This window comes from Anastrepha ludens, chromosome 4 (genome assembly GCF_028408465.1).
Source record: "Anastrepha ludens isolate Willacy chromosome 4, idAnaLude1.1, whole genome shotgun sequence".
In the NCBI taxonomy this organism is placed as follows: domain Eukaryota; kingdom Metazoa; phylum Arthropoda; class Insecta; order Diptera; family Tephritidae; genus Anastrepha; species Anastrepha ludens.
The window spans coordinates 104,945,956-105,090,134 of NC_071500.1; the positions used below are offsets into that span (position 1 = coordinate 104,945,956).

General features: G+C 37.7%; 1 pseudogene; it reads left to right on the forward strand.

The window, feature by feature from the left end:
• The first annotated feature begins 36,906 nt into the window (after nt 1-36,906).
• Nucleotides 36,907-96,312, forward strand: LOC128861938 (uncharacterized; annotated as a pseudogene).
• The last annotated feature ends 47,867 nt before the right edge of the window (nt 96,313-144,179 follow it).

Sequence of the window (144,179 nt, forward strand, 5' to 3'; positions counted from 1 at the left end):
TCAACAGTAACTGGCGCTTCTTCCAAATGGTACGCTGGCCTCAGCTGAAAACATATCGCTAGACATTTATGACGGCTTATGCCTGACGTTATCGAGCTAAAGATTCCGCCGCGTTAAAGAAAGCCGTAGAGGAAATTTGGATATTAGAAGTATCTAGTGGAGTCGCTTATTAGATATTTAAATCGAATTGTATAATATACTTAAATGGTATAACCTTTGGGAAACCGTGTACTTCGACTTTGATACTCTATAATGGACGAATCCGTTTATGCGAATATGTGAAGAGAGAGCAACTTGCAAAGATTGAAAAGTTGTACGCTGGTATTAAATTCATTAACGAATTGAGACCTATTGCCTTGTGATGCTTGAAGGCCGAAATAGAGAACTGAATGATGAGTAGCGAGGAGTCATCCCAAGCTTCCACTTGATGCTCGAGATCTGGTATTCTGTCATCCTTAATTCATGGGAAATTAAGTGAGCAACCAACGTGATACAGAATCATTACTTACAGTTCCTTGGGAAGAGCATTATTCTACCCCGTTAGTTCAACAATATATATATAAATATATATATAATTGGCACGTACACCCTTTTTGGGTGTTTGGCCGAGCTCCTCCTCCTATTTGTGGTGTGCGTCTTGATATTGTTCCACAAATGGAGGGACCTACAGTTTTAAACCGACTCCGAACGGCAAATATTTTTATGAGGAGCTTTTTTCATGGCAGAAATACACTCGGAGGTTTGCAATTGCCTGTCGAGGGGCGACCGCTATTAGAAAAATGTTTTTCTTAATTTTGGTGTTTCATCGAGATTCGAACCGACGGCCTCTCTGTAAATTGCGAATGGTAGTCACGCACCAACCCATTCGGCTACGGCGGCCGCCAATTCAACAATACTAGACGCCATTATATCTTTCCAGTCTAAGAAGCGGAGGTATATTTTCAAATATTTTTTCGTAGTGAGGGTTACACAGATACATAAGATGAGAAAATACACATATCTAGACGCTCATATCCAAAATGTAGATAGGCTAAGTACCCTAAGGGCTTGTATCTGATAATGCGGGCATTTTGATAGCAGGCACGATACCAGCGGATATTCTCGCAGATGCGATGAAACGGCTATTCTACAGATGCAGGGCTGAGCTGAAATAGGTAAAAAGGCAGTTAAAGAAGAAGAACGACGTGTTTCACTAACAAGGCGGCAAAATCGATGGAATACATTCAACAAAGAACGATGGACCTATAAAATTATTCCAGACTTACATATATCAAATCGAAGTGTCACCGATGCAAGATATGACGTGACGTAGTTCCTACCTGGACACGGCGGATTCAGAAAATATCTTCATAGGTTCGGTCACGATGACAGCCCTACTACTCTGTGTGTACCAATGCAGAAGATAACATGGAAGCTGTCAGTTTCCACTGGCCACGCTTTATAACAGAAAGAAGATTTCCAAATGCAACCGACGTAATCGAGTTCATTTTGGTGCTAGAAAAAGAGTGGAAGGGCGGAGTGCAACTACCTCCGCGTATGTTACCAGAATTCAAAAAGAGTTTAGATACATTGATCAAGTGAGAGGCAATAGCCGATAGAAATTGACGGAGCTTTATACTCGTACATAGCTTATCAACCCTGCGAATTAATACGTTGAAGCAGTTCCGCAGGGAGAGTGCCGGACGTCACGGAGTTGAGAGTTTAGCACGTAGGTGCACTGTTTCCCAAGTCCAGTTTAGTAAGACATTATTGACTGTGCGCGGTCTCAAATGACGTGTATCTTTAGCGGGCAGTATGAATCGTGCATGCCGCCTATTTTGCGGTATCTATGAAAGATTCCCTCTCCAGATAAAAAACAAAAAATAGCCAAGATGAGTAAATACTCAGCCGCAGCTTTCAAAATGCCGCATTTCTGGCTCCTTTGTTGCTTGATTTATTGAAGTGCGCACAATAAGCATGGGCTGTCCGTAATTTTTCTTAAAAACTGCGCGGCTATTATCACTCCTCTCAAACTAATTTTTAAAATATCGCTATTTTCGGGAGTTTATATCAACGATTGGAAAATCACAACTACGAGTATCACACCTATTTTCAAAATTCGCAAAAAGAATGATGTGCGCAACTATAGGCCGATCTCGAAGCTTTGTATATATTATTATAATGTACTTTGCAAACTAAGAGCTTAATCTCGCCTAATCAGTATGGATTTATCTCGGTTAGGTCTACAGTTTCCAACCTGGCTGCATTTGGTGAATATTGCCTTTCGACTTTTGCTGAAGGTTTTCAAGTCGATTGTATTTTCACGGACTTTTCAAAAGCATTTAATAGTGCTTCTATACAATTATATTACGTAAATTAGCCTCGCTTGGTTTTCATTCTGTTGTCTTTCAATGGTTGAAATCTTATTTATCCGACAGATGTTTTATGGTACTGATTGAGGGTTAATGTTCGGAACCTTTCATTGTATGCTGATGATTTGAAAATGCTTTCTGCTATTAGAAAAAACGATCATGTTCCTATGTTGCAAACGAAAATTAATGCGCTCATTCGCTAGTGCAGTAACTCTGGCATCTCTCTAAATATTAAGAAATGTTTTCATGTCACTTCCGCCAAAACTCAAAATGTTTTCCAGTCATCTTACAGCATTGATAATACTTTACTTCACTCTGTTCATGAATTCAAAGATCTAGGGGTGATCTTTGACTCACATTTTTCATTCAACAGTCACATTGACTTTATTGTGTCCACTTCTTACTCAATCTTAGGTTTTATACGGCGTAATAGCTCGATGTTCTCGGACCCTTACACTCACAAATTACTTTTGACTTCATTTGTTCGCTCTAGATTAGAATATGCAATATTTATCTGGAGGCCTTGCCACCAATTTGCTATTGAGAGAATTGAACGTAAATATACTCTCAGGGAATTAAAATTTCCAAATCCTATCCCTTCCTATCATTCCCGTTTGATTTTAATTCACTTAAAGTCTCTAGAGAGTTGAGGGTCTATACTCTCACTGTCTTTTGTTTTTAGTCCTCCCTATTACGTAGCATTCACTATCATATTCCTACTAGATCTCTACGCAATACTTACCTATTTCATCTTAAATTTCTTAACACGAATTATGCGCGTAATGCTCCTATTGCCCGCGTTTTAAGAGAATTCATTGAGATCTCTAGTTCTATTCCTCTTGACTTTTCGGTTTCAAAGAATGAATTTTATAAATTTTTAAATTCTTTTTTTTAATTTATTTAATAATTATCTGTAGTAATTTAAGCTCATATGTTATAAGTTCTAAGTGGTCTGTAAAAACAATAATTCGATTTTAAACTTGAAATAAATGAAATTAACGAAATTAACTGAGAAAAAGGTGTTCAATGGAAAATTTGAGTCAAGTTATGTGACTTTTATTCAAATTGCAATATTAAAAAAAAGTTGTGGAAAATCGCGATCTTATAATATAGAAATTCCATAAAAAATATTTCAGATACATATGTTGAAAATAAATAGTTTCCAATTTACGGTGAAGATTTCTCGAATTCAAATATTTTTCGTTCCACCCCGTTGCCGCGACATACTGAAATGCACGCTTCACCACGCTGTACAGTTGCGTTCACCAAATGATGCACTTTAATTGGTTTATGAGATTAAAACCAAAAAGCCGTATTTGTATGAACAAAATCCTTTTATTTAATGACTATGTCGACGGAACGGAACCAAACGCACACATATGGCTCACGTATATAAGTATAAGAGTGTATGTGTTTGTGGAATAACCAAAAACTATATTGTGCGCAATTTTCATTTTATTTTGGTCAGGTCAATTTGGGTCGTTTGTAGGATTTCCTATTCAGTGCTTTGTAGATGCATTTAGCTGTGTCATTGGGTTGTCATTAATGTGCGTGAGCGGATTTGAGCGTTCACCGCTGATTTAAGAATGTGACCCAAGCTCTGAAAATTTGACTTTGAAATGGTGAAGGTGCGGAATAATTCGTGGAGTGGTTTGGAATAAATTGGCAGTAGGCGGCTGTTCATTTAAAGAATTAACTTTATTTTTAATGGGTTTTAAATGTTATTGTGAATTTAAAAATAAAGATTGCTTCCTCTTTTGATGGTTATCTACCTATATTTGTATGATAGTACAACAGTAATAATAATTGTATCATCCTTTGTAAGTGCTTAGGACGAGTTTTTCGTCCAGCGTATATAAACATCTGGATTTGCCAAAGAGTCCACTCTTTATTTGCAAATATTCGACTCCGTATAGGTGCTCATAATCCAATGGTAGCAGCGGTGGCTAAATATCTGGGGGACACCTGCAAATTCTGTTTACCGAGTGCAGCAGTGACAAACTTCCTGTAGGACATAGCAGCATCTTGAAGCAGATCTCCCCTTCCTTCTCTGATATTCGCACCGTCCTCTCCATCCGCAAACTGTGCTTTGATGGTTGTGCTAGGGCTATCTTTCCGAGCAGGCAAGATTGGAAAGAGGGGAGAGTTGGTGCGGATACAGATGTCTGTTTTCACTGACGGATCCAAAATGGAGTCTGGAGTGGGAGCGGGGGTCTATTCTAAATCAGCCAGCATTTCGGTCTCCTATAAACTGCCGGAGACAAGCAGTGTCTTTCAAGCAGAGGTCTTCTGTTGGGAGGGAGACATTAATATTTTTTCCGATAGCCAAGCTGCAATCAAGGCACTGTCGTCGCCGTATTGCAGCTCTCTTCTCGTGAACTCCTGTAAGGAGGAACTTAAACGTCTCGAACGTGCAGGAAACATTTCCCTCATCTGGGTTCCTGGGCACAGTAATATAGAGGGAAATGAAATTTCCGATGAGCTTGCCAGGAAGGGGGCGGCAGAACCGGATCCAGCTGCCCCCTTCCCAGACATCGGTATCCCCTTGGCCGTCGTTAAAGGGAAACTACACAACTTCTTTCTAAAAAGAGCGCAAGATAGATGGAGGTCTGTCTCATCGTGTGCTATTTCAAAAGCACTATGGCCTCAATACGATATAAACAGAACGCTTATGGTGATGGGAACCCCCCGCCATTTAATTTCCAAACTCATTGCGGTGATCACTGGCCACTGGGTGGTCGGCACTCATGCGGAGAAGCTTGGAATTCCGTACAACCCCCATTGCAGAAGCTGTGGGGATCCTGCAGAGAAAGAGACTTTGGAACACTTTCTGTGCAAATATTCGGCTCTGGCGGCTAGGCTCTTGAGATTCCTCAGCGTCCCCTTTGGGGATATCTTGATGAAATTCTCCAGCCTAGATCCCTTTTCTCTCCTCCGCTACATCAACAGCACTGGATGGCTGTAGACGGTTTTATCTCCTCCCTTAATCCCTTCAGGTAGTGGGCCACATTATGGTATCAAAATGGCACGTAAGTGCTACTTGTAGTGTACCTGGGGTACTCTTGCCATCTTGCCTACCTACCTACCTACCTTGTGAGCCAGAAGCCGCTCAAAAGAGGTGCAAATGTCAACCTATTAGTTGATTTTATTGAGACTATGCAGAAAGGGGTTTTTACGGTTTCTCATTACGAATCTATGGACGACTTTTAAAAATAATCATTCGTCTTTAAACTTCCTATAGGTTGAGTGTTCATAGCGCGATTCTATGTTGACCCAGTAGTTTTAAGATTGTATAATATTTTTCTATGGCTTAAATAAAATAAAGCTTTTGTGTATAACAAAAAGCAAAATGAAAATAAAAATTAAAACCAAGAGTTAATAATTTTAATATTTATTCAAAGTAAGCATATTTAAGATAGAATTTTTAAAGACTTTCGGTTCTTTTTAACATTTTCAAGCATTTTGTTTCTTAATTCTTTTGGAAAAAAAATAACTTTAAAGAAAATTTTTATATGATTAAAATTAACTTTGAAACATTTTTTTATAATAAAAAATAACTTTAAACAAATTTTTTATGTGAAAAAAATAACTTATATTACAAAAAAACTTTTCATATGTAAAAAAATAACTTAAAAACATTTTTTTATATGATAAAAAATAACTTTGCAACAATTTTTTCGGAAAAAAATTTAGTTTCTTTGCTAAAAATTTTCAACGAGATCACATAGCAAATTCTCAGCTACAACTACTAATGGAAAAATAATAAAAACAGTCTGAGGCGGTTCAAATATGGTAAGAAAAATATTTTGTACAAAAATATAACAAAAAACATATTAAAAAAGTTCAAAAAATTAAATTTTATGCTTAAAAATTACTTTTAAAAAATATATTTTTTAGTAAATTTTACACTTAAAAATTGTTTTTAAAAATATATTTTTTGAAAAAAAAGTTGACTTTCCATTAGAATTACTGATCATAACCTCAACTAATAATGAACAAATAAAAAAACAGTGGTTTTCAAAAATAATAAGTAAAATTTTTTGTACAAAAAACTTTGAAAAATAGATCAAGAATTTTTTAAACAGTTAATTTTATGCGGAAAAATTACTTATTAAAAATAATAATAAAAAAAATTTTTTTTTCAATGTTAAAAACGCCCGAAAGTTTTTACTATAAAAAACACAATACCAAAATTTTCCACTTTGAATAAATGGTAAAATTATTATTGTAATTTTTTTCAGTTTACTTTTTATAATACCCAAGTACTTCACATGGAATCGCTCTACGGCCAAATGGGGGTCTTATCTCATATCCAGACCTTCTACTAAATGTCTCTTCTTAAAAATAAAAGAGAATAAAAAAAGATATAAGGTGCGCAACTAAGTTCTCGCCGTTTGTCAATAAATGCCGCCAACAGTGTGTGCTAGTCGATTTTAACATAACCTAAACGTTATAAAGCAAGCTTGGACATATGGTAAGCAAACTACTTTGACACATTAGTGACTTTATTCTGGTATCATATACTTTTGGTTTTGTGAAAATATCTGATTTTGGGCCAAATAATCGTCATTTGCGGGAAGTGTTGATTTTCCTCTTTCATTCGAAAAAAAACGGCGGCTGAAGCGCATCGAGAGCTACAAAAAATTTATGGAGATGCTGCTTTAAGTAAAAAAAACATGCCGAGTTTGGTTCCGTCGCTTCAAAGACGGTGATTTTAATGTTGACGACCGTCCGCGTGAAGGAAGGCCAAAAACCTTCGAAGACGCGAAATTGGAGGCATTGCTCAATCAGGATCCATGCCAAGCACAAGAAGAGCTTGCTTCAGTGTTAGAAGTCACCCGCCAATCCATTTCCAAGCGATTGCAAGGCTTGGGAATGATTCAGAAACTAGGGACTTGGGTTCCTTATGCGTTAAAACCAAGGGATGTTGAACGTCGATTTTTCGCCTGTGCACAACTGCTCCAGCGGGAAAAAGGAAGGGTTTTCTTCATCGCATCGTGACGGCCGATGAGAAATATGTAGATTCATTACAGCAATCCAAAGAAAAAAGTCATGGGGACTGCCCGGTCATGCTTCTACGTCGTCGCCTCGGACGAATATTCACGCTGCGAAGGTTATACTATGTATTTGGTGGGACCAAGTTGGTGTTATTTATTATGAACTGTTAAAATCAAGCGAACCCATCGCTGGGGATCGGTATCGACTTCAATTGATGCGATTGAGCCGAGCACTGCACGAGAAGCGGCCGCATTACGCGGAGAGGCATGAAAAAGTGATTCTACAGCATGACAACGCTCGGCCTCACGTTGCCAAACCCGTTAAAACCCACCTAGAAACACTGAAATGGGAAATCCTACCCCACCCGCCATATTCTACAGAAATTGCGCCGTCCGATTATTACCAGTTCCGATCGATGGCACATGATCTAGCTGACCAGCTGAAGACAGCAAAAAATGGCTTGCTCCGTGGATAGCCTCAAAAGATGAACAGTGTTACCGCGACGGTATACGAGATCTACCAGAAAGATGGGAAAAAGTAGTAGCCAATGATGGGCAATACTTTCAATGATTCACTTGTAACCAGTTTTTCAGAATAAAGTTGTGTTTTCATCAAGAAAACAGCGGGAACTTGTTAATATTATAAAAATAAAAAAGAAAAGAACAATCGAAAGAGGGTTCAAAAATAGTACTTGATGTGCTATGTAAACTTTAGTGTTGAAAATTTTTGTCATTTTAAAGAAAACGGGTGGATATACAACTTTTTTAATTCAAATATGTGATGAAAAAAAAAACCCAGAACGAGATTTTCATCAAGATTCGAAGTTTGAGGAGCTTCCAGGAATAAAATTTGGTTATTATGTACTACTCCATTATTCTTATATAATAAGGCTTTGAGAGACCTACATCGCCTTAATTAGTTCATTTAATTCAATTAATAGTCTAAAAAATACAGTATTTCTTACAGACTATGAAAACAGATTAATGCTAAATCATTAATCAAAGTAAAATTAAACTTATAATTAAGTAGCTTCAATTGTAATGAGTAAAAGAAAAAGATAAAGTTTTTCTCGGCATCATAATCCACTTCACACGTTTCCACCATCATCCAAACCACCATCTTTCGTTTCATCACCAAACTTTACCTCGTCATCAGTGCTTTGAAATATGTACGGTTTCACCAAGTAATAGAAGTGCAAGAAGTGAAGCCGACTGTATCAGAAAAGTCTGCAAAAAGAACGCGATCGATGGCCGAATAGCAAAGAAGATGGGATGAGTAAACCAAAGGCTGGTAACCATACAAAGTCGTACCAAATCTTGAAGGGTGAATGAGTAGGAAGCATGGCGATATCGACTACTATCTAATTCAAATACTCCCTGGGCTCTGCTGTTTCTTGGAATGCCTACACCGTTTCATACGGGCTTTTTGCCTCAGTTACTCGAATACAGTTGAGAGCATGTGGCCTTCCATTGCAAACGTTTCAGTGAAGAACGAGCAGTGCCGTAAAAACGTTCGCGGCCACAGTTGTGATGAAGTTCAGCCATATTGACTAAGAGAGGAAAGACCAGAAGCGACAGCAACAGTTGCAACTGCAGCAGCAACAGCAACAACAGCAGCAGTAGAAGCAGAAAAAGGTATTAGGGTCCTTAATACTATTCTATTGTAATATTTAGATAATAAATATTAAGTAAGGAATGAGTATTAATTAGGTCGCAATGCCAGCCAGATTATTATTTGTTGAAGTTCTTCTGGACATATTTCGCCTGATACGTTAGTATTTTAATTCAGCTATGTCATAATTCGACAGTTTTGCAAAAAACCCTAACAAATTCCTTTTGTTCTTTTAAGTTTTGTAAGCACCTTTGCTGGCAGTGGAGATGAACTGTTTTAGAAAAACCGATCACATATACAGACGCTTGAGTCAAATACTCACAACAGTATCAAATACATAGAAGGCAAGACAATAATTTGTGAGAATTGGACTATGACACATCCTCCCCAACCGCTTTTCAACACAGTGGATAGAGTGGCTACTATCGATGGCTTAAAGTCTCTATATATCCACAGGAGCGGAACCAGGACTCAGGAACCTGCTGTGTTAATAGACATAAAGGCGGTTCCCACTTGAAGAAATGCTAACGTAGTTCCAAGGTGGAAAACAACCGAGGAATAAAATAGTGTTAGTGGGAGCATGCCAAACATAGCATTGGTATTGATATGGTACTTTTGTCAATATTTCGGACAGCTTGAAAAAAACTAACAAAAAAAATAGAGGAAGGACTCAAAATGCATAGAGCTTTAAGAGATATAACATTCTTTTTAGGTCGCACAGCTCCTTCGCTTTTGTAAACCTTATTTTATACTTTCTATCGATCTTAGATGCAGCATGATTAAAGAACCCAATCTTGTATTCTATTCCAACAAACATTGCGCAAACCCCTGGACGACATCACAGGAGCTGCGTTGGATTGGAGTCCCCAAGGGAGTCACAGACGCGGGAAGTCAGCCAACACTTGGCGGCGACAGGTGGATGCAGAAGTGTAGCAAGCAAGATATTCGTGGAGATATATAAAAATTCTAGCTTCTAATGAATCAAATTATAATCTATTTGTTGAGAGTCTATGTTCGACCTAGGAACCACAGCCCCAGAAATTTTTTGAATAGTATTCAGTAATGTGCAGAAATCTTAGATTAAGGGCTTAGGAATAGTCAAAACTTTTAAAAAACTGAATTTCTTTTTTTAAATTTTTTTAAACTATAATGTCTGGAAAATATTGTGTGAAAGTTTGAAGTGAATTCGACAAATACTTTTCGAGTTATTCAACAATTCACAACTAGCGCTCGGGCGCTCCGGTGCCTGCAGTCGTTGCACTGAGCAGTCGATTTATTGTGTGTTAAAATAAATTATTTTTTGAAGTAATTTACCATGAGACGTGATTCTAGAAAGGTTTCAAGGCGATATTTTGGAAACTGCTATGATGGCTGAAGAATTAATCTATGGACCAGGAATAGATGACACATAAAACGATAGCAAAACTTTAAATGCGTTTTTCTCAAAACTATGTTTTTTGAACTGGTTATCACTGTAACTTAAAAACCACTTGGTAGATTTCAATAAAATTTACACTGCTATATATATATAATTATAAAAACAGTCGTGCCTGATCGATGGATTTTTTTTCAAAAATGTCGATTTTTTAAACAATTTCGGTTTTTTCCGAAAAATATTTCCTGGGGCCGCCATATGGTTAATTTTGAAAATAAAGAACTTCAATAAGGCTCAAGATTATGTATTAATAAAACGAATTTTGTCTTCACCGATTGATTTTAGATGAGTCTTCAAGGACTTGTGATGATCGCCGCAAGTGTCTTCTGGAGAAACGGGCTCCACGCAAACAGCGATAATTTTTAAAATTATTATTATTTCTTTTTTTTGAAATTTTGCCAAAGTCAAGGCGAAACCTGATGTATTAATGCTATGTTTTTATTTTTGTATTTCAGCAATTGACTAGCGAAAAAAATTATTGAAAATAATCATGTTTTTCCTAACCCCTTCAGTTTTTATGTGAAATTAAAATTCGCCAAAAATTCTATCAAACTGTCAAAAAACTGTGCTAAAAATGAATTCTACAAGGCTTAGCAATCTAATTTAATGAATTTTAAAATTTTTAGATATTTTATTTTTATTCATTTGCTAAAATTGCAATGAAATTGGCGTATAGATAGAAAAAACAAAAAACCTTATTGATATAGGCAATTCCGCAAAACTTTATTAGCCACTTTGAAAAAGTTTTTATAGCACAAACTTAAATGTGAATATTTTTGCAAATTTTACATATTTCTTTTTAATTCTTATTTTATTTTCACTTGTTGTTGGTGGTAAAACCAGTTGTTGTTGACGCATAAAACCCGCACAAGCGCGAAATGCAAATTTACAGTTGTAGTTGTGTGTATACAACTCTTTACTTTATGTAAGCGCATTTTTTGAACTGTAGAAGAGTGAATTACTTTCAGCTTGTACACATACACACATGCACATTTACATATGTACTTACCTATACCAGCATATTTAAGCACTAATGAGGTCATAAAAAGTTTACTCATAAAATTACTTGTTCCGCATACGTCAAGTATTCCCACATCCGCTCATTCACGGGCACCCAAAAACGCGCAAATGCAAACACACATGCGGGTACTTTATATGCATATGCAAGTGTGTGCGTACATTCCATACACACACAGCCATTTGCTGTGAAGTTCAGTTCTTTCATTTTGCATGTTGTTCAGAAAATTTTCGAGAGTTAAGTAAATAACTGAAAATTCACATCATAAAATTGTCAGTGTCTGTTTGTATTTACATATACACATATATGATTGCACATTTATGTGTGTGTGTGTACAACACGAATCAGTTTTTTTTTTGCACCATTTCAAATTTATTAGGCTTGCTTTTGCTTTTGTTATTTTTTTATATTTTTCTTTTGGTCTTTTAGCATGAAATCTCATTTCCACACTCAGTTTTTGTTTATTTCCATTAGTTTTTCCACACTCGTATAACAACAATAATAACAATCGCTAGCATTGTGCGCCAAAAAGGCGAAACATTAAACGAATGACAAAATGAATGAAGCGTTGAAATGGGGGCTGAGGGGATGGTAAATCAAAGGCTGCTACAGAAACTGAAACAAACAAGAATCGAAAAGCAGAGGCAGTTTGCGGAAAAAAGATATGCGGAGCAGTCGCGCAAAGACAGAGTCTGCGGAAAAAAGTGCCGAGGAGAAATCTAGCGGCAGAGGCAGCCTGCGTAGAGCGTTTCATTTCTCATTCGACAACTGGCAACGTCAAATATCCCACTCAGCTGTCATGCAAAGACAAATGCAATTAAGAAATAAACATTTATTTGCAAACCTTTTCATTTTTAGCAAATAAATGTACGCTAAAGAAAAGGCAAGGGGCAAAAACACCAAATAGATGATAAAGTGGATAGGAGAAAACAACATCTTGTGCCAACTTTTTTTCTGTTGTTGCTCTAACTACAAAGAAGAAAGTTTGGTAAACACAAAACTTTATATGAAAACAAAAGCCGGGTAACGAACAAAGACAAATACGCTAAATGAGAAATAGGAAGAAGCATGCACAGAGCCGCCAAAGATCCCAACAACAAAGTCAACAGAACGCGCACAATCGAAGACGTTGAAATAAAAAGAGTGGAAATTGGCTAGGAATGGCTATTCATACAGGCTAACATACATACATATGTATATGTGCGTACAGTGGCGAGCATAACAGAGTGCAAGATGATTGCTTTTCTGATGCTTGCAATGTTTTTTGATTGAAAAATTTTATTTTAATTTTTTTTCTTAATTTTATTAATTCGTTAACCAAAGCCATATGAATCCATGAAGCTATAATTACAGGTTATGTAAAAGGTCTAAGTTTCACCCTGTGTCGGTCATCTTATCCTTTTGGAAAAACTACGTTTCAGGGCGAATTTTAAAGACAAGAACTCAAATGAAATTTTGCTAAAAAAGTTTGCAGGCAATGCTGTTTTTGTTGTGCCATAAAATGTGGGGAAAAGAGGGCGTTAAATTTCTTCTTGTGCCAAAAGCCATAATGAAAAGAAAAGATTGGGTAAACTCGTGCACCACTGCATTGAAACCAGGCAAAAAAGTGTGCGTGTATCTCTTTTCGGTAACGAATTTCGTGTTCGGACCAAATCGGAAGAGAGCGAAGTTGCCTAGTGCCATTCTTCCGATGCCTATCGAAATTTTGAATTGCTGGAATGAGCCCGAGCGGAACAGCCTTTGGTTGATGCTTCCATGCAGAGTAAATCATTTTTTATTTAAAAAGTGTAGTATTATGTAAACGAATTTTGATTCAGATCAAATACTGATTGTCGAGTGTTTGACCTGGAAAAAGAATTGGTCCTTCTTAAGAAACAACTTGTGAATGTGGATAAATTCAAGTCCCACGTCAGTTAAATACTTGCTGAGGGGTTGGTTAAAAAGTTGGCAGACCTAACCAAAACAATTCATTGGCTTGGGACGATATGGCTCAGGCGGATTCCAGAATTCGTACATGAATTAACATAGGTCTTCTGAAAATGGGAAAAATATATTCTATGTGGGAAATTTTCATTTAACAAATTTTCATCTAAATTTTTAACTTTCTATTTTATTTATTTGCATATATTTAAAAATTTGGCCTATGAAATTCTAGTGAAAGGAATTAATGCTTTCACTAAGCTTCAGCCGCTAAAAAACTGCTTGAAGTTTTAATAATTTTTTTCTGATGACTTTTTGCACTTTATTTCATATAGAAACTAGCGAAAACCCGCCCGTTCCGCTGGTCGTCTTTAAAAAAATCTAATCGAATTGCGTTGTCTGGTGTGAATAAAATTCGTTGTCCGTTTTGAAGATGAACTGCTAAATGAATAACTGTTCATGTATGGGAAATGAAAAAATTCTCCATATCGCCTCGTTTGTACTGATATATCGACCTGTTTGATATGTTGCTATTTCATCGTTGGCATCAGCTGCACCAAAAACTGCCATGTCCCTTCCTTTTGTTACATATTTAAATATGTATTTGATCGATTTAACCGAATTACAGTATTCTACGTTTATGTGAGCCTTAAAAGTCTTTGACAACAGTGGTGAATACGGTACAATCCACCGATTATCGATTTCAATTTCTTCATTACGAATTTTGACAATTACAGTTTTACCATTATCTTCAGGTGATCTTCGTCTATATTGTGGATAACCATCATTGCCAGTGATAGTGGCTGATACTAATGCTTTTGGGAAACGTTTAGTACATTTTCCGTCAACCATACACGGTGAATTTTGATTTAATACGCCACATGGTCCATGAATCATGTCCTGTGTTAAGAACTTCAAATAATCCTGGATCAACTGTTTCATCTGAAATTTCTGCCGAAATAACTGCGTCAATTTCATCTGTTGTGATCTTGTTATGCAACCAAATCAGGATATGGGCGTGAGGTAGTCCTCTTTTTTGCCATTCACGATGAAATCCATAAGTATTTTTAAATTTTTGTTTGAATACTCTTGCAGTAATGTCGTGTCGATCTTGTGGCGATTGGCCTGGGAATAAGTGATATTTTATTTCAGTCCATTGCGGATTGCAAATGAAAGTAATAAAAAGATCAGGTCGACCATAAGACCGAACATAACAAATAGCGTCTTGAGCATATTCATGCATATGGCGAGGTGATCCAGTATATGTCGCTGGTAATATTATCATTCTGCCCAAATCGTTTACATTTACATTGGCATCATTATTTACAGCATCACGTAGATGTATGTATTCTTCGCGTGAAGTCTGATATAAAATAAGTTCTATTTACTCTTCTTAAATTTATATAAACTTTTCCAGGCGAAGTAAAAAAAACTGACATATATTTGCTTCAACCGTATATTTGTGAGTACACAAGTAATACGTAAATATATGAATGATATAGGTAATATCTAATATTAGTATAACCTTTCTGCAAAAAATTAAGCAAACTATCATTAATTACGCCGGCAATGATACAATGAATTTTTCACTATAACTGACTTCGGATTAACGTTTATATAATAAGCGTATATGCAACATTTTAAAATTTTTTTAGAATTTTTTTTTAAAATTTTTAATAATACGTGGTCTTCCTCTTTCTCTTTCTCTCTCTCTTTCTCTTTCTCTTTCTCTTTCTCTTTCTCCTTCTCTTTCTCTTTCTCTTCCTCTTCCTCTTCCTCTTCCTCTTCCTCTTCCTCTTCCTCTTCCTCTTCCTGTAGCTATTCCTTTTCCTCTTCCATCTCCAGCTTCATCTCCTTTCTTTATCCCGGAAACGGGCAGTAAAAATTACTTCACTTAAAAGCTTTCACCAACAGCTTCCATCTGATACCTATATTGTACAAACACATCCAAGGGTACCTTGGTCCACCTTTTCGGCTATATCTCGAGATCCTGGTCACTCAGAGATCTAAAAAATACTCTGTATTAAACCACTCATCAGTAGCTTTGATTTGATACCCACAATGTAAAAACACATCCTAGGGTTACCCGGGTCCTCGTTTTGGGCTTCGGCAGCGCCACCTGGTGGCGAGCGGAATCAATAAGCATATTATACTTACCTTCACCGTGGAAAAATATATATATATACCAAATAATCGGCCCAGACACACACGACCAAAATGTATTCAATTGTAATGAATGCTATGTGCGGTACAAAAAATACGTGCGGCAAATAGCAAAAACACACTCACTTAACCGACGCACCGCACACACACGCGTTATCGGATTTCAACCAAACCTCACAGAAACCTTTGCCAAAGCAACATCAACAATGTGTGAAACTCTCATTGTTTTCCTTACACGCGTTGCTGAGATTACCCCGGACAAATGCACACTTTTTTTCGGCTTAATTTTTATATACAGTCGAACTTCCATATAGTGAATTCGCACGGGACCTGAAAATCACTTCACTATATAGAAACTTCATTATAAAGAAACATTGATTTTTTATGTAATTTTATTTAAAATAATCAGTGAGTTTGGTTTGAATTACAGTCTTCCATTTTTCATTTTCAATAAAAGCTTCCAAATCATGTAGAGAGTTGAAAACATTAATCGGCACGTCACTCCTCATTTCAACAAAGGTTCTAATTACGCTAATGGATGAAGCATACAAGCAAGACTATAAAAAGATAAATGCTTACCAGGTTCAGCTGGAACTCCGCGAGTTTCAAAAATGCTGTTGAGAATATCTTCTTCGGATGGGTTGTCCCAAGTCTGCACACCATTATCAACATTTACGTAGTCATCAAACGATGCTTCGATATTTGCTACTTTTTTAAATGAAGACAGTAAAGCAGCCAAATCCGATATTGAAAGAAGGTCCTCTTCATCCCAATGCTCAAATGGAATCTGCATAGCATCTTTTGAAAATCAAGCCTTTTTAAAACAGTTGGCAATTGTTTCTGGTTTAACATAGACATTTCATACATTGCTAAGATTTCGAACTGCTTGCAGCAAGTCTATGGCCATAACAGAATTTCCCTCATCCACTTGAGTCAATATATTCGTTAAAATTCGTTTTCTGTAATCTTGTTTCATGTTGTAGATAATGCCTTGGTCCATTGGTGGCGAAGTAACGAAGTCATGTTGGGAGGAAAATAAGCGAGATGAATGTTTCTCAACTTGTCTCTTACATCTTTAGGGTGGGCAGTGCAGTTATCAACAAAAAACAACACCTTTCTGTTTTGATCACAAGATTTTTTGTCGAATTTTACAATCCGTTTCGTAAAAATCTCACTGGTCATCCATGCTTTTTTGTTAAACTCATAATCGACACCTAAAGATTTTATTCCCTTGAAGCACCTCGGATTTTTGGCCTTTCCGATTACCAGCAACTTTAGCTTTTCTGATCCAGTCATATTGCTTCCCACCAGGACAGTTATTCTCTCCTTGCTTTGCTTCCCACCAAAGCATTTTTCATTTTTGAACGCCAGTGTTTTAGTTGGCAAGCATTTGAAAAACAAAGCAGTCTCGTCGGCATTAAAAATGTCGTTAATGTTGTAATTTTCAATTAATTTCGGTAAGACGCTCGTTACCCATTCATCACGGTTTTCTATGTTGGCGTCAGCACTTTCCCCACATAATGTCTTTTGAATAACGCCATGCCGACTTTTGAACTTGTCTAACCAACCTATACTTGCCTCAAATTCGTGGTGTCCTAGTGCTTCCGCAAAATCTTTGGCCTTTTGCTTCAATAATGGTCCAGATAAAGGGAGATTCTTACCACGTGCAACGAGTAACCATTTCAGCATTGCTTCGTCAATATCCTCAAAATGACAAGGCCGAAGTCTTTTGCGTTTGGTATTTACTGCCAAATCCTCCGCATTTTTTAAAATCACTTCCTTATTTTTTAAAATATTTGATAAAGTGCTGGGAAGAACTCCGAATTCATTGGCAATTTTTTTTTTTTTTTTTTTTCCTTCATTAACTTTGTTAATCATTAATAACTTTTTTTCAAGCGAAATGCTGCTTCGATCCGTCATTTTAACTTCAATCACTGAATAAAACTGTAACAGCTCAGCTCTTTCTCTTTTAATTTTGGGATTCCCCTCATTACAGTTTGTCCACATCTAACTATAATTTTTGCAACAGAAAACTTTTGAAAAAATTCACTATATGGAGACAAAAACTTAGGACGCTTGAATTTCCAGCTGTAAAATTTGTTCATTATATAGAAAACTTCACTATATAGAAATTCATTATAAGGAGACAAAAATACACCGAAAGTAGAACGAAAAAGCAGTGTCTTCGAAACCAGTTCATTATAAGGAGAGCTTCATTATATGGAAGTTCACTGTAAGGAAGTTCGACTGTGTATAGATAAATTTTGTATGGAATAAAATCCCCAAGATTGTTTGCAAAAACAAAAAAACTTAAAAAAACTCAACTCCAGTTTTTATAAATTGCGCTTCTTTTATGAAAAAAACTGTCCTCAAAAAAAATTTTTCTTTTTCAATCAACGCAGTTTTTTGGCCGCCTAAAACTTACACTTTTTTACACCAAAATTCAATGAACTGTTAAACTGGGGCTGGCCTAGCTGGCAGTGAACAGATTCGAAATCCCAGTCACGAAACAACAATTAATGGAACAACGTTCATGAAGAACTTTCTGAAATTGGCAACATCAACATAAGCCGGTCGTTATGGCTTGCTAACCATCTACATCCTCCATAGTCAAGCCTATCACACTAAACCAATGACCGACACAGACGTAAAACTTGTTTGCCTACTCATTTGCTACAAAGAATTAATAGTTTTCGACTCAATGTAAGTGTACTCATTTGGGAGTTCTTACGAAGGTCATGTTTTCCATAATTTTAATTAAATGTATTGATTGTATTAAATAAATGGAGTTAAAAAACGAAAATAAAGCAGGGGACTCAAAGCCTCAGCCAATTCTGCCATGAAAAAGCTCCTCATAAACAACCATCTGCCGTTCTGAGGCGGCATAAAACTATACAACCCTCCATTTGTCGAAAATTTCACAAAAAATCAAAGTTGAAAATTTGGATGTTTTTTTTATTATAATTTTTCTACATTTTCTACGAAGTGTGAAAGTTTTATTCATATGATTATAAATTTATTTAATTACAGAAGATCATTAAAAAACTGCAAAAATTTTAACTTGAAAAATATTTCTCATAAATATTGAAGGCAAAAGAACTCATCATGCCCATAGTTATGCTTACCACTGTATGGCTTTGTGCTTCTCTCTAAGTATCTACTTAAATGTATGCATGTGTGTGTACAGTATGTTTACCTATCAGTGTGAGGACAAATAGCAGCATTATTAATCAATGTCCAAATTTTTTCATGTTTTTGACAGTGCGACCATGAATTCCGGCTGCTGATTTGGTCTTCTTTTTGTTTTTGCTTGTTTTTGTTTCCGCTTTTGCTTCTGTTTTTGTAGTTTTTTTATTTTCTTTTTCGGTTTTGTTTTAGCGGTGTCAAGTATTTCCAATGCCAGTGGTGCTTACCTTGCTCCACTGCAGCTTCGCCTTTGGAGTTCCAGATTTCGTTTCAGCCAAAGCTTGGAAATGCTGCGCTGAGGCCAGCAAGTTTTGTATCGGGTTAAGAATCTTTTTTTTTTTATATTTGTTATTTACGGTCTTTCATAAATTTGGAGCACTGAAGCAATTAACCGTCTCAAATCACTTTCATAATCCTGCGAAAAGGTGTACCAAAAAAATTATTTTTTAACCAGATGTCAAACAACTGGTAGAGAAAATATTAAAGCAAAGGATTATATCAAAGGGCTGTCCCAACGAGTGATGTCGTTGCCCATTTATTAAGTACATTTCGTAGCTAGCATAGTGCTAACTAGAACTTCTTGACAAGTATAAACAAAACAAATTAAAAATGTATTTAAAAAATTAAAAAAAAGTTAAAAAATATTAATTAAAAAAAAATAAATGCATTATCATCAAAGTTACACATTTTTAAGTTCGAATCTTTGGGAAAATTTCAACTATGTAATTGTATAGTCGATTGAATATAGTGGAAATTTGAAATGACTAGAAAATAGCATTGATTTTTGCGATGTTTGTGTTTTCCGGAAGTCTTACGCGTTTTCTCCATATAACGAATTCTCGAACATTTTTCATATGGAAGAAAACTCTAACGCCGCCAGTAAAAAACTGTTAAAAACTAACGCGATTTTTGTACTACTTCAGACTGGTACTTTGTTATACCAGAAGTTTAACAAGCTATGAAAACGCTTACTCGAAATTTTTCAAAAAAGTTAGATTAAAAGATGGCTTGAAGATGAAGATTGACTTTGATAAAAATTTATTGATATTTTTTTTATTTGAACAAAATTTGAAACTTTGATTTATATGATTTTAGTTGCGAAGGAATTATTTTTTTATCAAGACGAATTTTTTAAAATTTAATAAGAAGAAAATAAATTAGCTAAACTTGTGAATAAGTCCGTTTATATATATATATATATCTCCTATCTTCCTTCTGTTTGTGGTGTGTGTCTTGATGTTGTTCCACAAATGGAGGGACCTACAGTTTCAAGTCGACTCTGAACGGCAGATTTTTTTTATGAGAAGTTTTTTCATGTCAGAAATACACTCGGAGGTTTGCCGTTTCCTGTTGAGGGGCGACCGCTATTAGAAAAGACTTTTTCTTCATTGTGGTCTTTCACCGAGATTCGAACCTATGTGCTTTCTGAGTTCCAGCCCATTCGGCTACGGCGGCCACCGTAGCTGTATTAGGCACATACCTGTAGATGCTTAGCCCAAGCTTTGCTAAAAAAGAGGTTGTCTACAAAGTCGGTTTACTGACGATAGTTTAACGTTATGTTATGTTATGTTATGAGTTAACATTAACATAACATATACTTTAACATAACATAACATAACATAACATAACATAACATAACATAACATAACATAACATAACATAACATAACATAACATAACATAACATAACATAACATAACATAACATAACATAACATAACATAACATAACATAACATAACATAACATAACATAACATAACATAACATAACATAACATAACATAACATAACATAACATAACATAACATAACATAACATAACATAACATAACATAACATAACATAACATAACATAACATAACATAACATAACATAACATAACATAACATAACATAACATAACATAACATAACAAGAACGCTGTACCCGTTGCCAGTGCTCCGAATTACAACCAAACTTTACGAAACCCATTTTCAATACTTAACAATGTGCGTAAGTTTGGTTTAATTCGGTGCAAAGACACGGCGAGTCCACGTTTTGGCATATATTTCGAGACCCTAGTCATCAATAGGTATGAAAATTACCCCGTATTAAAGCACTTATCAACAGCTTTCATTTGCTACCCATATTGTACATACACAACCAAAGGTTACCCGGGTCCACGTTTTGACCTATATCTCGAGACCCCAGTCACGGAGCGGCATGAAAAATACTCTGTAATAAAGCATTCACGAACAGCTTTCATTTGATACCCATATTGTACATACACGTCCGAAGGTTACCCGGGTCCACGTTTTGACCTATATCTCGAGACCCTATCCAATAGGTATTCAAACTATACGGAAATCATCTTCAATACCTACGTAACAATGTGTGTAAGTTTGGTTTAATTCGGTTCAAAGACACGGTGGGTCCACGTTTTGGCATATATTTCGAGACCCTAGTCATCAATAGGCATGAAAATTACCCCGTATTAAAGCACTTATCAACAGCTTTCATTTGATATCCATATTGTACAAACACATTCTAGGGTCCACGTTTTGGTCTCTATCTCGAGACCCTAGTCACGGAGCGGGTGGAAATACTCTGAACTAAAGCATTCACCAACAGCTTCCATTTGATACCCATATTGTACATACACATCCGAAGGTTACCCTGGTCCACGTTTTGACCTATATCTCGAGCCCTATTTCCAAAATAAAATATAATCCCTGTTACTCGTGGATGATGTAGCTTTCGAATGGTAAAAGAATTTTTAAAATTGGTCCAGTAGTTTTTGAGCCTATTCATTACAAACAAACAAAGTTTTCCTCTTTATAATATTAGTATAGACAACATATCTTATAAGGTATATGGTAAATATTACCATACATTTTTTCCTTCATATATAATAAAAAAATTAATAATAATAACATTAAAACAACAGGTATTATTAACAAACTTGGTTTTATTTTAAATTCTTCAAGTGAATCAAATTAATAATAATCAATAAGAAGGTATATGCAAATACAAATACGTGAATTTATATATGTACATATGCGCATATACATACATATATACGCTCACTTAAGTAGGAGAGAGCAAGATGTCGAACGTTGCCGTTCGTTTGCTTTGTCGTTCGTTCCGCGCTTTCGCTTGCAGTTCATTCAATGCAATGAGCAAGGTAACGACAAATGAGCAAGGTAACCGCAATGAGCAAGGTATCGACATATGAGCAAGGTAACACTAATGAGCAAGGTAACGACACATTTTTTCGTGCGTGCAGCCTGTTAAATCGAATTATATGACGTTGTCACGTCAAAATTTTGCTTTGTTTCCAACAGTTTAGTTCCGTCTCCGGGCGACAGGCGGTTTTTTCATGGTAGAAATATTGGCTTGCCGAAGGGTGACCGCTTTTTTAAAAAAAACTTCCCTACAATGACATTTTTCATGTATGGTAGTCAAACTCATTCAGAACAAATGAGACTAAAACCCTTCCCAGATTACTCATACACAAATTTGCTGCCAAAATATGGTGCAAGCTCTTTCCTCATTACAAGGTCTATGCTTGAGTGCCTGCGACCAGGTCCCGCTTTTCCATCCTGATAATTTTGTGTTCGCATTCAATTATTTTGAGCAGGTATTTCTGAAAATTACCGTGCCCCGAAAGTACTAGGGATGTTTAAAAATTGATTTCGTCTAGGTTAGGTTGGTTAGGTTATTTATCTAAGACTTCATCTAAGTTCCTACTGTACCATGTAGCGACGTCTTTTATTAGCCTTGCCGTACATCTATCGTCTGCTTCGTTTCTGCAGCGGTCTTGCCACAGCCTGACCGTTTCGTCTTTTATTTCGCGCCATGCAGGTTTTCTAACTCCTTCTTCTAGGAGCTGATACCGATAATTTGCGTTTAGCACATTTGCCCATAGTTCAGCTCCGTATAAGAGAACGGAGAGCGGGGTAGTCATCCTTATCTCCCGCTATTCTTTCTTGCATTTTTTATTTAGGTCCCGAAAGTTGGTCTTGGGTTCAGTCTTATACTTATATACTTTAGGACCTTTTTTGTGGTTATCGTATTTATTATTATTTATTTATTTATTTCATTTATTTACTTAGCTAGTTTACAGGCTAACGTCTAACGGGATGTGGCTCTTGGTTAGTAATATTAGCTCCGCTTTTTCTGTGGGTAATTAGAGGCCGCGTGAATGTAGCCACGTTTGTGTCCGTGTCATGAATTGGGTAAGTTTTCTAGGAGCTACTTCAAGGTTTCGTGCTGTGATGAATGTTGCGATATCTTCTGCGTATCCGATTAGAAAGGTACTATCGGACATTTTTTTATTGAATTTCTCGTCATAACTAATATTTCACAAGTTGGGACCATGAATTGATCCTTGTGCCACTCTGGATGTGATGTCTATACAACGAGAACCCTCCGGGTTAATATAGACGAGCTTGCGGTTTCATAAGTAATTTTTCATTATGTTCTGTAGATATGCCGGAATTTTGAACCGTAGCTCTAAGCGGCTAATATGTCCGCCCACCTTACGCTGTTGCAAGCGTTCTTTACGTCTAAGGTAGCAAGGGGGACTATACTTCTACGTTCAATACTGCCCTGCTGCGCAGTTCTTACGCTGTTTATGACAGTTTCGATTGGCCCTTCTGTAGACATTCCGAGTCTAAAGTCGTGCTGCCTGGCTAAAATATGTTTTTTAAAGTCTAAGAAAACACCGTTTGTTGGCGCACACATTTACGCTTATTTCATGGCGGATTTTAAGTACTAACAGCGCAGAAAGTTCTATTTTTGCTGATGCTGCTGCTCCTGAATTCAATGTCAACATTTTTCTGAATGATTTTCTTTTCGTCGCCAACGATTGGCTATGGGACATGGACTGGCGGAGCAACCAAGTGTACAACCAGTTTAAATGCTTTGCCGCCAGCCATCACGAAGAAAATTCGTAGGAGCTAGTGGAAAATTGAAGTACAGTCAACACCCGGGGGCCATTCTTTATGTGCTGCCATTTTTACTTTCATTCCTTAAGGCTGCTGACCAGCCGAAAAGTACGCCTCGTTTCGGTTCAAGTCTCTGTCTCGTTCAATGAGCGTAAATTCAATTAAATTTTATTTTGCTGAAATCAGTGAAAAATAATCGAATTAATTAGCAACACAAGCAGTTCGTTGAAAGTTTGCGCTCAAAAATAAGGACACAAGACACAAACAAAAACATTGGCTGACGTAATTTTGTTACCTTTGCTCTTCGAATTCACAACTCAGTGCACAGCTGAATGCAAATTTTCTGCTGGTGAATGAGCAGCAAACGGGACGTCCAAGTGAGTTTGCTCCGACGAGAGTGGTAAGCGGTGAAAAGGCATTTGTAGAGCAGTTAATTTGATAAATAGCCTTGCTTTTTTCTATTTATCGACAAGCTTCCTACTAAGCTCAGTACAAATCTAATCTTGAAATTAGTTGCTGTGAATTTATCAACTTTAAGGTGCTTAAGTAAATGCTGTAAGCAAATATTTAAATTTTTTTTATTTATAAATATGAAAAAGTAGCGGAAATTCGAAGCATTTATGCTTAAATAAAATTCATATTTTTTACAGCGATTTGAGTAAAATATAAGGTGTAAAAAAATTTGGTACAAAATTTGTGGAACAACATCAAGACGCACGCTACAAATAGGAGCAGGGACAATTATTTATTTGTTATTTATCTTTTAATAAAAAATATTTGAAAAAGCCCTTCATATTATCTTAATATTTTAAAGCAAACACTCTTTTGTACGGTTTTCCAGGTGCAAGGGCTTTTATGGCGCTTAAATTAGAAATGTGAAAGACTAATGAAAAACTACTTTCGAACAAAATATTGCCTTGAACAAAAGTTTACTCCTTTACACAAACTCAGCCCACGACTGAAATTTAATAAAATAGTCTTATTTGTAATCATTTGCAGCGAGTCGGATACTATAGCAGAAGGTGGTTACATATGAAGCATATAAAGGGTGGTTAAGTTTCAAAGGCCGCTGTTCGTTTTGAATAAAATACAATTTTTTTAGGAACTTATTATCATTTCTTTTTACTATGATAATATTGGTATAGCTCAATTACGCACAAAACAAAATATTGGCCAAATAGCCGCCGCGGTCTTGGTGGCACACCTCCACCTGATGGTCCAAATTTTCAATGACGCTGAGGCATAATTGAGGTTCTATGCCGTTAAGGTGCCGAATTCTCTCATCCTTTAGCTCTTGAATTGTTGCTAGATTATCGGCGTACATCTTTTCTCTCAAATTACTCCAAAGAAAGAAGTCCAACGGTGTCAAATCACATGATCTTGGAGGCCAATTGACATCGCCGCGACGTGACATTATTCGGCCATCAAATTTTTCGCGCAAAAGATCCATTCTTTCGTTAGGTGTGTGACAAGTGGCACCGTCCTGTTGAAACCACATATCGTCCACATCCATATCATCCAATTCGGGCCATAAAAAGTTCGTTATCATCTCACGATAGCGAACACTATTCACAGTAACTGCCTGACCGGCCTCATTTTGGAAAAAATACGGCCCAATGATGCCGCCGGCCCATAAACCGCACCAAACAGTCACTCTTTGTGGGTGCATTGGTTTTTCGGCAATCACTCTTGGATTATCATTCGCCCAAATGCGGCAATTCTGTTTATTGATGAATCCACTGAGGTGAAAATCTGCCTCATCACTGAAGATGATTTTCTTCGAGAATTGGTCATTCACTGTTGCCATTTCCTGCCCCCATTCTGACCATTGACGACGGTTAAAATGGTCAAGAGGCTTTAGTTCTTGAGTCAATTGCACCTTATAAGCGTGTAAATGCAAGTATTTGTGCTTAATGTTCATCAACGACGAGCGTGAGAGGTGCAATTGTTGGGCACGACGACGAGTTGAGGTGGACGGCTCTTCAACCACACTATCGCGAACAGCAGCAATATTTTCTGCAGTACGAGCTGTACGAGCCTGCACTGGTGTTTTCACATCTCCTACAGACCTGGTTTGCTCAAACTTTTGCACAATTTTTCCGATTGTACGCACATTTGGAGGATTAAATTGACCGAAAAAATCAAGAAGTGCGCGATATGCATTTTGATTTGAAGCCCGTTTTCATAATAAGCGTGAATAACTTTAACGCGTTGGTCGATTTTGTGTCTGTCCATAGTTCAAAATGAGTTAATCTGAAATTGAAAAGTGTCAAATGAAATGCAGAAAAAAGCTTGACGTTTAGGTGTGGTTTACAATCAGCATCGGCACTTAAAATTTAACTACCTTTTATTTGCGCATTTGCGATGGCGAAGCTTGAACGATATTTTCATAGAAAAGCTGCTGTGAATCTAAGCATTGGAATTTACTATTAGTCAACTAAATGCATAAATTGGAAGCAAGAGTAAGTATGATTATCAATTAATTATTTGTTATTTAATATGCACACACATTTACAAGGTGGCAGAAAATTAATCATCCCATTTCAACATTTTCAAGAAAGTTCTATTTGTGCTTGAGTTTTGTTTAAGTATTTCGGTATGATTTCATCCCTCAAGACTGGTTGGAAATTTTTATACTTTCTGCAGTGATTAGAGATGCAATAAAAATAAGCGAAACCGCATTTGAAAAAATATAGTTTTCTGATATAAATTTTTTTTAAATTTTTGATAAAAATACCCCTATTTAAGGGTGTGTTTTAATATAATAAAAAAAAATGTAATTCGGGCATAAACAGCCGTTTCCATAATCATTTACGAGCATAAAAAAAATTATTAAAATTGGTAAAAAATCGGCTTCTCTACGATTTTTCAACCAACCAAATCGGTCTAAAAATCCTCATTGTGTGCCGTAGCCAACTAACATTCGGTAGGGTCTAAGACTTCAGCTTGAAACATCAAATGAGAGTAAATGTGTTCTCAAAGAGCAGTCGGTCCTCAGCAGGCAATGGCAAACTTCTGACTGTATTTCTGCCAAGAAAAAGCCCCTCATTGGAACTATCTGTCATTAGGAGACGCTCTCCATTTGTGGAAAATCATCAAGACACACACCGCTTTAGAGAATGTAAGCGCCAAAGCTACCAGCGATAACTATGACTTGAGTTATGCGCACCGTGGCGTATACGTGACAAACTTACCGCGTCCGAATGACAGATTGTTTTTCATTGTTTGCTCAATGAGTGTATTGTTATTCTATGTATGTTTACCTAAAGCTCGTTTTCTCCATTTCGCTAGATTCGCATACAACTTGGCTTATTCTACTTCGACCCGCTCGTTTTGGAAAATTCTATGTATCAATAGCGTCTTTTAAGTTAACTACATTTCCCAGAACTATTAGAGTGACGAATAGTATCTGTGATAGAAACCAATTATTTTTTTAAATCGATTTTCTTTTAAGCAAACAGAAATTCTCTCATTGCAAAACTCTATGAAAATACCTGTATCAATGTTTGTACATATGTTCGAATTTTTCAAAATACACACGCAGACACATATTTTCCAGTAGAAACGAATTTAATTTTCATGTCAAGAGTGATATCTAAACACCTCCGAAAGTTTTCAATTTAGCTGTTTTCATTTAAATATTTTAAAAGTGAAATAATATTTCTGAGGCAACCAAAGTTATGTGCAAGTAATATGCTATGCAACCGCAAATTAATCAGAATTGTTTGCATGTGCAGTTAACCATGGAGAATAGCCTTCTTCTACGAATACCTGGGCTACACAAGAAAATATGAATAAAACTACTACAGCAGATTTACATGTGTGCGAGTGTGTAGATGTAGTTGTAATATACATTGCCCGACATAAATATTTTAAATATTTTAGATTTAGTTACATTGTAGAGGTTTTGCGTGAGCTGTACGGAAATATTGAAGGCAAAAGCCTTTGTCAAGATAATAACAAACTCTTGCGCATATGAAGACGTTTGTGACGTGGATGACTACACCAAACTTGACAGCCCGAGGGCGCACTAGAACGAATTACCATGTCGGCAGAGTTGTGCAGGTAGTCAAGTTACGTGCTACAGTTAAGTAAGTTGGTATGCGTGCGTGTGTATGTGTATGTGATTGCATTACAATTCTTGTTTGAATGTGTGCAAACGTATTGCTTGCAAAGGAGCATGAAACTTGAAGAAATTATCTCTTTCAAAATTTACGAGATCAAAAATTAAAATGTCCTTAAGTTACGTGCTGTTTCATAGCAACATATTTTTCTACCTTCGTCGGTTGTTTAACCCTTGGAAAGGCTTAATTTGGAAATTGTTCAGTTTTAAGACATGTTTACGTCGAAAATGTAGGTTGGTTTGATATCAGCTAATGGCCTAAAAACCAGACCTCGACCATTTGTTAGGCAGTCGAGTTGATTCAGTGTGGTTGCGAAAATCAATAACGGCAGCGGACAATGGCCGCCTTAAGGGAGGGGTCTAGGGTTTGACTTTCAAAAAATCGATTTTTTGGAAATAGCTTTTTCTTATAGTAAATCATCTCAAAAATATTGTCCCAAAATTTCAGCTCAATCGGAGCAAAACTTTTGGAGTTATAGACGTTTTTGTCCCCACTCCTCTGCGACAGCTGCGAGCGTTTGGAGCGAAGTGTAAAACTAAACTTTTTTTTCAAACGCGTTTTTCTCGAAACCACTTTTTCAAAGTCCGTGACTATTAGAACTTCAACAATATTTAACCGATCCCTTTCAAATTTGGTATACAACTTCTATATATAAAATACCTCCCCCCCACGGAGAGATTTTTTACTTTTTTGTTTTACATTAAGGGCGGTTTCCACTTATACAGCGAAAAAATCAGTGAAAATCGCACTTTTTGCTTCAAAAACGCGCTGGCATCGTAAAAATGAAAAAAAAAAATCGGAACCAGTGCGGGGGAGGTTTTGGTGATAATTTAACCAAATAATCCTGTTTTTTTTATTTCAGGTGATTCTACAACTAGATACGATAGTCACCGCAAATCACCTTTTGGAAAAGGCGTTTTCGGAAAAGTTACCTCACCGGCTTATTTCCCGATATTTTTTTACAAAAATTTAGTACAATATTGTTGAAATGATGCTTTATAATGTACAAAAAGTTTAAATACATTTTCACTATTCATATCTCTAAAGCAGAGTCTCAAAAATTCATTAAAAGAAATGCTCAAACCCTAGACCCCTCCCTTAAAGCTTACACTTTATTGTACTAAAACTAAATGCGCTATAAAACTGCAAAAGTCCGACTAAAAAGTTGAACATTTTGATACAATTTTTTTAAAATTCGTTAAATATTTGGTAAGGTTAGGTAGTGATAATTGCCCAGAGAGTGGGTCCACTTGGACGATAGAAGTTTGGTTCATCCTTTGTGACGCCATTGCAAGAGGGGGAAAAGAGGTGAAGGAAAAGGACGATAGGACGAAAGGACGAAAGGGAAAGGGATGGGGAGGGGTGAGTGTTTGCGGACTATGAACGGTGACTAGTCTGCGGTTGTGTTAGTCTCTTTATGCTGCTGATGAAGTCCATCAGATTTTTGTTATCAAGACCTGCTATATCAGCAGGCGCAGAAAAGAAGTGAGAACCAAGATGCTTAAATCTAAGTCCCGTGAGAGCTGGGCAGCTAAGGAGCAGCAGCTGAGATGATTCCACCTCATCCTCCATACAGCTGACGCAAAACGGACTCGAAGTAATTCCGAGTCTCGCGGCATGTATACCCCGCGGGCAGTGCCACGTGAGGATGCCCACGAAATTTGAGAGATGAGATTTTGTCATCCTCAGAATATCCCTCGAACGCCTCCTATCCAAACGTGGCCAGAAGGACTTCGTGACCTTACACGTTCGTGTACTTGCCCAGCGCTCGCTGAGTTGGTGCAAAGCCCATCCTTCTAGGAGTAGAGCGTAGGTTGTCAAGGGGATCCCGATCCTCTCCTTTCGCGGGTACACCGCCCCACAGGTCCCTTGTCTGGCCAGCTCGTCGCCTTCGCAGTTTCCCGCAATGTCACTGTGACCAGGTACTCAAATTATCTTAATATCGAAGAATTCCGATGCATTCGAGAGAGACAGCAGGCATTTCGTGACCAATTTCGATTGTATCATTATAGAGCCTAGGGCTCTAATTGCCGCTTGGCTATCGGAGTAAATATCTACCTTGCGAACAGTTATTACGCAACTAAGTAGCCAGTCAGCTGCTTCTTTAATTGCGGCCACCTCTGCTTGGAACACACTGCAGTGATCCGGTAAACCGAATTTGAGTTGGATGGGGAGCTCTTTGCAGAATACTCTTCATCCAACCCTACCGTCCAACTTCGAGCCATCCGTGAACAGGTGAACCAGACACTGTCCCCAAGTGTTGCCCACCGTCCACTCCTCCCTTGATGGAATATGGGTGGAGAAAGTTCCGCTTGGACTAAGCAAAGGCACGTACTGATCAGTCGCCGAAGGGATGAACTCAAAGTTTCTGAGGATGCTTGAGTGCCCATATGTCAGATTGGGCTTATAGCCCCAGCCCCTCAATCTGATTGCGATACGTGCAGCAGCAATTCTGCCTGGGATGACTAAAAGGTACCACATTTCACATTACATTAAGCGTTAGAGTTGGAGTAGTTCGAAGCGCCCCGCTGATTCCAATGAGTGCAGACCTTTGAACTCTCTCCAGCTTTTTAACGGAACTTTGAGTAAATATATTTAAATTTTTTTAATTTAATTTTATTTATTTCAAGAAGTCAAGACAACAAGATTTCAGACTGACTACTGAAACTATAGAATAATAAAAGTAAAGGGTGACCAATCTAGAGTTAACGGATTTTAAATTGAAATGAAACAACGAAAATTCAGATGGTTTGGAAAGTCTTTATTATTTTTTGTGTAGAAGCATTCATGACATCTATTTTTTTATATAATCCCTTTCAAATGTAGACCGCAACTGCGCCGTGATTCGGACATCCCTAAACACCAATTTTGAATGAATCGCGACTCGCTGGAAGGCTTCGGTCGGTATCTCGTGAATAACTTTAGTAATGTTGGCATCCAATGCCTCACTCGAAGCTGGTTTATCCACAAAACATTTAGACTTTACATATCCCCACAAATAAAAGTTCAAATGTGTGACATCACCCGATCTTGATGGCCAATCCACTGTTCCACTGGTCCGAGACGAGAGATGAATTGCTCACCGAAACGACGACGCAGTAAATTGCAATCCATTGTTTCACGGGCTGCATGGCAAGTAGTGTCGTCTTTTTGGAACGTTGGAACCAAATGTTGTGAAGATGACGGGTTTCAATTTACGGCATCAAAAAGTAGTTTTTCATGGCGCGATACCGTACGCCGTTTACTGTTACATTGGCGCCAACCTCGTCTTTTAAGAAATACCTATGGGCCGATGATTCCTCCAACACATAGGCCGCACCAAACGTTGTTTTCAATAGTTGTAATGGGTGCTCTTGATTGGCTTCGGGTTGCTCCTTAGCCCAAATATGGCAATTTTGCTTATTGACGTAGCCATTAACCCAAAAATGAGCCTCATTGCTGAACAAAATGCAGACCATAATTTAGCCTAAGCGCGCGTTGAACACTTTTCGCAGAGCGTCGATTTTCGTAAGGCCATCAAAGGATTTGTAAACGTTGTTGAGGCGCAAGTCTTTCCCTGATGAAATGTATTGAATACTAAAAAAAATTATGTATTTGCTTTAACACTAGTCACGCGTGATCTGTTAAAAAAACCCTACTGAAAAAAGTACTTCCTATCTGATCACCCATTGTATACTTACAGATAATTAAATTACAAACTTACCTCTAACTAATTAAGGATAGAGTTCAATAACATAGAAATTTCCTTCTTTGAAACTGAGAAATCTTGGAAGTAAGAATTAGAGATCTCATTAAACACACGAAGAGCACGTCATATAAGAGCATTACTTGCTTCATTTGCATTGAACTTATTTAGATAGAAAGGAAGAGTGTTACGAAGAATTTTGGGAAATGGGCAATCAATGTCGCCTTTATTAATATTTAAAACAAACGACAGAGTAAAATCGATCTTCTGCTTTCTAAAGACTTCAGATTGGTCAATAGCAAAATTTATGTGTAAGATGGGATAGTAACAGAACATTTTACTTAGCTTAGTAATGGTATGGCTTTCAAATAAACAAATTTTTATTATACAATGAAATATATTTTTGTAAATTAATAAGGAAAATATTGCGAATATTGTAATATAAAATATTATAAATAGCGAATATTGCGCGTAAAATATAAAACCCCATATATGTATATACGCATCCTGCGGAACTATTCAAGCCTGGGTACAGTGGGAAAGGAGAAAGTGCAGAATTTGCTCATCGAGAGCTGCGAAGACTACCGCTGCTACCATTGCAGAAGATTCATACTACTCCTGTCTAGGAAAGAAAGCAGAACTCTCATAGATATACACGCATACGAGAAAAGAATTACAAACAACAGTAACTGCAGATTTTGCAATAAACTCGAAGAGAGGAAAACGCTAGAACACCCTCACCCTGCGTTAACTAGAGCCAGATTGAAATGTTTTTGAAAGAAACGTAAAGGTCTAGCTCCATCCGGTAACACTAAGGACCAATAGGTATATGTCATGGCTTTCAGCCTGCCAGGTCAACCTAATCTAACCTAACATTGCAAAAATTTGCTCCGACATCCTAGAAAGACGAATTAGTAATAACGCTAAAGATGTATGAGAGAATATTAATGTGGATTTCGTTCCGGCAGAACAGCAATCGATCAAGTTTTCGTTCTTAAATAAAACCTAAAAAATGTTTTGAATTTGATTATGACGTGCCCATACTTTTTATAAATTTAAAGGAAGCTTTTGACAGCATAACTCGAGAGAAATTACCAAAATAATTCAAACGCTGGAAATTGACAAAAAACGTAAAAGATTAACCATGGCGGCGCTATGGAACCTTATGTCAAATATTTCTATCGAACCAAAACAGAGCAATGCTTTCGCCATTACTACCTGTGTACGGCAGGGAGAAAGCCGTACGGGGGTTTTTAATTTATGCCTGCATTATGCAATAAAGGATTTGATGATGACAACGATGACATTGTTTTACTGGGACGAAGTAAAAGATACCTCGGTGATCTTTTTACAAAAATCGAAATGGCGGCTAAAATAGTTGGCTTAACTGTTAATCAGTAAGAAACCAAATACATGGTTCTATCTAAAAATGAGGATGAGACATGTGCAGTGTTTTGAAATAAACGCATATAAAGGGTGGTTAAATTTTAGGGACCGATGTTGAATGTAAACTACACCTAAACTTTAAGCTCTTTTCTACATTTTATTTGACATTTTTCAATTCCAGACTAACTCAATTTGAACCATGTAAAGGTATACAATCGAGCAAGGCGTTAAAGTTTTTCAGGCGCATTATGAAAACGGGCGTTCAAATCAAAATGCATATACCGCGCACTCCGTGATTTTTTCGGTCAATTTAATCGTCCAAATGTGTGTACAATCAGAAAAATTGTGCAAAGTTTGAGCAAACCGGATCTGTAGGAGATGTAAAAATACCAGTGCATGCTCGTACAGCTCATACTGCAGAAAATATTCCTGCTGTTCGCGATAGTGCCGTCGTGCCCAACAATTGCACCTTCGTGAGATGATAATGAACTTTTTATGGCCCGAATTGGAAGATATGGATGTGCACGATATGTGGTTTCAACAAGACGGTGCCACTTGTGACACAGCTAAAGAAACAATGGCTCTTTTGCGCGAAAAATTTGATGGCCGAATAATCTCACGTCGCGGCGATGTCAATTGGCCTCCAAGATCATGTGATTCGACACCGTTGGACTTCTTTCTTTGGGGTTATTTGAAAAAAAGGCGTAAGTCGATAAGCCAGCAACAATTCAAGAGTTAAAGGATCAGACAATTCGGAAAATTAACGGCATAGAACCTCAATTATGCCTCAGCGTCATCGAAAATTTGGACCATCGGATGGAGGTGTGCCGCCGAGACCGCGGCGGCCAATTGGCCAATAATTGATTCTGTACATAATTGAGTCATACCAATATTATCGTAATAAAGTGAAATGACAATAATTTTCCAAAAAAAATTGTATTTGATTCAAAATCAACACCGGACTTTAAAACTTAGCCACCCTTTATTTTAGAAGGCGTAGATAAATTTAAATATCTAGGCGTCCGACAACATCTCAATGGAATATACTGAAGAGCGTCCCCTCCCAGTAAACAAAGTCTATTATGATCACATGCACCTGTTTAAATCATAATTTTATCAAATCCAAGTAAGATGCAGATGTACCGAACAATAGTCCGGCCAATAGCAACATAAGGTTCCGAAGTATGGTGAATGACGAATTTAGTAGAGGAGTTACTAAAAATATCCGCAATAATCTAATGAACGGAGAAGGTATAGCCAAGTTCATTATATAGCAGAGGATAAGATGGCTGCATACGCCGACAACGGTGAAAGGGGAAGACCGCGCAAAAGATGGCAACACTACGTCGAAGGTGAGCTGAAAACAATTGGAGTGAGAAACTGGCAGTGATTAGCAAATGATAGAGAAGCCTGAAAGGGAATAGTGGAGCAAGCCAAACCCCTCACCGGATTGTAGCGCCGACTGATGATGATGTTGGTAATGATATATCCGCCTCCAGACGTGATATCCAAATAAAATATGTACAGATATTTATTACCTCATTAAGGCGCAATATGAATCGTATCATATAATTACTTAGTGTCCATTTGTGCTATGAGCTCAATCAGCTACACTAAGTCCTTCTTTATCCAAACAAATCCAAACATTCGGTCATTCTTCCGAACCCATTGGTCATTATGGCGGATAAAACCAAACGAAGGGTTAAATACCTTCAAATATGTGTTGCAAGCATTTCTTTGCTAAAGCTGTGTGTGTGCACGTGCAATTGTATGTGTTTTTATATTGCTACGTAAAATGACTTTAAAGCAGCATACCACACATCGGGCGAGCATTGAAAAGATTCCTAAGCAAAACTTTTCCACCTGCCGAAGGACAATGAACACGAAAACCAAAAAAAAATACCAACTTGTATTTCTTATGCATAGAACAAGCAAACATACGCATACATACATGGATAACTTTGAACACACCTACAGAAACTTACAAAAACAAATTTTAGTGGCGACGTTGTCGAACAATTTACGAAATAATAATGCCACAAAACGCCCAGCTGAGTGGACTTTGCTTTACAGCTACATGGATATCCTTTACTGGTATGCGTGTGTATGTATGTGTGTGGATATACAATACTTATTATACATATTTATATGGCAAACTGTGGCTGTAAGCATATTTATGGCAGTATTTGTTGTGATATTTCTAACAGTAATTTTAGCAATATTTGTTACACTGCTTATCTGTGGTGATGGGTGTGTGTGTGTATGTGTGTGTAACAGTGTGCGTGTGCAACAACTCTAAAATGTAGGGTGTGTTTTACGCCGGAGGGCTTTACCGACTAAATTGTCCATTTATTATGCGGAAACGCCTTTTTCACTTTGGCATAAAATACCATTTTATGAAGGCTAAAGATGGAGCTGCAAGCAAGTTTTGCTAAGCTCATAGCTACGCACACTCCTACATACATACTTGAACTAATACTAGTAAAGTCAAAACAAAAACAAAAAATGCAGTCGCTCAGCTTAGGCAGATCTGTAGCGGTTTGAAGCAAGTGAGCAGCTATGAAAATATCCACCCAAATATGCAATTTCAAACAGCTACACAGTAGCAACCCAGTTGGCAATAGCACGACCTCAAACATCTTCCAGAAGCACTTCTTCCTTCCTTTTTTTATATAAGATAAACCACTTGATAAGGGCTTATATGTAACTTTCTTCGCTGAGAAGGACTTCCATATAAAGTAACCGGAAAAATCATCCTAGATACTTAAAGTTTCTTCACATTTGCAGAATAGTTTTCGTACAAACTTTGTTTTTATGATGCGAAGAAGGAAACACTTACCAAAGATTTTCACTGTAATTGACATGCCCTTTAACTACCCTTAACTAAAACCAGAAGAAAAGTCACATCCGTGAACTAACATATAATTAACATTAAAATGGCAAAGCAGCCCAAAAAAGAATATTTTTTAAATAATCTTTAAAATCGCATTTCTCAAAAACAATTGAATTGTAACCAAATTAATCAGAAATTGACGAATTAACATTGTCCTTAAGTATCCAGGACAAATTTTTCGTCAACACTGTATAGTCTTCGCTAAGAAATTTTCTAAATTTTTTCAGCTTGTAAAACTCCTCCACCCTACTTATTTTATTTAATTTAGGACTTGCAAATGGAATTCTAAAGTATGCTGGGACAATATTTTTACTTATAATATTTTACAGATATTCAGTTTTTTCGGGAAAATATATAAATTTTGTCAAACGTATAAAGAAAGATGCGTCGCATTAGCTAGAGCCCGAATGATATGCCTAGGAGCTCTACAATAAGCGAAGTTAGAATGTCTCTCGGGCTTTGAGCTTCGAGACTTACTTAACTCTAAGAAACGTAGAGGTCAGGATCGAACTGGTACCACAAATGACCAATGGGGCTATGTGATGGCTTTCAGCCAACCAAGTCAATTTAACCTAACTTAACCTATAAAGAAAAACGGGTAAGTAAATTAGTGCTGTTAGTTTTTAATTTCGAATTTTCTAACTTTCCGGCTTTTGCTTTTAACGGCGAAATGTCATTTAATTATAAATTTTGTAACGTTTTATGGTTAGTAGCTTCATTGTGAAGAATTACTTTTAAAATAGTTCAGTTTCAATTCTAAAGGGTGGTCAAGTTTTAACCCTTTTTAAGGCAGAGGCGATATATTTACCACCAACAAAAACTTTGTTTATCTTTTTATGTAAGTTATCAAAGGAGTCCTAATTTGTTGCACTGGCAACTAAGGAGGTCTGGTTTATTATTATAAAAAAAGAAATGACGTTTGTGTGACATATTTTTTCTTGGCGGCACTAGCTGTCAAAAATTGCGGTAATTTTGAAAGAAAATTTGTTACTGCGTGAATCTTCATATTTTTTATTTGAAAGGAGGTAAGAAACTGTTTTTTTATTATGTATTTATGTTTATTCTACAAGTTGTTTGCTTTACCTTACAAGTTACTATCGTATCTAGATGTGAGAAGACTTTTTACTCGGTGGGAAAAATATTCCCTCTGCCCGTGGCGTGTTATGTACATTTGTTGAACTAGTTCCTTCTTTTCTCGGGTTTTCATGAAAAATGCCGCGCTATTTGAATGAAAATGATATTGAGCAGATGTTGGACATGCCCGATGATGGCTCAGAAGACGGATTTGAGTCTGATGAGGCAGAAGAGTTCAACGTGAATACAATACAACGGTTACTTCAAGCACTTGATGATTCAAGTGACCTTTTACAAAATTCTCCCACTCATTTGAATTCTACACCTAACAGTTGTTCCGAGTCAGGTACATCTACAATAGCACTATGTTCACAATTAGATAATTCGCAGCCAGAAGAGCCTTTGATAGTACAGTCATCATCACCCTTAGAACAAGAATTGACTGATGAATCTGAATGTGAAGTTGAGTCATTGGGCAAGGTTTTCTGGACATCCAGGCCAGATCCCGATGAATTTGATAAGGTGACAATAAAACCTCGGTATTTATTGAATAGGAGAGCACGTCCAGTAGCGCATTTCAAAAATTTTTTAGTGATGAAGTCTTCGATTTGATTGTTACTCAGACAAACTTGTATGCGGAGCAGCAAAATATAAAAAAATGGCAGCCTGTTGACACACAGGAAATTAGTGCTTTTTTAGGCATTCTCATTATAATGGGTTATCATATTCTTCCACATATCGATTTATATTGGTCATCGGATCCTGGATTTCGTGTGAATGAAATAGCTGAAGTTATGCCAGTAAAACTCTTCAAGAAAGTTTTAGAGACTTTGCATTTGAACGATAATAGTCAACAACCAAGTAGAGAAGATGTAAATTTTGATAAATTGTATAAAATTCGTCCTCTTATATCTTTACTTAGTCAATCATTTCAAAACAATGCCTTCTATTCCTCTTCCCAAAGTATCGATGAGAGCATGATACTATTCAAAGGAAGGTCCAGTTTGAAGCAGTACATGCCGCTAAAGCCCATAAAAAGGGGCTATAAAGTGTGGTGCTGTTGTGATAGTAGCACAGGGTACTTGTATAACTATGAAATATTATATATACAGGTAAAACAGGACAAGGAACAGAAGAGGGTCTAGGGGCTAATGTCGTAAAGAAATTGTCAAGTAAATTAGCACAGGAAGATTTCAAGTCTCATGTTACATTCGATAACTTTTTTTGCGATTTTTCTCTCATGCAGTACTTGTATGAAAAAAATATTTATGCCACTGGAACAGTAAGAAGAAATAGAGCAATTTTACCTAACATAATAAAAAATAACACAAAAAGAAACGGCAGAAACAAAAGCCTAAAGTTGAAAAAAGGTGAATTCAAGTAGAGAACTAAACAAGATGTATCATTTACTGTGTGGCAATATACTAAAGAGGTTTTATTGTTGACAACTGCATTTCATCCTAAAGTGGAAGTAACAACTGTACAAAGAACGCAAAAAAATGGCACCAGGGAAACTGTAAGTTGTCCTATGGTTGTGAAAGAATACACCAAAAGAATGGGCGGTGTCGACCGTTTTGACCAAGTGAAGGGGACGTATGCTGTCTGAAGGAGAAGTAAACGCTGGTGGTTGCGGATATTCTACTTCTTGGTGGACGCAAGTTTGACTAATTCTTTCATTTTATATTCCCTAACGTCGAGAGTAGAACAGCTTACCACTTAGAATTTCGGGTGGCTGTTGCCAGAGGATTGATTAGTGGATATAGCAGCAGAAAAAGAAGATCAAGCTGGCCTAGATATATCTGCAAGAAATCACGCATAGCATGCCCAGAGGTATATCAAAAAACTGTAAATGCAGTACCTGAAGAACTGCGGTTTGTAAACGTAGGTGACCATATGCCAGTAGAGTTGGAGACTTACCGACGATGTAAATTGTGCAGCACAAAGGTCAAAGATAAGCGTAGCAAAATAAAATGCAGCAAGTGTAATGTCCCTCTTTGCATCACGCCTTGTTTTGCACAATTTCATAGAAAATAATGTCTCAAATTCAGCTTGCATGTGGTTCTGTTGACGGGCAGTGGGAATATTTTTACCACCTATTTTTCCAAAACTTCCGAAATAATTAGTGTTTTTTTTTAAGTTTATTTTTGTTATATAAATAAAAACATGCCAAAAATGTAAGCGCAAGTTATTTTATTACTCTGAATCCTTCTGCCTTATAAAGGGTTAAGGGCCAGTGTTGATTTTAAATAAAATACTTTTTCTTGCAAAAAATTGTTGTCATTGCTCTTTATTGTAATAATACTGGTATGGTTCAATTGGAACAAAATATCGGCCAAATTGCCGCTGCGGCCTAGGCGGCACACCTCCATCCGATGGCCCAAATTTTCGATGACGCTGAGGCATAATTAAGGTGCTATACCGTTTAGCTCTTGAATTGTTGCTGGCTTATCGACGTACACCTTTTCTTTCAAATAACCTCAAGGAAAGAAGTCCAACGGAGTCAAATCACATGATCTTGGCGGCTTATTGACATCGCCGCGACGTGAGATTATTCGGCCATCAAATTTTTCGCGCAAAAGAGCCATTGTTTCGTTAGCTGTGTGACAAGTGCCACCGTTCTGTTGAAAACACATATCGTCCAGATCCATATCTTCCAATTCGGGCCATAAAAAGTTCGTTATCATCTCAGGATAGCGAACATTATTCACAGTAACGGCCTGACCGGCCTCATTTTGGAAAAAATACGGCCCAATGATGCCGCCGGCCCATAAACCGCACCAAACAGTCACTCTTTTTGGGTGCATTGGTTTTTCGGCAATCACTCTTGGATTATCATTCGCCCAAATGCGCCAATTCTACTTATTGACGAATACACTGAAGATGATTTTCTTCGAAAATTGGTCATTCACTGTTGCCATTTCCTGCCACTATTCTGACCATTGCCGACGTTTGAAATGGTCAAAAGGCTTTAGTTCTTGAGTCAATTGCACCTTGTAAGCGTGTAAATGCAAATCTTTATGCATAATGTTCATCAACGACGAGCGTGAGAGGTGCAATTGTTGGGCACGACGACGAGTTGAGGTGGACGGCTCTTCAACCACACTATCGCGAACAGCAGCAATATTTTCTGCAGTACGAGCTGTACGAGCATGCACTGGTGTTTTCACATCTCCTACAGACCCGGTTTGCTCAAACTTTTGCACAATTTTTCCGATTGTACACACATTTGGAGGATTAAATTGACCGAAAAAATCAAGAAGTGCGCATTATGCATTTTGATTTGAAGCCCGTTTTCATAATAAGCCTGAATAACTTTAACGCCTTGCTCTTTTTGTATCCTTCATAGTTCAAAATAAGTTGGTCTGAAATTGAAAAGTGTCAAATGAAATGCAGAAAAGCACTTGACGTTTAGGTGTGGTTCACATTCAACATCGGCCCTTCAAATTTAACCCCCGTTTATAAGAATAACATTCCAATTTTGAATAAAAGCCATTATAAATTGCCATGATAAAATTGCAAACTAAAAAGCCTAAAGAACATTGGAATATTTTATTTTTTTTTTAAGTTAAAAAAAATCCGGAAACCAGCCTCTTTTTTCAGAATATCAGAACTATATCAAGCAGTTTTACATTTTGGACAAAGTTCTTTGCAGGAGCGGCATACTTGGGGTGGAGTAGAATATTAAAGCTAGTCCAAAGGCATTTTAGAGTTTTGTTAAATCTAAAAAATTTAGCTCCAGTATACCATCATTGGTTTTTCTCGAGTAAGAGTTTGCTAGTAGCCGTGCAGATATTGCTAATCTTATTGCCGAATTTTTTCGTTCAATTTTTTCTACTGACGGTGAACATTACATATTCGTTTCTTCAATAATCTCCCCTGTCAATTTTGGCTCTCTGACTTTGTCATCCGGTGATGTCTCGTATTGAATCGTTGAGCTGAAAACGCCTTAAAAACGATTGTAGATCGGTTTTATTGTTTTTAATTAAAAATATTGCAGCTTTGCTTATTACCATTAAGTATTGTTTTTAATAAATCACTTGCCGCAGGCACTTTTTTTGAGGATCGGAAAGTTAATTATTAAAGTTATATTAATTAGCTATTGTATATTAGCGCCCTGTTTAAGGGTGACAATAAAATTAATAAAGGTATAGGTATATTTCTCAGCTTTTAACAATTTTAAAGTGTTTGAATAGATTGTTGAAGAAAAGACTAGGTTTCTCACTAAAACCTTAATCTCCCTAAATTAGCATGCATTTGTTTGTAATCGTTCAACAGTTTCTAACTTAGCTGTCCTTGGTGAATACTGCTTTGCGTATTTATGAAGAAGATTTCAGGTTGATTTTATATGTACAGATTTTCCAAAAGCTTTTGAAACGGTGTATCATTCTATCTCAATAAGTAAATTAGCTGCCTGTGGATTTCATTCGGTTTTCCTTCCATGGGTTAAATCCTGTCTCTCTAATAGACGATATGTTGGCATCACTGATGGCGCAACTTTCTTGGTTGCTTCCGTGGTTCCTCAGGGAAATATGTAGTTGTTTTTCTTACGCAAAATTTTTTGCTCTTGGTCTATGCAGATGATTTCAAAGATTTTTCTTTCATATTCAGATCTAAATGGCATGCATAAACTTTAAGATGCTATTGATAATTTGCATCTCTGGTGTACTAAGTCCTTTCTTGGAATATTAAGAAATGATTTGAAACCATTTTTGTAAAATTTCCTAATATAATATCTCCTAATTCCTATATTTTGTTGACTCGATAGTGTATCCAACACTTTGCTAAAAACGGTTAATGAAACCAAAGATTTAGCCATTACTTTTTCATCGATTTTCACACTTAATGGTCATATTGTCCCCTAGGTAGGTGAAATGGTTGAAGTGCACCTGGCACTCCTCAAGTGCTAAAGCGCCATTTTGATACCATTATGAGACCTCCAATAGGCAGATATCTACAGCCAACCCGGAGCTGTTGATATAATGGAAAAGATTGATTGGATTTAGGTTGGCGCACTGCTCCAGGCAGTCGAAGAAAGGAGCACCCAGTGACCTTAGTCTTCTAGCTGCCAAACCCGGACATTTACAGAGAAAATGCTCTACAGTCTGCTTCTCTGGAAGGTCTCCACAGCTGCTGCAATGGGGGTTAAATGGTAACTCTACCTTTTCCGCGTGTGTGCCGATCGTCCAGTGACCGGTAAACACAGCTACGAGTTTAATAATTGAATGGCGATGAGTCCAAAGGACTTTCTGAGTCCTTCATATATCGTATTGTGGCCAAAGCGTTTTCGAAATAGCACATGAAGAAATAGAGCTCAATCTTTTCTGCGCTTTCCTGAGAAATAATTTATGCAGTTCCCCTTTAACAACTGTTAAGAGGATGCCGATGACCAAGTAGGAGGTCTCTGAGGCTAATTCAGTCACCTTCCTGGCAAGCTCATCAGCAATTTCATATCACTCTATGTTCCTATGTCCTGCAACCCAAATCAGAGAAAAGTTACCTGCACACCTCAGGGATTTGATCTCTTCTTTACGAGTTGACTAGTTTGGTTCTGCATCATGGTGTCGTCAGAGCCTTAATCGCGGCTTGACTATCGGAGAAAATGTCTCTCGCTCTCGCGTTCCTTAAGGGGTTATATACCTTGTGTTTTTCAAAAAAATCAAAATAAATTTTATTTCTTTATCGTAAAGTACAATCCCTTGAGAACATTTTCCAAAAATTTCATAGAGATCTGAGCAATAGATCGAAAGTTACAGCGTTTTAAATTGTGCGTCGTCACGTCCTGAGCGTACGGCCTCATGCGGCGCTTGAAACTTTAACCGCGATTATCTCAAAAACGTGTTTTTCCAAAAATGCTTTTGCGGTGGACGCGATTGCAAAAAAAGTATTCAACCGATTTTTATAATTTTTTTTTTTAAATTGTTCGTAATTGATGTCGCCTCTTAGTGAACGATCAACTTTTTATGTATAAATTTTTATTTTGCAGATATGAATTTTTTAATGCCAATTTTAGGACTGTAGAAGTGGAGTTTTTTAAAAACATGTTCCTATTTTCACAAAAATCAAAATATTTAATATATTGATCGTTCACTAAGAAGATATAACCCTATACTAATGAAATCTTTTCGATTTTTTGATTTCAGTTGACTTGGTGGACTTGAATCGCGTCCACCGCAAGCCTCTTCCAAAAAAAGGGTCTTGGGGGAAAACGCCATAACTCCGCCATTTTTAAATATTTTTACACAAACAAAGCCTTTTTTTTTCTTTAAACATTGTAATATCCAATAATAAAAACTTTTATACAATAAAATTATTGCTACATATCTTTAAAAAAAACCCAACTTTCGCTAATTTCACCGGACCACAAGGTATATAACCCCTTAAGCAGTTTGCATGCCTGCAAGATCACAAAGACTTCTGCTTGAAAAATACTAGCAGTGTTCGGCAGTTTAAAGGAGATAGATAAATTTATATTGTCCCCTACAGTTAGAAAATCGTGTTCAACATTAGGCTTTGTTAGGCGGAACTACTATGCACATTTTTCTGACCCACTGCTATAGATGTCCTCCGTAGGTTCCAATTTGGAATATGCTAAGCTCATTTAGAGAGCCCCTCACACTAATTCTATTCATCGCATCGAATGTGTTCAGAAGGTGTTTCTTAAACTTATTTTGTAATGATTGCAATTTTCTGAACCTGCGGCTTCTTATAACACTCGGTTGCTTCTAAAATGCCTTAAGACCTTGGAAGCTAGGGGAACTATACTCTCACTGTCCTTTGTGTTGTTGGTGGCTCTTTAGATTGCGCTTCTTTATTCTCTTGCGTTCATAAGTTTTTGTAGTTAATTATAATTAATTCGCTAATTATAATTAATTAATTAAATATAAATAATTAATAATTATTAGTGTTTTTAATGATAAACTTTTTATTTGTCTATAGTTTCGGAGAAACTTGTATTTTCATAATTTCTTAAATTACGCAAGAAAGCCTCATAAAAAGGGGAGTTTTTTTCAATGAACGCCAAGGCTTAGATATGTTATTAGAAAAATTATCAAGCAAACTACAAGGAATTAAAACAATAAAATATAAAAGTAAGCAAAAGTAAACTATGACAGCTCTTACAGGTTAAACAGAAACGCGATTGGGCAAAAAACTTCCGTTTGAACTATTCAGAAAGCTTGGTTAGAGAGGCAATAAATGGGAACATGTTTACGGGCCTTCTATGTGAAGGTATTGCGGTATGACATTGTTGGGCAAGCCTTTTGCAAATGTCTACTGGGAAACTATACAAATAAATACAGTTGTGTTCACAATAATAGCAGCGCTGCATGTTGCAAAGTTTTGGCTATTTATTTAATATATATTTTATTAACATTTTATTTTATGGAGTTTTTTTTCAAAACTTTAAACCCTGTACAAAATTTCAAAAAAAATTATAAGTTTTCATCAAAATCTCAAACTATTTAATCAGAATCTTTAGAAAAGTTCTGGATATGCAAATTTTAGTACATTCAATTTTGAAGTACATTCAAAGTGTAAGTTTGAAGTGGGTAAAAAATCGAATTGATTACGTTTTTTTTCCTGGTGGTCGTAGGCATTTTCTCCATATAAACAATATTTCAGCATTCGCTGTATGGAAGAAAACACATAAAACCGGCAATTACCAAATGTCAACGCAAATTTTTAGTCACTTAAATTTACATAAAATTCAATTGACTTTAAGGGGTTATACGCAGTTATGACTTTCAAAAAAATCGATTTTTTTATTGCATTTTTGTAATGTACATATATTCAAAAGTATACGCACGAAATTTGAAGTAGGTCTAAGCAATACTTTCGGAGTTATACCTAAATATGTAGAGATGCCTCGGCACGTTTTAAGGAAGGTATTGAAACTTTAAACGTGTTTTTTTTCAAAACGGCATTTTTCAAGTCGGTGTACACGATATCTCGAAAACGGCTTGTTTGATCGGTCAACCGTTTTAACTCAATCTTTAAAGATACATTTTCTAGTAATTAATCGTTCCTTTTGTAAATCTGATACTTATTTTCCATTTTATAATCAATTTACGGCCAAATTTTAACGTAAAAATCGAAATCATTTCTTTTAAAAGCTGCCATTTTGTGAAAATTCACTATTTTGATTAGCCGAACGATTAATTACTAGATAATCTAATATATTAACATAATTTGTTTGGTTTTTTGATTTCAGATAATCCAATCCTGAGTTACGATGTACACCGTAAGTCGTCTTTTTTTAAAGGAGGTTCCAGAAATCGCCTGCAGCGCGCTCTATAATCAACATTTTCATAAATAAAAACTTTTGTTACGTTCTTGAAGGATGCTTTTACAACCGCCAAAAATTTTCAAATTAAAATATTCTGAAGTTTCTTCAGGATAAATCCTTGACAGCCCGTCTTTTATTTGCTTCATAACTGCGTATAACCCCTTAAAATTGCATGCTCAATATTTTTCGAAAAATTCTGATTAAAATAGTTTGAAATTTTGATACAATGTCGTTGGATTTTTATTAAATTTTCTACAAAGTCTGAAACGCGAACTAGGTTTTCATATTAAAATAAAAAAAAGAATATTAAAAAATAGCCAAAACTGCCACACGTCGCGCTGCTATTATTGTGAACGCTGGTGTATGTTTATATGTGTATGTCGATATTCTTACGTAGATGTGCTTGTATGCGACTGCATTTTGTTTACGCTCATCCAACTTTCCAACCTTCCGTTGCAAGTCGAACACGCCTGTTAGACAAAACAATTTCCTTGTTGTTAATGGTTTCTCGTAGCTGACCAATTTAGCTCTCTCTCTCTCTATCCCTCTTTCTCCTACGCCTACATACTCTTCCACATGCCACTTCTTCTTCTGCTTCTTCTTGTTCTATCATTTTTGCATAACAAAATCGTTGTAAACAATGCTGGCGACTATTTGAATTATTTTCTAAGAAATTTCTTCTTGTTGCAACTGCAAATACTTTGTATAAAACATTTCGGTATTGTCTGCAAAAATATTTTGCATAGCAAATCAAGACACACACATGAGCAACTCATTGAAGTAGAGGATAGTTGACGTACATGCTTCAGCGCTGCAAAATATGCAACGTAATACATGCAAAGTGAGCATTCATGGTAAATCCATTGAAAGCAGCGGGTTGAAGGTTGGTTTGCCAACTACGGTAATCTTTCATTTAAATACCGATTACTTTGCAGTTACTATAAATGGATTGTATTCAATATCAAAATGCCATACACAAGTAGGAGAATGTAACAAATTGAAAGTTAAAATGTAAGCGTGTGCAAAAACTCTCGACAGCAATCAAGCAGTTATTAGAATGGTTAGTTTTAAATGGAAATGCATTCGCTTCTCTGTGTGTGTGTTTATGTAGGCATAAATTGTAGATATGTAGGTACATAAATGAGTATCAAACCACTTTGAAATTAAGTGAAAACAGCATTCGTTGTTATTTAGTTTATTTTCTTTTTCTGCAGGAAAGTTGGCAAAAATGGTATAACAGTGTTTTTTACTTAGATTACACTGTATAACAAAATTAAATTTTTTTCCAAAGTATAAAACAGCATTCAAAACTGTTTAGTTTATTGTTTTCTACCGTGAAAAATTCAGTGAGAATTGTTTGACAGCATTTTTATTTCGATTACACTGTACAACAAAATGAAAATTTTTCCAAAGTGTAAAACAGCATTCGTTTTAGTTTTTTTTTTCATTTAGTGAAAATTCAGTGAAACTTGGTTACTAGTATATTTATTTACATTACACTGCACAACAAAATTAGTTTTTTTTTCCTAAGCGAAAAATAGCATTCACAATTTTTTAGGTTTTTTTCATTTGCAGAAGGTTCATCAAAACTTGATTACTAGTATTTTATTTAGAGTACACTGTAAAACAAAATTAAATTTTTTTCCAAAGTAAGTATATTATAAAATAGCATTCAAAACTATTTAGTTTATTTTTTCTGCTGCAGAAAATTCAGCAAAACTTGATTATTAGTATATTTATTTAGATTACAATGCACAACAAAATTTATTTTTTCCAAAGATGGTATAAAAGATCGTTCAAACTATTTACTTTATTTGCTTATACTGTAGAATTTTGAGCAAAAATTGGTTACTAGTATTTTTATTTAGAGTACACTGTACAACAGAATTAAATTTGTCTCCAAATTAAGCATAAAACAGCATTCAAAACTTTTTAGTTTATTTCTTCTGCTGTAGAAAATTCAGCAAAAACATGATTATTAGCATTTCATCAAAACTTGATTACTAGTATTTTATTTAGAGTACACTGAACAACAAAATTAAATGTTTTTCCAAAGTAGGTATAAAATAGCATTCAAAAAAATTTAGTTTATTTTTTCTGCTGCAGAAAATGCATCAGAACTTGATTATTAGCATATTTAGTTAGATTACACTGCACAACAAAATTTCTTTTTTCCAAGGAGGGTATAAAAGAGCACTCAAACTATTTAGTTTATTTGTTTCTACTGCAGGAAATTCAGAAAAACTTGGTTACTAGTATTTTTATTTAGAGTACACTGTACAACAAAATTAAATTTGTCTCCAAATTAAGCATAAACAGCATTCAAAACTAATTAGTTTATTTTTTCCGCTGCAGAAAATTCAGCAAAACTTGAAAATGCTAATAATATTTTTTTTAGATTACACTGCACAACAAAATGTTTTTTTCCCAAGAAAGAAACTGCTTTCAAAACTATTTTGTTTACTTGTTTCTACTGCGGGAAATGCAGAAAAACTTGGTTACTATTGTAATATTTTTATTTAGATTGCACTGTAAAATAATAATAATTTTTTTTTTTTTTTTGTGAAAACAGCACTCGAAACTTTTTGAATTATTTTTTCTACTGTAGAAAATTGAGCAAGAACTGTTAAACAATATTTTTATTTAAATTACACCAAAAAAATTTTTCTTTGCCAAAGTCAAAAACTGCATTTAGTTTATTTATTCAAATTTGCTTAACAGTGCTTTTATTTAGATTTAGATTACACTGCAAAACAAACATTTTTGTTTTTTTCTAAGTTTAATTATTTTAAGTTTATTTATTATTCTGCAGGAAATTGAAACTTGAACAGAAGTTACTTAACAGTATTGTTATTTATGCCCCACCGTACAACAATTCATTTCTTTTTGCAAATAAGGAGTTTGCGCCAACGGTTTATATAAAGAGGAGGAAGAAAAAATATCTTTCGTACTCAGTGTCTAAAGTTTAGTTCTGAATTGTTCGTAGGGGCGTCAAGACTTACGCCTTCACAATCTTCTTACTCAAAACACCCGAACTAGACAAAATTTCTGAAAATTATGGATGCCGAAATGGGATTAAGTACTAGTATTATCATTTTCGCTGCCGCCGTAGCCGAATGGGTAGCTTTAAAGGGTAAAAAAATATTTTTTTAATGTTTAATTGCAAACGATTCGTACTATACCGAATTGCTACCTTATCTAGATCCGATTAGAGTTTAATTGAATCAGAAAAACTCGTGACAGTTTTCAATATTTTTTAAGTCGTTTGCCATGTAAATTAGTATATCTATTATTAATAAAAGTGCGAAGCAAAAGAGGTCCCGCTAGGCAAACTTGCGGGTGACGCTGTAAAAGAACCTGAGCAACTATCTCCCACAACAACCTAGTACCTTTTCACCAAGTAACACTTCACCCAAGACAAAAAACTAGAATGAAAGCCAAGTTCAGCTAGTTTAGACACTAAGAGTGAGTGATTAACTTTCTTAAACGACATCGAAAAATCGGTTTAGACGGTATCAACTTGATCTCGATTAATAAAGACAGAAAGACAAAATTTAGAAAAAACCGTGGGATAGGTTACCGTTGAGCTACCGGGCATAAAATCATATAGTAGAAGAAAAAACTCTTAACTGCAAAAAAAATATTCTTTGTTAAGTTATAATTTCAGACAACTTTGAAATTGAATTGAGAACATAGGTACAGCAAGAGCTTTCGTGATCCGAATGGCAGTATCAAGTTGATAAGGATATTTCCGCACTGGGCATGAATAATTGGCGCAACTTCGGCACAAAGAGGAATTCATTTTTTGATTTTTGACTCACACCACCATTTAAGAAGGAGAGGAAGTACTTAAAATGTCCTATTCGTTTACGTTTAAGTTAGTTTTTTAAATTAGTTTCAAAACTTTCGTAATCAGACTTTCGGTTCTGATTACACTTTCATTTCTCTATTGCGATACATTGCTGGAGGCCTTTACAATGTAACTCTGCATACAAAATATCTTATTTCTCATCCAATTCCAATTTCCCAAATAAATTTATAAGCAAGTATTCTACTCTTCGCTATTCTTCGAAATCCCAAACACTTCAACTCGAAAAGCTTTTTAGTGATTTGAAAAACGAGTTGAACACGTGCTGCAGATGGTTTATGCTGCAGCCGCTTTTTTGGGCCATCCTTAACGACTGTCCGATTATCTATGTGCCACTGTGCAGTCGATCCTTTCTGCCTGCTAATGGAACGTGTGCGCCTAAAGAAACTCATAAATAGTTAGTTGCAAAAAATACTCTTCACTCTTTTCTTTCTTCCTTTGCTGTCGTTGCTACTTTTTGCTGCTTTTATAGTTATTGAATCTGCTTTTTTTGTTTATGTTTGTTTGTTTCTAGAGTAGTCAACAGTCAACGCCAAAAAGGCACGCATAAATTTGCAATATATCTATTTTTGCTATTATTTTATGCTATGGATTCTTTATGTGAGTGGGTGTGCAGGAGGATGAGGCTGAGTGCGTAGCTCATTGCTATTTGCAATAAATTTTCCGCCTAGGTGTGTGTAGGTGGTTCAGTGTGTGTGTAGCTGGACTGAGTGGACTGAGCACGGGGGAGTGACCTGCTGCTGCGGGTCGGTCAGTCATTTTGCATTGTTTAGGGCGCTCATTGCGTATGGATAGGGTCATAATGAGGCAATTTACTTTTCAATATTTATTACGCCAGTATTGTGAATGCATTCTTACTTTTGCCGCATTTTAGTTATTTATTTATTTAATACACTTTGGGTGCGCACGTGGTTAGGATACTGATCTATGCTCTTTGCCTGTGGCTGAAATGTAAGTAGAAATTTTAAATCCTATACAAATAGGTATTATTTTCTACTGAACTGGTTGCTTATAAGGCAGCAACAAAGGCTTAAGTAAAGTGCTTTGAAAGGTAGATGAACTAAAATCAAATTTTAGCAAGCAAAACGAGAATTTGGAAAAAAATTGTTGATTAAAATTGATTACTGAAATTTATGAATGAAAGACCAAATACTCGTATGATCAGCAAAAAAAATACTAAAATGTTGGAGCCAGAAGGTAGAGAAAGGCTAGAGGAAGAACAAATTGTATACTAAAAATATTGGCAATAAAAAAATTATGGGTAATCTAGAAAGTCTATCAGACAAAATTTTCTTCATAAGGCGTTTTTCAATAGGTACGCTTCAACTTTTTTCCGATAGGGAGGGCGAACGACGCAATATTTTTTATTTTTCGCTTGTCATTTGTAAACTTAATTAGTATACATTTCATCATGGAACGCTACACACTTGAGCAACGATTGCAAATCGTGCAAATTTTTTATGAAAATAATCGTTCTGTTGCTGCTACTTTAAGAGCATTTTTTCCAAAAAACCATCTTCAGTGATGAAGCTCACTTTTGGCTCAATGGCTTTGTCAACAAGCAAAATATGCGTTACTGGGCATAAAGCAATCCACACGTGATTCATGAGGCACCGTTGCATCCCGAAAAAATCACTGTTTGGTGCGGTTTACATGCCGGCGGCGTAATTGGCCCATATTTTTTCGTTGACGAGAACGATCGCCACCTTACTGTGAATGGAAATCGATACCTCGACATGATAAACGATTATTTTTGGCCGCAATTGAATGGTATGGACTTAGACGACATGTGGTTTCAACAGGACGGGGCCACAAGCCACACAGTACACGCTACAATTGATTTGTTGAAGAGTAAGTTCGATGGGCGCATTATTTCCAGAAATGGACCGGTCGAATGGCCGCCGCGCTCGTGGGATTTGACGCCTCTAGACTATTTTCTTTGGGGTTATGTGAAGTCATTGGTCTACAGTAACAAGCCAGCGACGATTTGTGAGCTCAGAGCCAATATTGAAAGCGAAATTGCTGGAATTTCGGCCGATTTATGCAAAAGAGTGGTCGAAAATTGGGTTCAACGAGTGGACTTCGTAAAACGTGCACGCGGTGGTGATGCAAAAGAAATCGAATTTCATACTTAAATGTATATGTTCAAACTTGATAATAAAAAAAAAAATTAGTTAAAAAAGTCAAACCGTTTGTGTTTTATTCAAGAAGCGCTCTTACTGAAAAACGCTTTATAACCAATGCGCGACATTTTTGCTTAGCGGCGAAGATGCAAAACAACGGCAGGGGAAAAAATGATAAAAAATCAACAAAAAATCTTTGAGGCTTCAAATTTTCACTTCGTCATAATAAAATTCAATGAGCTATTAAACTGTATACCCAAATTTGTTTTCAAAATTCTGATTAAAACATTTAAAATTTGAATGAAATTTATTCGAAATTTTATAAATGTTATACAAAGTTTGAAGATTGGATTATTATGATTTTTGCTGTATAATGAACTCTATAAAACTTTGATATTTTTTATCATAAACTTGCAGATAATGTTTTCACTTACGAGCTTTATTTGTTCGTCTTTCAGTGAATCGAAAAATTCATCTCGCGGAAAAGATGGCATTAACTCATGAAAACTTTCGAGTGCTGATTTATTACGATTTTCGTGGCGGATTATCGATACAGGAGTGCGTTGATCAGCTTACTTCGGCTTTTGGCGTCAAAGCACTACACTAAGTCACTGTGAAACGCTGATATAATGAGTTCCACTGTGACCGTCTATTTTTGCTAGATGAATTTCGTGATGGCCGTCCAAAAACCGTTGTTGCGCCATAAACAATCGATGCTGCGTGTCAACTGATAACGCAAGCTCGTCATGTGACATATCACGAGATGCAGGCATTCTTGGACATTAATGGGACAGTCATACATTCAATATTGTATTCATATTTGATCGCCAAGAATACTTGTTCTCGTTGGATATCGCCTAATTTGACAATTACCCTAAAAAGTACTCAGACTCGTGTCGATTGGTATACAGAAATGTTGAAGAAATTCAGTTGCGGTGGTTTAAAGCACGTTAATGACACCGTAACAGATGAAGAATCATTCCAAGGCAAGCTTATTCCAACAAAAAATATACGCGAAAGAAGAACCGCAAAGCAAATACTCGTAGTCGCCTAGACAAACTTAAAACAATCAATTCTCAGTCGTACACAACTATTTGCTGGTCAGAAGTTTTCCCAGAATTAGGGGAAAACAAGCGGCGAAGACGAATCATCCTGCATTAAGGAAGCTCGCATTGTCACCAATCGACTCACACAAGAGAGTTATTGAGCTGTCAAGAGATCGAATTAAGGGGACATCTGTATTACTGCGCTGATTTGTTGCCTAGATATTTCTTTTGCACATCAAATATGAGATGTGAGGACTATATTTCACAAAGCCTGGAGAAGCGGTTGAAACCTTTAAACAGCTCGTTTGGAGGTATACACTTCTGAGAGGTAAAAGTGCTTTCAAAAAATGATTCATGCGAATGCAGAAGTGTATTGACTGCTAAGGAGAATATCTTAACATATTTTTTACAAATAGGCATTCCATAGAACTTGTCACCGTTAAGCCTGTGACAATTTTTTGAAGCCCACAATCATATGGATGACAAGACGCTGCTGAAACTAGAGCTCAAGCCGCTTGTTTCCAGATGCAAACAGCCAGGAACTGCCTTCGTGATGTGTAATTTTTCATAAATCGGCTAAGAGTTGCAAAGAGTTGAAAAAATAAACTCACTTTAGTATACTTTTCCTCCCTTACTCGCAAAAGCACTTAATGAATTATTGGTATTATTGATGGTAATTTATATTTTTGCAACTCAAAGGATCTCAAATTTCACAAACAACTGCAACAAATAAGTACTTTTCCTCAGCAGCTTAACGGCAAGTGCTGCATTCCTTCTCGTTATTGCCAATTTTGGCTTTTGTCTGCAAAAAAAGGGTTATTTGGATTTAAATAAGTTTAACTCGCCACCTGCCCGAAAGCTCCACAAACAAATATCCTTTTGTACTTTTGTGAGAGTACGAGTATAGCCACTCAAAAGCATATCCGCTTGCATGATGGCAACCAACAAAAACACTAAAATGCACAGGGTTGCAAATGTGCATTACACACTTTTCATTTACTTAAGCGTACACTTAAGCACATAAGCATTATGGTGAAAAGATACGGCACAAGAGCACAGGTCAAAACTTTGTGGCAGACTGTACGTACACACACACACGCATACGCACCTGAACGGTGGAATATCACCTGATGGTTGGTTGCTGTTTGTTTGCTGGCCCGCAGTCGAGGCAATTTTACGGTAATTAAAATGTAAGCACACTTTAGTCCTTCATTAAAGGATTATTTTCACTTCAGTAATGTCGTTGAATATACGCTACATTTTGTATTGCTTTGTATGTACACTAGGTATGTATGTGTGTACTACGTGTGTAAATGCGGGTGAGTGGAAGTGTGCCGTGGCAACATAACCAAGCAACCAACTATAGCAAAAAACTTCATATGTACACACTAGGGATGCCAGTCCCGGAATCGCGGTATTTCGGGATCCCGAAATATTTTAAGTGATTAATTGAATTGAAGTAAAAACGAAAAAGTTGCAAAATTTGATTAGAATTCTTTAATCAAAATTTTTCAATTTGCAATAAATTAAAAGAATTAACCTTCGTATTTATAATGTAAATAAATTGGAAATTTAAAACAAATCTGAAAACAGTTTGAAACTATACTTCAAAAAATACAAATTAAAATTAGGAATACGCAAGGGAATTCCGTATGCCGAAAAATTTTGTTCACTACAAAATACGTTATTAAAAACTTAAATTTCCAAAAAAAATTTAATTTATGTGCTGTTGGGTAAATTGATTTTAATTGAAAACTGAAAACAATTTCAAACTTCCAATATTACAGCCTCAGTCTTTTCATGAAGAAGATTTAAGGGGGCCTCTTATCAGTCGGCTTAGAAAAATCTATTTCTTTTTTTTACTGCAATCGATAGATATATTATAGGAGAATATGCCCTCAAAATTTTATGGCGGAATTCTCGGAGTTACAGGCCTGTGTACCGTCCCTCGTGTGAGTATACTGTCTGCCTTCTGAAAACTTTGAAACACGTTTTCTCAAAACCATGTTTTTGAAAATGGCGTCTAAGATTTAAAATAGCGACGAAAGTTATCGTTTCGAAGCGATAATCTATATAAAGATAATTAAAATGCGCAACTAATTAACTAACAAAATACAAAAAAAAAAATCATTTTCTTAATGTTATTTAACACCTTTTTTGAAAAAAAATAGCGAAAAAAGCACTTTTTTCAATAATTAATTGTGTGTTCATTTTTTCATATTTTTATATAAGAGTAGTCTTTAAAGTCTCGTATAGAGATGCAGGTGAAAACTACGACCGCAATCTTACACGTCGTTTTACTAGCGCGCAACGAGAAGCTGTGCGAGATCCCTCATATGTCCGCCATTTTATTTTTTTATTTATGTCAAAAAAATGCTTATTACTCTTCAATCAGGCTTTCAAATAAATACAAAAGATTATTCCTGTGTATCGCTGTTTGCGCCTAGAAAAAAATACGGAAAAAACACCTTTTTTGAAGTTACTGATAAGAGCCCCCCTCTTAAATGATTACTGGCACCAATGTAAATGAAACTGAAACGTTTAAGGAAAAGTCGCATAATTTATTAAATTAGCCCACACAAACTTCCTTAAGTCGAAAAAATTATAGTTTATCCGACGCGCTGAAAAGGAAGTCGGAATATTTCGTTAACATTTTGAAGGCAATAAATATTATTAAATTGTTTTTATAAATACATCCCATGAAATCTTTATAAGCGTCCACATATTGCAAAGTTTTGATTAATTATTTTTTTTTTTTCATTTTAAATATTTTCAGTGATTACAACCCGTTACCGGATTAAGACCGACGGCAACCAGTCTCGTCAGCCAACTCTGCTTTGCGCGCGTCTTCTCGCATTTGTTACATTAAGCGATGATAGGTTTTCCTCGACTTGTTTCTTCCATCGGACGAATGGTCTTCCCTTACGTCTGTCCATCTGAACACCTTCTTGGCTAAGGCTTCTGCATCCATACTCTCGACGTAACCCAACCAACGCAAGCGCTGAATATTGATGCGGTTCACCATGTCCACAAAATTTTTCAGATTACCTTTCTGTCATGCCCGCCCCTGGGGCGGCTGCATGCTTCAACCTATGCTTCAGCGCGATATAGTAGCACGGGCAAGATGAGCGTCTTGTAGAGTATTAGTTTTGTCGGCCGAGAGAGGTCTCTGCTAAACATTTGCTTACTGAGACCAGAGTAACACCTATTAGCAGGCGTGATTCATCGGTTTACCTTCAGGTTGACATCGCTTGTTGTTGTGACGGTAGTGCCAAGATATATGATATAAATTCCTTGACCATTTCAAAAATATAGTTGCGCACTGGATCCAAAATGTTATGTATCTTTTCTGGTAGACAGCATAGGCATACTTCGTCTTGCCTTGACAACCACCAGACCCACTCTACTTAATTCTCTTTCGATAGCGGAAATTGCTGCGGTAACATCGCGCTTGCAGTGTCTTAGCATATGCAAGGTGGGGTCGTCGTCATAGCTAGGTGGGGGAATATCCATCCCACCGTCTTCAATTGGTGGTAACGCGTACATTTCCCTAGCAGTGGTATTGATAGCATTAGCGCCAGCCAGTAATTTAGAGAAATATTCCCTGTATATTGTCAGCGTCAGTATCTGTAACCAGATTCCCATTTTCCTTCCTTACAAGAAGATATTTTAACCTTCGGTCAGATGCTTGATTTGCTGATAAAATTTTTGGCATCATTCCCGTCCCGGTAGACCTCGAGTACCTCTCGCTCACGCCTTTCTTGCTTGCGTTTTTTCGGTCTGAAAAGGCGTCTCTCTTCTTTTCACCTTTCCCGAAGTTAGTTTTAGTTTTTTTATTATATAGTAATATAGTTCATTTCAGTTTTAAACTTCGCATAGGTTTTATAAAATTTCGAAAAAATTTCATCATTTACAATTTTTAACTGGAATTTTTTTTTATAAAATTTGGGTACGCAGTTTTATAGCCCTTTCAATTTAGGTTCAATAAGATGAAAGTTTGAAGTAGCTCAAAATTCTGCCTGAATTTGTATCATTTTTTCTCTTGAAGACGTTGCACATTTGCTCCATATAACCAATGCACGGCATTTTTTTTAACTTTGTCGTCCTTGAGATATTTGACTTTCAAAATTATTACATTTTTTTTTTGTTTTGCTTATAAGCCCACATTTTTTAATGCATCAGATTTTTGTTAAAGGGTATCTCAGTTAATAAAAATCTTCAACATAGGTAATTACTCAAGCCCTAAAGTTAAAGTATTGAATTTACTATTTTCTACTGAGTATTGTCTACTTAACATCATTAGGAAGCGCTGGCTCACCCCGAGCTGTAATTGCTATGATGATGACTTTACATCGTTAACGAAGAAAAATTTGGTATATGAAAACTATTCAGGAATTTCTTTCCTTAAGTACTACTTCTTTATAGTTATCCTGAAGTTTCTCGGATTAGACGATGCCAGATGCTTGTTTTATAAAGTAGAATAAATAAGTTTAGAGGCCTTGTTTTTGCATGTTTTAATTCATTTTTTTCATTTTTTTTTTTAATAATTAATACTTTAAAAAGTACCTTGCAGTTGCATTCTGATTTTTGATGAATGCGTTCTTGAATTCCATGGTTTTTTAAATATAACCTAGAAAACGTATTACTTGTATTGTCTGTATTACTGAATACCTGATTTTTCAAAATGGTTTTAATATATATATGATTTTTAAAAGGTTTTCAATGATTTTATTGCGGGAACCCGAAATTATATTAGTTAAAGTATCCCGAAAATTCGGGATTAAGATTTTCTACTAACATGAGAAGCCTTAGCACACACGTACGTACACCGTTAATACAAAGGATATCATTATGCACTCACTTTTTATTTTCATTTCGATTTTTCGCCTTATTTGCGCTGCAATGCCCGTGGAGAAGTGGAAAGCTTGCGCGCCATTGAAGCGGTTTATTGGTTTCATGTTACGGTTGGATACGTTTGAACTCTCAGTGAGAGTTTATAAATGCATACTCTAATGCACATACACACATACTGCGGAAACCTACTGGATTTGTTTAACACGGTTTACTGTAACAGATTATATGTACTTTTACCTATTTAAGTCGTTTACATACTACTACTACTAAACTAATTCTTTAAAAAATGTGAACTCCTTAAAGCGAAATTAAGCGTTTTACAAAGAGCTTTAAATATATTTTTTTAAATCTGGATGGTGTATGGCTCGGAAAAATTAGTTTGGATATTCAGACGGAAAAGATACTGCAATATCACAGTTAAAAATTTGAAAAATTATAATGCTTTCAGGCTCCCTAAAAAACATTAAATGGTCTATGGAAGCCGACAGCATTCCCTTCGGTAGCTTCCAAATGCTTCAATCTGCGTGTCCTCAAGGTCGGACAGTCATAGAAAAAGTGGTCGCCATCTAAGCAGCGCCAGGAATAATTCGGTTTTGTCATGGGAAACTAACGTGAAATATTAATATTCTTTGTGTTCCTTTTATTTAGGTTAGGTTAGGTCAGCCTGGTTGGCAACAAGCCACGTATAGACCTTTTGGTCCCTAGCGATACCAGATGGAGACCGACCTCTATGAATACCTAAAGTAGACATTATGTAGGATGTCAGCGCTTTTGGAGAATCTAAGCAACGCTGTGAGACGTTCTCCAGACCCTCAAACAATGGGGCTCCCAGGCATTTTAAACGCGTTTTTGATAATGCCGGACAAACGCACAGAAGGTGTTCTCAAGTGTCCTCAACATCCTCTCTGCATTTCCTGCGTTTGTCCGTGTTAGCAATCCCTATCTTGTACGCATATGTAGCCAAAAGATTATGACCTGCTAGCATACCTATAATAGTTCTGCAGTCCTTTCGCGAGAGCGTAAGTACGAATTGAGTCAGTTTTTTGTCTTTAGTTCTACAAATGACTTATGCTGGCCTTTTTTACTAAATTTGTTTTTTAATGTTACATAAACTTTTAATTATAAAATCGTTTTCCTTTGTTTATGTAAAACTGTCTTTCAATTTCAGTTCCCATGTCTGTTCGCCAATAATCATTATAGTATTTTATTTTTCAAAAAATAAATCTTGGATTAATATTCGCGAACTAAACTCTTTATTAGTATTCATTTAAAAACCAGTACAAAGAAGTACAAGTAAGTCCACTTTTCTCATGAAGTCTCAAACCATTGTAGATATCGACAATAAATATTGTCTAAAATCTCTTGGACCAGAGACTGGACTTGAGGCGCCATTTTACGATCAAACCTCAAACCAATCTGTTTACTAATTTACTTGTTTTGAGTACAGATTCTCCATGATTTCTGGGGAGTGAAATTTTCAATCGAAGCACACTTGGTAAAAAATATCGTGCCATAAATTCCTTACCACTCCAAACATAAAAGGTAGCTCTGAATGCCAGATTAACATTCTCCGGAGCTGCTGTTTTTTAATATAAAGACGTTAAGCACTGGCATTAGACTGCATTTCATGCACTGGAAAACAAGTCAGGTTTTGCATTTTGCAATATTTCCTTTACAATAGTCCTGTTCGCAAACGCCAATGGTTAGATAAAGATGAAACACCAGAACCGACCCCTAGAGATGGCTTTCACTCCAAAAAGATTCTCCTGTCTATTTAGTGGGATATGGCCGGTATTGTTTATTATGAACTTCTGGAACCAAATCACATTCCCATCTATCCCAGCTATCAAACCTGAATGAGGCACTTAACAAAAATCGACCGTCTTTAGTGAATAGACGCAAAGTTTTGTTTCACCACGACAACGCAGGACCTTATACCGCAAGGCAAACATTAGACAAGCTGAACGAGCTCGGATGGGAGCTAATGGCGCATCCACCATACTCTCCGGATATTGCACCTTGTGATTATCACCTTTTCCGTGGACTTCAATCCCATATGAGTAACAAGAAGCAAGAAAAAGGGATATCGAAGCGTATTTTGGCTCCAAGGACAAAAAATTTATTGAGTAGAGAATTAAAAATCTGCCTAAATGTTGGGAAGACATTGTAAATAATAAAGGAAAATATGTTATTGATTAATAAATACTTTAAACATCTTTTTTATTAATTTTAAAACCACCTTTAAAAAGCGCACGAACTAATGGAGTGACCTGATAATTATGGACCCATTACAGTGTCGAATGAAAGCAGTGGACGTCGAAGTGCGTCAATCACCGTAAATGTTGATAAAAATATGGAAACTGTCTTTTCAGATTTCATTTCCCTTTTTATTTATGTCATTTCTCTGAAACTCAATATTAGATAGAAATGCGATGAGAATCACTTGACGGACGATGTATGAATGTATGAGTCTACACCAAACAATTGCGGAGATAGTGAACAGGAGTTTTCTTCTCCCCACTGCTCGACAATTGCAACTTTGTGGTTTGGTATGTTTAACCTCGCCGCGTGCTTCCCCATCTTCCAGTGTATTGTGGGAAACACGGTCAGTCTTGTGATGTTGGGTATCCGTACACAAGTATTTGTTTGATGTTTGCTATATCACAGTCCGGGTAAGATTTAGAAGACATTGGCTGAGGTTGGTAGTTCCTTTCCTTTGCAATGCTGAAATAGAGAGACGCTAGTTACGCCTTAATACGGCTGAAGCGAGCTTCTACTACTTCAGCTTCGGGCGAGCTTAAGGAGGAGCCTAGGAAGCTCATCCGTCTTCTCGTCGTGCTCGATGCTCCTGTAATCAAGGGCGATATCGAGTCATTAACTGAGCTTAACTCCACACTCTATATTGCAAGCACGAAAGTTAATTTTTTGAAGTTACCGTCTTTATCGCAGCCTGATTATTTATCTACTAGCCGCGTTCTTGGCTTCTCTGATGCCTTTCTTGTATTCTCTGAAGCGTTCTATATGTACATATATGGTTGGTAGTGTTTCTGTTTGGGGCAAATGTTGAACAATTCTCTGGCCACAAACAAAACACAACATATAGTCAAGATCTTGGCCAACAACTGCAAAATTTTGTGATTGGTACCAGTCTGGCCTCAAGAAAGATTTCTGAAACTGAGCTAGACCAGTTTTTTGACAAGGGTTTTCTCAATTCAATATTTTAAAATGAGGAAAACGGCGCATATTTCATTCAAATCGGATAATCTTAACAATAATTAGTTTTTCTGCAGTGCTGCTATGGTTGTTGGTATTTATACTTGTATGTGTGTGCGCTTACACCCCTTGTATCGCTTCCGAGCAACATCCGCATCTATTATCATCTGCTTACGGTGAAAGATTCTTACAAAGAGCGTTGATCCTTTGCTTCCACCGGCACACTCACTCACCACCATTGTTGGAATTATATTACATTAATGAACCCACGATTGCTGCTGCCACCTGTGACTCACACACGCGTCTCAAAATTACATAAATATAAGTATATCTCTACATTAGGGTGGGTTAATATTTTTTCGACAACGTTTCTGGTAGGTTTGGATTTTATATAAAATTTTAGGAAAAAAGTTTACCAGAACATAGCTCTAGAGCCCATTTCTCACCATTCAAATTGTAAAAGAAGCTACGAAGTTAGTGTGAAGATTAATATTGGATAAAGTATTATGAACTTTATATTTTCCAGTAATCCAGGGGATTAAGGTCTGGGGAGTTAGGCGCCCACGGAAACAACCCGCCAATGTTGTGTCGCCATTGCTTTGTTTGAAGTAGCAGAGACTCGCTGAAAGATGTACGGGCTGTCACAGTTTACACTTGAATCACTTTCACTACTCTATCTAAAACTTCGACATTCGCAGCAGAATGCACTTGAAATCCTTGAGTAAAGAATTGTGGGGGCATGACATGCCCTTTGTTGCTCACAACACCTAAACCACAAAGGTGGTGGAAACTTCCGGTGCATGACAACATGTTCTGTTGGATTGGAACATAGCCATGTGCCCTTTTTGCTGCTGGTCTCTTGGTCTAGTTGAACCGTTCTATCGTCAGAAAAAAACCTTAATATTATCTTAGGCTCTACAGGGTGCTTAATTTAGAAGGTGTTTTGATAGCATAACTCGCAGTTCTCGTGTTTGCTCCGGCATAAACTGTCTTCTATGCATAACGTGGGATTTATACTAGAGATCTTCATGGAAAACTCGACGGATAAGACCCTCAGAAATATTAAGCGCGCGCGCAAGGGACCTCATTGAGATTGCAGATCGCACAGTGTCAGTACATTCCTCCAGTTTCTTGCACCTTTTAACAGCTTCTGCATCGCCGCCGGATGCTTTCAAATTCACGGCGAACCTTACGAACGAATGCGCCCGTTCATTCAGTTCTTGATTTAAGTTGTAGTCCTCTCTTATCTGAAAAAGAGCAAAAAGAAAAATTATGATTTCGGGAAGCTATAACCGCATATATGCATGTCCTCAAATACCATATGTACCCTGTATATAATTTTTTAATATCATAATACTAAAAGTGACTGTACTAGGTAGTTCAACAAGTTTTGCGGTTCAATAAGGAAAATACAAATTTTATTTTTGAATACATACACTTTATTATTCGGTATAGTTTGAAGCGAGAAACTGGAAGGACTGCAAAATACGCTTCTACAGCTTTAATGACCTCATCATTTGATGAAAAACTAATTTTTTTAGGTCTGGAAGCAGATCAAAGTCGCTAGGGGTTAATTCTGGTGAATACGGTGGATGCTCGAAGAATTCGAACTTTAATTCATGCATTTTAGACATTGTCAAAATGGTCTTGTACCTTGATGAACATTTTTTTCTTTTGCAAACTGGATCTTTCATCACGAATTTTTTCCTTCAGCTGGTCTAATAGGTTACAATAATATGCAGAATTTATTGGGTTACCAGTTTGCAAGTAATCCGTAACCAAAATTCCTTTCGCATGCCAAAAAACTGATGCTGACAACTTCTTGAACGATTTCTGGGCATGAACTCGTTTCGGTGCCGAAGACCCAGGTTTACAACACTTCTTAGACTCTTGTTTTGATTTAGAACCATCGTAATAGACCCAAGTCTGATTCATAGGGTTGAATGGACGCATAAAATCCCCTTTATATTTACTTTCGAAAACGTTGCTAAATGTTGCTGAGAGAGTCGCATTCGGTTATGTTTTTTACCATTGTTAGCGAATGTGGCGTGGCACCCATTTTCTGAGTGCATACAGCTCTCTGAAACCCTATACATCAGTCAAAACATTGCTTGCATTGCCTAAGGATACTTAAGGCTTCTACTAAATCTTTTGCACTCACTCAACGATTTGCCAATGCGATTTCCCGATTGGTGTTGTTGTTGTTTCTGGACTTGTTTGACGTGGATCGTTTTCAAGGCTTGTACGACCACGTTTAAATTCAGCAACCCATCTCTCTACTATACAAATTGATGGCAAAAAATCCTTACACACTTTCAACTTTCGTTCATAAATTTCCTTTGTCTTTAAAATATACAAAAATAAAAATTTAATTACTGCACGATATTCAATTTTTTCCATTGTAGAAAATATTGTGGCACGTCGATAATACATGGCTTGTAATCAAAGAATGTGATGAGATTAAGAAAATGAGATGTGATAATATATTGAAACTTCATATACTTTCTCGTGAAGAGCGTACCAACATTGCAAAAAAATTTGACTAGTAGCAACGCCCTCTTTTATCACCGCAAAACTTATTGAAAAACCTACTATATCATTTTCTTATATGTAAATCAAACTAAACTGCTCGGTATTTACAGCCGAAGCCGCTGCTTTACTTGAAGTAGTACTTTTTGGAAGGAAAACTGTAATTTGTACCGATAGTAAACCCGCCATCGAAGCTGTTTTCAACCAATTAAACGATACGCCAATGATCATGAAAATTCGCAACCTTCTATTTCAGTACACCAATCAAATTAAGATAATGTGGGTGCCCGCCCACGTAGGTATACATGGTAATGAAATGGCGGATAAAAGGGCAAAAGAAGCCAATAGAGAACCTCTGCATATGGCTGACTACCTTACCGAAAAAGATATACGCACACTTGTAAATAAGCATCTAAGAGAAACGTTTCCAAGTGAATGGCGCAGTTTTAGCCATTACTACAAAGGCCATAATCCCACTGGCGGAAAACCTACTTACCCCACAAGCTCAGCGTGTAGGAAGATAACAGTATTGGCGCGTCTCAGGATTGGCCATACACTCGCAACTCACGTTCATCTCTTGAATGGCATCTCCCGACCAAACTGCGCACACTTTGGATCTCCTGTTTTCAACGTGACTCACCTCCTCGATTAGTGCCCAAATTTACAACCAATCAGATCATCGATATTTGATAACAACAAACCATCGGATTATCTTGCACAAACAGTAGACTGTCATATAGAGCTGATTACAAAATTTGTTACACTTTGTAAACTTAATATATTGGAGGTTGAATTAGTTTTAAAGGTTTTTTTCGAAGGTTTGGGGATGTATTGTGAAAAAACGGTACAAAATATTTTATTCGAAGTATTGGCCATCGCTAGCTACAACTTTCGCCCATCTTTCGGGCAATTTCCGGATGCCGTTTCTCCAAAATTCTGGCCGCTGCTTGGCTATCCATGACTCAACTCATATTTTGGTAGCCTCGTACGAGGAGAACCGCTAGTCCGCCAAATCGAGACTCATATGCCGGAACAAATGATAATCGGAGGGAGCTATGTCTGGACTATACGGCGGGTGGGGTAACACTTCCCAGCCAAGCGTTCCAAGTTATTTTTTGGCCGTTTTTCTTTCAATGCCCGGCTTAAACGCATCAATTGCAGTCGGTAACGATCCCCCGTGATTGTTTCGCCCGGTTGGAGCAGCTCAAAATATACGACGCCGACCTGATCCCACCAAATGCAGAGCATGATTTTCTTGCCGTGAATATTCTGCTTGGCCGTCGACGTTGATGCGTGGCCGGGCAAACCCCATGATTTTTTGCGTTTTGGGTTATCGTAGTGGATCCATTTTTCGTCGCCAGTCACCACCCGATGCAAAAAAACCCTTCCGATTTTGTCGCTCGATCAGCAATTCGCACATAAAAAGTCGCCGTTCGACGTCGCGCAGCTTCAACTCGTACGGGACCCAATGTCCTTGCTTTGGATCATTCCCATCGCTTTTAGACGCTTGCAAACGGTTGATTTATCAACGCCCAATGATTCAGCAAGCTCTTCTTGGGTTTGGCACGAGTTCTCGTTTACCAATTCCCCCAATTCCGCGTCCTCGAACTTTTTGGGCTGGCCAAGACGCTCCTTGTCTTCGGTGTGAAAATCACCACTTTTGAATCGTCGAAACCAGTACTCACATGTTGAAATCGACGGAGTATGGTCTGGGTAGGCCTCCTGCAGCAATTCACGGGCTTGGGCTGTATTTTTTTTCAAATTGAAACAGAAAAGCAAAGCTTCCCGCAAATTGCGTTTCGACGGCACGAAAGTTGACATACTCGGAGCACGAAAACACTGCGTTGTTTATACTTCAGCGAAATGACAGATACTGATAAACAAAGCCTAGGGATGAGGCTTTGTCATGAATATATATTCAGTATTGCCAACGCGATAAAGTGATAAATAGCGCCATCTGTGTGTCACCTTTAAAACTAATTCAACCTCCCATAATTTTTTCTAACAATAAAAAACAAATATATACTTAACAAAACTTAATTAGATTTAAGAGCCTGGACTTAATATGCCCAGCAGTTATAATGTCCGTTTCTAAATATTTTTATTTGCCTGAAATGTTAATATATATTTTCTTCTTTAGTTATAAATTCTCTTAACTCATATTAAACGATCTCTATATATACTAAATATAAATTAATTTTTACTCAAGCCGAAGGTCCTGGCTGCCAGTGCCTTAGTATTTAATTAAGTGGGATAATTATTTATAATTGTTTTTCTTTTAAATAAATAAATAAATAAAACAAAAAATCAAACTAAATAAAACAATGCAAGAAAGCTAAAAATAATTGAATTTTACAATATTTAAAAATGCATGCTTAAAACTTTTTTCCAATCTTGATTTTTTTTTTTTACTATTATCAACTTATTTCCAATTATTTTGGTGATATGCCCCAATTATTTTCAATAGGAGATTTATTTTTCTAATTTTAAATTTTCGTATTAACTAAATTTAGCCTAATTTAAATTGACTTTCGAACCACACTCTATCGTACTTTCTTCTAGCATCGTAGAAAATCGTTCCTTACAAATTGAGCCCACCCTACTGTGCTTAAATTCTAGATTAACCCACGTACGCCACACCACCCGCCTATAGAATCGGCTTTGACTTTATAAATAAAATGTTCAACGTTTTCACACTTTCGCGCTCTCCTGCGCCCGCAGTGCCAACCATAAACTGATTGCTAGTTGACGGCGATGGCACGGCCTTTTTACGTACAGTATTGCATATACACACACACATATATACATGTGCACACAAAGCGCATATGTTTACCGGCAAAATTTTTGTGATGGCTGCTCATCTGCTTGCCTCGGCGTTTGCTCGAGAATGAATCGCTCCAATTTAAATATAATGCAATGCGCACAATTGGGAATTGTTTCAGACGATTGAATAAAAATACCGGCGACAATGTTGCCACACAAACGCTTTAATGCCTCGTTTGCTGTGCGCGCCTGCCTAAAAGCAACCAACAGCAACCCCCGCACTTGAACGCATATGAAACAAAAAAGCGGTGGTGTCAGCTAGCGGCAGCAACAATGGTAGCAACAACAGCTACGCAGCATCGCACGGCTGTCACTTTCACATCAAATGTAATTCTATTTGTCATTCTGATTATGACATTGTAATGCTTTAATTGATGCGATATGAATACGCCGAATAAACGCTTAAGCGAATAAGCGAGCATATGAGCAGCCGAGCGATTGAATGGAATGGCATTAAAAGGCGCACGACAAGGCCCAGTGGCGGGGGCAAGGAGCGCGACAGGAAGTGCAAAAGGAAAATGTAAAAGCGTCACGTTGTTGCAGTGACAATGCGGCAACACGACCACCGCCACCAATATTGCCACCCTGTCCCTGCTTTCGACAACTGCGTGCCCTCTCTCTGCCACAACAGCCAAGTACAATGCCACAAATCCAATACTCAACCCCCAAAAACAACAGAAAAAACGCTTATCACGTAGTGGCTGCTGCGGGCGGTGTTTGCAGTGACATGACATCCAACATTTACTTTAAGGCTTTACACACTTTACACTACACTCTTTTGCTTTTTGGTCGCTTTACTGCCGCTCGAATGCGCTTTTTCGGTAAAACAAATTTTATTTTCATACGAAAAATTACCTCCGCATTTATTTTCTTTTGATGTCGCATTGCGTTGCTGTTTCAGCAGATTATTCTTGTTGTACTTTTGTTAAATTTGTGTTAATCTTTTGAAATTCTTTGCCAGCTACTTACGAACATTTTGCTCAACTTTTTTTACCGTAACTGCTTTTTTGCTTTGCCTCATTTAAATGCGTGTAAAAATGTAAACATATGCGAACTTTTTTTATAAGAGATTATCGACTGAACTTATGCGGGTCACTGTAATTAAAGAAACTGCAAGTCAGCATCAGTCATTATTTAGCAGAAGGAGTAGTCGGGTAATGAGTTTCGATTGTACAAATTGGGCACTTTTACAGTGACTGTACATTTAAAGTTGCGATGCCTACTGGTAGTTGTCTAAGCAAAGTTTTGCATTTCACTGCCTGCTACTTCACTCTCCTCTTCTTGATTGGCGATGTAACGAATCGAGCGATTTTGAACGGTTGAGAAGTGGATGCTGGTCGAAAAAGAAATCCATTATTTCAATAAAATTCAAAACTTTATTTAAGATATTTCGGATTGTCCTATTTGGCTCAAATATGCCCGTTTTGTTCATAATTTGTTGCCATTCTAAAGATAGCTTCATAATGCCTCTCTGATAGAAGTCTTGGTCCTTATTGGTGAAAAACTCTAGTATCCGATTTTCACAATCTCCTTTTGATACCAGTTTCTTATCACTCAGAAAGTTTTGCGATGAGTGGATAAGGTGGTAATCCGAAGTTTCCGGAGTTTTTGGTGAGGTACTACACACATATGTGACCTTGCGTTTTCTTAATGGAACACAACGCCTCCTCTGTAGGCCAATTCTGGCAGTTTCTGGTCAATCAGTAGCTTCAAACGGTCCAGTTGTTGACAGTAGAAATCTGAATTTAGTTTTTGGCTATACGGAAGGAACTCATAATAAATTATTCCATTAAAGTCCCACCAAATACACAGGAAATCCCCGCTGGTCGTTAACCCTGGTTTGGCCACCGTTTGAGCTGCTTGATAACGCTTTGACCATAATCATTTTCGCACAATATTATCGTATGTGACCCATTTCTTATCTCCAGTCACTATCCGTTTAAGAAATGATTCGATTTCAATTCGTTTGACCAAGGCTTCATAGTTGGGCGATAATATTTTTTGGTGAGGCACCCAAGCATTGAATTTTTTTTTTGAATCCAACTTTGCGAAAATGTTTTATGATCAATCTTTAGTTCCTGGACGATGCTACGACTACCGACATGGCGGTCAACTTCGATTATTTCTATAACTTTGTCAACATTTTCCACATTTTCGACATTTCCTTTAACATCAAAAATGTGAATTGAAACGACGAAACCAAAATTGCAGGTAATAAGTACCGGCACCATAAACACCATTCACAATTTCAACGGTCTGGCGCATTTTCGTCTTTATCAAAGAAAAACTCCAAAATGTGCAGAATTTTCTATTTGCTGACTTCCATTGTTAACACCCTGTAACTTACAACTGAATGGAACAAACAAAAAGCAGTTTTAGTGTGAAATGTCACCTTGACAACGCGCTTAAATTTTAAAGCGTTTGATCGATACTTTACGAGATATCGATTACTACAGTCATCTACCGAGAAAACAATGGATTTCTTTTTCCCCAACCGAGAAAGAAATTTTAAAAAAGAGACCGTACACTTTTTTCTTTTACTCGAAAGTCTAAGAGTGCTTTGCTCGAAATTTGTTTGATGAAAAGTCATGCGAAGAAATGTCCACTTGAAAATATGGGTAAGGTTGCAGCGACTGCTCACCATGCGACACGCTCAGGCTCATAGCATATTGGGCTGCCGCATGGGCAATTTGTTCCGATTACCCCAAAATCAAAGTGAATTTTATACACATTTTAGAAGATCCCTTACGATTTTTTCTTTTACTCGAAAGTCTAAGAGTGCTTTGTTCGAAATTTTTTTGATGAAAAGTCATGCGAAGAAATGCCCACTTGAAAATATAGGTAAGGTTGCAGCGATTGTCTACATTGGGCTGGCGCATAGGCAATTTGTCCCGATTTCCCCAAAATCAAAGTGAATTTTATACAAATTTTAGAAGATTCCTGACTTTCAAAGTGCCGAGATCTTCCAACTCTTTAAAAATATTTCTTAATAAAGTGGTGAATCTTCGTTTGAATAGATCAGGACGGTGGCACAGAAGATGCGAGTTCGTCTCTTCCTCTTCTACGTTTATACAGCTCTTGCAGAGGTCATATGACTGCATCTCCATCTGCTGGGAATGTCTGCCTATAAAATGGCAACAGAAATCATTGTGCTATGGCTCATTTTGCGAGCTACTGTGCGTTAAGTATTGAGAGCCGGCCACAAGTATCAGGCGTTTTTGCAGATGGGTACACTACGCCACCTTTCATTCGCTTTTCTTGAAAACTTCCGAAGAAGGAGCTTATGCAAATATGTCTGTTAGAGTATACCAATATCCTTCTCTATATTCTCGTTAGGAAGTTTGGTGCCGTGCCTTGCCGGTTCATCCGCCTTACAATCCCTCTCGATGTCGCAATGGCCAGGAACTCCAGTTACATTTAGGCGAAATAACTCAGTCATCTCGTTAAGATGTGTGCCAAATTTCATGACTTCGCTGGAGGTTATCGACTGTTTTGTGCGGGATTTTCTCATCGTCTAATTGTCATTGAAAATGGAGATATAATTTCCAGGTATCGCATCACGGCTTTTATTATTGTTTATTATTGCCATCAGATAAGCCTGAAAGATGCTGTAGTATTCGGAAAGCCGAAAATTAAAGGTGGTCTTCAGATGTTTGGAATATACACCTTTGTGCTCCTTGTCATCGATCATTGGGCTATGAAAGATATTTCAAGATATCTAATCATTTTCATGCTTGCCGCAAAATTCAGATAATCGCCATTTTTTGGATTAAAATTACTCACAGGCGTGCTTCCAAATTCGAGCGGTAATAACCAACACTCTTTTACACCTAGGCGAACGTGTGGCATTAAATTTTGTGCAACCACTTAAACAGCCTTCCAGTTCGTCAGTTCCGGTTATGAAAAAGCTGTCTTTACTTAGCTTTTAATCAGCCAGAAAAAAACTGTACTCTCTCTCTCTCTGGTGACTGACCTGCTTGAAGAGCTTATGACATTAATTTTCATCTTTGCTGATTACATTTCCTTTTTAAATGAAATATATGTTTCAAGTAGTATTGTTTAGTTACATTCCACCGATATTTTCACCATCAAGTATGCAATCCTGATTCCCCGAACCTGACTGCAACATCACATGAAAGGGTTCAAAAAGTAAAAAAGCGACTTAAGCCAAATCTCCGACTGAAAACATTTGATCGTAGCATCCGCCTCATACTGAAAAATGATCTCAAAGTCAAGCCTTACAAGATCCAAAAGGCGCATGATCTCACAACAAAGCAGCAACAAATCAGACAATCAGACTTGAGAGAGCGAAAGAGATGCTTCGCTCGGCCGAAAGCGCTCAATTTCCGAACATTGTGTTTTCTGACGAGAAAAATGTTCAAATTGAGCAATTTGTAAACTCCCAAAATGAGAGGATTTATTTGACCGACCGTTCATACGATAATTTGAGTCATCAATTGGCCACCAGGAGGCAGCACCCGCCACAGGTAGTGGTTTGGGCCGTTGTAACCGCAGATGGACGCTCTTCAATCGTTTTCATCGAGTTTGGCGTCAAGGTAAATGCGAAATATTATTGGGAAAGTATACTGGAGGTGGCTTTGAAGTCGTAGGCAGACAAACATTTCGGTGGCTGTCCATGGACGTTTCAACAGGATTCGGCACCATCTCACAAAGCTCGAATGAACCAAGAATGGGTAAAAAACAACGTTCCGAACTTCATAACGTCCACACAATGGCTTTCAAATTCACCAGACGCAAATCCCATGGAATATTCTCTCTGAGCCATTTTGGAGAGCAAAGTTCGAACTAAAAGATTCACTTCGAACTAAAAGATTCACTTCAAGTCACATTTGGGCAGCTTGCGATACATTTCTGTACCGCCTCAAGGCCATAGTCAAGGCAAAAGGTGGCCATATCGAGCAAAAGTAAATTGATTCTTAACTTTGTATAATTTTCACACATTTTCTACTTTAAATTGAATAAAATTAATTTTGCAAATTAAATTACGGCCTTTTTAATTGGTTAGACTTCGAGTGCCGGACTCTGCATTTTTGCCATGGAAAACTCCTCATAAAAAACATTTGCCGTTTGGAGTCTGCTTAAAACTGTAGGTGCCTCTATTTGTGGAATAATATCAAGACGTGTGCCACAAATAAGAGGAGGAGATTGGTCAAAAAACCTAACAGAAGTGTACGCGCCAGTTATTTATTTTATTTACTTATTCCACTAAGCTTTCGAAAGCTACGATCCATTCTCAACCGTTCGGACACAACATCTGTTGGTAATTTTATGCAAATACTCGTAGTTGCTAAATGCGTTCCCTCTAAATATTTACGTGCCAATTAATCTACTTTAATTAACAGTACGATTAATTTTATTATTAAGAGCTATGAAAATTCAGAAAATTAGCATTCGAAATTTGTGCCTGTATGCATTTGCTTGCATTGCAAATGCAACTTAATTTGTTGATTTATGAATATTGAATGCATTTTTACGACAAATAAAACAAACATCAGATTTTATCAAATCATATTAATGATAGTGCGCCCACTAATATAAGTATATATGTATAGCTACGACCACGGAAACACTTTCCAAAAATAAAATAAACGCTCCAAAAGATTTGTTTACCTTCAAAATTACACCACAGCATTTATTGGGTAATGGAAATCATGCGGATTTGTGTGCTGAAATAAATTTCAGAAAGCGTAATAACCCCGTACCGGTAGGGAAAACCAGTCGTTGCGAACTGGTGTGCTCATGGGTGAGGAGCATAACAAACATAATGCGCATATACGGCATTCGACTCAGTATCTGCAGTCTATCCAATCTTAGACGGGTTTCACTATTCAGTTTTTCACACGCTTATGGTCGCGTTGTGCAGAACAGGTGTCAAACTTGAGGGTTGAAGTGTCTGCTTTCAAGGCTTTCACAATTCCGCTTACTATTCAAAACTTTTTCAACAGAGCAAGTTCAGCTATTGGTGCTAACTGTTCAGTTGTCGTGAGATAGCTTCGCCCAACCTTTGCTTAATCTGCAATTAGGTTATTACGCTTTTTCTGCTTATTCCTTTGGATTCACATTTGGAATGCAAGTGGTCGCAGATTTACTAAAGTGTAAGCCTCTATTACATCGAAAGGAGTGTTAGACGGCAAAATTCCTTGAAAATATGACAGGCCGAGCCTCTGTGGCCAATTTTTTTGACATATTTTTTTAATTAAATTTTTTACGGAATTATTCATGAATTAGTCAGATTTAGAATAAAGGGAATGAGCAGGTTGTATAATGAATGGTATGCAATCACAATACCGATATGTATATGCACATTAGAAAGCCCCAAAAAAATCCAGTTTTTTTTCTTGACGCACCTCTAAATAAAATTTCTATAGCCAAAACAAAATCAAACAACAATTCTAAAACTGTTTCTCGTTAATATTTACCTGTGCCGCCAACGCTTAGAAAATTTCCATTGAATTTCTATAAAAAAATGTTTGTTATAAAATGCTTCTTTGTCTTGTATGCCGCTTACCAGCTCCTCACCGCCATGTTTGAATAGCTGGGCCGGCGGTCCGTTGGCTCCCGCACTTTTGTTGTTCTTTAGCCGCGTTATTGCTACTCGCAACTCGTTATGACCGGGTAGCACAGCAACAGTCCAGTTAACAACGATCGAAGGATCGGAATCTTCACATGTTCTATGACATTCACGCTTGTCACTATTCAGGAAATACGAGAATTGTGCCTTCCATAGCTAAGTAATCTTTGCTCTTACAGAAAAACGCTACGATCTTGAAACCTTCTGTAAGCAACCGAACTTTCTGGTAGAGTTTTCGATCGTTTTTCTTATCGGCCTGCATCTCAAGCTCTTTGCGTTCAGGTATTTTGGTCGGTCATTTCTTCATTTCTTCTTTCGTGTAGAACGTATATCTTCCTTTCTCAACTCCCGGTAGCGATCCCACATGACTCGCGTCAATATGAATATATTCAAGATGATCGCAATCAAGCAATTACAACATTTTTTTTAATTGGAACTCTCAAGGGAAAAGTAGCAAAAGAATGGAATGAATGGTAAGTAGATAAAATTAGTTTAGCACACATTCACAACACAGCAGCAACAACTTTCCGTCATTCCGTTTTACTGACATTTTAAAATTAAAGGCGAGTTGAACAACAAGCAATCAACTACTCTAATCACACAACCTTATATAGGTACATACGCCTAGGCTTGCATTGCAGCGTGGCTCTATAGGCAGCGTCTTTCTTCTTCTGCAGCTGCGTGGCATTCTTTATCGTTCCCATTGGTTTTTTTTTTTTTGTCGAACTCACGGCACTTCGATTCCTTCTTCGGAGGCGGTTCGCAAATAGCGAGAAATGTGCATGCCGGTTTGTTGAGCAGTATTCTCTGAGAGCAGGACTGAGAGTCGAGTGACGAACCTCCTGGCGATTGCAGCTTTTCGATGCCGAACAAACTTTGCGTAGTTAAATGTACGTTTTTTGATACACAAAGGCGATTGCGAATTTTAATATAGGTACATTTTTTACATATCGATATTATCTGATCTCCTCACTAAATTTTCCTTCACAAATACGCCAAAAAATCAACTCTATGCTTTATTTAAGAAATATTAATATAATAGATGCATATAAACAAATCCTTATAAAGACCCTGAAAAGCCCCAAAATTGAAAAAAAATTAATTAAAGACAAAACTTTTGTCTCGTTTCTTTCTATTTTTAGCCCAAAAAGTTTCCAGTAACAAAAGAATAATAACACTGTGTGACAAAAAAAAAAATTAAATAAACTTTTATGGAGACCTAGCACAACTTGTGGCTATAGAAAAACTAAACAAAATGGTATAGGTGAAATTTCCAATACACCCCCAAAATCTCATTTTATGGCCATAAAACCGTTTTTCAGTAGGTTGATGTGAAGAATCACTCCTAACTTCGCCAATTTCCATCCGATTTCAAATTTGTTTTTTTAGTTCGAAAGAACAAAAACAAGCCTTTTTGACAGTGTGTTGACAATTCTTCTGAAATGACAACTGACGAGACTGTAGGCGGAAGTATTTGGATTTTTTTTATTTTTTCTCTATTTTTTCAACTTTGACATAATTTTTACGATATTATCCGATATTGAGGATTTTTTTAGTACACTACTGTTATAGTAAATTTAATTTTGCGTCGAATGAGCTATATTTGACTGTACTTGATTTAAAATTAATAGAGTTGTGAGAGTTTTAAAATTTCATTTTTTTTTACTAATTTGGTATGTAGGCATCGAAGCATGAAAATGATAACAAGTGTCATTATAAACACATAGTATCTATTGGAGTATTGTGCAGTGCAGCGCTGTACGGTATGGTACGGTATGGTACGGTGCAGTACACAACGGAACTGGTTCCAAACTTAAAAATGCATTGGAAACGGCCCTTTGGAGTTTAGTATGGTACGGCACATTTGTCATTCTCTTCATCAGTTTTGAATACTTCTCTGTATGAAATTCGATCATCATCATTCATCTGAAGTCGTCATCAACTAAATTCTATTGTTTAAATCGAGAAGCGAGCGTTTCAAATTGTCTTCCCGATAGAAGTAAATCACGAGAAAGGTCCTGAAAATCTGAATTTGATACAATGTGTCGTTCTGAAGACTTAGAACCAGACGGAAAGTATGCTTCATCATCAGGTTTATTGTTATCAGTTTGATCGTCATCAGCAATGAGTTGAACTTCCTTCAGTTCCTGCAGTTGAGTCAATCATATCATCCAAGACTACGGGGTTCTTAACAATTGCAACATCAGCATACTTTATGTGCTTTCGAGCTTTATAATGAATACCGTTTACGTCCGTTTTACAAAAATATCAATCATCTGGTTTATGATAAGGCTGATGATGCCACATCATCGGAGAATATTGAGAAATTCGACTTTTCTGGCAACGTTTTGATTTATATCTCTTGAATTTCAATGAAACAAACAATAAAACTTTGACGTTTTAATAAGGTTAAATTATAATAACAAACTTCTTTTGATAATCAATGTACAGTGTGAACTTTGGTACACTTGGAAAAAAAATGTGCTATAATATGTCAGATATTTTCGTAAGTTCTAACCAGTTCTGTTGTATGCAGTACAGTGTACTCTTATGTATACATATATACTCCAATAAATATTACGTATCTATAATAACGCATCAAAACACGTCCTTATTCCCATTTAGCGTAAGCTATACCTACATACGAAATTAGTAAAAAAAAAAATAAAATCTTAAAACTCACACGACTCTATTAATTTTAATTCAATTACAGTCAAATATAGCTCATTCGACGCAAAATTTAATTTACTATAACAGTAGGGTACTAAAAAAATCCTCAATATCGGATAATGTCGAAAAAATTATGTCAAAGTCGAAAAAATAGAGAAAAAATAAAAAAAATCCAAATACTTCCGCCTACAGTCTCGTCAGTTGTCATTTCAGAAAAATTGTCAACACACTGTCAAACAGGCTTGGTTTTGTTCTTTCGAACTAAAAAAACAAATTTGAAATCGGATGGAAATTGGCGAAGTTAGGAGTGATTCTTCACATCAACCTACTGAAAAACGGTTTTATGGCCATAAAATGAGATTTTGGGGGTGTATTGGAAATTTCACCTATACCATTTTGTTTAGTTTTTCTATAGCCACAAGTTGTGCTAGGTCTTCATAAAAGTTCATTTATTTTTTTTTTTTTTTGTCACACAGTGTTATGTTTGTCAATAGTTTTAAATGGTTTCAGCAACTTATTGTTGATACTCAATAACTTTTTTGATCTTACCTACAAAGTAGAAATGTTTCCCTTATTTTGTAATTTAGTTTTTGAATAAAAACATGAAGTTTCAATATATTACGAGTATTACTTATTAACCTTAGTGGAAATATACCGAAATACGCTTAGTCATGCATCCATAGAGCGTATTCCGTCCGCAAAAAAAATTCAGCTTTTTCGACTGTTTAAATTATGCCAAGTACTAAAATGGTAGCATTTGAAATTCATGTTTTATTATATTGGTCCACCAGCTGAGTGTACTCAATGGCATCATTCTGGGGATATTAATGATACGTTTTTGCATAGTAAAAAAGACGGTTTCGTTTTGCAGCAGGAGTTTTTACACATCGTCATGTGACCTATCGTGATATTGAGACAATCTTAGGCATTAGTGGGACCAGCATACATTCAATATTGCATAAACATTTGACTGTCAAAAAAATTTGTTCGCGTTGGATCCCATAAAATTTGTCAATCGCTCAAAAAAAGGCTCGTGTCGATTGGTCGAAGGAAATGCTCAAAAAATACGATCGCGGGGCTTCGAAATACGTCTATGACATCGTGACAGGTGATGAATCATGGATTTACGCGTATGAGCCCGAAAGTAAACAGCAGTCGACTGTATGGGTGTTTCAAGATGAGCCAAATCCAACAAAAGTTGTTCGCGCACGAAGCACTTCCAAGCAAATGGTCGCCTGTTTTTTCGGAAAAACTGGACATGTCGCAACCGTACCACTAGAACAACGCAGAACAGTGAATTCTGAGTGGTACACAACCATTTGTTTGCCAGTTGTCTTCCAAGAAATTAGGAAAACCAATCGCCAAAGACGGATCACTGTTCACCAGGACAATGCGAGCTCTCACACATCGGCTCAAACAACTGCATTTTTGAGCACCCAAAACATCGAATTAATGGGTCGTCCGCCGTATAGTCCTGACTTGGCACCGAATGACTTCTTTTTATTCCCATTCGTAAAAAACAAACTGAGAGGTCAACGTTTTTCGACACCTGAAGAAGCTGTTGCGGCATTCAGAATGCATGTTTTGGAGGTACCTCATTCAGAGTGGCAAAAGTGCTTCGACAATTGGTTCAAACGCATGCAAAACTGTATAGATCTTCATGGAGAATATTTTGAAAAACAATAAAGTGATTTTCGATGATTGAAATTTGTTTTTGTTCTCTAATCCCGACATATAAAAGGCACCTCTCGTATTGCATCGCAAACTTAGTGGCGGAGTTGGAAAATATTCCCCCGTATTTTTATTTTATATGAAATATTTAAATTAATTTCCTAGTTCTCAGTCATTATCAAGCCGAAAGAAAATTATATTTCATAAATCGAAAAATTGTATTTCAGCTTTTAAATTGATAGTTTTGGTGCTTCAACTTTTCCCTACAAGGCACATAATGAATATATTTGACGTAAATACGTGCATGTCCCGTCAATTTGCATGCGAGCCTCTTCAAATAATGCGGCAATTTCATGCAACAGCATTGGCGGCAATAAATTTCGTTTGGCCCACATTGATTGTAATTCATTTTGAAGGATTAGCAAAGCTCAGAAAGGTTTAATATGAGTAGGCGCCTATTAATGTATGTTGGTTTAGTCCGAATTTGCAACATTCGGTTCCAAACAAAAAAAACTATAATTCAAGTGCCAATTTTTGCGAAATAGCATCACACCGATTTTACAATTGTGAAAGGCCTATGGGCTGTGTAACAGATATTTTATTTAGGTTTTCCGACTTGTTTGTCTCTGAAAAAAATTGATTTAAAAAATAACATAGTCATAAATATTACAGCATGGGCATAAAGCTTATATTTTTAAGAAAAACTTATTCCACAAACAATTTTATGTTGAAAGCGTTGCCATCTAATTTTTATTGGAAAAGTAGCAATTCATCGCAAATTTTAGTTAAATATAGTTATCAAATTAAACGATTTCAATACGGTTTCAATAAAAAACATTATTTTAAGCTGGTGTTGCCACGTAGTTTTTGTGTGAGTGTAGTTAGGTTAGGTTAGGTTGAAGCGGTTGTCCTGTGGGACACACTCAGGCTTCTAGCCCATTGTGATGCCACGTGGGGAGCTTGTCCCTATTTCTCCTAAAACCAGTGTGTGCTTTTCAAGAATTCTAAAATATCTCTGATTTCTGTAGAACTGAGATCTTCCAACTCATCAAAAAATTGTTCACGCAGAATAGTAAACCTGCGTCTGGATAGAGCAGGACAGTGGCACAGTAGGTGCGAGATTGTCTCTTCCTCCTCCTCATCTAGACAACTTCTACAGAAGTCATGTGTTTACATACCCATCCTTTGAGCGTGTCTACACGTTAGGCAGTGCCCCGTTATAACTGAGATCAATGTGCTAAGACTGTTTATTAAGTCCCAGTTTGCTTGAGAGATCACAACATTATGGGAACTGCGATCAATCACCGCCCGTATATGGCTTCCTTTCACTACTTCCGCGAAAGTACTCTTCGTCGTGACATTAGTCGTCTGAGTGGCGGACACCTTAGTTCGTTTGGCTTCAGCCGATGTCCCTTCACTCGATCGCTTGCGCTTGCCTTGTGCGGGGTCTATTTTGGCCTTCTCTCGGTGTTCGGTAATAAAGGCTTCAGCCCACTCCTTGGAGTCTGACTGTTCCTCCGTCAGATCCTCTTCTCTAATGTCCTTCAGTCTCTCCAGGATTCTGAAGGCCGATCGCCTGGTACGATAGTACCTTTCCGGGGGTGGGTACTACCCGGGCCAGTGATAGTACCAGAAGAGCCGACATCAGAAGCCATTGGCCGAGCCATGTGGTCCGATGCTGCCGACATTGGTGAGGGTGTTTCTCCTTTCGGAGTTCCCGTGCCCCCTGGAGTGACGGGGACAGCAAGGTTTGCTTGTCTTCTGACAGGGCAGCTCTTGCTTCCTAAGGATTTTGTTACGAGGGGGAGCCTACTGCTGGCACCAGATGGTATGTCATCCTCAACTTATCTTATGATCGGGTTGGGATTGTTGTCAGTAAGAGGTCTCGCTGCCGTAGAGGCAGTCCTTGAAGGGACGGAGCGGGAGTTAGATCCTGGCTTGGCCACAGGCTTTACTCCGCTTGCGTTAGTGGTCTTTTTATTGAAAGACCTGAAATTCCTGAGGGATTTGGTCTTAATTTTGGGTTGCCTTGGTTGTCCGAGGCTAGGTGACGCGCAACACCCTGGATTAAGGGGCTACAGGTGAGGGGATGATGAGATACCAGGTTAGAGACTAACAGTGGCATGGTCGGCGGTATGGTAATCTCCGCATGGTGATTGACTGCCTGTGGAGCTTCCCTCTTAGTTCGTAGTGGGTTAACCCTCATGATATGGGGGCTCAACCAGCACTTAAGGTGGGTTTCCACCTAGTTTTTCTGTGGTATTTACATACATATGTATGTATATTAATATGAAAGCAAAAGTAAATAATACCACAATTTATTTAGAGCTTTGGATATGAGTACATACAAAATCTGTTGAAAAGAATGATCAAAGCTTTAATTAAATTGTTTATGTATGACGTTGCCACCTAACTTTTAAGACGAGAGTAGTGAATAGCTGGGCAAATGAATTTAACATTACAATGTGAATTTCAAACAAATTATAATGGAGAACATTTCAATTAAAACATATTTTTAGAATGGTATTGCCAGATATTTCTCAATTCAGATAGTGTTGGAATTGCTTTATACAGGATCCGGCGCTCGAAGTGTAACCAAGTTCAGACCGCTCGCTTGTGCATCAGCTGTCTGTTGGTTGACTAAAAGACAGTCCAAAGTAATGTTTACAAGCCCGCGGAAGCATTTTGTCGAGAGTAAACGCGAAAAAAGAAAATCAGTAATGGATTTCGAACGAAATAGTGGGATTGCATTATGGAATTGCATTTGGCTGGAAAACCACAACCAGCGATTCTTCGTGAGCTCGTGCACCTTAAAGTAAAAAAAGTTTTTGTTTATCGCACCAATACTCATTACAACGATACTGGTAACATCGCGAAACGCCATGGAGGTGGTCATCAAAAGACTGCAATGTCACGTGAAATGGTTCAAGAAGCAATCAAGTTGCGAAATCCCCGATGAAGTGCTAATCAATTGGCGAAAGAACTGAAAATATCTGACCGTTGCAACCGCCGCATACTGAAAAATGATCTCAAAGTCAAGCCTTACAAAATCTAAAAGGCGCGTGATTTCACACCAAAGCAGCAACAAGTCAGACAATCAGACTTGAGAGAGCGAAAGAGATGCTTCGCTCGGCCGAAAGCGCTCAATTTCCGAACATTGTATTTTCTGACGAGAAATGTTTCAAATTGAACAATTCGTGAACTCCCAAAATGAGAGGGTTTATTTGAACGACAGTTCATATGAGAATTTGAGCCACCGATTGACCACCAGGAGGCAGCACCCGCCACAGGTAATCGTTTTCATGGAGCCTGGCGTCAAGGTGAATGCGAAATATTATCGGGAAAGTATACTGGAGGTGGCTTTGAACACTTGGGCAGACAAACATTTCGGTGGCAGACCATGGGCGTTTTCACAGGACTAGGCACTGTCTCACAAATCTCGAAGGAACCAAGAATGGGTAAAAAACGACGTTCCGAACTTCATAACGTCCACACAATGACTCTCAAATTCACCAAACGTGAATCCGATTGAATATTCTCTTTGGACCATTTTGGAGAGGAAGGTTCGAACTATGAGATTCACCAGTCTCAAGGCGCTAAAAAAAGTCATTTTCAGCGAGTGAACCAAAAATACCTGCAAGTCACATCGGGCAGATTGCGATTCGTTACGAAAAAGGTGATCACATCGTGCAAAAGTAAGTTGATTCTTAATTCTGTATTATTTTTACACCTTATTATTATTTTTGTATTATTTTAACACAAACTAAATTTGTGGCCTTTTTAATTGGTTACACTTTGAGTGCCGAATGCTGTAAGGTATGTATTTTTATCTTTTGTACCTGCATTAGACGAATATCGCTATTGAGTTCAGAAATTATAGTATTGATAAAAATTTTATTTTTACGGAAATGAAAACCCACTCCTACTACGTTTCCCTTCTTTGCCTGCGCAACTACCGTTAGGTATTGCTTAGCGGAGTAGGAGCGACCTATTGTTTTCCTTCGAAAATTTACGGAGACGTTCCACCCAACGCAACTTTGTGTTGATTTTATTTGCTACATTGCAAAGAGCGCATCAGTTTTCTTTTGACTCAAGCGTAATATCAAGCAGGTTGTTAGCTTTAAGTGGCTTCCGTCCTTTATTGCTCAAGCCAACCCATTCTGTTTCAAACTGCGAACAGACAAAAAACAAAGTTCTGCGTCTTCAATAACGTCATTTGCACAGGTCGTGCAGTAAGGGTCGTCTTCATGTCCGAATTTATCGAAATGAAGTTTTAAGCATCCGTGTCCTGTCAATATTTGGATAAGATGGAAATCCTTTCGTCATGCCGTCTGTTCGGCCAACTTCGTACAGAAGGAATTAGGCGATATGTCTAACGTGCGTTCAGTGAATTGCTCCATCGACTCTGCCACTTCCGCCAACAACTCTCCTTCACTGCTTGACGACTCACCGTATTTTTTGAGGATTCCACCATCTCCCGCACCAAAATGTATATTGAACAAAGCCCAAGTATTATAAGCGCTGCTGCCTCTGATATAGTTCGGAATGCGCTGCACGCTCTAACACTGCAAAACCGATACAAGCATGTCGTTTCGCATATGTATGAGGTTTTATATAGCGCATCAGATCAGATAGGTGCACAGTACAGACGAAACCTTCTTACCAAGTTTGCATACTGCAAAATATTTTGTTGGCTGGGCCTTCCCGAATTAAGCATGAGCCGAGATAGCGGAATGTATAGAAACGGAATTAAAGGCCGCTCATGGGTAATCATAACAGGTCGTTGGGAATAAGCTTACCTCGCTGTATTTCGAAGAGAGCGGGAGGCACTCTACCCTAATTTAACTTAACAACTGGTGATGTGGACTATGTATGCTCATTGTTGCGCAGTCCGTAACTATTCGACTTGAAAGCAGTTTCATCGAACTAATTAAGCGTAATCAGATTGGAGGTACCCTTTCCAATAGGGGGTTTTCGACAGACTATGCGGGAATACTGTCAAACTTGGTTTAAGTATTCATTGACAGTTAACGATGTAAAGCCTTACGTCTCAACAAGATTTACAAATCGTACAATTGTATTACGAAAATAGACGCTCTGTGAAAAGTGTTCGTCGCGCGCTCAGGCAAACAGTTTCGTTCAGCGATGAGACCCATTTTCGACGTATTGGCTGCGCCTGTAAGCAAAATTGCCGTAATTGAGCTGAAGAACAACCCGAAGCCATTCAAGAACAGACGTTCATTAATTGAAAACAACCGTTTGAGCTGGAGGAAACATCGGTCCATATTTCTTGAAAGACGAGTTTGGCGCTCATGCAACAGCGACTACAAATGCTATCCGCCCTATGCTAAACGACCTTTTGATGCCGGAAATTGAAGCCCGCGATCTCCACACAATTTGGTCCCAATGAGACGGCGCTATTTGCCATACAGCGCGTGAAACAATGAATTTACTGCGCCATCGTTTCGGTGAGCTATTTATTCCTCGTCTCGGGCCAGTGGATTGGCCACCAATATCGTGGGATATCACACCTTTTGACTTTTATTTGTACGGGTATGTAAAGTCTGAATGCTTTCGGGGTAAATCAGCTTCGATTGATGCATTGGATACCGACCGAAGTCATCCAGCGAGTCATTCCAAATCAGTGTTTACGGATGGCCGTATCACGGCGCAGATGCAGCCAACATTTCAAAGGGATTATCTTTAAAAAATTAATGCTATGAATGGTTCTACACAAAAATAATAAAGATTGTCCAATCAATTTGAATTTACGTTGTTTTATTTCAATTTAAAATCCTTGATCTTCCTTTAGTTGTGATTTTCTAATCCTTATCAAATCCGACTGCAATTTATTAAAAATTAGTTTGACAAGAATAACAATACCCGGGCAGTTTTTGCAAGAAATTACGCAAAGCTCATCCTTATCCGTCGGCGAAGAAGTTTTTAAACCCAAGATCTCATTCGCAATATCCAGAAAGACAAAGTTTAAATAGCCAAAGTTCAAAGATGAAAGTAGATTAGCCTAGCAATAAAAAAAACGGATATGCATGATAACGAGTAAAATTGGATGTGAAAAAATCGGCAACAAATTACCTACGTCCGCAGGTATAGTAGCAGATTTGTCATTGAAACAAACTACAGAAGGGTCTCCAGCGCTTGACCATTTAGATTTAAGGGTTTTAGGATTTAATTTATCGGATTAGGATTTATTGAAATGAGTTTGTTTTAAATGCCAACCGCTGACTAACTTTAATTGCGCTCTAAACGCCTGCTATTATTATTCGATATGTAAAGGGTTATTCAATAGGTGCGCTTCAACTTTTTTCCGATAGGGAGGGCGATCGACGCAATATTTTTTATTTTTCGCTTGTCATTTGTAAATTTCATTAGAATACATTTCATCATGGAACGCTACACACTTGAGCAACAATTGCAAATCGTGCAAATTTTTTATGAAAATAATCGTTCTGTTGCTGCTACTTTAAGAGCATTACGGCCATTTTACGGGCCATTTAACAAGCCATCCCGTTTTGGGGTTATGTGAAGTCATTGGTCTACAGTAACAAGCCGGCGACGATTTGTGAGCTCAGAGCCAATATTGAACGCGAAATTGCTGGAATTTCGGGCGATTTATGCAAAAGAGTGGTCGAAAATTGGGTTCAACGATTGGACTTCGTAAAACGTGCACGCGGTGGTCATGCAAAAGAAATCGAATTTCATACTTAAATGTATATGTTCAAACTCGATAATAAAAAAAAAATTAGTTAAAAAAGTCAAACCGTTTGTGTTTTATTCAAAAAAGTTCAAAAGTTGAAGCGCTCTTACTGAAAACCCCTATATATATAATATATGCGTGTGTGTGTGTTGATTGCACAACCATTGGCACAAATCAAGTTAAAACTCATTGATGTCGCACTAAGTCTTAAGTGTGTTTAGGCAGTGCTAAGAGTATTAGGAATGCAATTAGGCTTTGACATTCGCTGTTGACTGTTGGCAGTGCTGCATAAATGATTTCAGATAATAATCAGCTTGTACACATACATATGTAAATATGCAACTATAAATATGAATACGCGAATGCTTAAAATTGTGGGCCAAACCACTGCACAACCACCAAAAATCAGCATAAAAACCATATGGAGCAGGAGCAGCGCACTGAAAATCTCCAGCAGCAGCGCAGCTAATGAAGGTTTTCGACGCTGACAATATTTGGCATGTATTCGGTTATATGAGTATATTTACATGTATTAGTGCATGTATGTGTAAATAATCCCCGCCAGCAATTCGAGGACGTTGATAATGATGAAAATAATATGCTTATTATTAGAGTTGTTGTTTTTGTTGCTGTTGAGCTGCTAGCGAGGCTGATCATGTTGTTAATGTCAACACCCACCCGCTTGATATGCTTAATTTTAGTTGGGTATAATGCATCATTCGTGCACTCAACTAGACAACCAGGCAGGCAGGCATAAACATCTACTTTCACATATCATAAAATTAGACCCATACATACTCGTACATATACGCATACATACATTCATATATTCATTTGCATTTTTGTTTTGTGCCAGGTCGCCAAACACGAACTCCCAATGAAACAAAACAGTAGTGACAGCATCAAACCAGGCTGCTTAACTGAATATCTTCCCTCTCTCCGTTACTCTCCATTCTCTTGGCATCCACACATGCGAGGCTTGCGTTGTGCTGCCGTAATGCTGCTGGGTTCTGCTGTTTGTGACATTCACTATTCATTGCATGGAAAAATTATGTTCCATTAATGGCGCAAATGTTTCCTTTTTGTTTTTGATGCGACAATTTTCTTGCAATGTCGAGCGCGCCGTGTGGGTGAGTGTGCGCCTTCCGACACACTATAAAATGCAAACTACTTAAGCGTGCAGCGGTGCAAAGCAACTGAAAGTGGCACATTGTGTTTTGTTTTCGAGAGCGATAGAAGCAAAAAAAGATACATTGCAGTAAATGTGTTGGGAAAAAGTTCGTAGTTACCAAAAATTCAGTTTAAGTTTTTGTAGGAACAGAAGTAAAAATCAAGATACATACACCACAAGAAAGCTCCAAGTCTGTACGGTATACCAAATAGAACCATAAAACTAGCGATTTTCTAACGCCCAGATATATTTTTATCGGTTCTCCCAAACTGCCTTAACGAAGGCACTCTTCTAAGAAGGTGGAAGATATAAAAAATGATTAATTTGCACGTATACTCCTCCTATTTGTGGCTAGAGTCTTCACGCTGTTCCACAAACGGAGGGACCTACAATGTTAAGCCGACTCGGGCTGATACTCTTAATATGAGGAACTTTTTCATGGCAGAAATACACCCGGAAGTTTGCCATTGTCTACCGAGGGGCGACCGCTTTAGAAAAAACTTTTTTTCTTTTTTGTCTTTTACCGAGATTCGAACCTGCGTTCTCTTTGAATTCCGATTGGTAGTCACGCTATGGCGGCCGGAAGATAAAAACCTTTGTGCTTTGGCGAGCTCGAGTATTTCCGACCGATATGCGCGCTAGACACAATAGGAAAAGAGTTATTTGCGACAAACTACGTATTATCTTTTGCTAAAGTTAAAGGTGTTTTATACACATATCAGTTCGTCTTCAGAAAATTCCGCTCAACTGTGAATGCTATTAAATACGTGGTAGATTTGCAACAGAAGTCAGTGAAGGCAAGAGATGGCGTGGCGCGAAAAAAGAATATTGCGCTGTGGTAACTCTGTACGTAAGAAACGCTTTTTATACAGCTGGCTGGCAGCGTATACTAGAACCCTAGCAAAAATAGGGGCGCCGGGTTACTTTACCAGAATAATTGTGAGCTATTATACGGACCGTAGACTGAGGATAGAGCGAGGTGTTGAAGAGTACAACATATCAGCAGGGGTGCCCCCAAGAATCAGTTTTAGAGACCCACTATGGAACGTAATGCACGACGGTGTTCTAAAACTTGATATGTCTCCTACAACTGAAGTCATTGGATGCGCGGATAATAACGCAGCGGTAAGGGTGATGAAACACATCCAAGATATTGAGAGGATCGCCAGTGAATCAGTAAGCAGGTTCAAAGCTTGGTTGAAGTCTACGAAGCTGGAATTAGCAGAGCACAAAACCGATTTAGATGTGATAAGCAACAGGAAGGCAGTAGAAACAACGAAAGCAAACGTCGGGGTTGTAACTATCAAACCAGGAGTGTTAATTGATAATGGTTTAAACTTTAGAACGTGCCTGAAATATGCCGTGAAGAAGGCATCAAATGTGCAGTCCTGTCTGTCAGCCGAATAATGTGAAACAACGGTGCCCCTATCCATAACAAAAGAATCCTATATAGTAGGGTAGTCAGCTCGGTTCTTTTGTATGCCGCATCTGGGCTGACGCATTAAACATAAATAACTACGTAAGAAAACTGATAGCCGTAGAGCTTAAATGTAATAAATTTGCGTTTTTGGTTTTTTTCACAGAGTGTCCGAGTTTTTTTTTTTTTTTGTAAGGAGCTTAGTGCTTCAAACAGAGTTTTAGCTTGTCGACAACCGTGCAGCCACAAATAGTTTTTCTGAAAACCGGCACGTTAAGGCAAAGTGAGCAACACAATAACAAATTGGCAGATATGGAAATTAGAGAGCATGAATTTGTCAGCTTTGCGCCGAGCAATTTTTGGAAAATATGTTCCTTTTGTTTTCCAAATTTTGTAAGTGGAAATAATTTATATATTTTATTAATGAGGAATAAAGGTAAGCATATGAAAGTTTTATGGCAAAAAACTGGCATTGCAATCGGTTGAGTCATTTTTGATTTGTTGCAGTTTGAGAATTAGCTTTACGATTTTTGAGCGCATTTTGGTTTACTGGCACGCTTATTTTGTAAGTTTTTGCAATTAGTGTTGAGGTAAGCCTTCCAGCAGGGATAAGTTTCAAAATGCAAAAAACACTGTGCAAATTGGAGCGCTCTGTGAACAGTTATTGGATTACAAAAATATTCTGAGGCTTTATTTTACATATAAGGCTTGTTTTTGCTTTCAAGGGCGGTGTAGACGCGCTATCCCCAAGTGGATCTTTAAAATGAGGATATGCCTGCTAGTTTGCAAACTCCTCAACAGAGACAGTCGCCAAGAATTAGTATATACGCACGAACATTATTCTATAAGATGTACTGATTATTAAAAATATATGTAGATTAGATTAGATTCGATAGATTTTTTTCTATATTATGGAAATATACACAAACATTTGAACAACTATTTATTAAAAAAATATACTACAGGGACTCAAATGGTCATCTGTCTGAAAACCACAATTAAATTAACATTGAGTACAAATTTGTTCCAAATAAAATGCGCAAAGCTGAATCATATTCGTTTACAATTAACTGTCTATATTTCACTAGTACCAAACTAAAGTGATACTGTTTTCTAATTCGTACTTTTCAAAGCTCTTTTCCACAATCCGTGTTTGTTCGTCGAGCTCACAGTTGAAACAAGTACATCTATGATAGTATTCCACAGCCTCCTATTTGATATGTCGTCAACTGCTTTTGGCCAAAAGGTTTTTCTTTATACGAAAATTTTTGAGTATCTATGTGGCAATGTATTAAAGTTTCTTAAAGGACCCAATAAGTTGGTGTATTTGTAGGCAAGTTCAAAGTTCTTTTCAAACGATACAACCGAGTTTTATCTACTTCATCAAGCAGATCAAAATCTCAAACGTGTGCGGCGTAACTTTGTATTGCTCTTGTTACTGCTGATGCTTTCCATTTCAATTCAACCGGGCTATTCGGGACATGTTCTTCGATTTCGATGTAACTCAAATATGTTGCTCTCTGGTCAAAATAATGAGACAAGTATTTTTTTGTTCGCCCGAAATTTTTTCAAGAGTTATCGGCAATTTTGTTTTTCGGCTCACAAAAAGTGCGAAACAGGTTTTTTACTCAAAAATTCGTTACTCAAAAACAACTCATTTTAGCTACTGGGAATTCAGCTCAATTGAAGTTCGAAGGGTTCTCTTGATTTGGAAAAAGTTATAAAAAAAAATAGACTTTTTGAAATATTAGATTTCGAAAAAATTTCAATTTTTTTTCTTTTTTGCTAAATAAAAAATCTTCAACTACTTTTTTGCAATTGTTTCTACAGGAAGTCGCTCGTGTAAGTAATGACGATCGTTTTGAACCCATAATTATTAAAATCGGTTCATTTTTGACTAAGTTATGGGCATTTAAAAAAAAATGTTTGTTATATAATTAAAAAAAATCGATTTTGAGCAGAAAAACAAAATTGCCGATAAATCTTGAAAAAAAATTTTTTATTTTGTTGATAATTTTATTTTACCTTTGGACAGAAAAGCTCGTTATGTAGCGTTTATACTATTTTTGGCTAGTCTGTTTGTATATAAAAAAATTTTTTTAAGCTTAACTTTGGAGTCACTTTCACACCTAGATAATTATATTCTGCCGATATTGGACTTTGTTCTCTTTTGAACGTCCACTTCTCTCTATTTGCTAGCCCCTCTCCTTACAGAAAACCATTATTGCTGACTTTGCTAAAATATTTTATTATATTTATATAATATATAAACATCTATTTAGAGGTATCGTATTTTAAATTCAAATAAAATAACGAAAATTCAAATTGATTGGGCAATCTTTATTATTTTTGTGTAGAACCATTCATGGCATTAATTTTTTAAAGATAATCGCTTCCAAATGTTGGTCGCAATTGCGTCGTAATTCGGTCATCTGTAAACACCAATTTTGAATGGCTCGCTGGAGGACTTCAATATCCAATGCTTCAATCGCAGGTGGTTTATCCACAAAGCATACAGACTTTGACCCCCACAGACTTTACCTACCCCCACAAATGTCACTCGATCTAGGTGGCCAATCTACTAGTCCGAGTCGAAATGACGACGCAGTAAATCGATTGCTTCACGGGCTGTATAGCAAGTAACGCCGTTTTGTTGGAACGTTGGACTCAAATATTGTAGAGATCACGGGCTTCAATTACCGACATCAAAAAGGCGTTAATCGTGGAGCGATAGCGTTGGCCGTTCACAGTTACATTGGCGCCAGCCTCATCTTTGAAAAAATATGGGCCGTTAATAGCCCATAGGCTGCACCAAATGGTTGTTTTCAAGAGACATGATGGCTGTTTTTGAATGGCTTCGGATTGCTCTTGAGCTCAAATGCGGAAATTTTACTTATTGACGTAGCAATTAAGCCAAAAATGGGCCTCATTACTGAACACCATAAGTTTACCTGAACTCGCAATGAACACTTTTCACAGAGTACCTCCAAAATCATATCCAATCTGACCACCCTTTATATAAATATCGCGAACTAATTTAATTCATATCTTGCCAAAACTAGAATGAGTCTAGCTTCATAATTAGAATGTAAACGCATCACTTGTGGCCCACTGTGCGTCGTGCAACAAATATATGTACTGTTACTTATTTGTACGTACATACGTGGCATGCCTACTCAAGTAAAGCATGCATTTACAAGTACTCATTTGTTGTTGCTGCGCGTAAGGTATCGCCCGCTATAAGGCAGATTGGAGCACAGAGTCTGTGGTACGTAAGAGGGGGAGCATAACGCTTTGCAGCGTGTCTCATTATGTCACAAAGTGACACTCTTAATTATTATACTCGTACTCGATTTGCGTTGCTCATGTCAACAACAACAACAAACACAACAGCAACACATGTTGCACGCTTACGAGCATTGTCAGACGAGCGGTGAGGGTGAGAGATAAAGGCCAGAGGCCATTAAAACACACCCGCATGCTGCATGCCACATAGCAGTTCCAGCGCTAACACTATTGCTGCCACCGCTGCTGTAGTACTGCCACTTTGAGCTGTCGCTAAGTACTCATTTTGGTGGTGTTGCTGTTGTTTTGTGTGTTTCAACTGCAGTTGCAACTTCTAATATGTGTTTTAGTGGTTGCCTCTGAAGATTTTCGCTGGCTGTCACAAATGTTTTCGTTTGCCACTTATTTAGTTGTAAACTCCATTTTCCGATTTTAATGTGTTTTTGAGAGGGAGCCCGTGAGTAAACGATTCGATATGTTGATAGTTGCTTTGCTGGTGTGTGTGTGCGTTCTGTATTTATGTGAAATTGTGTGTGCGTGCCGCATGCGAGCGCATAATCATCAGCGCATAATGTCAGCTTGGCTGCGTTGATGTGAAAATCTCGCAACAACTGTTTTGCTTTTACTTGAAGACGCGCAGTTGCTTGGCTGCAATTACCCTACAATAAAGACTATGAATACCTTCTAAAATGGACTGGCTGCAGATCAGCGACTTCCATTACGGCCTTCGAACTGGTTTGCAAAGCCAAGAAACTGAAGCGAGTTGACCACTACTGCCTGTGTTGCTCGTCAGAGTCATGACGGATGAAGTGATGAAGAACGTAATGCTTCACTTTAGCAATTTGAATTTTATCAAAAAATTTGTGTTTCATAAAAATCATTTTTTTTTTCTTATGACATCCGAAAAGGTCAACTAATGACTACACCGAAACTAGTCCAAAATTTCAAAGTGGAAATAGAGACTCAAAAGCGCCAATGCGCGTTTGGCAGCAACTTTTTTGCATATCTACTGACTAGACCGAGACTAGTCCGCAACTAGTCCCCACTAGTACCACCCCCAATTTATCTTAGGGTGCACGCATACAAGTAGACTTTCAAAGTAATCTGTGCTCAGTGAATGGGAAAAGTCGTTAGGATACGTCAAAATAATTTGCGTCAAATAAAGTGCACGGCGTAAAACTGAAACACTATTCACGCACACATGTGCGTGCATTTTCACTTATACATACTTATATGTATGTATATAAATGCTGGAATTGCCTTTAATGAATGACGACTATAAATGTTAATGGCTTTGTCTACAAGTGAGATTTATTTCCAACAACTCTTGCTCAATGTGTGCTCCAAATGAACGGCTTTAGTTTAATTGCTGTATGCTGATATTTATTTAATTTTGGACATATTTTATGTAGATCATAAGTCATTTATTGAATTGCAAAAAAAAAGTAAGAAAGAAAAAAATTAACCCTTTTCACAGAAGCAAAATTCGTATTAGTACACATGTATTTTTAATGATTTTAAGAGTAAATAAAAGATAGTTCAGAAAATTAATATTTTGTAGGATACCCTCGTTGCCTTAGAACAGCAGACAATTTCTTCGGCATAGATTCCACCAATTTTTTTGTGAGATTTGTAAAAATCTTCTTCCACTCTGATTTGAGGAGTTTTTTTAAATGTTCTCGGTTCCGTATTTGATGATGTTTCAGTTGCTTTTTGAAAATCGACCATCAATTTTCTATGGGATTAATATCCGGGCTTTGTGGTGGTGTTATGAGATAATTTGGAGAGTTATAAAGGATCCATAACCTTGTATCCAACGCCGTGTACTTAGGGTTGGAATATACATTTTTTTTTGCAACCCAATTTTTTGGCACTTTTTCGTAGATTCTTTTTTAAAATATCAATATATTGCCCCGCAGTCATAATTCCATCAATAAAATGCAACTTTCCTACTCCGTTTGCCCGAAACATCCCCATACCATCAGAGAACCACCACTGTGCTGGAAAGAAGGCTGCAGATTTCGTTTTTGAAGGCTAGTATTACACTCTCTCCAAATTTTTATGCGCCCATCGGACATTTTTATATTAAATTTACACTCGTCCGAAAAAATTACCCTTTTCCAAAACCGCATATTTTTGTTTAAATATTGCCTGACGAATATAACACGCTTTCTTCTATTGACTGAGCTTACATACGGTTTTCTAACCGCAGTTCTGCTTCTAAATCCCAATTTTTTTACATAATTGCGCACTGTTTGAGGTGTAACTTTGATAGAAAAGTATTTTTCTAGTTCAGCGGCTAGTGAAACTCCACTGACGGTGATCTTCCTCTTCCTCTGCTACCACCAGCTGCTACTTTCAAAGCCGGAGCTTTTGTACTCATTCGGACGGCAAGACCCAGCCTAGAAAGCAGCTGCATCTTTATTCGATGTACAATGTCTATGTGGTCGTAAAGATCATTGTTCCATCGCCTACGATACTCGCCGTCGCCAACGTGCAAAGGTCTCAAAACCTTCTGCAGAATCATTCGTTTAACCACTCCAAGGACTGTCTCATTGAATATTGTCAGCATCCAAGCTTCTGCCACGTACGTTAGGACGAGACCCATGCAGAGGGTTATTTTAATTCGTCGAGAGAAGATTTTACTGTACACTTAGTCCAAAGCAGCACTTGTTAGCAAGCGAGATAAGTATATAGTTAAGTATTTTTATTGTATTCTGTAAGAAATCAGGTATTTTTAGATTTACTCATCATCATCATCATTTGGCGCTACAGCTCCGTATGAGCTTTTACCTGCTGAAAAAATTTCTCCATTTCACCGGCTCTTTGGTTGAATCCTTCCGTTTGCTTTAAATTTCCTCATGTCATCCACCAATTCGATAATCCAGCTGGTCTACGTTTTTCTTTCGTCGTTTTTTTGTGAGCGTCAATTATTTTTCGTTGGCTCTCCTTGGATCCATTCGCGTAACATGACCTAGCCATGCAAGGAAAGATGTTGATCCATCAGCAAAACTTGCCAAATATTTGGCTCTGCTGATGACCTGGCCATCCTTGCGAGAAATATGAATGTTCTAAGAGAAGTATTCCAAGTACTCCAAATAAAAGCAAATATCTATGGATTAAAGGTAAATGAAAGCAAAACGAAATACCTCAGGAGAGTTAACACCTTGAGAAAAGCACCAGACCTTACAATTAGTGATCATAAATTTGAAAGCGTGGATCAAATTATTGGGTTGGAGGGAAAGTTCTGTCCTATTTAAAAAAAAATTTATTAAATTCTTTTATTTACCTGGCATAGAGGTTAACCGGGCCCAGAACCCGTTTTGCCAGTCCCTTCTGCGGCCATCAAAGCCACGGTTAACAAATGGGTAACTACAACCCACAAGCGAGCTTGGCAGGCTGAGAGAGGCTGCAGATAGACTAAACGGATGTTACCTGTCATGTCCGATCGACCGTCGCAAACTCTTCTGTTATTAAGCAGAAGGGAGTGCAGACGGCTAGTTGGACTGATGATGGGCCATTTTCTGTGGGCGAAGCACATGGAAAGGTTGAGCGCCTCAGACAGTGTACTCTGCCCAGCTTGGAAAGAGGAGAATGAAACTTCCTGTGCGTCTGCCCAATGGTAGAACACTATTCCTTTTCTGTACACTATTGCTGGCCTTTTTTCTCTAATAGCTGATTGAATTTATCTAGCTGATTGCAGTGCAGATCCGCGTTGATGGTTTTTCCTGTTTCAGCAACTCATAGTACACTGAACCTTACCTGTCCCACCACAAACAAAGCAGTACTTTTCGTTGATGGATACTTGGTTTTGAAACCGTGGCTAATGATGTTCCTGATTTGCAGTAAGATTTATTTCTCTTAATATTCTCGTAAAGAATCCACTTTTCATCTCCAGTAATCAGCTTGTCCAAAAACGAATCCACATTGTGTCTTAAAAGATGTGATGACCACATTCTTACACGGTCAGACAAATCTATTTTCCATTAATTCAAGTGGAACCCAAACACTTTGCTTTAACACAAGCCCAAGTGACTTAATGTGATCTTCAACAGTTGTATGATGAATGCCAAACGCTTCTGCAATTTCTCGACTTGTCAAATGTGGATTATTTTCCAACATGGGCCACAAAACATCATTATCGAACTGGGATGGTCGTCCAGATCGATTACTTTCTTGGAGGCTCAGATCCCCGGAATCCCCATGACTCATGAGCCAGATGTTTTTATATTTACAAGAAAATTTACCTGCCTATTTAAAATATGACAGAACTTTCCCTCCAACCCAATAGATATCTAGAAGACTGCTTCTCAGTCTTCGATGATACAATGAGTGCTATCGAAGATCTTTACATTGTTAAAAAGAAAGCTCTTGAGTAGAAAAACGAAAGTCAAACTATATCAAACATTGATTCCACTAGTGGCTACACGAAAATGTGAAACGTGGACCCTGAAAGCAAATACAATTACCCAATTAAGCATATTGGAAAGAAGAGTACTGGGTCCAGTACGAGAAGAAAATGGTATCCATCGCATCACATGCAATAACGAGCTCAACGAATTCCTTCAAGTTGAAAATGTCATGCGGTTTTTTTAAATCGCAGCTCATCCGACGGCTAAGATACATTTTAAGAATGCCAGATGAAGGAATAACTCGCAGGTTTTGGATGCACGCGAAGAGGAGCGAAGAGGACGGCCGTCGAAAAGATGGTTAGACGACGTTGAGGATGATCTAAGAAGCATAGGAGCGGCGAACTATCGTAGTATGGCTATGCTCCGAGATGTGTTGAGAAAAATTGTGGAGGGTGCCAAAGCTCGCAGCGAGCTGTAGTGCTATGCATGATAATGATGGTGACTTAGCCATCTGATTTCTAGGGCTTTGATGAAGGGCGCAACATTTCATCCTTTTATTAGTTGGTTTTAGATTTGATAATAAATAGATACGTAAATAAATACAAAATAGATAGCATTTTCGTATCGCTCGACAAACAAAGAGCACACGAACAACAAATCTGCCGAACAAAGTTAGGCAAACAGTAGAAGCATTCGAGAGAACCTTTTTATGTAAGATATGTGGTTTTATTCGCAAGTGCGACGAGAAGAGGAATGCGAAGACTGCACAGTTAAAAAATTTTATTCTTAGCATGGCCGGCTAGATGCATAAAACTATTTAAAGCAGTGGACTTGCTGAAGGAATACAGAGCAGTTGAGGCTTTAGTTACACTAAGCTTGACATTGAAATCCAAAGTAATTTCTTATACAACACCCGGCTTTCATAAGCAACAAACACGTTTTGTTGCCTTGGAAAAGGTTTGATTTTAAATATTTTTATATTAAATATTTTTTTTGACGTGATAACGTCTTATAATTCGATGTAGCCGGCTGCACGCACCAAAAAATATGTCGTTATCTTGCTCATGCGTCGTTGTCTGGCTCATGCGTCGTTATCCCGCTCATGCGTCGTTACTTTGCTTAAACTGCAAGCGAGAGCGCGGAACGAACGACAAAGAGGTACAATCGGTCCCCGCATTCGGCAACGTTCGACATCTGGCTCTCTCCTACTTGAGTGAGCATATATAATATATGTATGTTAGGCCGGGTCGATTTGTGGGGAGGCAAAAAAATCGCCCATTGCTCTGTGAAAATCATATTCTAGGGATCAAAATAAGAAACTTTGCCGAAGGAACCATACCTATAAAACGAATTCTGATATCCCCCAATTTGGGTCGAACTTTTGGGTAGGGGCCTTCGTAAGAAATGCGCGTTTTTTGCAACCATTTCAACAATTAAGGTATCACTGGAATGCACCGCAACCCTTTTAAACAATGAAGGTATCACTGTGACACAATTGCAGATCGTAAAATTGCTTGTGTTGTTTTTTTTAAGCAACCACAAGACACAACAGGTAGAATTGAAATTACCATTTCATTCTTATTACCTCGTCTCGTAGACCATATAGGTATAACGCAACAGTTTTGTGAATGCATTAAGTTGTTGTGAAGAACTCAAAGTGTGAAGTGCTAATTTCAGATAACAAAATATTTCAAAAAAAATAATATGTGAAGTGACCATCCCAAATCAAAAAGTTTACAATGAATCCACCATCCTCTACACCGTAAGATGAAGCAACTACATCAACAACTATCGAAAACCCAATGAGTCTTATACCCAAGCATGATGTTACTGTTTTTGGTGTGTCTACTGATTTAACTGATCTTAATTTACCAACCCTTCTGGATATCTTGAGATATTATTTTTACTTAAGCGAACGTGCTAAAACAGAACAAAAAAAGTTTTCCCATAAATCATTCACTATTCAAGTACAAGATAAGTTGATTGGAATTTGGGAAAAACTTGGTATGGAAATAGTGCTGAAAAAAAGTGTATTTAATAAATTGAATAAATTGCTTGACAAGTATCAAGAGCAAATCAAGAGAAGAAACAACACCCAACAATTTACAGAGTATGTAAAATCTCTGGAAACAATTTTTTACATTGGAATATGTAAATGCGATTTGAAGGCAGCTCCATGTGCATGCGGCTGGGTTCCCGAACGCTTCAAAGAGTTCATGCACGATCAACATAATCAGAGAAGACAAACAATGGATGCATTTGTGATGGAAACTGAAGAGCAAGGAGCAACGTCTACGCACCGCCACCGGTTCAAGAAGATATGGATAGAAGCACAAGTTCACAATACACAGAGAGATACGATTGTTTTAACTTTGCCTTGGTATGGGACAGATTTGGTGTGCCTGACAGAGTAGCATCAGCATTGGGAACCGCTCTTTTGCAAGATTTTAAAATTAAAGATAAGCATGGGAAACCTCTCATCATGGATAAATCGAAAGTTCGCAGAGACAAAGAGAAATGCAGACAAGAAGTGCTTCGCATACGGTTAGATGATACCAATTTGTTAGCGTTTTCATTCGATGGCAGAAAAGATGATACTTTAACGATAGATAAAATTGATGAGAAGTATCATACTAGGATGGTAAAAGGACCTCATCTTGGTATTTTGAGAGAACCCAATTCTGAATTGATTGGTTACGTAAGACTGGAACATGAAACCGCTGAATACAAAACAACCAAATTAAATGGTTTTTTCAGCGATGAAAATATATCAATGGATGCATTAATTGGAATATGCACTGACGGTGAGCCAACAAACATTGGCCCACACGGTGGAATTATACGACGATTCGAATTGCAGTTAAAAAGCCCATTGCATTGGTTCGTTTGCCTTCTACACTTCAACGAATTTCCGTTTCGGTATTTGTTTGAAGTTTTGGATAAATCAACCAGCACTGGACCAAGATCGGCAACCGGAAAACTGAGCCGTCAAATCGAAACTTGTGAAACTCTTCCGGTAAGTTATTGCTATCACTCATTTATTATAATTGTCAACCATTTTTAATTATTTTATTATTATATATTTTCAGGTGGTGGGCGGCATCCAGAAAATTGAGTTGCAAAATATACCCCCTGCTCCAGAAAAAATTGAATTTTCCACCGATTCGAAGTACTTATACGACATGGCCCATGCAATTTCTAGCGGCATGGTTCCGGTGGATCTGGCTAACATCAAACCAGGGAAAATTGTACATTCTCGGTGGCTCACCAAGGCCGCTAGATTAATGGGATTATATGTGACAACGGAAAATCCAGATGCAAATATAAGAATTCTGGTTGAATTTAATTATTATTATAATTAAATGTTATGTGCCAATGTACTTCAATATCACGTATTACAGCTCTGTCGTGTACGGCAGTGCATTATTTTTCAAGTTCATTGGTTGGTCACGATTTCTAGAACCCCGTTTACGCAAAATTGTCAATTAAGTAATTAAAGATAATTCATATTATGCGCATTCGGAAAATATTTTGTTATCAATGTTGTTTGATGATAGCAAAGAAAAGCGCGACTGTGCCATCAAAAAAATTCGACGCTATCGAACCGATGTTGACGAGCCAATGAAATTTAGAGTTTGTAAAAAACCAGATATAAACTTTAATTGCACAAGTTATACGGAAATGATCAATTGAACGCTTTTTGAAGTATATGAAAAAGCACACCATATTCACTTAAATGTCTCTTAAATTAATTTCTATAACTCATTTTCTCGTGGTACTGAAACAAATATTAGCAAAGTTGCACAAAACAGCTCAACTTCCTTAAAGTTTAGCACTCAACGCAAAAGCAATGTTGGGGCAACCTTTCCATGACGGCATAAAACAAACAAAACATGAATTTTTTCTGCATATTTTCGCCTCATTTTAATCTCAGCCGACGAGCCCAAAAAGCACTACAACTCAAACAAAAACCCATACTTTATCGCTTTTACAGCCACATCCGTTTACACGCCCACATCCATTTCCTGTCAATAGGCGCCTACTTGAAGCGAACTCTGATGATGCCGACACTCCCACTGTTACTAATACAAGCACATCAAAAGTACATTTTAGCGGGAGCAACAACAACGCCTCAACAAATATTTATTGCGTTTTCACAAACTCAATCAGTAACACCTCAACTTCCGGCGTACCCACAGACATACACACAAATACGCATGCAAGTAAATAAAAATACATAACCTGCAGAGCCATGCAATGGTTTCCAATTAAGTGGTGCGTTTCTAAACACTTTGGAATCATGACTAGTTAGCGCGCTTTACACTTTTCGAAACGTAAATTTTTACTGGGGATGTCAAAAGTAGTTCAATTTGCGTCCAAGCTAACAACTTTTCAGATTGTGTGAAATCGCTCCAAGTGTGGCAGATTTAAATTATTTCTTCTAACTTTTGTTGTTCTCTGTTAAAGTGATTCAAGTCCAGTCACCTGCAGACTGTTTCCTATTTGCCGAAAGATCACTAGTCACGAACCAGATTTTGTCCGAGTGCTTGAGGTTAAGTGTAAGTAAATAGTGGGTGTGTGTTTTTGTGTGAGAGACAAAGCATGGAGCTTAAGCTGTATTATTCACCGCCGCTTGATTTTCCAACCCAATTTAAGGATACGCACGCACCGCTTTTTCAGTTTGCTAATATAAAAGTTTCCATGACTTTTTTTATTTTTATTTCCCCTCTTGTTTGTACATACATATATACTGGTATACATGTGTGTCTGCGCGTGTGCGTGTATGTTTGGCGCGTATTTGGCACTTTAGCACAGTTTGTTTGAACCGAAATATTCCATTTGCGAATATCAATAAAAAGTGCAACATTCGATTGCAACTCGCCACCTACACTTCAACACTTCAACAACTAACTTTTTCCATTCCTCTCCTCTGAACTCAATATCGTCGACAAAGCGCTCAAAAATCATTTATTTCGGCCGGCGACCAGTCAGCGTTTTGCCTTAGGCATACCCCACTTATCAACCTCTTTCCTCCTCTCAAATGCGAGTACCCCTTGGTCGGTTGATCTTCATTCGCATTCGTTCTGTTCGTTTGTTTTACACTTGAAAAATATTTCGTTCGCGGCTATAAATTTAATTGCTTTCGCCTTTGCAACTGCAACAATGCTTTTTAACAACAGTAACAAAAGCTATTGGAATTAGATTAACAAAAACTATGTATTTCTGCCTGTAACGCGCCCTATATACACCTGTGTTCATAATAATAGCCGCGCGACGTATTGGAACGTTTTGACTTCCTCTCAACTTCTTTTTAATTCAATTATGTTTCATATAAATAGGGTTCATAATACAACAAAAACCATAGAACGTAAAGTTTCAAACCAAGACGCATCCATTCAAGGTGATGGCACTAGATCAACAACGAAAATCGATGCTCTATGAAAAGTGTTCATCGCGTGCTCAGGCCAACTTATGGTGTACATAACCGTCCTACCGAATGGCAAACCATCAGAAAAACTGAGAATAATTTTACATTATTGGATGGTACTTGACCGATTAAACCACGTACAGCCCGAAGTGAAGAGAATATTGAGACTGTAATGCTGCAATTCCTGAAATTAGTGTTTTGCCGGAGACCCGGAAGAATCGATTTGGCACCAAGCTCAACAACTCGGCCTATCTTATGGCACTAGTTCGACAATTTTACGCAAGTTTCTTGGTTTGAAAGCATATAAAATACAGCTAGTCCAAGATTTGAAGCCGGCCGATCTTCCCAAGCCTCATAATTCCATTCGTTGGGCACTAGAAAAACTTGCCGAAGACTCGCATTTTGGGACTCGAATTTAGTTCCGCGTTGAGGCTCATTATAGACTTAATGGCTACGTCAACAAGAACAACTGTGGTATTTGGAATGAAGAGCAACCCGAAGTCATTACATCATTGGCCCATATTTCTTCAAAGACGAGGTTGGCGCCAACGTAACAGTGAATGGCGAACGCTATCGCGTCATGATAAACAACCTTCTATTGGCGGAAATTGAAGCCCGTGACCTTTGCTTCCAACGTTCCGGCGCTAGTTGCCATACAGCCCATGAAACAATAGATTTACTGCGTCGTCGTTTCGGTGAGCAATTTATCTCTCGCCTCGGACCAGTGGATTGGCCACCAAGATCGTGTGATATCATACCTTTGGACTTTTATTTGTGGGATAAATGTCTTCAGCAAGTCGTGCAAAATTGGTGTTTACGAATGTCCGAAGCACGGCGCAGTTGCGGCCAACATTTGGAAGGGACTATCTTTAAAAAATGAATGTCCTGAGTGGTTCTATGCAAAAGTAATAAAGATTTCCCAATCAATTTGAAATTTCGTGGTTTTATTTCAATTTAAAATCAACTACCTCTAAATTGATAACCCTTCGCCTTGTTTCAAACTGTGAACGAAATTTATAAAAAGTAAACTTTTTCATCAGAATTTGGAATATGCAGAAATTACAAATCTTCCAATAGGGTGATAAACTTTGTATACAAATTTATAATAAGCTCTGAGTTTGAGGTCTCTTAGGACTCATGTGAATATTTGAAAAAATGTTTGCTGGATGTTTTTTGCCGTTTCTCCATATAAAAACTATTTCGATCATTCATTATATAGAAGAAAATACATAACACCGTGAAAGAAAAACCAAAATTATCAAAAATCAACACAAGCTTTGAACTCTTTAAACTGCTACAATTTTAAACAAAAATTTGGTGGACTGTAAGATGGCATACCTAGAATTTTTGTAAAAAATCTGACATTTGAAATTTGATGAAAACTTGTAGACTTTTTGTAAATTTTGCACAAAGCTTGAAGCTTTAAATTATATGGTTTTACGGCAGTATAAATCATAATTTTATAAAAGAAACAAAATAAACTAATATTAAAAACTTCGCAGTACGTCATGCTGCTATTATTGTAAACACAGGTGTATGTATTACAGAGCTATAAAAGCATTGAAGTAAAAAGCTTGAGAAGAGAATTTAAGTTTTTAGATTTTTAATTTCAATTACAGAGATTATTGGTTAGTTTTATTTTTGTATTTATTAATTTTTTATTTCTTTGCTTTTTGTGTAGTCAAACCTTAAGCTACTTTTACAATGTTTGATGTTAAAACTAGATTGTGAACCTTAAATTATTATTAATAACAGAAGAAGTAGAAAAATTATTAGAAAATAGTGATAAAATTAATGATAAGTAGGTCGGTGAAATGGCTGAAGTACCACTTTGGCACTCCCCAAGTAGCACTAAAGCGGTTTGTTGATACCATAATGAGACCTCCAAAACGCATAGATCTATAGGCAGCCAAAGCTGTTGATGTAATGGAGAAGATTGATGGGACTTAGGTTGACTCGGCGCCCCTGGCTGTTGGAAAAAGAAGCTCCCAGTGACCTTAGTCGTCTAGCTGCCAAGCTAGGACATTTACAAAGAAAGTGCTTAACAGTCTTCTTCTCTGAAATGGCCCCACAGCTTCTGAAAGGGGGGTTAAATGGTAAACCTAGCTTTTCTGGATGTGTGCTGATCGTTCAATGACAGCTACGAGTTTGGAAATTTAATGGTGTGGAGTCCCCAGGACTTTCTCTTCTAAGATATATTTCGCTTATTCTATTGAGACCAAAGTTTTCTCGAAATAGCACATGAAGAAATGAAGCTCAATCTTTTCTGCGTTGTCCTGAGAAATATTTTGTCCAATTTCCTTTTCCTAAGTCAAAGGGATGCCGATGGCCGAGCAGGAGATATCTGAAACCAATTCAGTAACCTCCTTCGTGGTAAGCTCATCAGCAATTTCATTTTTTTCTAAGTTCCTTTATCCTAATCAGAGAAGTGTTACCTGCACATCCAAGAGATTTGATCTCCTGTTTACAAGAGTTGACATTTTACATGCCTGCAGGATCGCAGAGACTTTTGCCTGAAAAACACTACCCATTAATACCCTAACAAGTTTTAAGAAAATAGATAAATTAGCTGATTTAGGGAAAGCCATCCTCCGACTCCAGATTCCATCTTGAAGCCGTTAGTGAATACAAATGTACCAGCATCGTTACAGGTTTTCACCTCGTCCCAATCCTGCTTACTTAGAAAGATTACCCTGACACGACCTTCGAGCTCCAGTTTGCGGACAGAGAGTTCTATTCGAAGTTCAGAGAAATACGGTGTAAACTGCCTAAAACTGGGATCATTTGATGAGAGAGAGATTGCCTACAGAGACCAAACTTCTTAAAATGCTTGCACTTTGAGCAGCAATAGAAATAACATAAAAAGAATGGAGCATTACTTTAAGGGAAGCAGTGGGACAAGTTCAACATGCTTCGGTGATGTCAATACATGCAGTGCATTGCTCCCTTACCCAGTTTAGCGATATTATGGAGCTTCCCAACCGATCAGGCTCCCTACGTTGTACATCCAAAATATCATCTGTGGCTCGAGACCGCATTTTTTGCGAGCATAGAGTTATAGGAGTAGAAAGCTATACTTACCTACTTCACCCGATTTTCTATCTGTAGCTTCCAAGGAATTTGGAGTCAAGTATCACTCCAAGAGATCTAATTTCCGCACTGCGAGTGGGAAGTACAAGTAAATTGTCAGGATTTGGATGCGTTATTAAAAGATTCATGGTGACTTGCCAAATTGTAATAAACAGAAATGGCAGCAAAGCTTGGCGTTCTCAGCTGTCAAACCATAGTTATCGACACTGATAGTTCTCATGCGGCAAAAAAAAACCACCCGATACATAGTCAGTTTGGGTTGTGTTTTGCAAACTGTTGATGCCCTTGATACCATAATTTGAAGTGGCCGAAATGTAGTGCTGTACTTTGGTTCACTAGCGAAATTCTCACAAAATCACAAAACTAGGAAAGTAAATTAGTTAATTCTAGAGGTGAGCCTGCAAACTTTTCTCCAAGCCGAACTTCAGAGGGAATACCACCAAGGGATTTATTTTTAATGTTATTATCATCTTACAAAAATAAATATAAGTCCAAATAAGATGAATCATCTAACACAGAGAAGCTACACTTAGCTAGAACCCTCTTGACTGACATTCAGAATGAGCCCTCGCATTGTTCCACGCGCCTTTTACGCTAAAAATTTTGCGGCGAAACAAGAAAAAGGGGAAAAAACCACTCATATGCCAGCCTTTGACTACTAAACCAGACTGATTTGGTTTCAGATGAGAGAGCTGCTACATTCGAAAGCGAAGACTTGACGCTAAACAGCTGACGGTCGCTGACGTTTGGTGCATGCGTTGCTTCTTCTATGGCAGTGTGAACCGCATCGTTTAACCCTTTTGGAGCACGAATCGATGTACTCATCATACCTTGCGCCGGCAAGACTTTTACTGTTTGTTCTAATGAAAAAAATAAGTTACAGGATTACCAAAATTATTTATTTTCCTCAAACTTTAACAAAAAAATAATTTATTGCGGATTATTCCGTGCTTGGTGATAAGAGCGAGTTTTTGTGCGTGCGGACTATTCCGCTCCTCGGGGTAAGAGCGAGTTTTTGTTCACGTATTATTCCGTCGAATGATGCAAACGGGTTAATAGCCGTACGTCGTTTGTCTGGCATCATCAAATTGAGCGTGGCCATTAATACCCTAGCATAGCCTGTCGCAAAAGGGCTTAACACACTAACATAAATAAAACAATAGGAAAACATATTTGTCTCAGCAACCGATTGAAATCCATTTAAGGCAAACATTTAGTAGAAAACTTTGATGCTGCCACCGCCAGACTTTGAAAGAGTTTGAACTTTATTTAAAAGCTGGTGGTAATGGAGGTCTCAAATGTATTTCGGGCGCCCCTCCAACAATACAACAACAACATGTTTGCTCATTTTCCTTACGAGTGCAGCCACACGACGGCTGTGAGCCAAACGATAGCGAATTTGTGTGAATTGAAGTGATGAGTTTGATTGCACTTTGGAAAATGTCTTTACTTACAAGAGTTTTTGCTACCAAAGTTAACAGTAAATATGTATGTACAACACAATTCCACCACTTGGCTGGCTGGCTGGCTTGGCTGGCTTGACTTTGTTGGTTGGTTTTATTATCTGTACGTATGTGTGTGCGTTTGTATTCGTAGTAGTTTGGTGAGGCTTTTTGCACCGAATTTAGCTTTTCGGCGTTTCGCACAATTGCCATGGCGATTGCGACTGTGAACTTAGAACTTGAAACTCACAGCAAGTTTGCCAGTAACGTCGTTTATGGTTTGGAAAATAAACTTTGATATGAATTTTCCGGCAATTGAATTGCAAATACAAAACAAACTCAAATTCACTGCTCGAACGCATAAAATTTGAAATTCAAGCGCACTCGCACTCAAGGGTTAAAGTGCGTATGAAAAGCTACTCGCATGTATGTATGTGTGAAGCAAGCGAAGAGCACAGCGGGGCTGGCGGTGCTTGAAAGGTGATAGCGAAAATGAGTAGCGAGTGAATTTTGATGCTCAAAGCAACCAAGCACTTGAAATCGATTTTGGTATTTTAAATTTAAACTTAAGTGTGGATTCCGAATAATTCCAACAAGTTTCCACACTTTGCGCTGAAATGAAGGTAAACAAATGAATACGCACACGCACACACCCACACGTGCACACTCACAGCCAGATAAGCATTCTCTTACACTTCAATATTTGCCAATATTGGGTTTTCTGCAGAAACTCTGCTTTGTCATGTGCTGGCAGGCCAACTCAAAAATTACGCACTCAGCAAGGGCAACAAGAAATTTGTGTGAAAAAACCCTAGGAAAAACAACAAAATAAAAGAAAATATTCGCACACAACATCTGCCAAAACATGAAAGAGGAGAAACTTTCATTGATTCTGACTGTTCATTTAACGTAATTTGCTGAGTCACAGCATTTCGGTAATGCAAGACAACGAACCTAGTAAGACTTTTTGGGGCAACCGAAGGACGTCACAGCAGATGAAGTAAAAAAAAAAACAGTAACCGAAATTATGGGAGTCAGTAGTAAAAATCACTTAATACTATTGGCATAGTTGTTGCAGGAACACACACACATACACTGACTCAACTCAGCTTAGGTTGCTGGCCAACGCTTGCTCATAAAACAGCTCCTTTTTTTACTATCGCTGCGTGTGCACTTCCATGCTCCTGCATACAAATACACTCGTATACATATATACATATACGTACGTACATACAAACAAAGTATTCAACAGAAATTCTTCTCGGGTACTTCGTATCAATTGTTGCAATTTAATTCTGGAGAAAGTGCAAAAGGTTTACGCGCTTCACTTAGCGCCACGCTTCGAGTTGCATGTATCCATATACATATGTACAAGACAGACATTATATACAATTTATTTGTGGCTATACGAGGGCCGATGAAAAAGTAATGGTGGTTAAAGAGAAGTGGTGTTTTGAGCAAAACTGATTTGTCCAACTAAATCAAGGATGATAGATTTAGAAGCTTTGATCTTTAGCTATGGTGAAAAAGAAAATTGTGAGGAGAACTTTGGCTGCCACGTCACGTGGGGATTCGACTGCCAAGTTCGGCACGATCATTTCACATGTACATTCGTCCAATCAGTTGTTGTTCAGGCGACAACGAAGTGTCAGTCTCAGTTTTTTTGTAAATACACCAAAAAGTCATGATGCAAAGAATAATGAGATGGCGCCTATCGTATTCCCGTTACTTTGCGCTCCGCGAATTTGACAACTAGTTGCGTGATTTTAGCTCCAGTATGGCCAGATTACCATTTTCGTAACTTAATTTAGCATTTTTTTTTGTTATTTTATTATTTTTGGTCTCGGAGTTTTAGTTCTTTCTTCATGACATTTTTCTAGCTGTTCTAATTAAAATGTCGTGTTTATAATTTTGTAAAATATACATTTTTTAATAATTATTTAAATAATTCACTCAGTTTTATTTAGATTTACTTTTTTTAACATCTGGTGGCATTGCCCGAGATTGCCGGTGTTGTTGGTGTTCTTCTGCTTTCGGCAGTCAAATCGCTCTCTCGCTACTGCAGAGTTGCCTAGCTTTGGATATAAAAACGCACTAAATGCCCATATAAAGAAAATAAAACACGAAATTTTTATTGAATTACTTAAAGAACTTTGTATGCGTGACAAATTGTCTGTAGAATGTGCGTTTTTTTAAATAAATGTGTTATGCTTGTGTACAATTTAATTTATGAGTTTTTGTTTTGTTAAGCGAGACTCTTTTGTTAAGGGAACGACTTTTTCGCTATATTTGAAGTTATGTAACTAGATAAGGTACTCTTTTAGTAAAAATGTCAGTATGGTTTCTTTAGTATTTTCTGCTATTTTGTTGTTTATTTTTACAATGAATATAACTCTTAATGTCCTATGTCTCACTAAGGATTGATGACCGGGAGAAACGATTACACCTCTATGGTTTTAATTCGCATTCAATAAATTCAAAGGCTTTTTAAAATGTGTAAAAAGGTTTTCAATCTTAAGAAGAGTTGAGAGAGGGGCATTTAATATTTTTGCATAGCCTTAAATAGAGCCAAAAATTAAATTTGCACTTTTAAATTATCAAATTTTATAAGAGTAAAAAAATTTTCATTAGCACTAAAATCTTCTCAGGCCTTTTTCAAACTTCTTTTGTATAATAATATAGTTTTTTTTAACCTAAAGTTTCGGTAGCTTTAAATTAAAAACAAAAAGAAACAAACACCAAACTTAAAAATTGTCGCATTTTCGGTATAAAAAAGTACTAAATTTATTGCGAAGAGCAAATAGTTGGCAATACTACACAACTCATCAAACGTGACGTCACGTACGCTCTGATGGGCGCAATCTTCTTTCTATCATTCTTGCCAAAAAGTGGCATAATCAAATTCGCTCAGAGTCGTATAAGTGAGAAGATTTGTAGTGGTGTACTACCTCGCAGAACGTTATTCGGCTCTGAGCGAATTTAACAAATATGACGACGTGATTTGGTTTGCGTTTCACTAAGTTAAAGCTAAATTTTGTGAAACACAAAACGAATGACGTAGAATCCAAAGTTCTCCTCAAACAATTTTTTCTCCCCCATACCTTGGGTCTGCTAAGGAGCTCTTTTCACCCTGCAACTAAATGATATTCTACAAAAATTCAAATTAATTTGCATTTCAATACATTTTTATTTGGCAACTTGTTGAATATAAAGGGTTTCTTGTGTGCTGTGGAGCGTACTGGATGTCTGCAGTTGGGTTGACGGAAGAGACTAATCGCTATAACCGCTGATCGCTAAATTAGCGTGCACCAAATGCGCCTTACTCATGTGAGAAAGGGTAAAGGATCTATAGATAACCCAATTGATCCCGATGGCAAAAAAATTAAATCACGCTTGGATATTTCAACTCGGAATTCGTAAAAAAATGTTGCCGGACAGCGAAAATGGCCAAAGCCGGTACACATATTTTGATATTCGAAGAGAATAATTCGATCGAATTTCTGGGACAATTTGATACAAGCAAGCTTTTAAGCAAGTAGCTTTTCGTCGTCTATGATAATTATTCTACCTCTACCTTCCTTCATTTCTCCAAATTCATTTGGTCGCTTGGAGAGTAAAATATACACAAACTTTGTTGTTTTCACTTCTTACTCAATATACAGGTTTTATACGGCGCTATAGCTCAAAGTTTTCTGACCCTTACACTCTCAAATTACTTCTTACTTCATTTGTTCGCTCTAGATTAGAGTATGCAACATTTATTTGGAGGCCTCCTCACCAATTTGCAATTGAGAGAATTGAACGTGTACAGAAAGTGTTCCTTAAATACGCGCTCAGGTCGTTAAATTCTCAGATCCACTCCCTTCCTATAATTCCCGTTTGATTTTAATTCACTTAAAGTCTCTAGAGAGTTGAAGGTGTATACTCTCACTGTATTTTGTTTTTAGTGTAATTGAAGGAGAAATTTACTGTTCATTCCTATTACGGAGCATTCACTTTCATATCCCTACTAGAACTCTACGCAAGAGTTACCTATTTCATTTTAAATAGCTTAATACGAATTATGCGCGTAATGCTGCTATTGCCCGCGCTGAAGAGACTTCAATGAGATTTCGAGTTCTACTTCGCTTGACTTTACGGTGTGAAAAAACGAATTTTATATATTTCCAAATCCTTTTTTTTAATTTATTTGTTGAACTATGTATCTGTAGTAATTTAAGCTCACGTGCCAGGCAGCTCTAAATGGTTTCTTAAAATTGTAATTATGCCTTAAACTTGAAATAAACAAAAACGTAGACACATTGAGTTGTGAGCGATGAAGCTGCGTTCGAAACGAAAAACGGGTACGAAAAATTTAATTAAAAACTATCTTTTTTAGGCATGCGAAGTGTGGCAATTACGTTCTACTAATTCAGTTATAACTTGGGAACTGACAAGACTTTCAGAGGAAACCTTTTTTAAGTTCTAGTCGAAGTTTTAACTGGATGGACGTGGTTTGAGTTTTCTGCGTATATTTGACAAGTTTTCTTTAGTAGTCATGAAAATTAGTGAGTCCCATTAAAAGCAACAAGTTATGATTACATTTTTAGTGAAATTTGGGGAGGACCCTTGAAAATCCTCACTGCAGATGATACATGGATATTTGAATATGGTTCGCGGCACGCGAGCTGTCAGTTGAGCGCGGCCAACGAAAGCGAGAATGCGTAAATTGAGCGACCCAAGGCAATATTAATATTTTTTTTGAATACCAACGCTTCATTCAACGTGGATATTTTTTGGCCCGCCAGACAATGTTTGGGCAAGTTAGATAGCTCTAAATGACTGCTGGAACACATTTTCCATGCGCGCACGAACTTTGCGAGCATAGTTAAATCTTGCACCACGAGAACGCGCCGCCCCAGTGCTCGTTCTTCGAATCAAAGTTTCTGGTGAAACGGTAGTCCAAAGATATCACCCTCACGCTATAGCCCCGGTATGGCCTGCTTCGACTTTTTCTCATTCTCCCAAGATGATGTCGCACCTGAAGGGAATTCGTTGTGGTGAGATGAAGGAGCTCAAAGATGCTGTAACCGTGGTGCTAAACGGATTGACTTCAAAGGATTTCCAAGACTGTCTCCAATCGTAGAGGCAACGTGGGAATCATTCCACAGAGTTAGAGGGAAGCTATCGTGAAGGTCGTAATTTAATTTACCTGTTTTAAGTTGGTATATTCCCAGAATTTTTTTTTTCATAATTAGAAAATAAAGTTTCAATTACACCTATAATAATAGGCTTGTGCGTGATTATCATTCAGGGGATGAAGGGTTGTTAACACTCTGTGGGAATGAAACACCAAAGGAGAGAAAAAGTTTACTCTGATAGCGATCGCTGGCGGTGAGCGATCAAAAATCTGTGACCGTGCCATAGTGATAAAAATTCAGACCGTTAGCCGGCTCTCAGAGAATTTGAAAGAATCAATTGATTGGCTGACGCAACTGACAGCGGGTTGCTTACGAAATACTCAGATTGTGTTGGTGATACACGAAAAAAACTAACCAATGTCACTTCGTTGCCGTCTGTACAACGACTGATTGGAAGAGTGTGTGAGTGCGGGTGAAATGAGCGAGCAGAGGTGAAAAGATTTGTAATAGTGTGGACAATATTAGATCGTTAGTCGACTCTTAGTAGATTTGACAGAATCAGTTGATGGGCTGACGTGGCAGGGGTAATGAATCGGCTTATTTATGAAAAAAACTAAGAATGTGTTAGGGATATACGCAAAAAATTAATTATTAAAATTAACACTTCATTGCCGTCTGTAGAACGACTGATTAGACTAGTGTGTGAATACATGTGAAATGCAAGGCGAATTGAGTACCATAGGTGACGCCTTCCCAAAACAGTTACTTTTTTCGCTATTTTGACAATTCTGACGTCAGTTCTTTTTCGAATACATAACAAAGAAAAGGAGGAGAAATTATATGTATATTTGTGAAAATTCAGGGAATGACTTGGCAATATCATGATTTGTGAAATTTAAACTAAACAAACTAATAAAAATGAAGTGCCGTCTTTTAAATTGTGAAATAATAAATTAATATAAAATCTCCAAATGCAGTTTGTTGGTGTTTTTATGGGAAATATGTCGTGGTAAGAAAAGGTATAAAAAAAAATAAATAATTGACGCGTACACTTCTGTTAGGTGTTTGGCCGAGCTCCTCCTCCTATTTGTGGTGTGCGTCTTGATGTTGTTCCACAAATGGAGGGACCTACAGTTTCAAGCCGACTCCGAACGGCAGATATTTTTATGAGGAGCTTTTTCATGACAGAAATACACTCGGAGGTTTGCCATTGCCTGCCGAGGGGCGACCGCTATTAGAAAAATGTTTTTATTAATTTTGCCTTCACCGAGATTCGAACTAACGACCTCTCGGTGAATTCCGAATGGTAATCACGCACCAACCCATTCGGCTACGGCGGCCGCCGTAAAAGAAAAGGTATATGTACGTATTATTTCTTGTGTTTGGTTGTTTTATTTCCCTAGTCTATTCTACCGTCTCCCAAACAAGTAATTCCCCTTCATTTTGTTTGTTTATTCGTGAGCTCTTACGACACAGCGAATTCCGAAGACATAACCTTGTGCGAAATGTTCGTGCAGAATTCGGCTGGCGAATCACTCCCGTTAAATTTCAGCCGAAGTTCCCCTTACAATCTTGTTTTTCACCATAGCTGAAGACCAAATCTTGTAGTCTTTCATCCCTGTACTTTTACCATGAAAAAGCTACTCATAAGATGCCATCGGAGTCAGCATAAAAATGTAGGTCACTCCATTCGTGGAGAAACATCAAGATGCATGCCACAAATAGGAGTAGGAGCTCGGCCAAATAGCCAGCAATGGATGTAAGCGCGAAATGTATAAATCTTGTAAATGTTTTCCAGCTCTATATAAATTTCCGTAACATATGAGAAAAGTTTAGCTCATTAGTTTTGAGCACATGAAAGAATCAATCCAAATTTTTTGCCCTACTTAAAAATGCGCAGTATTCCGGAAAGGAATTTTGCATTCAATGAAAAAAGTGTAGGCCGGAATTGTTGAAATACCTAGCATTTAAGCGATATATCAGCATAAGGCCTAGTAATGCCAAGAGGGGCAATTGCACGCTCATGTCTAGGTACGTATTTTGGTCGTTTATGAGATTTCAAAGGAACAATAGCAAGGAACAGAAAACGTTGTTGCCAATTTGACACTCCCCGACTCGAAACTTAATCCTCTTTATTTACGCTATGGCTCTGAACTTTTGATTGTAATTTAAACACTTTCCTAAAGATGCCTCATCTTCATGTTTTACAACAAAAAATACAACTTCAAACAACTTACACCTTTATTCATAATACTGCTACTTCCTGAATGACCCTCGTACATTAACATTGTACATATTTGGAAGAAAAACTAGTATTTTAAGAGCAGCTAAATAAACAGTGTTGCACAAAATAATAAAACGACCGAGTAAAAATATGAAAAATAAATTGAAAATATAGTTTTTTACAGAATCGTTTAATTTGCTTTCATTATAATATGCCGCTGGGTAAAAGTAGTTCAATTTAGCAGCGCTTTATTTTATAGGAGCTCCAAAGCAAAGACATTTAACTTGAAAAATTTTTTCAGAAAAAATTAATCTAAATTTCAAGTTAAATTTGGACTTTTTTTGCGATCAATATTTTCAATAAAAACCCTTTTATCGAAGGGCAGTCTGGTCCTTGGAAGCGACCTTTTTTCAAACTGAACAAATAAAGAATATAACAGTTTTTTTGGTGCACACTGTTAAACCCAAATAATTTAAAAGTTATTAAGAAGCGCATCGCCCACGTTGCACTTGACTCTTCGCTCTCATATTTCACCACTTAACACATTCTCTTGCAGTTTTAGTAGCATTTTAGCACTTGCCACAATCATCCCCTCCATATTTCTGCGGTTACTATATTTTAAGGTTTATAGCCTTCAAAAACTTACATTGTTGATATCGCACAGTCGAGCTTTTATGTGTTGAACGCAACGCAGGATGCTGCACTGTGATGCTTGACTTGCAACAGCGCTCGGACATCAGATCGCTTACAGTTGAAACATGGACAGCATTGAACGATATGATGAATGGCTACATTGTTTTAAAACTGCTCGTTTCGCGAATAGAGACGCAGGTAGGCCAAATGTACAGCAAAGGACATACACTTCAGCCATGCAGCGGTATCCACATATTGCGAGATTAGACAAACCTTGCGTTGAAAAAAGCAACATATTTCAACATTTTTTTTAACGAATCGAAGATCGATCGGGCGATAGGTCCGTCACTACAAATTGTTGAAAATACCTTCTGCTCAAATATGAACGAGACTTTATCAATAAAACGGTCCGCCGATGACATATGGCAAAAATAAATTTTTTGTTGGATGGTAGGACTGTTATAAGCTTACATGGCAAATTTCAGCGTGATATGTAACATAGTTTGTTTTCTGTGCTACTATAAACAAGTCAAGCTCGAGTGTGTTTTTCGAATTTAACGGTGGAAAATTTGTTTGAATTTTTGTTATTCCAACAAAATTTCGGCTTCAGACGCCTTAAAAATGTTGCAGACAACCTATGGGGACTCTGCTCTATCGCGTGCACGTGTTTTCCAGTGGTACAAATCGTTTAAAGAGGGTCGTACATTGGTTGAAAATTTGCCTCATGAACGTCGTCCAGCAACATCAGTAAACGACGAAACATCGGAAAAGTAGAGGAAATTGTGCTTGAAAATCGCACAAATCGGTTAACGCTGAATATTATTTAGACGTTTTAAAGCGTTTGCGCGAGAACATTCGTCTTAAAAGGAAGGGATTGTGGGACAACAAGTCATGGTTCTTGCATCACGATAATGCACCAGCTCACACATCACGTCTTGTTCGCGATTATTTGAACAAAAATAATGTTAAAATCGATATGGCTCCATGTGACTTTTTCCTGTTTCCCAAGCTCAAGTTGCCGCTCCGTGGAAAACATTTTGAGACAATTGAAGTCATAAAAGAGAATTCGAAGAAGGAACTGAAATCCACACCGAAATCGGCCTTGCAGAAATGCTATGATGATTGGAAAAAACGTTGGCATATGTGTATCGCCTCCAATGGTGATTACTTTGAAGGAGATAAAATAAAAATTGAACAATAATTAACCGTTTGTGTTTTATTAAATCAGTCTCGTTCATATTTGAGCAGAAGGTATATATAAACTACATAGTATAGCTGGTAGTCATAAATTCAGTTTTGACTTTTCCTAATCTCCATCCTTACTGCTATCATTCTCTCTATCTTTATCTTTACGTTCTTGGCCCAGATACGGCATACGGCTACTAAAGCAACGAACATCACGGGAATGCTAAGCAGACTAATGACGAACATCGGTTGACCAACGCAGAATAAAAGAAGGCTGATCATGGTGATCGCAAACGCAATATTCCTGTGAGGCAGCGAAACATGAGGAGATGCGCAAAACCAAGCGCAAAGATCTATACAGGTATATAAGGAACAAAGGCACGCAAAGTTACTTCAGCGTAGCAGTTTCTGTGATCAGCAGGGATATGCCTATCGACCCCGGGAACGAGTGGATGCGTGGGATTACGGGAAAACGCACGCCACCACTAATGCGGCGGAACGGAGATGTAAAACAATGCAGGGTAGCAAAGCCGCTAGGAGACTGAATCGAGTAGCAGATGGACGGAGAAGCCTACAATAGTCAAATGAGTTAAATGGAACTGAGAACGGGGAAGTGCGCTATTTCATGACTCAGTTCCTCTCGGGCCACTGTTACTTCCGAAAATGCCTATACCGTATGGTTAAGGTAAGCAACTCCAAGTGCATATACTGCGAAGTACCGAGCGATGACACCGAACACACGTTCTTTACTTGCGACAGATGGCGCGTGAAAAAAGAACTTCCCCTTAGAGACCAATGTGACCGGCAAGACGCTGGAACGCGAGGACAACTGGAAAGTGGTCAAAAGATACGTAAAGGCGTATTACGGAGAAAAAAGATAGACCTCGATACAGTACAACAAAGCGAAGTCTCACACACAGAGATGTAAGAAGACGAGCATATAGCATAAAGCTGGCTACACGAATAGGGGACCTAGATGCAGACGAATACAACTCGTCCATTTTCAGGACGTCGCTCTGGGCGACCCCGAAGTAATACGGAACGTAGTCCCGGGAAGGGAGTGTCCCAAGAAGAAGAGGCGGGATTGGTTTAGTGGTGACACAACTTGACGCAGGAGATGACGGTCGCTGTAAGTGCGAAAGCATGGTGAATCGCACCGTGGGGTTTATCGTTATCTTTAGCTTTATCTTTATCTTGTAAAACATTTCGTTGAGAATTGAATAAAGAATAAAGGGACAGAACAATTTAGCGATTTGCCTTTTGCTGTCCTTATATGTGACGTAAGAAGAGTGGAACACTAACCCAACATGGCTAAATGATGACTCACAAAAATGGTACACAGATGGTTCCAAAACGCTCCAAGGAGTAGGAGCAGGAATAGTGGGGCTTAGAGCACACAAATCCCTAATACTAAGTACAGATACCACGATTTTCCATGCGGACCTCTTCGAAATAATGGATGCAGTGGAAATCATATCCAAAAGAGGGTTCGAGAAAGTAAAAATTAAAATACTCTCACACAGCTAATCGGCTCTCAACGCCTTGAATAGCTTCACATTCAAGTGCAAAGTCCTAATAGAGTATAACAATGCACTCAACAAACTGGCCACTTATAATCAGGTCTCACTGGGGACCAGGACACATTATTTAGTACAAGATCATGCAGGTTCTGCTGTGAAGAAAATGAGTCTATGGAACACTTAATCACCAACTGTGAGGCATTAGGCCACCGGAGACACAGAATCCTGGACTCGTACATACTAGAGGAGAAAGACCTTCAATTGCTCCCTCCTAAGGAGGGATTCCTCGGTATACTATGGGAACTAGTTATAATTAAGTAATTAGGGGCGCACAATAGATCAATCTGGTCGCAGTGCATAAAGGCCTTAGCTTAACCCGTACAACCATTACCATTACCATTATAAGTGACATCGCAACTAACGACTACACAGCCACGCTCAAAGAATCCCGGCATAATTGGATTAAAGCGATGGAGGTTTGTTCGGGAGAATTCATTGAAAATGGTTGCTCAGTCAATTGTTCAGGTAGCAGGAAATTCGCTGTAGTATTGGGGAAATAAAAGAATCGAATTCAAATGCATGTGCACATGTGGAACTTCTATTCCAATTGCAATTATTATCCTCTCAGTGAGACGTATTAATAATTTATTTAATACCACCTTCTCCCCGCTGGGAGGTGCCCCTCACTTTTTTTTAATATTTCCAGCTCTGATTCAGTAAATGGTATTGATAAAATATGTCTTCATACCAAATCTCAGAAATATGCAATGGAATTCCAGTTTGTATGTGAAGTACCATGCCTTCATCTCCATTAATCACAATTTTTCTCTATTGGCCTGGAATTGAGAGCATATGATTTTATACTGAATTTCAATGCTCTACCACTAATACTTACAGAGATAAGCAGTATGAATATTTAAGTTAATATTATAACTCAAAACTCAAAAAAAAAAACACAGCCTATGCAGAATCCTTAACCAGAATTTCAATAAAATCGATACAACTTTTCTTGAGATTTATGGGCAGAAAATAACGGCAAAATATATAAGTATTAGTACAGCATGCACTATTAGAATATTTTTTTTATTAAAGTTAAGTAACTTAGGTTTGAAAAACTTCATCCTACCAACAAATTTTAAATAAATGTGTAGTCAATCTCTAACCTACTTTGTACAATCTGCAAAATATTTTCACTGCAGAGGAAATTAGTCAACAGCTTTATTGATATAACACCTACACATACCCACTCATGTATGGATGGGAGGAGATTCATGCGGGTCAGTTGATGGAGAGTGCGCTCTCCCAGCATTCATATAAAAAAATGAGTAAAAATGAGTAAAAATATTTCAAATTTGAAAAGAAAAAACAATTCACAACAAAAACAAAAACTGTGTCATATTGAAGCTTTTATTGGTTTATTGTATCTTAATTAAAGTAGGCACAAAGAAGTTGTAGGGTAAAAGTAATGAATCAAAGGATTCCGGGTTAATTATTACAGTTCATTTTAGTTAAATGTAAATACATACATACAAATAAACTAAAACTAACAAATAGGATTATTTAGTTGTCCTAAGTAAATTTCACACAAGAAATTTTGATGTCAAGGAAATCAGAAAGTATGAAGCAAATGGCACTGAGCTATGAGCATTTTTCGCTGATGGAGCTTAATTGAGAGTAAGCGCATGCATGTATTTACATTCAGACATATATGTACATATATACATACATAAATATTCAAATATGGGACCTTCAGAGTTTGTTATGTATGTATACTCGTACATATGTATTATGCCAGTTTGTTCAGATACTTCAGACCAATGAATATTTACCTACATTTATTTGATTTCACACATATTTTTACACTAGCGATGCTAGTACCGGAATTTTACTACAAGTACCGCGAATGGCGGCAACAGTTATTTATTTATTTTTATTTACTGATTTATTTATTTATTTCTTCATTTGTTTCAAGAAAGTCGGTAAACTACAAAGCCTCTAACTGACTAAAGCAGAAGGCATTAAAATACAATTGAATTCAATAATTCATAATAATGAATCTTCTTCTTTATTTGCAATTCGTTAGCGAATGTAAGCGATCATGTATAAAATATAATTTAACTATAAAATAACAAATAAAGCTTAACATATATGCTCACAAAAATAAAAACATTTTTATAAATTTTTAATATTATTTGAAAAAGCGTCTCTGTTTCGGGATTATTCCAAAAGATGACCGATATTTTGGACTCCGATCCATTGACGTATATTTCGCAACCAGGATAATTTTTTTCTTCCGATGCCTCGTCTTCCTTCAATTTTTCCTTGCAGTATAAGTTGCAGGAGATTATACTTATGATTTCGGCATATATGACCCAGATAGGCTGTTTTTCTGCGTTTAATGCACCGTAGAAGCTCTCTTTCGCTATTTACTCTTCGAAGCACTTCAGAGTTTGGGATACGGTCGGTCCACGGAATTTTAGGTATTCTTCTTAGTATCCACATTTCAAATGCTTCTATGCGATTCATATCAGAAACTTTCATCGTCCAAGTTGCCATGCCATACAACAAAACTGACAGAACATAACATCTAACAAAACGTATTTTTAAGTTTAAATTAAAATTATGGTTTTTTAGAACGCTGCTGTATTTATAAAAAGCAGCTCTAGCCATTTCTATGCGGCATTTAATTTCCATTGAATCCTCGCATGTATAATATCATTAATATATCGGCCAAGGTACTTAAATTTATTAACCCGTTCAACCGGCATGTTACTACTTGTCAGTGTGAGATTATTGTAGACATTCTTACGACTGATTGACATAAATTTTGTCTTATTGACATTGATTTTCAAACCATATATTTGGCTTTGTCTTGTCACACTATCGACCAACGGTTGGAGTCCTTCCATGCTGTCCGATATTAAAGTTGTGTCATCAGCGTATCTTATGTAGTTTATATATACGCCATTAACTTTAATACCGTCCTCAGTGTTTTCTAAGCCTTCTTGGAAAATTGCTTCTGAATATATGTTAAACAGAAGTGGAGAAAGAATACATCCCTGCCGTACTCCTTTGGAAATGGCTACATCATTCGTTTTTTCACCGTCAATAACAATGTGTGCTGTTTGATTCCAATATAAGTTTTGTATCACTTATACGTCCTTTTCTTTAAGATGTAATACCTTCAAAATGTTGAAGAGCTTTTCATGCTGCACATTATCAAATGCCTTTTCGTAATCAATAAAACATAAGAAAACGTCTTTTTGCACGTCCATGCAATTTTCTAATAGCAAATGAACACAAAATAATGCTTCTCTTTTACCCATGTCATTTCTGAAGCCAAACTTTGATTAGCCCATTACTTCCTCACAAGTTTGATATACAGTGGCACAGTAAAGTCTACATACCCCATTAAAAAGCTAGGTTTGGAGATTTCTGTGAACATTGTAGCATTAGAATATATTCCAAACAAATCCAATCTAACAACAAACAATAAATTTTAACAAAAAAATTTTAATCCAAAAATATTTATTAACAAAAACAAACAAAATTCATTTTCCAAACACAGAAAAGTCTGCATACGGCTTTGTAGTGGAGTACACAAAATGCAGTTCTGTACTCAAACAGTGCTACCAATCACTTCAGGCGTCTTTACTAGATACCGTTAGTGAGAAAGAAGTTTAGTTCTTCGATATTAATATTGTAGCTGTGTTAATTTAACCAAAATGGGTAAAGAAATCTGTGTTAAAGTACGTGAGCTAATTGTGAAATATTATAAGGAAACAAATCTTAAAGAGAGATTGGAGAACTGGTCGGACATCCAAAATCAAGCATTCAAACAATTATTCGGAAATATAATCACACTAATAGTGTAGAAAACAAACCAAGAAGTGGTCGCCCACCTAAACTGACTCCTCGTGCTAAGCGAAAAATATTGTTAGACGTGCAAGAAAATCCAAGAATAACAGCGATAGAAATTGCAAAAACTCTGAAAAATCAGGATATTGCTTCAGTGCATCCAGAAACGGTGAGACATTTATTGAGAAGCAATGGAATCCACAACCGTGTGCCTCGAAAGAAGCCATTCGTCAGCAAAATAAATATGGAGAAACGAGTCGAATTTGCTAAGAAATGTATTGATGCATACGAAGATTTTTGGGCTAATGTTTTATTTAGTGACGAAAGCAAGTTCAACTTGTTTGGCTATGATGGCAAACAAAAAGTATGGCGTCAAAATAATGAAGCATTATTGCCCAAAAACTTGCTTCCTACGGTGAAGCACGGTGGTGGCTCCATAATGGTTTGGGGCTGCATGTCAGCGGCTGGGGTGGGTAATTTAACATTTATTGATATTAATATGGATCGCATGGTATATTTGAAGCAAGCCGCGAGTAAACTGGGTCTTACGGCGGGTTGGTACTTTCAGCAAGATAACGACCCAAAACATACCGCTGGTGTTGTCAAAGAATGGCTACTATATAATGTGCCCCATCAACTTCATTCCCCACCCCAGTCACCGGATTTGAACCCCATAGAGAATTTATGGGATGAATTGGATCGTCGCATTAGGAAAAGGACAATTAAAAATAAACAGGATCTCAAAAATGCTTTACTTGAAGAGTGGAATTTAATTTCGAATAATTACACAAAAGTATTGGTAAATTCCATGCAAAATAGATTAAATGCTGTTCTAGAAAGTCGTGGCGGACCCACCACGTATTAATTCTGTTGTCTTTTTATTTCCTTTTAAGTGAAACACATTCTTTTTACAAAGTATGCAGACTTTTCTGTGTTTGGAAAATGAATTTTGTTTGTTTTTGTTAATAAATATTTTTGGATTAAAATTTGTTTGTTAAAATTTATTGTTTGTTGTTAGATTGGATTTGTTTGGAATATATTCTAATGCTACAATGTTCACAGAAATCTCCAAACCTCGCTTTTTAATGGGGTATGTAGACTTTACTGTGCCACTGTATTCTATTATAAATCACTTTCAGAAATATTTTTAGCGAATGACTCATAACACTTATAAGTCTTCTTTTTCTTTTTTGGAAGAGTAATAAATGTTGATTTAAGCCAGTCTTGCGGATAGTTACCAGTATCATAGACTTGATTGAAGAGTTGCACCAGAAGATGAATATTGTCACCATCGATTAGTTTTAAGATTTCAACCGGCACTTCATCTGGTCCTGCCGCTTTTCTTTCTTTCATGCTGTTGAGCGCAGACACTACTTCATCTCTATAATGAATATTATAAAATAATTATAATAACCCTTAACTGGTATCGTAAATTTGACTAACGAAACTAGTATCGTTTAGATTCTAGGATACAAATGTCTACAATTTTTTTGAAGAATTATTTTGATAGGACAAATAACAAGCTTGTTTTATGAAATTAATAAGTTTTTATTCATATACTTCTTTTAACTTATTTACTACAAGAGATCACAAAATTTGGATATTTTTTTGGTATTTTTTTCTTACCACTATAAAAATAAAAAAAAAACTATTATTTCGAAAGTCTTTAGCTAACATATGTATGTTTTCTTATTTCTTATAAAATCAACTTTGAAAAAATAAACTAAAACATAAGTATTTCAACGTATAGTGGGGGTATAGTGAGGTCTGCACGGCACCCGCCGCGTGTCGCGACATAATGAGATTACTCAAAATGGCAGCCGCGTAATATGCGCAGTTTTTAAGAAATTCAAAAAAATAAAACGCGTGGGGTCTGCGCGGCCCCCACGATACCAGTTAAGGGATAATAATACCTAACTGTAAAGTAATTCATAATAATAAAAATAATAAAGAATTAATATGAATCGCTGGGAGTTTCACTAATTTTTCTAGTTAAAGAGTACCAAAGTGTAGGAGTAAAATTTAATGTAAAGAAAGTTCACATTAATCCTAATTGAGTAAGCCGCACTTTGCGCCGCGTAAAGTGTATGAGTGTGCAATGTTAGCGGTAAACTTTTTTCGTCTAAGCGCATTTATTTTCTTTCCTTGTCGGTAACGTGACCAATCAATCATTTAAACCTGACTACAATTTACATAGGTAAATATTTTTTCTTTATGTGTTAATGTTCATGCCTTGAATAAAATTTCACACTAAAAAGATCGCAAGAGAAGTAACTAAATAGAATATCAACATTAAACCAGAGAATATTTTTGCTATGCCGAACTGCTTACAACATTGCAACTTACAAATTACAGTAGTTAGTTTATTCGGCAGTCTGAAAAGTTAAAGAAAAACGAATACAGCCGAAGTCCAGTAATCCGAAGTGGTACGAATGCCCAACAGTACGAATGCACTATCATACATAGAGTATTAATGATATTAATGATAGTCGAATTGATTGTTTCATATGTATATGTGAAATAAATACATATGTTTTATATGTATGTAAATAACAGTACAGTTTCTCTCACTTTGTCGATCGCTTTCAAATTTCGTGTAATTTCAATTGCCGATGTTCTCTTTTGCTGTAAGCGGCCATATCATTGCAGAAAGTGTTGTTGTTTTGTAGTTATCAAGCTTATGTAAATCGATTGGACTAAAAATTAGCATTCACGTAACTTTCAGATTTTTTTTTCCAATAATTGGTTTTCGATTTAGTGGTGAAAAGTTTGCGTTTTTTGTGTTTTTGTTATTTTAGTATGGAATAATGGGTTTCAAAAAGACAACCGACTATTTCATTAAAAAAAGCTCCGAATGATAAAGTCTTCATGCTCTAAGTGCAATGAAGGAATATATGGAGAGCACAAAACGGAAGTACCTATGCAAGAATTGCTCTTAAAACGATTGATTTATTATTTATAAAACATTTTGTATATATTTTCAATTTATTTGGTTTTATTTTGTAATGAATTTTTTGTTTTTTTTTTTATTTATTTTCTATTTTATTTAGTTATTATTTTTCAATTATTCCCAAAGAAATAGCCTTTGTAAAGTAATTTTTAAAATTGTTGTTGAATAACGCTCCAAACCACTCACCTACTGATGAGTTAATGTGAATCTTAATCCATTGATCCAATCCATGGATTAGAAAACCAATCGGTTTTTAAAACTAAAATATCGCAACAGTTCAACGTTTGTGCTCTAAGCAGTAAGTCCTGAGACGTGTCTCAAGCAAACCAGCCTATTCCAAGTTTCTTCTTAAACTATATTGTCATGGAAGAAAATATCGTAGGAATCATCAAAAAATTATGGAATAGAATTTTTGATACAACTGATTCAACGAAGAATACGATGTTCCACTTTATACTTAAAAATCGTGTACTAGAAACTTTTTACGTTTACCAGAGCTCGTGTTTTCAAATGCAGAATTCGATGCCAACGATGTGAGCGCCGTCCGATTAGCCAAGGGCAGATCATACGAATGCAATAAATAGTTCCAAATCGCTTTCGCTTGCATAGAAGCTCTAAAGAATAGGCCACGTAAAGGAGCTTTGAGATCAAAACACGTCGGAGTTTAAGGGCCATATCTGGTTTTTTTGACTGCCAAGTGTCATGAAAATTTGGAAAATCAAATGCAAAAGATTAATTACAGGTACATACATATATCTCGACGGCCGTCGTAGCCGAATGGGTTGGTGCGTGACTACCATTCGGAATTCACAGAGAGTACGCAGGTTCGAATCTCGGCGAAACACCAAATTAAGAAAAACATTTTTCTAATAGCGGTCGCCCCTCGGCAGGCAATGGAAAAACATGGTATTTCTGCCATGAAAAAGCTCCTCATAAAAATATCTGCCGTTCGGAGTCGGCTTGAAACTGTAGGTACTGCAATTTAACTCTAAGTATTTGCTAATTTTATCAATTAGAGAACATACACTTATCTCGTATTAAAAAAAGTATTTGTTTTAATGTTCAGAATTCTTGTTGAATTCAAGATTAAATGTTAGTGATGAATCCCGAAATACTTGAATTACTTAAAAATATCGCGAAATGTTCGGGTCAACAATTATCGTTGATATTCGCATCCCTAATATACACACAGTGATAGCCACAATCGGCGGGCTTTTTGCGTGACCACTACTCGGCAGGGCCCAGGTTCGAAACCCACTATGACCATGAAGCTTCAAATAATAGAAATTGTTTTATTCTAATGACAGTCGTCCTTGGCAGACAAAGGAAAGCCTTTATGAAAAAGCTCCTTTCAAAGGCATTCCTTTTGGGTAACGACATCAAGGCGGACATCTAAAAATAGAGTAGGCGTTTGGCCCAACATTGAAAAAAGGATGTACGCTCCAAATATTTCATATACACACACACACACACACACACACACAAACATGTACGCGTATATACATTTGTAACATTTTATCTCGTCGATTGCCTTACGGTCTTCATTTCATGCCAAAACAGCATTTAAACTGTCCATCAAAAGTCATTAAAATCTTTACGCTTCTAAAATAATCCAGCAAACTGCACAACTTTCGAGCCAAGAGGAAGGCGTCGGAGTGAAAGCAGGAAGATGTCGTTTATGTTTGAGCGTTCATAGTGGCAGTTGTAGAGTTGATGATATCCTCTGCTTAATCAATGTCTGTAAAATGTACATAAAAGTACAGGGGCTTTCAAGTTCATGTTCGTTTTTTAAATTCAAATACAAGAGATATTCTCCAATATTTCTTAATTTCTTCTAGCGAATTTTTGCAATTATTTTATAGCGCTAGCGATGGTGGATTAAAATAACGAACTCAAATTAAAAAGAAATTTTTACAAGATTTACGAAGATTGTACGAATTTTAAATGCAAATAAATACAAACTTTTGCATAGACACATTCGAAAAAGAACTTATTTTTTTTTTAATAATATTTTCTCTAAATAAAAAAGATTTTGCGTAATTGAAATCTTCAGTTGATCTTTCTGTTTGTATACTGCAGCTGTCCAGTTCACAAGTGTCAAATATGAGTGGCAGATAGGGTGATTAATTTTGCGCCAACTCTTTCATATGTGTACGTATGTATAAACCATTAAAATTTAACATCCCAAAGGATTGAATTAATGGGCCATCTGTCTTCCAAACCTGTTTTGGCTCCTAATGATTTTTTGTTTTTTTGGAAGATCAAAAATAAAATGCGACCTTGACCATTTTTCAACACCTGAAGAAGCTGTTGAAATGTAACATTTAAAATGAACGAATATTTGTATTTCAATGGAACGAACCGAATATCGTGCAGTGATAAAATTCATTATTTTGGAGGGCCGCAACAGAATTAAATGTGTTGAAGACGAACCGCGTATTGCGCGTCCAAAAACTGAAATGGGTTTATGACAATTAACGAAATTTATCAGCCTTCACTCTGAAAGAGGCAAATATCGATCGAAGCACAAAAACCCAAAACTTATGAGAATGACCAACTTTTCATGGCGCTCACCCAAGTAAAAATATAACTAAGAACTATACCTCGATCTAAGTTACACGTTTTTCCTATGTGAATTTGTTTGTTTTTGGCACCTTTTCACTACAGATTTTTTAGAACTCAGCTTTCTAATTACCTATTATACAAGGTAGCATAAAATTAATCACCCTAACGCAAGATTTATAATTTCTGCCAATGGTCAGAGGTCAGTCATATTTGACTCTTGTGAACTGGACAGCTACAATTTTTCCCAGTGGAAACAATGGAACGCTAATCAATGGAGCTAGAAGCCTTTCATCCCTCAAATCGTTTTTTCTTTTCTTATTAGGTTAAAAAGTTATTCAAAAACAAAATTGATGATTAATTTTACGCCATTTTGAAAGAGCATAGGATTGCAAACAACCGTTTTTCTTACTAGCAATTTATTTCAAGCAATAATTTATCCTGTAAAAACTTCCAGTTTCCCCTTAAAATGAAACGTCGCTTTGCTCTCTCAATTTCCCCTTCCTTGCGATTCTTTTGCAAGAATCCTAAAACGAGATATTAATAATTGGTAGAAGCTATCGCGCACGAGAAAACAAATTGTCAAGATCCAAGGCGCATTCATTAAAGGTGGTGCCACTAGACCAACAACAATATTGGGTACGTTTGATTGTCAAAGCAAAGTAGAAAACAAAGAATGGATTCGCCTTGTTTCATTCTGAGCTGACAGCCACATGGATAGAACGGAAGAAAAAACCAAATCAGCTGATTCACCGATACCACAAGAGAGTTTTTGAGCACTCACAAGATCGAGTGAATGGGTTATCTGCTTTACAGCTCTCGTTCAGCAACAAATGATTTCTTTTTTTTCCCCGAATATCAAAAATAAAATGCGTGCTCAACGTTTTTCAATGCCTGAAGAAACTATTGAAGCCTTTAAATAGCTTCTTTTGGAGGTATTCACTTCTGAGTGCAAGAGATCTTTGAAAATAGCCTGAAGAAACTACAGGTATTGAAGTCTCAAATAGCTTCTTTTGGACGAATTCACTTCTGAGTGGCAAAAGAGCTTTGAAAATTGAATGCAGACAGAATAAAGCCATTTTCATTATTATATTACTGCGTTTTAATTGCTGAGCGCAAAACCTAAGAGGCTGCCGTCGTACCACAGGCATCTGAGATGGATGAATACTCCTTATTCTAAATGTAAAATTACTTATAGAAAGGCAGTTCGGTAAGTTAGTCCCGTATTCGTTAAAAATTCAACAAAAAGCTGTGGCATAGTACTTTACCGAGCTTCGGGAAAAGCGTTACAGATATTGGAAAAAGAGTATTGAAGTTGAGGAAACTATATTAAATCACAAAAAAAAAAAACAAAAAAAAAAAAACTGAGGAAACTATATTAAATCACAAAAAAAAAAAAAAACTGAGGAAACTATATTAAATCACAAAAAAAACAAAAACAATTTTATTTAAAAGTTCAAGTTCTTTTATTTTTGATTTCTTACTTCTTCGCCAAGCTGTTTATAAGCATCGAGAACTCGCAAATCAAAAAACGTTATTATTCAGTTCGTTTACGTCAGGAATTGAAGGTGTTGCTCGCATAGATTTGACTAGCCTTAACCCTCTTATGCTGGTCAACGCTTGCATGGAGTTAATTGTGGAGCTAAGTTTAGTTTTAAATGGAATTGACTACCTCAAATTTATGTTATAGCTTTGGCCACTTCAAGTCGCGTTCTTTAAAACGACTAAATCTTTCCCTTCCGCAGATAAGTCCAATTGTCCTTTGCTATTAAGTGTTGACATTTTTTATTAATCCAGGGTCTGCTTTGTGTTTTGATATTTTAAACTTTACTTAAACAAAAGTGACAAAAATCACTTTTATATTGTCACGAGTAGCCCCCTTCCATTTCGTATTTCGAAGATTTCTCTACAAAAAGACTAACAATTGGCACTAAAATGTTAGATATGACGTAAAAGATGGGTTTCGAGCATGATGGAAAGAATAATGAGATGCTCTCAGCGAATTTGACAACGAGTTACGTGATTTTAGCTCCAATATGGCCAGATTACCATTTTCGTAACTTGATTTAGCATTTTTTTTTTGTTATTTAGTCTCGGAGTTTTAGTTCTTTCTTCATGACATTTTTCTAGTCTGTTCTAATTAAAATGTAATGTTTATATATTAATTTTGTAAAATATACATTTTTTAATAATTATTTAAATAATTCACTTAGTTTTATTTAGCTTTACTTTTTTTTTAACATCTGGTGGCATTGCCTGCGATTGCAGGTGTTGTTGGTGTTCTTCTGCTTTCGGCAGTCATATCTCTCTCTCGCTACTGCAGTGTTGCCTGGCTTTGGATATAAAAACGCACTAAAATGCCCTTTTAAAGAAAATACAACACCAAATTTTTAATGAATCACTTAAAGAACTTTGTATGCGTGACAAATTGTCTTTAAAATGGGCGTTTTTTTAAATAAATGTGTTATGCTTATATACAATTCAATTTATGAGGGTTTTTTTGTTAAGCGAGGATCTTTTGTTAAGGGAGCGACTTATTTGCTATATTTAAGGTTATGTAACTAGATATGGTACTCTTTTTGTAAAAAATTCAGTATGGTTCTTTAGTATTTCCTGGTATTTTGTGGCTTATTTTTACAATGAATACACCTCTTGATGCCTTATGTCCCACTACGGATTGATGGCCGGAAGAAACGATTACACCTCTATGGTTTTAATCCGCATTCAGTAAATTCAAACGCCTTTTAAAACCTATAAAAAGGTTTTCAATCTTAAGAAGAGTTGAGAGAGGGACATTTAATATTCTTACATAACCTTAAAAGGAGCAAAAAATTAAATTTACACTTTCAAAATATCAAATTTTATAAAAACCAACTAATTTTCATTAGCACTAAAATCTTCTCAGAGTGGCCTTTTTTAAACTTCTTTTGTATAAAAAGAAACAAACACGAAACTTAAAAATGCTCGCATTTTCGGTATAGAAAAGCACTAAATTTATTGCGGAGAGCAAATGGCTAGCAATACTGCACAACTTGGAAAAACGTGATGTCACGAACTCTCTGATGGGCGTAATCTTCTTTCTATCATTCTTGGGTTTCGAGAAGTTTGCATCTGAAAAATTTATTAGGCTCATTACAATACAAATTACATTAAAAACTAATTTCCAAATCGCGTCGATTTCAATGTTTGTGAAGCCGCGACATGAAAAAAAAAAGAGTTTCACATATGTAGTTGTAAGTCATAAATCAGAAATATTACGCCGCGCTTTGAAAATCTAAAAGCAGGAAATTAGTTGTGGGGTCCTGCTTTCTGTAAGTCCCAAGGTGTCCAAACTGGAGGTGGTGTTGGAGGTGTTGTCTGAGTGGAATCGCTGGTTTTCATAAGTCACACCATCTTGATTTGACTATGAATCTGCCTATGTCGTCTATTTTTTCAGCAATTTCTTTCAAGTTGACCATCGAGAATTACCCTAGCGCTCTATATCGGAGAGCACCCTGACTTGGGTACTCACACAGATAGTGAAAGTCTGTTTCCTTGCATTTTTCTTGACTGTAGCTTCTACATCTACTGTTTTACTTCCACTCCATCCTCCTGACATGGTCTCCCAAAGGCCAGCGATCGGTTATCGTTGATGGGATTCAGAATATTTCTGCCCTTGGCTTTCTTAACAACTCGTCACTTCTGGATTTGTTGAAATTGCGCCACGTTTGTTTAGTTATTTTGCAGGTACTCGTGTTAGTCCATCTGTGAATGGCCTGCTTCTGGAATAGCAAGAAGATCTCTCTCGTTCAAGGTAAGCAAGTTGCTATTAAAAAGTCCTGAAATTATATTTTTCTTACAGTTTTTTGAAAAGAGATTTCATTTGCAACAGATGGATCACTTCTTTGGTTGTGTTGCATGTTGCAAGTCTTGTTGAAAACAACAAAAGATTACTCATAAAGAAGCTCATACTTTAGATACCCTGTATATTCCGGGTGTTGAGGGCAAACTTTTGTCAAATACATTTGACACTATCTCATTTAAGATACTAATTTTGGAAATTTCAAAGGGCATCATCAAATTACTTAGAGCCTAATGAGCATCAACATAATATAATTTACGCATTTTCTGCTTCCATGCCTCGGATAACAGACACAAGTACACGAATACATTCGTACACTCGTACACACACCATAAAATGGAATACACTTTGTCTACTGCGTGCTGAGTGAAGAGTGGTGAGGTAAGCTGTAGAGCCGTCAAGATATTTAAATACACTTTTCAGGGCTCATTTAATAAATATAGAGTGAAATCCTTTCGGTGGCTTCTGATCATTTAGTAACTTTTTAGGCACTTTAATTGTGGACGGAAGCGGTAGTTTGTATATTTACTGTGGTGTTCAAGTATCAGCTTGCTTTGCTAGTATTCATCACCCTTTTTTGTCTGCTTATGGGTGCGTGAAAAGTTTATATTCCGCTCATTAGAATTGAAAGCAGGTGCGTCTAAATGAGTACCTTTGATTGATTCATTTTGCACACATACATGCACACACAGTCGTATTAACTTGAGCACCTGCGCTTATTCTCAGTTACAGTCATGAAGGGGGAGCAGAAATTTGGTTAGGACAAGTAGAATACTTGTGTGTATGTATATATAAGTGTCTCATTGGAAAGATATGCAGGGTGACAAGCATTAATTTTTCCATTTTGGGTAACTCTTATGCAGGGTGGTTGAAAAGTTGAATGTTTGAATGATTGAATGAATGAATTGAGGTTTTCACTTCGAACTTATGGCTTTTGTGCCCTCGATTCATCAGAGTACCCCATTCAAACCCAGTTCGCTTAATAAACTTAATATAGAGTTGGGTTGGGTTTAGTGTAAATGCCTTTCTTCTGGCTACAACGATTAAACCTTCTCCGCGCTATAGCGTCGGTTGGAAAGTTTACTCTCAACTGTTTACTGTTTACGTATAACATCTCTATTGAATCCATGTTTATATGTGCATACTTGGGAGCCAATAAATTGTAAAAAAATTTTATAAATACTACTGTACGAAAAGAAAGACTTTATTTTCCCATATACTCTCCTTTTAGCACAATATATTTCATACTACGTTTCTCCAACGATAAGATATCTCGTGTAGACCTAATAGTATGGAATGTGCGTCAACTCTTGCTACCATAGGTACTTCTGATACTCAAAAAAAATTAAGAGGAAAGCCACTTATCTGGCAGTCATATCCGAGAGTCGTATTTGGCGACGAGTCACATGAGAATGAAGAAAAAGAGAAATGAGTGAATGTGTGGAATATACGAATGTAAGTTCTCAAAATAGGCGAATTGCATACTGAAGGTGGCGCCATTAAACGACAGTTACTTTAATCTGACGTCAGCTCCCTTCGCAATATAAAACAAACGAACAAAACAAACAAAAGTAGGAGATTTTGTGATGTTTATGAAAATTCAGTGATTGGCTTGATAATATTTTGATTTGTGAGATTAAATCTAAACCGACTAATGCAAATGAAATGCCACGTGTTATTTTGATAAAGCAAAAATGAATATAAAGCCACCAAATGCAGTTTTTTTGCGTTTTTACGCGAAAGACGCCGTAGCTAGAACGTATGTGTGTGTGAGTAGAATTGGAGTGCGTAGAAGTGTTTAGTTGTTTCTATTGCTTTCTCCTACTCTTCTTCTTCACAAACTAGTAATTATCCAACCTTTCGTTTGTTTATTGATGGACTCTTACGACAAGGCGAATTCGTATTTCGGCGCAATCTTCTTCTCTCCTATTCTTGATGGAAATAAAAGAAAAAAGTGGAGAAATAGGGAAATATGAAATATACTTGTACGACAAGAAAGTGTTAACATTAGGTTCTCTTAGGAATCAATCTGATTCTTTCCATACTTACTTAGAATTCTGTACGATGCTCGAAATATGCGCTTGGTGCATCGATGACCTTTTCATTTGACCAAAATTTCTTACCGCCGAGCCACTTTCTTTATATTTGGAATCAAGTAATCCGAGAAAATTTTTGAATATGAAGCAATTTGTAACCTAAGTTATGTAAATTTGCCACTACGAATGCGTGCCTGCACGTCGGTTCGTTATTTTTCTTTTTCTTTAACTTGGTCTTATTTTATTTCGGGTCGGCTCTCCTTGTGCGAAATCTCCAGGTCACGCAGTCCGTAGTGGCTTCTTCGCTGACGTTTCAGCATCGCATGTCATTTTCAATGGCGCTTTCTAGGTTTTTGGCGGCTTGCCTGACTCTCTTTTCTCTACTTCCATCTGCAATAATTGTCTCACTGTGTGATCCTCTGGTCTTCTCATCACATGACGTACCAGAGTCAGCGGTTTTCCTGGATCTTAGTGCTGACTGGAGCAACTTCAAACCAAGAAAAAAGGTGTTTTGAATCTTGTCCAGCAGTTTAATACCGCTGACCCACCTCAGCATCCGCATTTCTGCCGCGTGCAGTTTTAGCTCCAGTTACGTGGTACAGCCCAGCCTCCGATGTCCAGTCTGTGTCAGAAAAAAATAACCGGTGTTTTTCTTGTAACTTCAAGATATATTTCGTTCCATTTTTTGCTGCATAATAGTCCCACCCAAGGGCTACGACGTCAGTGTTAACTCAGATTAGTGTCGTTCGAACCTTTCAAAAAGAGTGAGAAGTAGGCGAAACGTTTTGAGGCGGTATTTTTATGCACGCATCCGAAAGGGCCGAAATTATCTTACGCCGCGAGTGCAAAAGTAATTAAAAAATCAAAAAAGTTTGTTGTGATGTGGAATCAGCGATATAAAGTCTATAAAAATGTTGATGACTTTTCCGAGCGCGGCTTGAAGCGAGTCACCACAAAAAAGCAGGATAAATTGATCGTCCAACTTTTTAAGCGGGACCCTTCTTTGTGACCACCAAGCCAGATTCTTCTTCTTAATTGGCGCGATAACCGCTTACGCGATTTTGGCCGAGCTTAACAAAGCGCGCCAGTCGTTTCTTTCTCGTGCTAACCGGCGCCAGTTGGACACACCAAGTGAAGCCAAGTCCTTCTCCACCTGATCTTTCCAACGCAGAGGAGGCCGCCCTCTTCCTCTGCTACCACCAGCTGGTACCGCATCGAATACTTTCAAAGCCGGAGCGTTTGTATCCATTCGGACGACATGACCCAGCCAACGAAGCCGCTGGATCTTTATTCGCTGCGCTATGTCTATGTCGCCGTAAAGCTCATACAGCTCATCGTTCCATCGCCTGCGATATTCGCCGTTGCCAACGTGCAAAGGTCCAAAAATCTTACGCAGAATCTTTCTCTCGAACACTCCAAGCGTCGCTTCATCGGATGTTGTGATCGTCCACGCTTCTGCGCCATACGTTAGGACGGGCATGATGAGAGTCTTGTAGAGTGTTAGTTTTGTTCGTCGAGAGAGGACTTTACTGCTCAGTTGCCTACTTAGTCCAAAGTAGCCCTTGTTGGCAAGAGAGATTCTACGTTGGATTTCAAGGCTGACATTGTTATCGGTGTTAATGCTGGTTCCTAAATAAACGAAGTCTTTTACAACCTCGAAATTATAACTGTCTACAGTGACGTGAGTGCCGATACGCGAGTGCGCCGACTGTTTGTTTGAAGACAGGAGGTACTTCGTTTTGTCCTCGTTCACCACCAAACCCATTCGCTTTGCCGCTTTATCCAGTTTGGAGAAGGCAGAACTAACAGCGCGGTTGTTAAGGCCGATGATATCAATATCATCGGCATACGCCAACAATTGTACGCTCTTATAAAATATTGTGCCTGAGCGATTAAGTTCTGCGGCTCGTACGATGCTCTCCAACATCAGGTTAAAGAAGTCACACGACAGCGAGTCACCCTGTCTGAAACCTCGTTTGGTATCAAACGGCTCTGAGAGGTCCTTCCCAATTCTGACGGCGCTGCTGGTGTTGAGCAACGTCATCTTACATAGCCGTATTAGTTTTGCGGGGATACCAAATTCAGACATAGCGGCATACAGGTAACTCCTTTCCGTACTGTCGAATGCAGCTTTGAAGTCGACGAAAAGATGGTGTGTGTCGATTCTCCTTTCATGGGTCTTTTCCAAGATTTGGCGTATTGTGAATATTTGGTCGATGGTAGACTTTCCAGGTCTGAAGCCACACTGATAAGGTCCAATCAGTTGGTTGACGGTGGGCTTCAGCCTTTCACACAATACGCTCGCTAGAACCTTATAGGCGATATTTAGAAGACTAATCCCGCGGTAATTGGCACAAATTGCAGGATCGCCCTTCTTATGGATTGGGCAGAGCACACTTAAATTCCAATCGGCAGGCATGCTTTCATCCGACCATATTTTGCATAGGAGCTGATGCATGCACCTTACCAGCTCCTCGCCGCCATATTTGAATAGCTCAGCCGGCAGTCCGTCGGCGCCCGCGGCTTTGTTGTTCTTTAGCCGTGATATTGCTATTCTCACCTCGTCATGGTCGGGTAACGGAACGATAATTCCGTCGTCAACGATTGGGGTATCGGGATCTTCACTTTCTCTATGACATGCGCAGCTGTCACTGTTTAACAGGTTCGAGAAGTGTTCCCTCCATAATTTAAGATTGCTCTGTACGTCAGTCACCAGATCACCGTCTTTGTTCTTACAGGAAAACGCCCCGGTCTTAAAACCTTCTGTAAGCCGCCGAACTTTCTGGTAGAATTTTCGGGCGTTGTTCCTATTGGCCAGCATCTCAAGCTCCTCGCACTCACGTATTTCGGCCTCACGTTTCTTTTGTCGGATAATACGTCTCTCTTCCTTTTTCAGCTCTCTGTAGCGATCCCACATGGCTCGCGTTGCGCCCGATCGCAGCGTGGCTCTATAGGCGGCATCTTTTCTTTCGGTGGCAGCATGACATTCCTCGTCGTACCAATTGTTTTTTCGGGCTCGCCGGAATCCGATTTCTTCTTCGGCGGCGGTACGTAGGGAACGAGAAATGTTGCTCCATTGCTCGCGCATGCCGGTGTGTTGGGCAGTGCTCTCCGAGAGCAGGAGTGAGAGTCGAGTGGCGAATCTTCTGGCTGTCTGTTGTGATTGCAGCTTTTCGATGTCGAACATTCTTTGCGTAGGTAGATGTACGTTTTTTGCTGCACAGAGGCGGGTGCGCAGTTTGGCTGCAACAAGGTAATGATCCGAGTCGATGTTGGGTCCTCGGATCGTACGTACATCTAATACACTAGAAGCGTGTCTTCCATCTATCACAACATGATCGATCTGGTTTCGCGTTTTTCGATCAGGGGACAGCCAGGTAGCTTGGTGTATCTTTTTATGCTGGAATCTGGTGCTGCAGACTACCATGTTTCGGGCCCCGGCGAAGTCGATCAGCCTCTGTCCGTTGCCGGATGTTTCGTTGTGCAGGCTGAATTTTCCGACTGTGGGACCAAAAATTCCCTCCTTGCCCACCCTGGCGTTGAAGTCGCCAAGCACGATTTTTATGTCGTGGCGGGGGCAGCGCTCATAGGAACGTTCCAAGCGCTCATAGAAAGAATTCTTGGTCCCATCGTCCTTCTCTTCCGTCGGGGCGTGGGCGCAAATTAGCGAGATGTTGAAAAATCGCGCTTTGATGCGGATTATTGCGAGACGCTCGTCCACCGGAGTGAACGACAGTACTTGGCGACGAAGTCTCTCTCCCACAACAAATCCGACACCGAATTTGCGCTCCTTTACATGGCAGCTGTAGTAGACGTCGCAAGGTCCTAGGTTTTTCTTACCTTGCCCCGTCCATCGCATCTCTTGGATGGCAGTGATGTCAGCCTTTACTCTCACGAGGACATCAACCAGCCGGGCAGAGGCACCTTCCCCATTAAGGGACCGGACATTCCAGGTGCATGCCCTCAAATCGTATTCCTTATTTCGTTTGCAGGGGTCGTCATCAGTGTTGGAAGTTCTCATCCGAGGCTTTGTTGCTGTTTTCATTGGGGGGGCTTTTTAAGTGGCGGGTCCCAAACCCAGCGCACAACCAGCTATGCTGGGATGCTTCGCCTTCTCACTTTAGCTCACTCCCGAACGGGTGTTCGGAAGCTAACCAGAGGATACGTGGGCTAATCCCGGACGTTGTGAGCTGCTTGAACCATATGTAGAAGAATCGTCCTGGCCACTCCCAAGTGAATGGCGATCAGTAACTTTCCCCACTTGCGTGGACTTCTACACATGGAACCATCCCCAAGCCAGATTAGTTTTTGCTAAAAAGGGAATAGGTGTGAGTATCAACACCATCGAATGGCGACTGAAGGAGGCGAACATATCCCACCGTCCCACATCATCAAAACCACTGCTCTCAGAAAAACACATTGAGAAACAACAAAACAAGAAAATGGTGTCACAGTACTGGACTGGCCTTCCCAGTCCCCAAACGCCAACCCCATTGCAAAAATGTGGGTAACTGTGAAAACGCTACTTGCCGGAAGACCAATCCATGATTTAAAGCAACTCGTGCGTCAAATTCGCAAAATCTAGTCCTGTTTGTCGATGAGCTACGCAGAAAAACTAGTTCAAAGCAATAAGAAGATGCCAGGCTATACTCGACAACGATGAAGACTACACGGTTTATTAAGTAACTGCGACTCGTAGTATTGTATATACTACTTTCATGTAAAAAATGTTTAAATATATATGTTTCATAGTTACTTCATGAATAATCCCTTTTTATGACACAGACGTTATATGCATTGCCGGCCAGATCGTGCTTTTGTAGATTTTACCTTTTAATTTTTGTGGAATTTTTTCGTCGCAGAGAACACCGGAGGCTGCTCTCCAACTTTGCAATCCATATTGAGTACGGTGTCAATTTTGGTTGCCATCTTCGCTGACATGCGAGTCCAAGTATTAAAGCTATCAACGATTTTTCGGGGGACGTTATTTATTGCAAGATCTTAACTCGCATAGCTCACTGTGGCAAAATGAAACTCATTTGATTCGGTCTTTGTGCGGCTTAGCCCATTCGATTCAAGGACGGTAACCCATCGTTAGCCTACAGCAGACTCCAAGGGAGTGCTGTTCAAACGAGTCCTCTAGACACGCGGTCGAACGCCTTTTCGAGGCCAATTAAGACTCCAAACAGATTTTCTTTAATTAGTTGGTATTTTTCTATTACCGTACGAAGAATGTGGATAGCAGCAATAGTCGACTTCCCACTTATGGAACCACACTGGTTGCTGGTGATCATAGCGGTACTTGTAATGCGTGCTTCGAAGGCAAGCTTTTCACTATTTTCAAGGCAATCGATATGAGTGACACAGTGGCCATCTGGAGCAACTGTCAGGACCTTGAAAAAGTGTAAAGTTAGAATTGGGATTAAACATCATCAAGCTTGCATGCAATAGCTTTATGCAAATACGTTGGACTTGTGCTCGCCTATTGGCCCAATGTATTCATTTGGTCTTATCTTCTACCCGGCATTCAACAGATGGCAGTTTCAAAGAGTCGAAAAGTAGAGAGATATTAAATGAGTTGGTTTAGGCAGGCATGTGAGGAGCTAATTCGTTTTGTGCGGGAGATCTTCGCATGTGAAATATTTCAGGGTCTATTCGGGATACATAAAAGTTGAACCAAGGTCAAATATTCAGGAGCCACCTGTGTCTCACAAGGTCATTGAAGCCCTTTGTCTGTATTGAATTCAAGGCGTGAGAGTTTAAAAAGGGAGTAATGGAATTTCTGTGAAGGTCGTTGGTGGTCCGACTGTATTCCGTCGGGTCTAGTGGCTGTTTGATATACGTCCAGATCCAGTCAGTAAATTGTAGGTGATGGCTTCCAATATGCCTCTTAACTAAGTTCAACAGACGTCAGAATTCAGTTCCGTTGCAGTCCTGAAAGCATTACTTTAACAGGTCTGTAGCTTCAATTTCAGATTAAAAACCGCCCTCTATATAATAGGTATATCCGATCAGCCGCCATAGTCCACAGACCTGAGGCGGTTTGACTTTTCAATTTTAGCTTGAGCAACAGAATGTATTAAATCTCCAGGCTTAAAAAAAATTGTCTAGTCAAGAAAGAGATTTTTTAAATGTTTGTTTCATCTGAAGGGTAGCCCTTTTAAGGCGAAAACAGATTGTTGGTCGAGGTCCGATGACTAAATGAAAGCTGTAGACTTCGTTCTTTAATTCCGGTTAGAGAATAAATTGAATCGAAGAATTTTCCATTAAAAGCGGGTGGATATTTTACTTTCTTGTTTAGGTTGATATTTTTTAGCCGCTGAAGGTTACTAATAATATTAGAAACAGCTTTAAACAAATGTTGCATAAAAATAAAAAAGATTTCTCAGAACAAAATTCTTCATTTCAGGCAAATCAACGTGAAATTTTTAATTGCAGCAAATTATGAATGAATTCTGATTAAATTAATTTCATCAGCTTCTAAATTAAATCTGTTTTTCGCCCTACTCCTTACCACTTAGTCTCTTATGCACCACTTCCGCAGTCAACTCGTAAGGTTTTGCACAAAAAGGGTGAACATAACCTAAAATGACGCCGAAATGAACAAAAGAATTTTCGGTCGGTGGTTTTTGCTCTACTTTAATGCTTTACAAAAATGTCGACGTAAGCCAATTCGCTAGACATAAACAACTTAAGCACACAAATGCTTAAACGCATATACATACATACATACACATCCAAACATATACATACTTACATGTATACCCATTACAAGTATATTCTTCGCATTGGGTAGTTTAAAAAAGTTTGGTAATAAATTTGAACAAAGTTGTCAACCTTTTTTATTTTTATTTTTTGATACTTCAGAATTCTTCGGGCCGTGGCATATTCCATAATTTATCAAAAGTGAGTTTAACCTAAGACTAAATTGTTTAAAGAACACATTTTGTATGCACTAAAACTTATTAGCCGGCTCTCAAAAATTACTCCATCTGAGTTCAAACTTTTCCCCTTAGATCAAAATCTCACTATTAGTGAGACGTTGAGAGTTAAGGAGAGGTTCTTAAAATGGACTTTTTACTCAGTAAATTTAGTCTGCGCTAAAGTCCTCATATTAAGCACAAGACTTATTAGTCCACCCAACTTCTGAATTTTCTGAGCAAAAAGCTGCTTCAAATGCATTTTCCGGTATTCTACTCGTACTTAGTTCAGATAACTAAGCTGAAAACTTTTTGGAGAATGTGTTAAAACTCTCCCTGCTCTCTTCATCAAAGTTGTGTCTCCTTGGCCTTGTCGTGATGTAATTAATCTGTTGGCCACTTCTGTCAGCTTCAATTGAATTGCGTCCTTTAATTGAAGCAACTGTGCCGAATGCTGCCCTCTAAAAGAGCACCACGCAAGAAAACTTCAAACAGCGGACATGAAAATGCTAAGATGACGAACGTTGGACAGAGTACCAAGCCGATACATTGATGGGAGCCTTTAAATCGCACCAATTGAGCAAAAAATACAAGAGAAGCGTCTTCGGTGGTATGGTCATGTCGAGAGGAAGACTGAATCCTATATGACAAAGAAGATTCTAAACATCATTAGGGCGCCGAGGAAGCCAGGGCGACCCCAACATACGTGGACGAAACAATCGCATGCGAACATGAAACGTGAGAATTTTAACAATGAAACTCTTATCTCGTCGAGAAGTTTGGCAATTACGAACTGGGAGAGCTAACCCCAAGTAAAGCGAGACAAAGATAGGGAAGCAGAAACAGAAGAAGATGGCAGTATATATAAATAATATATAAAAATAATACACATTCATTTTTGTTGGGTGTTTGGCCGAGCTCCTCCTCCTATTTGTGGCATGCGTCCTGATGTTGTTCCACAAATGGAAGGACCTACAGTTTTCAGCTGACTCAGAACGACAAATGGTTTTTATGAGGAGCTTTTTCATGGCCCAAATACACTCGGACGTCTGCCATTGCCTGTCGTTGGTGACCGCTATTAGCTGTTTCATGCACGGAGATTCGAACCTGCACACTTTTGAATGGTAGTTACGTAGCAACGCATTCGGGTACAGCGGCCGCACTTAGTGCAGCGAATAGAGAATCCCAATGAAGAGAAATGCATGGTACCACAACAACTGATTGTAGCAGTGGAAGAGGAACACTTGCTTTGCGTGGATCAGATGGGGAGGACTTGACTTCACTTTTTGTGTCGAACTGATGCCAGTTAGCACGAGTAAGAAACGAAAAGCGCGCTTTATTAAACTCGACCAAAATCACTTGGGAAGTTATTGCGCCAATCAAGAGAAAATATGTCTTGACTGCTTAACATATTGTACTTTCTCGATCTTCTTTCATTGCCTCCTTAATTTATTTGACATTCTCAGTGATTTATCGATCGTATTAGTCAGCAATACGAAGGCTATGAGAGTGAACTACAATAAAAAAATACCTGTAATGGTTGACGGGTGCTTGGTAGAATTTGTCGAATGCTACCTCGGCTGCACAACCGGACAGATGGCGGAGCATATTAAGAAAACAAGGGCAGCGATCGGGCGAATGCATAAAGTACGCGTAAGTTTCTCCAGGCGCACTAAACTGCGAATATTCAGTTCATGTGTGAAGTTTGTACAAGTGTACAAAAGTGAAACATTGGTGGTATCCAAACACCATCACACAGAGGCTACAATCTTACCTCAATAAATGCCTCTGCATCATCTGTAGAATATTCTGGCCGAACACCATCAGTAACGACGTGCCATAGAGCATCACGTGAATAGCACTGAACTTGAATCCGCGAGCGGGTAGAGGTCGCGGCCGGCCACAGATCACTTGCAGATGCCGACGTCACATGGAATGGCACAAAAACAACAGCCTAGAACCGTGTACGATGGAAAAGTCTTGTCGAAGCCCTATGCGCCCGAGTGGAGTGAACAAGGATATAAAAATATTAAAAAAAAATCGATCGGGGAGATACTCAGCTTTGGCAATGGAATTTTCACAAAGAAATTTATTATCAAACTTTGTAGATAACCCAATATATGTGCGGCATGTACGATACAACGCCTAATGGCATAACTTTTGAGCCTACCGACTGGGTATTTGGTCTGCATACTTGCTAACGCTTTACGAAAAGAAGTGGCTTATTGTATACCTTAGAACCTACATTTAAGCACACACACATACATACATGCAGGTATATGTATACATACGCATACATAGACATATTTCCTATGTGTTCCTGAATATTTTGTACTGTCAGCGTTACTTTGGAACGAATTTTGAACCAAGCGCAGCAAAAAAAAAAAAAAATCTCAATAAAATCCTGATCAAAAACAGCCCAAGCAGAGTTACCCGAAATCAACAATCAAAACGCTATGACTTTGTATGTGTTATTTATTATGTTAGCTTCGAATGTGTATTGAAGAGATATTTGGAATTGATAAGTTCAATCATAAAATTTCATACACTAATACCTCTGTTTGTGTGCCATCAGTATACTGAGATACCGTACAGGCGAAATCAGCTCGGCGTCAGCAGCTCCAGCAACTCCTGCCACTGGGACCTCGGTGATGGCACCTTGTGAGTCAGTGTGTTATAAATATACCTAAAGTAATACTTTGTATCTCATATGTACGTATGTATGTGTGTATGTATGTATGCATCTGTTTGTATAAAGCTTATTTAGAAGTGAAATGTCAAAGCGCCCGGCAACTCACAACTTTCAGGCACCGCACCCTATTGACATCGATCAAGCAAAATCTGCAATTTAAATCTTTTGACATTTTACTCAAATACCTTAAACTCCTTAACCCTTTTGGGGGATGTTTGGCCATCACCTTTGACTAGCTGCCGCCTGCACTCAAACACCGCATGATTGATTGTAGTGACTTCGATAGTGCCCCAAAAAATTTGCACACTCACATTGAGACACTTGCAAAGGATGTGCGCTGACCCTCAAACACAGCAATTTGCTAGGAAAATATTTAGTTGACAGTGTCATTGGTTGCCCGGAACACTTTATTTGGCTCAAGGCGCTATACACAAGCACTTCATGCGCAATCCTTTTGCTGCCTTTAAAAACGTATTGGCTTGCCTTTAAATTGCGCACTGAACGCCAACTTCTGTCTCTTCTATACCACTCACCAACTCCACTTCCTCGAAGCTGCTGGTAACACTTTCGGCCATTATCAGCAAAAATTGTATCTGCATTCTTGTGTTTGTTTGCTTTGTTATCCTGCAACGTAAGTCTATAAGTAGCTGTCTCTCAGCCACCACATCACCAACTGCTCTCCTCACACCCTGCCACAGCACATCGACCGCACAGCTGACCCCTTTTTTGTGCCTCATTTTATGCAAACTCATGCTTCATACGCTTGACCACCCGAGCGGTCACTGAAGTTGGTCAGTTTATTATTTGGTTTGTTGCCCACTCTCACTCGTTATTTCTTGGCTGCCATTTGCACGCTTGCAACAACAATTAAGCCAAGGATTTGTGGTGCGTCAAAAAACTAACTAATGTGTTTGGTTTGCTTGCTTATGCCTTGATTTTGGCTCGACTTAGCCTTGGCTGCGTCAAAAATTTGTCAGAAACAAGTTTTATATTCGATTAAATTGGCAAGCCAAATTATACAAGCACACACACACACACCTACATACATACTCGTATGCGTTTAGCAGGGGAAGTGAAGACACCAACACCGAGCTGCTAAATAATGGATTTTCGTACAGTTTTCGGCTTGGGGCTTTTGTGGCTAATTGAAGGCGAACTTTATCGTATGAGAAAATTCATGAAGACAAAATTTAGCTGGAGATTTTACTAATTTTGGATATTTGTAAGTAACACACATAAAAGTATACATATATATATGTGTGTAAGTGTTAGTTGATAAGTGCATAAGGGCTGCACTTATTTTAAACTTTCGACTATCGAATTTAGGCTAAAGAAAGAAATGAACAACTTTGAGGCTTTCCATGCGGCTAAAGTTGTATGGGTGCTCAACGAGGTCAACTTGAGCCATTTTACACCTATTTCACAAATACTGATTAACTGTTGCACGATTACTGAACTTTCCCTCCCACAGATTTTCCAGCTATGTAAAATGTTGCACTATCTTCTTCTAAGCACACACCGACAATCCCAAGTCTCTGATTCTGGCCATAAATGTTCTTACAACTTGGCACTATGGCAAAAAACTACCGCCTAATCACATCTCCGGCATGAAATTTCCACCAGCCGGTTACTGTTTGCAGATGCCATGAAGTCTATTGCAACACCTGCGAGTTTATTTCTAGCCAGTAATGCTTATTCTGCTTTATCACTGAATCGGATTTTCCTCAGAATTTTGCAGTCAGTGAAGGTTGCCCGCTTTAAATGATCAGGAGAATTCACTTTAGAGCTTTTTGCTCTTCTTGGGTATTTGGCTGAGGTCCTCCTCCTATTTGCGGTGTGCATTGTTGTGATGTCGTGTGATGTTGTTCCACAATTGAGAAAATTTACAGTTTCAAGCCGACCCGGAATGGCAGATATTTTTTATGAGGAGCGATATACTGTGGGCAAAAACTAAGGTGAATTGATTCGTCAAACTTCGCGGGATTAAAATTTCGCTCTAGTTATTTTTTTCATGAGTTGGCAGCACTGCTTATAACATCTGGGCTAACTTTCAGGTGAAGGTCATTATCAGTAATATATTTACGCTTGTGTTTACCAAACGACCAAGAGTGCATTTTTCGATTTTTACAATGTCTGATTTGATTGAGCAGAGAAATGCCATCAAATTTTGTTTGCGGAATGAAATTTCGGCTACGGAAACGTTTAGCATGTTGCAGAAGGCATTTGGTGATTCGACCATGTCGCAGAAAAATGTTTATAAGTGATACAAAGACTTCAAAGAGGGTCGAGAACGTGTTGATGACTTGGAGCGCTCCGGACGACCATCCACGTCAACAGATGACCAACACGTCAATAAAGTGCAGGAGTTAGTGCTCAAAAATCGTCGGTTGACTGTTAAAGACCTTATTGATATGATCGGAATATCAGAAGGATCTGTGAAAACCATTTTGAAAGACCATTTGGGCCTACGAAAAGTCAAATCTCGTTTGGTACCAAAAACTCTCAATTTCTTGGAAAAAAGTCGTCGCGTTGATGTGTGTGAAACAATGCTTTCAGACTATCAGGGCAAGCTCAAATGCATCATTACGGGAGATGAGACTTGGATTTATGCTTACGACCCTGAAACAACCGACCAATCAAGCGAATATCGTGCTAAAGGCGAGGCCAGACCGAAAAGAGCACGTCGAAGTCGTTCAAAAATAAAGGTCATAATGACAGTTTTTTTCGATTTTCGTGGTGTGGTGCACTATGAATTCCTTCCACCTGGCCAAACTGTTAATAAGGAATATTATTTGAGCGTTATACGTCGTTTACGTGAAGCAATTCGTCTAAAAAGACCAGAATTATGGGCGAACAACTCTTGGTTTTTGCATCACTGCACTCGTTCTTCGTGACCATTTCGCCAAAAATTCCACGCATATCGTTCCGCAACCACCGTATTCGCCTGATTTGACTCCGTGCGACTTCTGGCTATTCCCAAAACTCAAGAGACCACTCTGGGGAACGCGTTTCGAGTCGATTGAGGAGATAAAAGCTGAATCGAAGAAGGTGCTGATGGCTATTATTATTGTATTTCATCGAGAGGGGATTATTTTGAAGGGGATGAAATTGATTTACAAGAATAGATAAAGATTTTTCATTTTACAACCAAATTCACCTTACTTTTTGCCCACAGTACTTCAATTAGTGCACTGTTTCACTTTTTACGGCCGTAGAGTTGGACTCACGAGCTTTAAGTTTTACTTATTTCTAGCATGTGTCTAAAGCATCTATGCTTAATAAACTTCAATTTCCAAATATTTCCATTAAGAGAAAGACAGTGGCTATTGAATACACTAAATTAGAACCGATGTTGGGTCGAAATCCATGTTAAATTAAAAAGTTCAGGAATTCGACGAAGTGCATCTTAGTGTCATACTTATGATCCAAGAAATGAAGAACTTAGTTGCATATGAGCTCACGCTAAAACGTGCTCTAAGCCAAGGCACTCACAGCGCAAATCTGAGAATGATTTCCCACAAAAGGTCAGTATGTAGGTAGATAATTGCAGATAACCTATATTACCGCTTCTAGCTTCCCGTTCTCTATACCGTCTCTTTAGAAACTAAAACCTTTGTGAGTTTCAGAAAACCCAATAGGTCGTGACTCTGCAACATTGATGAGGCAAAACCCTGCTTATTCGCCACAAAGTAAACGATTCTATGGAATCCGTCCTTATTGAATGAAAAGACCAGATCCCTTCTTATCGGTTTTTCAGTGCAGTCCTAACATCTTTTGTCTGTTCACTAAAGTTTGCTCTGCAACTAAATTTAAAATAAGAAAATGCATCTCCCTTATTAAAGGTATAGGTGTTAAACCGAGGGATTCCTTTCGTCGCCATTTCAGTTTTTATAGAGTTACTGGCATCATCAGAGTAGACAGGTCTCATCCAAAGCTTTCTTTGCTTTTCCATTGAGAGGATGCGAGGATTTTTACATGGCGTGTTTCAAGCCGTGCGTGTAATCAGATATCCTGCGTTGCTTCTCTTTTTCACATAAGCTCGCTCCCGAATGAATGTTTTAAAGCTACACAGAGCATACTTGAGCGCAGCCCGGAAATTGTTACGCAGTTGTGTGTCACTCCAAAGTGAATGGTGATCAAGAACTTTCCCTACTTGTGTGGAATTTTTCACATGTAACATTCCTCTCCTGGCATATCCCCACAGCGTATCGTCCACATTCGTCAGATGTACCTAGCGACCTTGGTGCATTTATACTTTATTTAGTTATATGCCCACAATTTTCCTTCAATGTGTGGTGCTCGTCTTGATGTTTCACCACAAAAGAAAAGTTCCATGTCTCATTTGCATGAACTTTGCATTTATGAATAGCTTTATCATAGCAAAAATAGACTCAAAGGTTTTCCATTGGTTGTTGAAGGCCAACTTTTACCAAAATCTGATGTTCCACAACCGAGTGGGCATCGAAACCAGTGTTAAACTTATGGTATTCATGCAAGAACTCCACGTATCATTTGACGACTCTATTTAACTCGGTAAAGAAGCAATTGCATTCAATGCGGCTGTCTAAGTCGAATGGGTTGGTGCGTGGCAACCAGAGCTTGGTCTTCGAATCCCACTGTGGAGAAGGAAAACGAACAACACTAAGACGCCATTACAAATTGAAGGATGAGCTCAGCCAAACATCCAAGGAAGGACGTCCCAATTACTCATGTAAGTGACTCGAGTGTATATGTAACGAGTGATTTTTTAGCTATTATTGTATCTTTTTAAACAGTTGGTTTAAACAGCTGACGCATGTTTCGTGTTTCGTTTCACTGTCAAACATCTACAGTTTGGTCTATAATTTAACCATGAATCGTCTTACCAACGAACAACGCTTGCAAATCATTGAATTTTATTATAAAAATGCGTGTTCTGTAAAGAAAGTTTATCGCGCCCTTCTTCCATTTTATGGCCAGTTTAATCGACCCACTGAAGCGGCTATTCGAGCTATTGTGACTAAATTTAGAACCAAATTTACATTATTGGACTTCAAGCCACCAACACGCTTATGTAGAGTGTGAACTGAAGAAAATATCGCAGCTGTGTCGGCCAGTGTTAATGATGACCATCAATTATCGAATGGTGAGCGCTACCGTGAAATGATATCCAACTTTTTTTTGCCCAAAATGCAAGAGCTTGACTTGCATGACATGTGGTTTCAGCAAGACGGTGCCACATGCCACACAGCACGCGTAACAATGGACTTGTTCAGAGGCGACTTCGGTGAACATTTTATTTCACGTTCGGGACCTGT